At 36.8% G+C, this 144,179-nt stretch overlaps 1 long non-coding RNA gene, 1 other non-coding gene and 1 pseudogene across 2 annotated transcripts; 2 read left to right on the forward strand and 1 right to left on the reverse strand.

The window, feature by feature from the left end:
* Positions 1–6,281: 6,281 nt before the first annotated feature.
* LOC101697573 (uncharacterized) lies at positions 6,282–88,933 on the forward strand. Its single transcript, XR_205123.4, has 4 exons — positions 6,282–6,442; positions 10,761–10,865; positions 16,037–16,062; positions 84,848–88,933. It is a non-coding gene; the product is annotated as an uncharacterized LOC101697573 (long non-coding RNA).
* LOC147824179 (U4 spliceosomal RNA) lies at positions 77,275–77,399 on the reverse strand (annotated as a pseudogene).
* LOC147824180 (U6 spliceosomal RNA) lies at positions 82,242–82,344 on the forward strand. The gene has a single exon (XR_015442780.1). It is a non-coding gene; the product is annotated as a U6 spliceosomal RNA (small nuclear RNA).
* Positions 88,934–144,179: the final 55,246 nt, after the last annotated feature.

The raw sequence follows: 144,179 nt of genomic DNA on the forward strand, positions 1-144,179 counted from the left end.
GATCCCAGCTTTAATCCTGACCTGGGTAGATATATATACAGGAATGTGTCATGCTCAGATTCATGGAATCTCAATGCTGGGGGCACAGCAAGCAAGTTTTAGAGCAAAGTTTCTGAAAGAAAATAAAAGGAAGACTCAAGAAAATGCAATGAGTCCAAAATGTTGGTTTTGGCAGAAACAAAGCAAGTGTACACCTTACTCAGAGTGGGAATCAATTTTAATGAATGTGGAAACAGAACACATTGAGTTACTTGCAACTAATTAGCTTTTAAATAATGATGATTAAAGCCTACCTAATGACCTTTTTAAAAACTATAACTTCCTTCAAAAATATCTCTACACTGACACTTATAAATAAGGTTGAATCTCTCAGGGAGATGTATTGTCCCTTGAGAAACAAGTGAAAATTAACAAACATGTGATATCCAAACCTGTACACAAGTCTTACAATAATCCTGGAAAGCTACATGGCATAGAAATAAGAAGAAAGCAAGAGCAATGATACTGAATTCCTCAGCATCTGTGTAATATTTATTAGTATTGTAAGGAAACACAGGGCTGAGCAGCCACAATTTGCTCTTGTTACTTTATAGGACCTTGTAAGAAGGACTATTTAGGGCAGGAAGGCAATTTTAGACAAAGAAGACTTTCTCACTGTTAGAACATTGCTGGTTTTTTTTCTTTCTCTTTTAGTTGCATGTAAACATTGCTAGGTAGCTTCCAGGTCATAAGAAGTTTGTGGAGCCAAGAGGGCTATGCTGTATGAGCTTAAAGGAAATACTGACTAAAAAAAATGCAGGAGAGAATTTAGATAAAAACAGAAGAGAAAATGAAAGTTCTCATCTCCTAAATAGTGACAAATAGAAGAGGGGATGCTGAATTGGGACAATTATTGACAGTCTCCCCATTTGTTTTTAGTTAAAATTAAAATGCCTATAAGCTGTTTCATTTAACATTATACCCATCCTGTAGAGAATTATTTCTTTTATTGTTTTGATGAATAATTGATAATTTATTTTTAAGGCAATTTATAAAAAGAGATTCTATTCTATGTAATTCTATAATACTAAAACATTTCTATTTTGAAATAGTAACCAATAAACTCTGAATTTGGAATACTTTTCAGGAAATATTGTTAAGATGCCATCTTAACAAATATTTGAACAAAAACATTTCCCTTTTAAAAAGAAATGGGCACATGTTCAATCCTTGGTTTTGTGGAGGGCAGAGTATATGAATCAATAGATCTTGACTTACTCTTTAGAAAAATTGATGATCTTAAAGTTAAGGTGAAATTTCACATTTTTAGTGTGCTTTAAGATATACCATATCTTGACTGTGATTTGCAAGTTAAATATCGCAGATTATGTGTTCCTTTGAAAGACAGAAATTGTTTCCTGTGTTGGGATGAGTTTAGAATCCTGAAAATGTTTGAGTAGCTTGATAATGCAGATATTAATAATCTTGCAGATACCTTAATAAAAGAAACCACCAACTCTGGGCCTTGGGTCTTAAATTTCAACTATGACCTTTTCTATTTAATAAACACTTAATTCCCAGGAGACGAACAGGGGACCACAATTTCTGAACACTGGCACTTCCTGTGTAATTGTGACCCTTTCTCTTCACAGTGTCTGTGACGTGTTTGATTTGAAACAGTCCCTGGCCATTGGAGTACTTAGCAACTTTCTCCCTTGGAAAAACTGGCACTGTGCCTGAGATCCTTGGTGTGATCTAGCATTGTTTTGTTTTGATCACGTTCAGTGGGAAAGAGCCACTTAGCCAAATTTACATCAGCACTTTCTATGATAACTATTGGAAACTAAGCGCAAACAAAAATATTCCTATTTAATGCATTTTTGTGGCTCTTGTAGCTTGTAATAAATGAATAGATCTATTCTGACTCTTCATTTCCACACTTTCCCCATTTAAAAATATTTTGAGCAAATAGTAATGTGTTGGCATTTGATTGATTGTAGAAACCCACTAAGTAAAAGACATTGTATCATGTTGTATTGGGTTTCTGTGGCTGCTGTAGCAAAGCACCACACACTGAGTGACTTAGGACAACAGAAATGTATTGTCTTATGGTTCCTTGTCCAGAAGTACAAAATTAAGATGTTGAAATTGCCATGCTTTCTCTAAATCCCGACAAAGAGAATCTTTTTTGCCTCTTCTTTGCTGCTGGTGTTTTGCCAGCAATCTCTGTTTGTTTTGGGGGTTTTGGGGGGGTTCTTTCGTGTGTGTGTGTGTGTGTGGATCCTGGGATCGAACTCAGGACCTTGCGCTTGCCAGGAAGGTGTGGCACCACTGAACTACATCCCTGACCTTCCAGCAATCTCTGGTGCTCCTTGGTTTGTAGATGTATCATCATAATCTCTGTCTTCACATGGTGTTCTCCCCTTGCATTTTCACAGCATCTTTTCTGAATGTATCTGTTGCTGTGTCTGGATTTCCCATTTTTACAATGACACCAGTTGTAGTGGGTTAGAGATCGCCTGAATGACCTCATTTTATCTTATTTACTTTTGTGAAGATTCTATTTAAAACCAGGTCACATTCTGAGTACTGGGTGTCAAGATTTTAACTTATCTCTTTTGAAAATACAATTCAACTCATTACGCAGCTATTTACACATTATTTCTGAATAATCACAAAATACAAGATACTATGCTCAGATTTAGGAAGTGTATCTTTGGCTTACAGCTTCAAACTGTTGTATACTTTAGAAGAAGACTGAAGGGCAGGAGTAGGAAGAGGTGGCAGAGAAGCCTGCTGGATGTTGAATATTCTGGGTGAAGAAATGGTAATGCTCCACCAGCCTGCTCTCTTTCTCTCCAGATCTGTTCTCTTCCAATGCTCTCAGTGGCCATTGTGTTGGCCAATAATCTTTAAGCCTCCTTACAATTTTTGAATATTTGATCTGAGATTTCATCAAAGGATCGGTGCTTTGAGATCAGGTGAGGATATTTGAGTTGAAGAAGTGGCTAGAGCATAAATATGTGCATATCCACACATATGCCGAGGATAAGGGAGACAGCACCCAAGGCAGCCTGGCTGGAGAGAGCTTTGACTGTCAGGACACACCCCTTCTACCCTATCTGCTGCAGATACCTAGATGATAAAAGTGGGTACTTTACATCTCTTTCTTGCCTTAGAATTAAGGTAGAAGTGTCATACTGCTTTCCATAAAATATTACTATATAGTATATTGTGATGGAGAATTAGGACCATGGAATTTAAACTAAGGAGAACTGTGTCTGGACTCTTCCCATTGGAAGCAACCTAAAATAACACCAAGAGTTATTTTTCTGCACTGAAGACTTACAGTGTTTTTTGTCTCTGGAGTCTTTTAAAAGTTATGTAAATCACCCACCTGTGGTTATCATATATGTTTATATCTTTTTTCCATGTGGGAATATATGCATGGGCATTTGGAAGACAGGGATTTTCTCACCTACGCTAAGATATATTCCCCCTGGTCTCTCATATTTTAATATCTTTGAAAGAAGGATGTGCCTTATAATCTATTGGTTGTTATTGTTATCTTCATGACAGAATTGCCGTGGACTTCACAGTGATGATCCTGGCTGTAGCTCTTGGTTGTTTCATCACATCAGTTGAGTTATGGGATAGTTCATATGATGAATTTAATTGCCACTTAAAATGCTGATGGACTATATTATAATTCAGCAGCAAAATAATAGGAATTAGTCTACAGAACAGCACAGGAACAGAGAAATGGAGGATAAATTTAATGGTGCTAAAGCCAATACAAATAATTGTATTCATATTTTCTTCCAAAATGATAACTAAGTTCTATATGTAACCTAAGAAAGAGAGAGAGAGAGAGACTGTTATTGTTTGTGTCTAGATGTCCCCGAAAGCCTCATGCAGTCATAGGAGAGGCTTTTTCAGAGGTTGGTGGATCTAGAGTGTGTGATGCTGGGATTGATTCATGGTGCAATGCTAGGATCAAGGGCACTAGGATTAAGGGTGTGAGTGCCACCTGACGTAAGAAGTCTGCATAAGACAAAAGGGACAGAAAGACACAGTTGAAGTCCCTTATTGCTTTTGCTGTCTTCTGAGTGCAATGAACTGTTATTCTCCTTCTCATCCCTGTGCCACTCTATCTTGGAGCCAGCCAACTGTGGGCTGACACGTCTATGAACTATAAGCCAAATAAACCTTTCCTCCCTTAACTTTGGAGGTCGGTATTTTGTCTCAGCAATGAGAAAAATAACTAAGACAGACACTCTCAGTGGTTGAAACGTTGTTAAATTTTGTACTAAATTTGTGGGCAGGAAGATTGCTTATCATTTGCCAGGCAAGGTAATTGAAGACAGAAAAAAGTGCCAGTAACCTCTAAGTAGATAAAAGAAACAGCAGTGCAATGAGACTTGGTATGGCCGGCTCACGTATTCATACAGTCATCAGGACACCGTGCCATCGGGTAGATGGAAGTGCTCTTTTCTCAGTCAACATAAAGTTGTGGTGTACCTTATAACTGATGGTATCACCGCTTCAGAGCAATATGATATTTCTTTGCCATCTCCATGAGTCCTGGTTCTTAACATCTTGGGAAAGTAATTGCCATTTATTGCCTGATTTTTAGGCTTTATCAATTTAAATAGAAAAGTCCCCTATTATTGTTATTGGTAGGGTGGGAGGCTATCGCCATATGTAAGAGAATGAGATAATACTTCCTTTAGACTGCATAGTGCCTGGAAAACAAGGTTTAAGTGAGGAAATGGAATACATAGGATGTCTGGTATGAGAGAAGACTGAGACACAGGAACAATGGAAAAGGTTTGGCAATTAATTATCACTATTCCAACACAAGCTGGGGAGTATTGTCACCAAGGGACACTCAGTGACAATGTGGGTAAGTCTTGTCATGATTATTTCTACTTCTACTCCCACTTAAACACTCCAGTTTTAGCCTAATCATACAAGTAAGTGCATGCATTGATTCAGTTCAGTGGATAATTCTATAGCACCTATAAGATAGCTATTCCTTAATATGTTTGTTGGATTGTGGTTAGTATTAATATTTCTAAGGATACCTCTTTGGCCATCCCTCTTCAATTTGTTTTACACTTCCCCATCCATTTGCTTTGTATTGACTGAAGATTTCTTCCCCACCCTCTCATGTACATCCTGAAGTTTTATATTGTTATTCTCACTGCTGTGGCTTGGATATGGTTTGTCATCTAAGGGTCCATGTGTTACAACCATGGCCCTCAGAGTGGCCATGTTAAAAGGTGGTGGAACCATTAAAAAGTAAAGCCTAATAGAAAAACCTTGTCTTCTGAAATGCTGCTCTTGGAAGGGGTTAGGTAGTTTTCATGGAGCCCTGAGATAGATCTCAAAAGAAGGAATTATTATAAAAAAGCAAGACTGGCCCCTTGCTTCCTGTCTCTCCAATGTGATCTCCTCTACCCATATGTGCTCCCTCCATAATACCATTCGCTATGATAAAATGCAACCAGTGTTCCTCTCCAGAACAGCCATTGTGCTATTTGAATTTTCAATCTTCAAAACCATGAGCTAAACAAACTTCTTTTCTTTAAAAGTTAATGAGCCTCAGGTATTTTGTAATACCAACAGAAAATGACTATGACATTTATCTTTTCATTCAACATACTTGTGTGACTAGTAAAAACCTTGATTCCATTCATGGCTGTAAAAGTTCTTCTACTTTGTTGCTTTGGATAAAATACTTATACAATCTATATGTCTTTTTGTAGGACTCATAAAAAATTATACATGCTTCATGTATATTTACTATCCTGTAAAAGAAACAATAAACATTTATGTTTGCAGGAAAGAAATATTTATTTCATATTTAATATATATACCAGATACTTTATATTGTGTTATAAAGTCTTAACTACTTCCTTTTATTTAATCCATAAACAACTCTATGAATTACACATAGGAGTCATGCACTTTAATATTATATAGTACATTCTCAATATGGTAAAATGGAGGCACGAAATGCTTACAAAGCTATAATGTGACAGTTTAACCGTAACTGTTTCTTTCTCTAAACCTGTGCTAAACCTGTTTTTACAGTATACATTAAGGAATATACTGGAAAATCCTAAACTATTGCAGAATGCATCTTTGTTATTGCTGTAGTAATAATAGACATTCCCTGAACACATCTTTTGTACTAAAGTTCTAAGTTTTTACAAGTATTAATGAACAACCTAACTAAAATATAAAAATCATTATCTTCCTAAACAAGGAATCTGGGCACAGAGTTAAGTACTTGGCCTCAGATTAAGAAGTTGCAACTGGAAGCAGGAGTCCGAAGGAGGCAGACCATCCCAGAGCCTTCCTGTGTAATCCCTCCAGAGCCTCAGCTTTTCACGTCGCAGTGTGAAAAACTAAAGCCCAGGGAACCCTTCGGGCAGAAGCTGCAAAGGATCCCAAGGTGAGTTGCCCTTTATTTTCAGGCTTTAAGAAGTTGTTGGCTCTTTACCTGTACACCTCAGGATTTCTGATCACTAAGTGGATAGGAGTAGAAAGGCAGCGATGAGTGTATTTTCACTCCATACGTTTCTGTTCTGCTCCCTGGTGACACAATGTGTGGACCTCGTTAGCCGTGCCCGGAACACGAGATTGCCCTCACTTCCCACCTTTCAGCCTTGTCCGTGCTCTCCACTTCAGCCTCTCCACACCAAACACACAGAGCTGAGTGGAGCCCCTTCTCCTCCCCAACACACACCGCCACACACACATCCAGACATACTCACACAGATCCTCACACGTTTGACTACACGCTCAGACGCACTTGTCTTTGTCAAAGTCTCAGCTCACAAGGTCCTCATCAACTACCAGGCCCTTGGCAAGTCCTAGTCTACTGTCTTTTCCCACCTCAGTATGATTCCTCACCCTCATCTTCTCAGAGTGAAATAAGAAGTTATCTCCTCAGGAAGTATTCTCTCTCCTCTCCTTGCACCCTGCTCCCAGGGCTGGGAACAGTGAGTCCTCTCTGTGCTCCTACACTCCCTGAACATGCCTCTCTCAGGCCACTGTTACAAGTGCTCTCTTGGCCAGCTTTCCAGGGCAAAGAGTAGGTAATTAATCATTCTTTGTGTTCAATGGAGTGTTTGCCATACAACTGCCCTAAAAAGCATGCATTAAATAAAGGAATCAATGAAAAGAGAACAAAGCTGGAAAATGACATCAGGCACTAAACTACCTCTTCCCTACCTATACTTTTTTAAGTGGGTCAGAAACTGCTAATCACATATTTTGAGGAGATTTTTCCCCAGTCTTGCTCAGCCAAATGACCTAAAGGAAAGGCTCCAAATGAGGAGAGACAAAAAGGTCAGAACTGGTGTTGGAGCAGTGGCTGCCTTGAGAGAAGCTTCTGGATCACAGAATGCAAATATTTCCCTTCCTGTTGGCAGCAATCTGAGCCAGATAAGAAGATCACCTAACCCAAAATGATGGGTCACATGCCAGTGTGGGCTACACAGAGGGCTACTCAGCAGTTTTGTCTGTCTCACAGGCAAAAATACATTTTCAAGTGTATCAAAATGATCAAAAGAAAGGAAAAAATGTGCAATGATGCTTGAAGTTGTGAAGTACAATGTTCTGAACTGTGGGAAGAAAGCTCATACAACCTTCAAGCCAGCCTCCTCTCACTGCTTGGCAAAATGTTAAAGACATTTTTTGTTTTCCAAGGACTTTTACAAGTGGATTGATGTTTGACTAAATCAGACTCTGGCCTGTGCTGCCAGTTTTCACTGCCTACTCATTGTGGGGGCTACAGAGTGCTTCTAACAAAAAAGAGTGTCTATGAAAAGTAGGGTTACTGAAAATGTTACGATAAATCGATAATACATTAGAAAAATACTTAGTTGGATTTATTTTGCCCTGTAGGAGAAAAAAATGCCTGCCTTATTTGTCAATGAATGGGAGACAACTCTAGACATAAAGTCAGAAATCCAGATGTGAACCTGAGTTCATCCTTTTATGGGCCTTGAAATCTGGAGCAAGTTATCCAACTGCCCTGCATGTTGGTTTCTTAGTCATTAAATAATGCTTCTTTCACAGGATTATTATGAAGAGAAAATGAATTAGCGTAGGGAAAAATAAGCTTATGTTTAAGACAGGCGAGATGGTAATGTCAGTATCTTCATTATTTAGAGAAAATAAATAATTTACCTAGTTTAATTGTTTAAAATGTTTATCAAAAGATGTGCCAATAATTTTAACCACAGTTTTATTTACTAACAAAGTGAATTATCAAATTCCTAATATTTTTTAATAAAATATGTTTTAAATTCTTCAATATTTAGTAACTGAGCAGAAGGGGCTCAGTGGGCTCAGCAGTGAATCTTTTAAGAAAAGAGGAATGCTACCAGTAAACCCAGGACAGTTTTTGGTGAAGTGATCTCTCAGCTGGGGCATGATTGCTGCTGAATTCCTGGAAAAATCAAGGAGAGGAACATAATGTAGATAACTGGAATGGAACTCTTTAAATCAGTGGCATCCAGATTAAAACACATGTACGTGCACACACACACATACACACACACACATACACACACACATCAGAACATCATGCAAACTTCTTGGTCCCATTTCATTTCTGAGGAGTCAGAATCTCTGGGACTAAGACCAGGATATATGTATTTTTTTAATGCTTAAAAAATGTTTTTATGTTCATCCACTTTGAGTTAGAGTTAGTACTTTAAGATTCATAAGCAGTTATTTTCTAAAGTTATTAATCATAATTCTAAAGGACAAGATATAGTGAGGATATTTGTGTAATATGTAAAATTCTACTTATAGCTAAATTATAAAGAATATTTATGTATCAATATTATTCTTGTCTTTTGTTGATTTACATGTAATATTCTCTTAATTTTTTTTGAAATAGGATTTTGATCAGTTGCCCAGGCAGGTCTTGAACTCACAAAATCCTCTTGCTTCAGCCTCCAGAGTAACTGTGTACCACCACAAACAGCTCCTTTGACCTTCAAAATAATGAAACTTTTTATTTCCTTAAAATCATTGTATTGACTTCTTCAGTCAAGAAAGGAATCTATGAGTTGAATTCCTCATTAGGTTATTTCTTATGTGCCAACTACTGTTTTATTTTTTCACTTTTACTATTTTATCTATACAGTGATACTATGAAGCTGGGACTATTATTATCCTGATGAAATGGGTACCAAGAGTTTAGTGATTAGCCCATGGTCAAAAAGCAGGTATTAGCACCAAAGTTTCAACCTAGGTAGGTTGGTTCTTAAAAGTCTTCACTTTTATTATCATTAGAAGGAAAATTATTCATTGAAAAACACTTCTCATTCATGTAATATATGCCAGGTAACATATTAGACACTAATACAGCTATGATTAAAAAAAAAAAGTCATGCTTTCAAGTTGCTTGAGAGATAAGCAGTTAAATAGTCAGCCAGAGTGACATTTTAAAAGTTCAAGGACCCAGGAGTGCATGTAGAAAGGCAGATAATCAGACAAAGATTAGTTGCACCATACTTAAGCATAGAACTGGGAGCTAAGCCACTCATATGTTTTAATACGATGCATAACAGTAACAGGACTTATGACTTTAGCACAATATGCTTCAATTTCCCCTCTAAAATGTGGGTTAGTATTGGTGCCAAAGTCATAATTTGCTTGAGAATTCAACATGATAGCCATGTAATTTACAAAGCACACAGTGAGTGCTCAGTGGTCAGCTCAGTCTTGCCTTCTTTTGAAACACTAAGAGGCTCCCTCACTAGAAACACACAGAAAATGCAAAACACAGAAAAAACCAGTTAATCTATCAGTGGGTGTATTAATTGTATATTCATCTACTAATTGTTGATTAGCTGAATGATAAAGAGAAGTAAGGACAAGAAATAATTTATTTCATACAGATTTTATGTTTATATGTTTTGCTTTTTCACCAGTTTTGCTTCTCCCCTCAACCTGAGAATATTTTTGTGTGAGAGCTTCGCTATTTAGTTTTTTAGATAAACAGAACATAATATACTGTGTAGTCACTAATGTTCCAAGAATAGCCTTAAGGTTATTTTAGCAATCTATTTTCCCTCCCACCTGTCTTTTCCCCAAGGTGTATCTATTCCAAAATTATATTTAGTTTTAAACTTAAATCTTAGACTCACTGAAAAAAAACTACCTAGATTTTTAATATCCCCCAGAAACAAAATCTAGTCTGTATTTTCTTTGCTTTGTTATAATCATTTTTGGGGAGATTTAAAAAACTCAATTTCTGTTATGGTGGTATCCTGTGACTAACATCAGCAAGCATTGTTCTCCTCACCTGGGCTGTCCTGGTTGAAAAGAGAAAAGAGACTACAACTTCAACGTTTCATCGGCAACATCTTGACATTATTTGACTCTTACTGATGCCTAATAGTGTGATAATTTTTACATGTTGAGTAGAAGCAGGTGTAACACTTACCTGGTGAATTTATGTCTCCTAGACTGATGGGTTGGTAAGACAAAACCTGAGAAGTAAAGAATGAGTGATATTCACAGATGAAGTGTAACTTTCATGTCATTGAAGTTCTCAAAATATGAACTCATCTCTAATCCCAGGCAAGATCACATAGGCAAGATGCAGCCATAGGATTTTATATCTTTGGTGTTCTTTCTTCTCTTCTAGTCTTCTTGTTTTCTAAATTTCAATTAAAAGGAATCTTTTTGGTTCCTGCCAACCTCTATTTAAATTATCAGCTCATAACTACTGTAAAATTCATTGACAGTGATGGGTGAAGAAGACAGATGTTTATCTTCTGAGATCACCTTATTCAACAGAGCATCAAATCTTAAGATCCCTAAGATTATTCAGGAACGATTGCAGCATCAAGGTATCATTTGAAGTCTTTATACTTTTAGAGCAAGTAAATATTGTTTATAATTTATTTTTAAAATTATAATAAATTTACCAATAAGATATTAGAGTCAATCTATTGTTCTGATTTTGGTATTAACAAATATCTTAGTTAACTTTTTTGTTGCTGTATACTACTTAAAAGAAGAGACAGTTTGACACAGTTTGTAGAGGTTTCAGTTCATAGTTGGGTGACTCTAAGGCAGAGTGGCATGGCAGAGCCGCATGGTGAAAATGAAAAGAGCAGCTTATGGCATGATAGCAAGAAGCAGAGAGAGATCAAGGAAGGAGAGAGAGACATACACCCTTCCAGGCCACACCCCAGTGACCCACTTTCTGAACAGACTGCACTCCCAACATCACATTTAGCTATAAATTCATCCACTAATAAGTATCATGCCCCTGAAATCCAATCACCTCCAAATAGCCCCACCTATGAGCACATGAGGCTTTAGGGGGCATTTAGGTTAATTAATTACTTAATTTATTTATTTTGTGGTATCGGGGATCAAACTTAGTACCTTACGCTTGCAAGGCAGGTGCAGCACCACTGAGCTAAATCCCCTGCCCAGGACATTTAGATATAAACCACAACACCAAATAGACTCTTACACCCTCATTCAGAGATAATTTATGAAGAAATAGAGTTCAAAATAATTTTTGAACTGTAAGAATCTTATATATGTAGGTTTTTCAAATAATATAACAAAAATGAGTTATGCAATGTCTCCCAAAATGTCATGTTTTTTAGATGTTTCTTGAGTTTGTAAATGTCACTTTTGTTGCATAATCAGAGTAGATATTTTTATCATGAAATATTGATATAGAAACTAACCCTGAGTCATTTGCATTATTACAACAATTCATGTAATGAGCCACATTATTCATTAAGTTAATTCATATTTAATGACTATTATGTGTAAGGAATGCAAGTTTGTTCTATTTTATAATAAAGATGGTCTCTATACTTGTGCAATTTATAGTCTAGTAGCAGAGACAATACTTACCTATAATTACACGAAAAAACATATAGTGACAAATTTATTAAATTCTCTAGAGCGGTGGTTTTCAGTCTCAGATTAAGGGTGGTTTTCCACCCCTCTCCCCAGAGAGTTTGATCACATTTTTCTTTGTCACAGCTGATCATGGTGGAGAGTGAAGTGGTAGTGGGTAAAGGCTGAGGAGGCAGCTAAGTATCCTATGATGGACATTTTAAAATGCACCCCCCACGAACAAAGAATCATCCAGTCTAAAATGTCAGTAGTGTCAAGGTTGAGAGACTGCTCTAAAAGAAAAAATACAGTATTTGAGGAGCATACACTGTTGGAGGGGAGTGGGAATTAAATAAGGCCTCTCTATTATCCAGTATGGAAGTTTACAGAGAGATAAATTACACATTAAAATCATAGGGTGTCTTAGTTACTTTTCTTATTGATGAGACAGAATAGCGAACACCCATAATTAAAAGGAGGAAAGGTTTATTTAGCTCACAGTTTGTAGAGGTTTCAATTCAGAGGTGGCTGGCTCTGAGGCAGGGTGGTATGACAGAGGAGAAACAGCTCATGGCAGGCAGAAGACAGCAAAAACAAGCAGGCGACCCACAAATGACAATAGCAGCTTCTTTCTGCTGACTTTATATTTTATCTAGGCTACCGGGCATAGGGCATGTGCCAAACCAGTGGACTAATTTAGTAATCACACACCTTTATTCTTAGCACCCTTAATCCTAGCATTGCACCATGAATCAATCCCAGTGTCACACACTCTATATCCAGCCACCTCTGAAAAGCCCTATCTACAACTGCATGAGGCTTTGGGGGGACATCTAGATACAAGGCATAACATAGGACACATTTGTCTTGCTTTACTTCTAGCCCCAGTAAAGATTTCAAATAGGGAAAACTGCATTCCTATCTTTCTTACTTTCTTTATGATGAGACACAATATCTGACACCCACATTTTAAAGGAAGAGAGGTTTATTTTGGTTCACAGTTACAGTCAATGGTCAGATTGCTCCCTGTCAGGAACAGGATGGCAAAGAGGTATGGTGGAGGAAAAAGTGCTTAACCCATGAAGGTCAGGAAGCAAAGGGAGAAGGGAGGAGCCTGGAAGGGAGGTATAACCCTCTAAATCATGCCCCAGTGACACACCTCTTCTAATTGGACCCGTCCTCCTAACAGCAAGTCACCTATATATACTGACTTCACAATTCAATCACTTTCTAAAGCCCTGCCCATGAGGCTCTTGGGGGAAAATCTAGATATAAATCACAGCACTAGTTAGTGAGGAAGTCAGAAAGTGAGGGGCTATTTGGTGAGGGCTAACGTGAATGGGAAGCAGAGTATGTAATTAGGCACCATCTCAATAATTCGATCATAGTCGGTAAGGACTGGTTATCAGAACTTGACTTTGTTCCTTATTTGTTATTCTGTTATGCTGATTTTTTCTCTTAATACAAACCAAAACAAGCAAATACTTTTTACAAACAAAAAGGGTTTATATGGTTGTTATTGAAAGTAACATAGTGCCCAGGCAAGGGTGAGTCTCACATCTCAGCCAGCCCTGGAGAAGAGCCAATCATGGACAATAAGAGCTATAGCTCTAAAAATGCAACTAGAGTTGACCAATCTCAGGTGTGTCCAGAAAAAAAAAGCCTGGAATATAATTCAGAGCTGACAATATAAAGATCACCCTGAATTAGGCCAGTGGTAAGCAGTGAGCCTGATGTCATTATCAGTGCTGCCTATCAGCCGTGTCTCTTTCCAGCTGGTTTGGTGAGATTGCAGCAGTTAATGATTAATGTGTTCTACAACTTCTCAATTGAAATGTTTCTGGTACCTTTCTGGAATTTTTCATCTACATAGGAAGAGAAATATTAAAATAATATAACCAGAACATTCCTAACTCAAGAATATAATATAAATCTATCCAGAAACCATAAGGTCATTACCAATTCAGAAATGGCAAATGGTATAGTGCTGTATTTGTTCCTGTGTAGTCAAAATTAAGGGCAGTGGGATTTTGTGATTCTTCCTACATTCCTGCCTGGCTGGGTCTTCTCCAATTTATCCTGGGGAGAGGAAAATGTAATCTTTATTCTGTCTTGGTTTCCTGTCTTTCCACATATTGCTTAGCTCCTTTTGTATGCTTTTTGGCTCCAAACCAAAGATATTGATATCTCTGGCAAATGGGAAAGAAGCTAACTCAGGATATAGCTCAATAGTTGTGATTATTTTCATTGTACTTGTTATGGCTTGTGTCTATATTTTTCCCCAAAGCCTCATGCAGTCATAGGTGGGACTTTTTCCAAAGTGACTGAATCTAGAGTGTATGATGCTGGGATTAAGGGTGTGTGATTACTAAATCAGTCCACTGATTAGTTTGCCCACCCTAATCCCAGTTCCCTGATAAAGTATAAAAGGGACAGAAAGAAGCTGCTAAGGTTCCTTGCTTGCTTTGCTACCTTCTGGCCACCATGAACTGTTTCTGTGATGCTTGCTTGCCATGCCATCCTGCCTTGCAGCCAGCTGACTATGAACTGAAATCTCTCTAATTGTGAGCCAACTAAACCTTTCCTCCTTTAACTTTGGGTGTCAGGTATTTTGTATTAGCAATGAGAAAACCAAGGCAGTGATAGAAAGTTTTCTACATATATAACCTATGTTGTGGCATTTTTCATGAAAAATATCTTTTTTTTTGTATTAAATTCTTTTATTGGTACATTGTAGGTATACAACACAATTACATTTCTCATTGGGAATTGTACCTTTATATAATGCATCTCTTGGTATGAAAACTATCTTGGTCCACATTTGAGTTAAAAATGGTTCCCAAGTATTTTCTTTTTAATTTGACTTAAAAATGTTTAGTGTTAGATTGTGTGTTACCACAAAATTATATGTAAGAGCTATAGAACATCTGGAAAATTCTAAAGAAAGAAAACGAGAGAAAATAAAAATTCCTTTAATCCAGACATTGGTAACTCCTGTTAATAAGTTAAATTATCTCTTACATATTAAAACATTTTTTTTTACAGTATCAGGGATCAAACTCAGGACCTTGCGCTTGTGAGGCAGGCGGCAGCACCACTGAGTCAAATCCCCAGCCCTTTTTTAATGAAGTAAAATAGATAAAAAGAGTTCATGTCCCAAAAATATATTAAAGATTTCAGCTTTGAAAGTTAAAGATAATCTTAACGTACTTCTTAAACCCTTAATACACAATAAAGCAAATAATCTTGAGTATTGACATAGAATAAAGAGTAGTGAAAATGTCAGTCACACTATTTGAAAGGTTCTAACAAATGGTTTAAACCATTTTTAGTGTAATTTTGGGCCTGAAGTTTTAAATATTCAACATTCTAATAAATGGGCTGTTATAGAAATAGAAGATTTTGTTCCTTTTCCAGTGAGAATTATTTATTTATTAGCCCTAGTTTTGTAACTGAATGCCAAGTACATATTTGTAACAAACAAATCACAGTAGGACGACCCAAACATAATTCAATTACCTTTGTTTTCTACAGAGAAAAATCAGTGAAAAATGTATTTGTGCTAATCGATGGCCAGTTATTTGTACTTAAAATTTGTTATGTGCCTAAAAATATTATTGAATAGTATTCTATTCCTAAATTATTTCATTTCCTGACAATATATTATCTTAAATGTCTCTGGAGCTCAGCTTTATCCATGAGGTCATTATCTTTGATTTTAGCTGTGGCTATTGTAGACTGGTCTACACAAGCTTCAACTCACACAGCACTGGAATGGAGGCTTCATGTATGCTGCTTGCCATTGTTTTCTGCCCTGAAAGTCTGCAGACCCCAGATGTAGGAAAGATCTTGCTTAGTTAGTAGGCAGATAACTTAAAACTTTGAGGAAGCTAATACTCCTGAAGACAAATCCTGATCAATGGCCCAAGAATCTAAAAGAAAATTCCCCCCTGACTTCTCTTCTTCAGAGAGCAGTTCTAAAGAGATACCAAATATACTTCTCAGGAGGCTCTGGCAGAATTGCACTCTCATTGTCATAGCACTGACATTAACTGACACATATTTCTGATCATTTTTCTCTTTTCTTTCCTGCCTTATATTCCTCCCCATTCCTGTTCACTGGACTCACCTCCAACATAAACTTCCTACACAAAAGTCCTTCCTCTGGATCGAAGATAGCAGGTAGGTGTGATCTAGTAAGTTATATTCAAGTTATATTCTAATAAAATTGAACCATGCTGTTCAGCATGTGCAATCAGAAGTGTTCCATAGGACTCTAGAATACATACCATCTTGGTCAAAAATAAATTCAAACTTCTAAATATGAACCAAACTTGTAAATAATTGATTCAAACTTTTAATATGAATTTAGTTATAATATCACCAATTCCTGGCTGTGTGGCACTAATCAGGGACTTCAACGTCACGGAGAGTTGATTATCCATATTAAGGGTGCTAATATCTACTTCATTGCAGCACTAGCCACAATTACCAAGATAATGAACACAACACAAGTGTTCATCAATAGATAAACAATTAAATAAAATGTGATATATATGTACAGTCAGATATGACTCAGCTTTAAAAAAGAAGAAATCCTGTCATATGTGTTAACACGGATGAAACTTGAGAATATTGCTAAGCGAAACAAGCCAAATACTGCATGAGTCCACTTATATGAGAGCTCTAAAATAATCAAGCACAAAGAAGCAGAGTGTAGAGTGGTGGGTGCCAGGGGTTGGGAGGATTGGGAAATGGGTATAAAGTTTCAGTAAAGCAAGATGAATAAGCTTTAGAGATCATCTGTACAACATCACACCTGCAATTAACAGAACTATATTGAGCACTTCAAAATTCACTATAAGGGCAGCCCTCACATTAAATGTTGCAACTACAATAAAAAAGTAATAAAAGTCTGACAGTGGCAATGGAAGTGCATATGGAATAAATAAGGAAGTAACTCACTGGAATGCAAAAGAACTATTGGCAGCTGATAAGGAGAATTCTAAGAAATGTCCCTTATTTGTAATACTGAAGCAAGAGACTTAGCTTTATTATGTTATTTTTATTTTTTAAATACTTGGGAACAAGTTATTCCCCTCTAGACCCTAGCTTATTGTGTTCTGCCATAACATCTTTAAAAATGCTCTTTTTTCCACAAACACTGGCATTATAGTCCTCTTTAATGCTTTCAGTTTACAGCAGCATGTGCTGTTGAGCTGCTGGAAGCTGCCAAGGCAGAGAATAGTGTTCAGGGTATGTACTTTGCAGTGACAAGAGACAGTGATGTCCTTCACCTTGAAATTTTATTAGGAATCACATACTAATAAGAATACAGGTGTGGAACATTGAGAGGCACCATCTTTAAAGTAAAATTAGAGTTTAGATATGAAGTAGCTCTTTGTTAAAAACCACATCTTTTCAAAAAGACTCAGAGAAAGCCAAAAGCCTCTATAAATTTTCACAAATGTAAAATGCTTGTAGCACATTCATTTATTTAGATTTCTTCTATTATGCTGCCCTGATTGTAGAAATCTACCCTAGACTTTAAAACATGTTGATCCTTGGCTAGTTAATGAATCGTGTAATGACACTGCAGTTGAGTTGCTGGAACAAATGCAACCAGACACTTGGAGAGAGGGTAAAAAAATTTCTTAGGTGGCAAAACCAAATAATGAGCTAAGGATTAGTTACCTCCAAAAGATTTGCTGATAAGGAAAGGTATTCCACAGTGAGAATTCTTGTTCCCTTGCTTTCATTCCACTAAAATTGTCAATCCTGACATGTGCTCTTTGAACTATGGAGCATTTAATATGTTAAGGCTTCGAAGTTAGATTTAATTTTGCCCTACACAAGCATTGTGTCTGGCTTTTTGTTTGTTTTTTTGTTGTTTTTCAGTTAAAGATATTGGCTTCATCTTGCAGTATTTTATATAAAAATATGTATATACCCACATATACATGACGTATATAACATGCATATACCAATACAAGTATACATATATATATAATTCCATGATTTCTAGGCACTCAAAATGACATCAACATATATCAATAAGCAGAACATTTTAATGGTAAGCAGCTTCAATGCATGTTTGTGAAAGTACTAGTTGAGCTAATTACTAGTCTTGATCTTTTAAAAATAGCATAAAATAATTTCAGGAGATGATAGAAAAAACTCTCCATAACATTTTTTTAAAGGTATTATGACTTCTGATTCACACAGATTTAGTCAAGATATCACCAACCTTGGTTTGGTTGATTTAAATATGTAGTATGATATCTCGGTGCTTCTTTTGTACTTTTCCAACCTCAGTGTTAAAAGAGTTCCTTGATTTTGTCAACATCGCCACTGTCTAAAGGTTATCTTGATGCAGCAGAGATTTCATTACTGCTTGAGCTTGCTATTATGAAATGTAATTCCACTCAACAAAGAGTTTCAGGTCTACACATTTCATATTTCAACAAATCCTGGGCTGGGAATTTAGCTCAGTGGTTCTGCCGCCTCCCTCATAAGCACAAGGACCTGAGTTCAATCCCAGGTACCAAATAAACAAACAAACAAACAAATTCTTAGATAATTAGAATGATGTTTCTGTCCTGAGGTATGATTATAGCTTATAGGATCATGCTTCTTTGTTGTTGCCATTTTTGTTTATATTTGAGAGATCATAAACTTTCCTTTTTAAATAAAGTACATTCAACAAGGATGCTCATTCTTTTCTTTTTTAATTTGTTAAGTTTATTGGTACATTTTAAGTATACAATATGTTGACATTCATCATTGGGAATTTGTACCTTTACATGATGTATCTTGCTTCTTCTTTTTTCCCCTTCCCCTGCCCTCCCTTCAACCCCTCCACCCCTCCCTATTTACAAAGACTTTGTTTCCACTTTTTCCTTTTCTCATATTTATTCCTTTCACTTCCCCTACCCCACCCATTTCCCCTTCCCCTTTGGGCCTTATCTTCCTATTCCACATTACCTATTATACATTTTGATCCTTATTTACACTTTCAGTTTTTCACACCAGAGAAACTATTTAGTATTTATACATGTGTGTTCTGTTTATTTCACTTAAGAGTATCGCCTCAATGTAAGGATGCTCATTCTTGATTCAACCCTTGCCCTCTCCCATCTTTAGAAGAGGTTCTGTGGTTCTATCTTGGATCTTTCTAAATAAAAGGGTCTTTCTAGTGGACTCCAGATTTTGCAATTTATTATTAATAGGAATAAGCATTTAAGTGTCTGTGAGTATCCATTGCATATTTATGAACATTGAAATCCAGGAGCTTGGTTGGATAGCATATGCAGGCATAAGTGAGGCTGTGCATGTTAGTTTCTGAAAGTTCAGACCTCAGACAGGCCTAGGAACCCAGGATTTGACTCTGTTAATAAAAGATGTACATTGGGCCTCCTCACATCCCACTAAATCCATGTATGTACCAGATTCCAGGCTGAATTGATATCAACTACTTTACATTTTAGATAGTTTGCTTCAGAGCCTGGGATATTGAAAATATATTTCTAATCCCAGAACTTGAGGAAGTTTCCCTTAAGGATAAGGCGTCCTGTCCATTTACATGAATACTTCCTCTCTGAATAATGGACTACAAAAATCCATATTTCATTGTCTCTGACATCTGGTAGCAAATGCCACTGTTAATGGCTAGCATTCTAGCTACAAAATTAGCAAGTAATAAATATAAGACTAGTATTTATAGTAACTTTATGAATACAAGACGTATTAGGAGTGGATAAAATTTACTAAGATTTCCACTAAAAGATCCAAATTCCAAGTTATAAAGTCTTTATTGTACATCTCATCCCATTACTTGGCTTATACACACACACAAACACAAGGCTTCCATGAATATTACACCTGTTCTATACAGTTTCCAAGGGCTGGAGAATAGTGTATATGCACCGTGATTTGGGTTTAAATGTCACTAGCAGCCCAGGAGGGATTATCTAAACATTTTCAGGAACTGAGTCTTCTTTAAAATTATTCAGTGTCTTCTTTTGTATTATCTTCTTTTCTGCCTCCCTATAATGATGCTAGCTTTTTATCAGTTGTACTACACATTGCTTAGTTTTATCATTCAATACTAGATTTTATACTTGGGTGCATCTAAACTAGATGGAACTTGTATAACAGTATATTATGAACAAGCTAATTGGACTGGTTGCCTCTCAGCTTTTCTGGAACTAAATTTAGTTTTATAATTTCTCATAAAACTTTCTTACTCTTGATTCACCCATGATACTATATATAATGTCTTTTCTAATTGACACATTAACATACATCCAATAAAGAATATTCCAACTATAACCTGTTACTGACATCATTACAGAGGCTTATAAGGATGTTGTCTTTGCTCTTTTTACAACTGGGCTCACACTCTTCCTCGTGATATTCTCTTTCTCATATTCCTGTGTTTGCCTTTCTGGAGAGCGCGGATGCTGGAGGAGAAGGTTATGATATTGAGAACCTCTAGTGACAGAAGAGTTGAGAAAAGAGAAATGAGAGACTAGGAAATGGTAATCCCTGAGAGCTCTGGCCCCAACTAATGAAATGAGGAGAATGCTTGGAGATACAATGAATCCTAGTGTTTGGGATATAGATCTAAGACATTTACCACTTAGTGGAAATTTGATGTTAACTAACAGATTGATAACCCTTAGTCAGCTACGTGTAATATCAGGACAGAGTGTGGCAAGCCTAGCCCAAACCCCAGAAGTTCTGGCATGCAGTAGCAATATTAATAGGAAAAATGCAATAAATACTTACTTCATTTTCTTAATCCTCACATCAAATTTATGAGATAATTACTGTTATTTTCTCCAATTTACTCCTGTGGAAACCTAGAGACAGAACGGTTAAGTAACTTTCCCAAAAAGACACAGCTAATAAGAGGTGGAGACAGTTCTCCAACTCAGGCCTCTGATTTTAGACTCATGCTTAATTATTACTTTTGAGAACAGAGTGGCAGAATGAAAGAAGCAATGGGCCCAACAATCACTTCCTTGCTTTTTAAGGAAAAATGTATCTGTTCTTTTTTGAAAACATGGAAACCAAAGAACAGTGGGTATACTGAAGACATGTTGGGACTTACAAATTGGGGTCTAAAAGTAGCCTCCAGGGTTTATGAAAGAGTGCCTGGTGTTTGTGCCAGGTCACCACATGGAAACACTGAATTCCCATCAGGACTGGCCACTCTTAGAAAAACCATGAACTAATGACAACCAAAGTGGAGCAACCACAAGAAAACCTCCATCTGATACTAAAAGAAAGGTCATTCTAAAATCAGGATAGCCTTGCCTGATAGTGAACAGAGATTTATCTATATGTTACAGGAACTGAGATTTGTCAGGAGAAAAGGAGAAAGAAGAAACAAAAACCATGAGATTTAAAAAAATTTATTATAGTAAAAACTACATTGCCATAAATTTCCCTCAAAACACTGCCCTAGCTTTGAACACATATATCCCATCTTTTTTGCCACTTTCTGAAGCATTTCTGGAAGTTTTCTTTTGTGTCTTTATGAAGTGTGATAAAAAAAAAATATGGTGAATGCTGCTGTTAAGTGCCATCCAATAGAAAGGTAGTTCATCTATTTACTGGATCTCAGCCCACAAGACTTATGGCTCTTCTTCAAAGTCAAAATGACTGTGAAAGGTAAACTTTTAAAACTGATCAGGACTTTCAGGCAGCCACAACAGCTTAACCTAAAGACACACATGAGGGAGGACTTCCAGAACTGCTTCGGAAAGTGGCAATAATAAGGAGATAAGTGTATTTGAAGCAAGGGGAAGTATTTTGAGGGAGGTGAATGGCAATGTGCCTTTTACTGTTACAAATATTTTAAAATTTAAACATTTAGTGCATGTTTTGATCACTACTTGTATATGGTAGGTTTTAGCATTAAGCTTTGAGATTGATAGGGTGGTAAAGGTCTACTTCACTAGCCATTGGCCAGTAACTCTCAGCACTGTGAAGATACACCATTTTTTGCACAACCTCCAACACCAAGAATGGCACTTGTTTTGCTTAACCACTGTCCTTTGAAAATATTCAGCCCTCATAGAAATCAACAGTGTTAAGGTTTTCCTTATACTGTCTTTATTTGTACTTAAAGAAAACTCTAACAATATTATAACAAAGGAAAAAAATTTCCCAATATCTTATCACCCAGACACACCAATGTTTGCTTATCTCTTTATTTCTTTCTTATACATCTACATAATTATTAGTTATGATTTTTAGTAATTTTTGTTATAAAGACTGTATTTTCTCTGAATCTCAAAAGTAGAATTGATCTTGTGCTTAGTTTATGAGGACCCATCATTCTCAGTGCAATCAATATCTACCTCTTGTCCCTTTTTAAAATCTTTATTCTTGACCCCACTTCTCTGATAGACATATGCTTTTGGGGTAGGTATACATCTTTCTAAAATATGATATTTGTAAAAATTTTATGTGTACATATATAGTATTTTGTTATGTAAGTTTTCGCCAACTTCCAGGAAACACAAATGCTGCTGTGAATGTTCTCTCAAATGTCACATAGTGGACTTTGAGAGCATTTCTCTGAGACTTACACCCAAGAATAGACTGCTGGGTCACAAGATTTTTGCACAATGGAGTTTCATCAGGCACTGTATTGTGAGATTGTTTTTCAGAATGACTCCAGTGGTTTTTTTTCATCAATAATGCAAGATGTTTCCAGTTTATTCAGTCTCATTAGTATTAGACAGTATCCAAATGTTTTAAATTTGCTAATTTATCTCACTGTTGCTTATTCTGTATTTCTTTGGTTACTGATAAGTTTGAAGATTTCATATCCATTCAGTGTCCCTCTTTTGTATGATGATGACTTCTGATACTTCCCCATTTTTTTCTTCTGATTTACAAGAATTTCCTATTAAGATTTAAATCCCTTGACAGCTTCAGATATTATTGGTATCCTTTGCCATTCTGTTATCTTTACCTACAATATTATTTGTAAAGGAGAGATCTCTAATTATGGTATTATAATTATCAATTCGATATGTATATCCTGTGTCTTAAATACATCTTTTTTTCACAAAAAAATTACAACGATATTGCCCTATTTGTCATATTGACTTCATAATTGTAAAGTTATTTTAATCTGCTCTTTATCTTGTCATAAAAAGTAAGGATGTGGTTTATTTTGCCCCATATACCGAGTGAGATTTTCTGGTACAACAAATGAAATGTTGAACTGTCTTCCTATTGTTTTGGCATTCCTATTATCACATGTTGAGTTGCATAGATTAATAAACTCTGCCTTTTATAACTGTGGGCTCCAAAACTTTAGATTCATCAAATACTTCTAAAAAGTGTTTGAAAAAAAGATGCCTTTGTATTGACAAATACAGATTTTTTTTTCTTGTAATTATTCCTTAAATAATACAATATAAAATCTATTTATATAGCATTTACGTTGTATTAGGTATTATAAGTAATCTAGGGATGATTTAAAGGATGTGGGTAGATTATATGCAAATATTAACATTTTAGAACCTTATTTTTGAATTTTTATATTTTTTCTTAAACTAGAGTTTGATTGGGATAATTTTAAAATTTCCTTTATCCAATATGGTAGTTATTAGCCATAGGCACTTAGGACTTGAAATACAGTATAGCTAGTACAAGTTGAGATGCATTTGCAAATGTAAATTACATAATGGCTATCACTCAGTAAAAAATAATACAAAAATATCACTATTTTTGTATTGATTACATGTCAAAATTATATTGCAGATATATTAAGTGAAAATATTATTAAAATTACTTTTTAAGGTGAGATATGTATATGTACCAATTCTTCAAGAGAAACATAATTACTATTTATCATACACATATACAAATAAAAATAAACTAAAAATGAATTATTCCTATTTCTTTTTATTTTTTGTTATGGCTAGTAGAAATTTTTAAATTACACGTGTAGCTAGCATTTTACTTTTATTGGATAATGCTATTAGTTCAAATTATGTAGAAGACTTCCATAATTCTTATTCCTTTCAAATAATATAGTATTAACCTTTATTAAATCCTTCTTACACTAAAACAAAATGTTTTTCTGTTTAACTTTATCATTACCACATAAATACATTTACAAAGCCTCAGGATTCTTGCTTGAAACACCTGAGTATCTGGCATGGAATTTCAGCACAATGGAAAACTTGGAAAAGAGCTGAGCTTGAAACCCATGGAGTAAGAAAGATCTGGGAAACAAGCAGGAGGAAATACCAACATGATGATTGAATATATGAGTCCAAAACTCAGGAGAGGAATATGAGCTGGAAACTCTGATGGGACTATCATTAGCCCACTGATTGCCATTAAGATCCATAGGGTTTTGTTTAAACTGTTTGTTGATTAAGATGTTTGCTACTAAGTCTTCATAATTTCCAAGAGTCTTCGGATGTTAGTGAGATAATTTTTAGGGCAAAACCCCTCAGAGACAGAAGAGAAACCAAGCTAATTTGAGAAGATGGCTAATGAACTGTGAACTATTTTAAGACTAAATTCCCAAGAGGGATGTGTCTGAGGAATTCCTCTATAAAGGAGTATTTTAAGAGTGGTCAAATGACTTAGAAAAGAGATTTCATCCAAGGACAGCCATCCATTCCACTAAAATATTTCTATTTATTGATGGAATCACAGTATACATGGAGTGAAACGGATGAGAGGGTCAGGATGCAGGCCACACATGAACCAGGGGTGCCTAGCCTCTTGCAGGGATAGAGAGGGGATAGTTGAGAATAGTAGACTAAAGAGTGGACTGTTGCTAAATAAAGAGCAAACAGGTGCCCTCAGCTCTAAGGCTAGCAGGAAGAACAAAAGGGCAATAATGGCTTCCTCCTAAGCCAGAAGTAATCTCATTGTGTCACAGCAACTTGACAGGAAAGGCTGAAACTCAGGTGGTGGATGGCTTGGAAGTTCTGGTTTCTTTTCTGGGGCTTTTCACCCAAGGTTCCTTTCTTCTCATTTTTGAAGAGTTGCTGACTAATGTTTGATATCTCAAGCCTAATTCCACTACAGCCTAAGTGTTATCATAGAGGGTATACTGAGGTCTCAGTCACAGCCTTCTTGCTAGGTTCCTTCATGGATGGAGGTCCCTTTGAATCTCATTAGTGTCTGGAGGTCACTTGGAATCTCAGTGAGTCTTATGCCAGCAGCCAGCCACCAATTCTCCAAGAGATTATCACACAAAGAACCATGGACTTGTTAAATGTGCATCAGAATCATCTCTTCATACTGAGAAAAGGGCTGGAAAATGGCTGTGTTTGGTTTCTTTCTCGATGATTTCATTTTAGAAATGAAAATCAAGTATATTAAATGACTAAGAGAAGATTCTAATGGGAAAGTCAGGACAATTAGGAATCACTTTTAAGAACATTTTTGTTGTTGCTCCTTTTTGGCCAAGGACTACTCATCTTTAGCTTCCTCACCTCTTGGCTTTTATATTTTGTGAAGGTGAGAGACAATGAGTCACTTGTCAGCAAGTGGGAAAATCTAAGCTAAAAACAGGAACTCTGTTTTTCACACTTATTTTAATTATGGATAGTTTTTCTCTTTGTAAACTTTCAGATGGGAAAATTTTGTGAACCAAAAGTTGATATATAGAGTGACTACTCAGGAGAATATATAGATACACACGTAGATAGATACATGATAGATAGATAGATAGATAGATAGATAGATAGATAGATAGATAGATAAGAAAGTGAGAGATGATGATGATGATACTCCTTTCCAGTCTCTGGAGTGACTTTGTGAGAAAGTATTCTCTGATCTAGCAGATTCTTTATGCGAGTCATATTTTGGCATCTGAAAAGTTCCTGGTCCTGCTGGTCAGTAACTAGCAATTTGATTTTTTGAATTTTCCTTCTTTTTCACTCCACAGTGGCAACTGTTTTTCATCGCCTGTGAAGCAAAAATAATTGTGATTCAAATAAAATTGTCACACTTTCAGATCAGTCAGAATTTGGTATGACATTCAAAGAAAGAAATACAATTTCGATCCAAAAATTACTGAAAAGCAAAATAGGCCTCTACTGAATAGCTCCTAAAGACATCCAAGAAGAATGGGATGAAGTGGGCTTTACACAATAATTTATGAATTAAGTTTTTTAAAACTCTTAATAAACATTTTTCCTCTCCCACAAATTCTGTTATTGTACAAATGTCCACATGCTTCCAACTCCATTCACAGGGCCAGGGATTTAGCTCAGTGATACCTCACCTGCCTTGCAAGCTCAAGGTCCTGATTTCCATCCCCAGTACAAAAAAAAAAAAGAAAAGAAAAAGAAAACATCAACTCCATTCACAGTATATCTCTTTAGATGATCATTCTTTCTATAAAAAAATCAATTGCAGTTCCGGGGATTTAGCTCAGTGGTTCCGCTGCCTGCCTCGCAAGTGCAACGTCTGGAGTTCAATCCCCAGTACAAAAAAAAAAAAAAAACCAAACAAAAAAAACCAATTGTCTTTCCAAGAGAGTATAATAATATGTATGGGGGTATAATTACTTGTAATTTGTTTTATTTGTCACACAGAGATTGAGCTTTCCTTTCTCATTAGAAACAGAAATGAAAGTAATTGAAATAACAATTTATCTTTGTAGTATTACAGATTTTTCTCAAAAGTTGTAAAGCGTGTGGCTAACAATTTGTTTTCCCTTCAGGCCTGTGGGCTGGTATCTCTTTGGTGAAGAGAGGCGAAGGATGCCAGAAATGGACCTGGGCCCACAAAGGAAGTGCATGTCTTTCTCCCATGAAGTAGTATGGAAAATTTTGAAGAAGTATTTGAAGACCTAGCTTCTGGCCCTCGAAGGCTGCTTCCTGTTATGTGGAGATGCTTCAGTCTCCCTACCAGTAAATGTAGAGTGGTAGTATACCTCCCCTCAACAAACATAGCTACTGCTGCCACAATTAAACCAGGGAGCATAGTCTGTCAAGGAGTGAGGCAAGTCATTGCTCTCCTCTCAGCCTCAATCTCTTCATCCATTACCTGGTGTTGTCATGAGCACACAGGATAATAGATATGGAGCTTCTTTAAAGACTATGAGCACAATATATATATAAGAGACTAGTACAACCTTAGGATCCAAGAAAAAGTCCTGGTCCTGCCTTCTTTGAGTGAGCCTCTTATGAAGGTGTTTGCTGTAGAGGGCTATAGTTGTCTCCCAGGGCTGCTCAAACAACAGAAATTTATTTTCACAGCTATGATAAGAGCAGAAACAGTGTTGTCAATGTTGGTCTCATTCTGAGGTCTCTCTCCTCAGCTTACAGATGGTCCTGTTCTTCCTGCCTCTTTATAGGGTCTTCCCTTCAAGAGTGTCTGTATCCTATATGCCTTTCTAAGGACACTATCCATATTGGATTAGGGCCCACTCATTTGGCCTAATTCTATCTTAATGATCTCTTTAAAGACTCTCTCCAAAAAGTCATATTCTCTGGTCCCAAAAGATAGGACTTAAATGAATTTTGGGGAGACATGATTCAACCTATAACAAAGACTGCCATCTTTCTCTTTTAATATGTTAATTTTTATTTCAAGATTTTGTTATATTACTAACTTATTCTAACTGTTAGATGTTTTGTGAACAGTCAGCTTAATGTCCTGATTTCTTCCACATTTTTCCAATCACAATTTGAAAATACATTGAAATTCTGTATTCTGAATCTTCAGGTTTTGAATTGAAGGTTTCAGGGAAGAGCAGGATTTTCCTTAGAACCATGTTCATCAATGTCCTTTGAGATTTGTTTTTTGTGTTCCCACCAATTCATGAAGAAGTAAACATTACTAGTGACTCATCATACTTGATAATCGGTTTCCAAAAATGAAAGAATATTTCCATTATATATGATCTGCTTTAAAGTAGTAATTCATTGTTAATTGTAATTGCTCAAGCCTTTTTGTGGTGACCACCTAAACCTAGTACTTTTCTGTAACTTTGTAGATCAAAACAAAAGAAATGGAATCTATAATTTTCAGTACTTTTAGCAAAACTTACATTAAAGCAATGAAGCACAGAGGATAATTTCTAAAGAAATGCTTAGCTTCTACATTAGGGTAGCAAATGTGAAATATATGTAACGTATACTTTTACAGAAGTAATTAATTTCTCATAGATTTCAGCACTTATGGTATAAATGGAATCACTTTGACAAAAATAATTCAAATTCCACTAGCTTTTTGAAAGTTGCCATCATCAAAATACCATGCAGTTGCCTCAGTAGATAGGGAGACTTGAGCCCAGTTAAAAGGAGACATTTTGTCATTGGGAGAGGAAAATCAAATTCTACTTCTGAAAGCTCATTTCCTTACTGAGTCAAGTGCTGGGCGTCTGAATCTTCTGATTCAGATGTGGCCTTTGTCAGATCGCCCTTAAGCCTCTTGCAAATGGATTTTCATTGCTCTGGATGGCAAATTCCCCAAACACATCCATGTACTGCTCAATCTGGCCACAGGTCAAACAAGAACTCATGCTACCTATAAAATAAATTCTACTGAGAACTTCTTAAAAGATCTTCCTCTTTTTTCCATTATCAGTAATGATATTTACTAAGTATAATTGTCCTAATTTTGGAGATGATATTAAATAATTTACCAAAGTTCTACCTCTAGAAAGTGTCAATTCTATAATTAAAATCCAGACATTTCAGAACCAAATCCAGGGAATTAGGAATCTCTCTCTATATTTGGGATGTGGAATTAGGTGTCATCCCTTTTCTCTGTTACCTAATTATTTGGGGTGATATTACAATGGCCCAGGAGTTACCTATGAGATGAACCAGAACATTATTGATGATTAGGATCTAAATATATATTTGTGCCTATTTAACTAAGAGTGGGGGAAATAACAGAATATACATTATAAGAAGGAATTACAGGACCTTTTGAAAAAAATTATCTAAAGGGAGAAGAAGCAGACAGGAGGAGAGGATCTGAAACCAGTATGAAGTTGTCACTGGAACTCACTCACACTAGACAGCCTGGAGGTCTCCTAATGCCATAGAGAGGAAGGATGGCATTTAACTGAATAAGCTTTTATAGCTTGAATCACCCACAAATTTGCCTACTAATTGTTTTGAGGGAGCTAATTCAGAGAAAAGGTCCTCCTCTGATGGATATTGTTTATAAGCAGAACATCAAGTGAAAGCTTGTGGTGAGAAGTAACACACAAGGGAGCAATGGTTCTGAGGATCTTGTAAGGGGACACAGCATTTGCCAAAGTAGAACATCATGAGCCCTGCTCAAGGGTACACCATGGCCACCATGGATCTAGAACGATTGGTAAGTAGACAGAGAGGATCCCCGTGAACATTTAGAGATAAGAGAGAGGAAGAGGGACTCTCAGAATTTGCCTGGCAGATTACTGTCATTGAACTGAAAGGGATTTAAATAACACCATGATCTCACTTGAATCCACAAGCTAACGAGGTCCAGAGACATTTGAGTGATACGTATTGAACTAACATGAGTTACCTGAAATATCCAAGAAAACGTCTATGGACATGGCAATATTTCCGGCTTTGGAAATAGCAGTTTGTGTCTGGTTAATGTTTTTGAGGGTAAAATTAGAATACACTTGGTTTTATAAATATGAATTTTGTTTACTATAACTCATAACATGATCCGAGAGTCTTTGTAACTGCATGCATAAATTTCCTCTTTATTTTCTTGGTTCTTATTTTTTCCCCATTCCCTTGTCCTCCCTTTTATTTTCTTTTTTCCTTGGCTAAGGCTGCTCTGGAAGCCTGGTCTAATGATAAAATAATCTTTCTTCAAATAGTATTCAAAGATCAGAAATACATATTGAAGCATATTTATATTCAGAAGGAGCACATCTGTAAATTCAGAATGTCTATTTAATAGAGTTGGATTTCATATGACATTTGGGATATGTTCATGTTTGCCTATTAAAAGTTTAGGTAGTGGAAACTTTAAAACTTTTCTCATTATTATTCAGTGGTAACAGAGACCCAAAGAATACTTAGGTTCAGAGCTCCAGAATTTACCTTTGTATGAGTGTCTTCCAGGCTGCCGATTCCACTGGAGAGATTTTTCTGAAGATTGCTCTGAGCTCCAGGCCCAGACAGTCTGAGCCTTACATTGAGGGGAAAAGCTGAAAAAAGCTCTTGTTCCCACTGTCTCCCACTATGAACAGAAACCTTACCCTGGGAGCATTTGGCTTCCAAGATGAGTTTTCTGCATTGAAGTTGGTGCTATGAATTACTTCCATTTTTTTTCTTGTTTTCTAAGGGAGAAATAAAAGCTATACTGTTAAGTATTTTTTTATTCTGTAGCTCTTTGTCCCTGATGCAAGAGCTAACTATGATTTCTAACTTAACCTCCTTCACCTTGAGGAAAGGGGAAATTCAAGCTCAGTATTAACTAGATCTCCTATCCTCATTTAACTAGGCAGCTAGAGAATGAATGACCTGGAAAAATAGGATGTACATATAAGCTTTTTTTTAATTCAGAGAAGAGTTTAATTTTAAAGTGCTTTAAATTACTCATTTATTAAAAAGTATTTGTTTTGTAGATAAAGTTGGAGGAAGGAAAAAAGATCACAGATCTTAATTTAAAAAATTAAAACTGTGTCATTTATGAGAATAAGTAAGAAAAAAAGGGGGAGAGTGCTCACTAGTCAGGGGTTAGGGACCATTTCACTCTTGTTTCTTAATATTTCAGATTTACTGACTTTCTTTACATCCTAGTACTGTATTTTATGGTCTCGGCCCCTCCCCCAACTGCCAACATGCATTAGTTGGAGCATTTGTTTCTTGGGGATTGTTTTATGATATACAGGAAAGAAGGGACCTTTTGCTCACAAGTAAATATTTAATGTGAAAAATATATGTACATTTGAAAATATGATGAAGTCTTAATAATTTTTTTTCAAAGAACAAAGAGGAATGTGACACTGAAAGTCTGTTATTAGGTCTTAATGCTTTTTCAAAGGAATAAACATTTAAGAATATCTTTGTTGGTTGAATGTTTGCTAGGATGCATAATATAAAGTTCTGCTGGTTGTGAAGGGACTGTATCACCCACAGACTATTACTGAGTCTGTGTTGTATATCTTACATAGAGTACTAGTAATAGCTCACAGAATACTCTCGATGACCCAGAAGGTAGTGCTGTTGTCATATTGTTTTAAAAATGAGAAAACCGAATCAAAAAGATTAGAGAATGTATTTAAGGGCACATGCACTTGTAAGATAAAATAAAGAATTTAGATGACTCCAAAGCCACTATAGTGCATCACCTTGAGACAGTTGTAACATATAGTTGGAAAAAGCTCCTGCCTCTTGTTGTGTTATTGAAACTCATAGAGTTTCAAAAGCAAATGGATTGAACTCCACTTAATTAGTAATAAAAAAAGTCTCAGAATTAGGAAAAGCAGCAAATGATTCACCATTTATTTTTCTCACATTTTTGTTTAGCATTTATATAAATAAATTTAAGAATTTTGTGTCTACTTGCTTTTTTCCAAAATAAATTTATCTTTAAAAATGAAAGTAACATATGATTTCAGAATTAGGATGATACTAACTTAATTAATAGAGGGATTTTTAGAAGTAAAGAAGCCAGAGAATTCAATGAGTCAGATACCCACCCCCAGCACAAGTGGCTCATAATATCTTATAAAAACAGATTCCATGAAGCTATTATTGCAAAACATGTTCATCCTTAGAAAGGAGCCAGGACATAAAACACAACTCCATGGATGAGGAAATTAATGGTTATGCTTTTAGTATGCCAGATCTTTAGAGAAAAGCAAGAACTGTTTTTGTAAAGTAACAATAATGATGAGGGAAAGATTGATTCAGAGAAAGAAAAAGGATGATATGTAAAAGGGAAAATACAGTAATTATCAGCAAATAGCCTTGGCTAAATGAACAAAAAAAGATTAGAAAAAGAAAAATATTTGAATTAAAAGATAAGTTAAAGAGCTAGGGAGTTGCTGGTGCAGAAAACAAGAATAACAGAATATTTGGCTTATGAGAAGAGGAAATGAGGTTAAATCTTCACAATGTACAAACACAAATCTCTTATGGTTTTGGAAGTGTGCTTTTTAAATTATTTAAGCATGAGAATTTAATTATTTTTCTTGATATTAACATAAGAAGCTAAAAAGAAAATTTTAATTATAAAAAACAACTAACTCCAAGATCTTATCTATTCATTTAAACCTATAAAAGGAAACATCTTGATTTGGAATTGTGGTAATAGATGCATTCACCTCAAGTCAGCACCCTCAGGATGTCCCAGGTATTTTAGGGAAACTTTACTCTGGGGTCATCAGAATATCATTACTCTCTGCTTTGGGTCATTACATCATATTCTGTTTGAGCTGGGCTCAGGCTAATGAATGGCCTAACTGGCTTTGCCTCCTTGCTGGTTTAGACTCATCCATCAGACTTGCACAATGGCCTCCTTCTAAGCTGCATTTAGTCGTGACCCCCAATCTGGTCTTCTGGGATGTCTTGTTTTCTTTCCCTCCAGCCTTCCTCTTCTTTTCCCCCTTCCTCTTCTTCTGCTCCTTTATCATCTCCTCCTCCTCCTCCTCCTCTTCCTCCTCCTCTTCCTCCTCCCTCCTCTTCTTTTTCTTCTTCTTTTTTTAATTTTTAAAGTTTTCTTTTACTTTTGTCTTTTTCTCCTTTGGTCCTCTATTCTTTTTTTTTTTTTTTTTTGGCACCAGGGATCAAACTCGGGACCTTGCGCTTGCAAGGCTGGTGGCAGAACCACTGAGCTAAATCCCCAGCCCTGGTTCTCTATTCTTAAACTGCCAATATCAACATGTTTGGTGCTTAATTTCTCCTAAATTAGGAGCAGAAATCTGGCTATGTTTATACCTAGAGATAGTTATTATTTCCTTTTAATAGTTCTTTTATTTTAAAACATGCATAAAACTACACACTTAAAATCTTATATTTTTTTCTAATATCCCTAACTATGTCCTCATTTTTCATCCTCTACTCTTAACATTGATACAATGTTTATTTCAAGAACTCTGTAATCATCCTATTGTGGGAGAAGGGACATTTTTCTCATGACAGTTGACATTACATAGTCTGTGTGGGCAGTACTTAAATAAAGCAGAGCCTAGTGCAATTATCCAAATGCACAGTCCATTGAACTAATTCCACCCAAAATCTTTCATTTCACAAATTAGTGGGTTTTTCATTTTGGCTCCAACACCTGCCCATTAACATGAAGAAAGCAAATGTTAGGAAAAAGAATTCCAATATTCAGGCTCTTATCCTATTTTGTTCTTCCCAAGATAATCAGAATGTCTTTAATATATAAGATAAATGAAATTTGAGTAGGCCTAAAACTAATTCCTACAGTGAGAAAGCTGGAATCCATAAGGACAAGGTGGGAAGACCTCCAAACAGTGCCTGTGCCCTTGATCTTTCTTTAAAGGACATATTCCTGCCACTACTTTGCCCAGCCCTTTCCAAATAGGGAAGAGGGAGCCTCACCAACTAGATTAACTCTATTCCATCCACTGAGAACAAGCACCCTTCTCAGTTAGAGATCTTGAGTCATCTATACAAACTGATCTGAAATGAAATTGGCTTTTGCTCTGCCACTCTTTATGACCAGATTCCCAATTGTCTTGTTCCTCCATATCTGGACCATCAGGTGATTTGCACAGATTAATTTTCTCTGTGACTAAAGGATTAGTCATGCTACAAAGCTTAAAGTTTGAAACAATCCTCCTAGGAACAAGAGTCCTGTTCTTGAATGCTAAGCTGGACTCCTTGCTCATGTGCTCTGCCCTACTGAATAATAAGCACTAAGACCCTTATTTGACTTCTCATGCTACATTTCCCAAGTCACTTCCTTTATCCTTCTTTGACATTCCACTAAGCACCATCTGCCTGTCCAGACTTTTCTGGGATTCTCTAAGCTCTCCTTGCTCTGTCCGTTTTGGGCCAGTAAGACTTGGTTCAACCACCTAGTCACCGATCCCATCACACACTGAACTTTTGGAAACAAGGATGAATAGAAATCAAGGCAAAGGCAGTCACAAATTTCACAGGAGGCTAAAAGTCATAATGCACATACATCACCATAACAAATAAAGTAATTTTTCTTTCTGCAACTAGAGTTAACTCCTGTTTCCAATTGAATATCTTTAATGTTTTTGATACTACTTTGCCTGTTTTGTTTCATTTCCCTAGTTTAATGGAAATAAGATTCATTTCTTTTTTTCCAATGAGTCTTTATCTCAGCTAAGTTACAATGTCCAGAAAAGGCATTGTACCAGCTGATTGGATTTCGAGCTTACAAAATACTTCCAGTTGTTTCCTTGTTGAAACATATCTAAAATATATTTTATTGCCTTGGGCAATAAAATATAATAAATGGCTTGAGTCTTTTGGGGAATTTTGGTTCCTGTCATGCTTTCAGCCTGGGTTATTAAGGTCAAATTTATTCATTATTCCAATATTTATTGTGTACTTGTTCCCTAATGATAAATAGCCTTTGCCTTAAGAAATCTTAGTGTCCAACAGGAGAATATAATACACAGAATGATGCAAAAGAGGAGCAGAATACATTAATTTGTTTAGTAGATGAACAGATTATACACATAGGTATTGGGAATTACAAAGGCTATAAGCTATTTAGATAAATAGATGACGTATGTCCATTCATTTATTCAACAAATAATTACTGAACAGTACTATGCACCAAAACATTCTAGGCTTTGAGATACAGCAATGAGAAATAAACAACCAGATGGTGTTCTTACTCTCATAGTTTTCACTTTCTAGAAGGGTGGAAGACAGACAATAAACAAATGCACCTAAATGTCTAATGGGTTAGATAATGTTCAGAGCTATGGAGAAAAATGAAGTGAGGTAAGCAGAACAGAGTCTGTGGAGATGAGCCCAGTGTTTGACACTGGATGTTCAGGGAAGACCTTGGGGAAGTTGACATTGCAGCAGAAACCTGAAGCATGCAATAGTGAACACGAAAATAAGGCAGGGAGACAACTCTGAAAGAGAGGCAAGCACAAACTTCTCAGAGCTGCTGGGTCTTGTTAATGCTGTTTGAAGAAGACCAAGGAGGCCAGAGGGGCTGAGCAGGGCAAATCCAGAGGTGAATGATAGGAGAGGTGGCCAGGGTGCAGGCAGGTGCAGATCCAGCAGGGTCCTGGTATTTTGTGCTGTGCATCATCCCCTCCTCTCTCCAAAAAACCTTCATTTGGGAATTCTTCTATAATGTGAAACTAGGAAGGAGAAAAGTTAATTAATGGTCTGGTAGCAGAATTTCACTTAACTGGGGTGGAATTGTAATATATTGTTTTGTATTTAATCTTGTCACTTTGTATAGGTATTTTTCTCTCTTAAATTAGATAACAAAGAATTCATTGTCACAAGCAGTCTTTTCTTTTCTGTCCTATTCTTCTGAAGCTCTGGATCCTAGGAAAGCTTGGTGTGTGATATTAAAAGAATGAGTCAAAGTTTAATACTGTGTTTTACACAAGAGAGTAATTACTGCAAAGTCATTGATCTATACTATTTGTGAATCTTATTCTGTGTTCTCTTGCACTACCTCTTTCATACCACTGTAAAATGGTCTGTAATTGTAGTGATATTTTAGCCTACTCAGTCCAAAGGAAAAATAGAAATCTAGAGACAAAGAAAAAGTAAACTTTTTATTTGAACTTTCAGGAATACTCTTTTGTCTTTTCATGAAAGCGCTCATGGTTATATCTCAAGATTCAGGTGGTTATTTAGTAAAGCACCTTTCCTAAAAGACATAGTCTTACACAAGGAAATGAGTCACCTAAGATTTGGAAATCTCTTTCCTTAAATTGGACTTGGCCTGTTCACCATAAGTAACTAAAATTGGATTTTTCCCTGCAGTAGCAGTAGCCAAGTTGCTGTGACAATAATCAGTGTCCTCTGAGTTAACTAAAACCTGAGGTAAGGAACAGCAGTCTCTATTTTTTTGAAGTTTGGAATGATTTAGGCTTACCCCAAAATTTCAAAAGCAATTCAGAGTTTTTGTATATTTTTCACCTGATTGCACCAAATGGTAACATTTTACATGACTATACTTATTGAATCAGAAAAATAAAAGCTATTAACTGAATACAACATTAATCTTCAAACTCTACTAAAATTTTTTCAATTTTTAACTAATATTCTATTCCCCTTCCAAGATCATTCGGAATCCTCACATTGAATTTTATCATATGTCTTAGCTGTTTCCAATCTGTCTTTCATGACTTTGACATTTTTTACAGGATTCTACCCAATTATTTTGCAGAACAACTGTCAATTTGGGTTTGTCTAATGCTTTTGATTATACATCTTTGGCAGTATTGTTCCAGATGTGAGGGTGTTCCTTTCTCTGGCATCATACCACCAGGTATATAAAAATAATTCTTATTGGTAGTGATATTAATTTTAGTCACATGGGAACATTCTGTCTGTCAGAATTCTCTAATGCACAGTTACTATGTTTCTTCATATGTCCCATTTTCCATCATGGCTCCACTCACTAATTTCACACTATCCATCCACAATTTTTGTATGCAGCAAGTACTACTATGGTGTTTGCCCAGTGAGATTTTCTTAGTTCCATTATTTTTACATTTACTAGTGGGGATATAGTTATGAGAAAGAGCCAAACTTTCTCCATATATTTATTTAGTCAATTATTTGTTTCCATAGAACACATATATAGATGTTTACTTTATTCTTCACATTATACTTAATCATAAACATTTTTTATTTCATTACTTAGAGTTAGTTGTGAGCAGACCATGAAAAATAGAGAACAAATGCACACAGTGTAAGAAGTAGTAAAACAAGCACATATGTTTCTTTCTCCTTCTGTCTATAACAAGAACTGTGCTTTAATCTTTTTAAACCCCTAGCACTTTACCAGGCACTGGAATGTTTGCAATACATAATATTGAAAGAAATTAATTAATTAAAAGCAGCATAACAAAATCAGATTTCATAAGAATTAATAACTTATTCTACTAAACTTTCTGACTTTTATTAATTCTAATTTTGTTCAGAAGAGATGAGTTAAGATAATAAAAATACTTTTTAATTCACCACCAAATTCTCATGAAACTAAATGTGAGGCTCTGTGTCTAAATCACCATTCTTTGAAAATCACTTGAATTAAGTTTTAAGCTATTTTCTTATTGGGTAGGTTTGTCATGGTATTGATTGTGCTTGTTGGTATCTAATTTTTTAATTTTTGAAATTATTTTATATTTATTTTGAATGGAAAATGCATACACAGGCCGGGGATTTAGCTCAGTGGTTTGGTTGCTTACATTGCAAGCTCAAGATCCTGAGTTCCATCCCTGGTGCCAAAAAAAGAAAAAAATAACACCAAAACAAAAAAAAAAGAAAAGAAAAAGAAAATGCATATAAATAGTGAAATAAAACATAAATCATACAATGAAAAGCAAACCTACCTTTCACCTTGCCCTCTAAGCCCCAATTCCTCTTTGCAGAGACAATTATTTTTATTTCTTGTGTATCATTGGAGATAGTTTATGCATAAACAAATATGTGTGCATGTATGCCTTTTATTGTTTATAAAGTGATATAACATTGTTTTGCACCTCAGTTTTTTAAAAGTTAACAATATGTCATAGAGATCATTCCTTTTTTATTTATTGATATTTGTCTAATTATATTTAGTGACCAAATAATATTCCATTTTAATGATACATTATGATTTTTCACATCAATATCATTTGTTGATATTTATTTTATATTAATTTTAGTATTTTATGTTTTAAATAATTCTGCTATGAATATCCTTTGTGCTCATGTGAGTGGAATAAATACTGTACTCAGAAGATGAAGTGATGAATTAGGAGGAATTAGTGAATATTTGAAGTTTAAGATAGATATTGACAAATCATCCTTTTAAAAATTTGTGCTGATTTATTGTCTTACCAGTAACTTAGAAGTACTTATTTTTCTGTACTTGCCCCCTATTCAGCAATTTTGCAATCTAACAGATGGAAAATATTACTACTTATAATTTCAATGTGCATTTCTCGTATTATGAATGATGCTGAGCATTTTTTCATATTGGAAGTCAACTATTTTCTCTTCAAAACCATATTTTAAATATTTTTGGCCATTTTCTCTTTGACTCTTAGTGATATGTAGAACTATTTTATATTCCAGAAATTATCAAGTCAACAGTTATAAATGTGGCAAATATTTTTCACACTTAAGTATTATTTAACAGTTTGCATTAACTTTTACCATTTTTGCCATGCAGAAATTTTAAATTTTTTAAATACTAAAACCTAAGATTATCTTATTTAATATATATTCTGAGTTTATGTATACAGAAATGCACTGTCTCTTCAAAACTACAAAAATATTTTCCTTTCTAGTTTGAGAAATCTGTTTGCTTGCATTTAAATATTAGAACCATTTACAATTTTGTTTTCACATAAAAATAAGTATTTTATATTCTCTACAGGTCTTCACCATATCAAAGCCATTAATAGATTATTCATTTTCTTAAATGAATGGTTCTCCCTGACAGATTTCCTAAAGACAGAAAAGTACTCTGGTATCTACTGAAAGTGAAACATACTGCCATTTATTTACTTACATTGAATGCATTTTCAGTCTTTAATGAAATGTTTTCTTTTCTCTCCCAGAATTATCCACCCCCATCATAGCCAAATCAAAATGCTTCCAAGAATGGAATGATTTATGCAATTTAAATAATTTTGCAGTGATATCCAAGTTGTTATTTACAGCTCAGCTGACACCTGCGTCATAGTCTTCATGTATAGCTGGATCAGCTTCAAATGTGCTCTGGCTTATTGCTATCTTGAAACTTATGTTTTTAGTGTAAAGAAAATTAGGCAAACAGGATATTTATCTTTATCTCAAATTGGAACATAATTTATTACCAATATTGTCCTTATCTCAGATAGTACGCATAATATGATGAATACTTCAATTTAGAAAACTTATTACAATAAAATAACCCCATTCCCATCAATCTCCCTTAAAATACTCCCTCTCAATTCAAACACATTCATCTCATCATTCTTGCCATTTTTGAAGCTCTTCTGAAAGTTCTCTTTCATGTCTTTAGTTGTGCTGTTGTGGCTGTCTTGATGTCCTAAATCCATTTAGAACATGTACTTTCTGTGATGATTTTGACTTTGGGGAAGAGCCAGAAGTCATATGGTGCTAGATCTAGTGAATAAAGAGAAAAAACACACACTGTAATGTTTTTACAAGCCTACCTTTCCAAGTTGGGTGGAACATGGCAGCAGCAGTATTCACCATATTTTTTTTTATCACATCTCATAAAGAAAGACACTCATGAAAGAGGAATTCAAGAACTGCTTCAGAAAGTGGCAAGCACAATGTGTTTGAAGTGAGAGGGAGTATTATTTTTTTGAGAGGGAGTATTTTGAGGGAAATTAATGGCAATGTGTCTTTTACTATAATAATTTTAAAAACATTTAAATATTCACTGTATATTTTTATCATTCCCTTACATCTCTGCTTTTCCTTTTTATCTTGAGCTATGAAAACCTGGGGGATGAAGACTGTTTGCTGCTTCTAAATTGAGTGTTAATAACCCTCCCCTTCTTGTTTCTCTGTCTTGTAGAATCTCCTCCCCTTGTGTGTTTCCTGTACTTAATAATTTGTGTATAATGCATAGAATATGAGCAGACGTGTTGGGATGTTACAACTAAGATAAAATTATAAAAGTCCAAGCCTTTTATATCATTTACACTCTCTCCTGTGTTCATTTCTTGCTCATCTTAAAGCAAGCAACCACCTTGCAGAAGCCCACCAGTCAAGAATGTAAGGGAATACTTCAGCCAACACCCTGTAAGGATCCAATTGTGCTATCACATGAGTGAGCTTGGAAATAGATCTTTCCCCAGGTAAACCTTGAACATAATGAACCTCCACTAATACCTGGATTTCAGTCTTAGTGAGCAACCCTGAAGCAGAGGACTCAAATGTATAGTAACCAGATTCCTGACCTATAAAATTTGAAGGAAAAAATGATGTTATAAGCCACTTGGTTTGGGGATAACTACTGAAGTACAGCAAATAAAAAGTCAGGTTGTAATATGAGATGATATTATAACAGTATTAATTATATTAACAATATTAAAATCTAAAATTATATTAATCCCGATGTAAATTAATATAAAGGAAAATATAATTATATATTTAAAGGTAACATTTACAGCTAGTTCCTTTTGTGCAAATCATTATTCTAAAAACATAGTTGGAGATTTAGCACAGTGGTTCAGCCACCTGCCTCACAAGCACAAGGACCCAGGTTCGATCCCTGATACCAAAAAAAAAAAGACCAAAAAAAAAGAATATAGTATATTTTATGCTATTTGATCTTCACCATCACCCATGAAAGTTACTATTATTTGCATTTTATAGATGAAGAAATAGAAGTATCGAGATTATGTAAAGGCAAAATTGAAATGGAAAGCCCATGTTCTGAAAAACTGTGCTAGAAGATTGCAAGGACAGAGAGGTAGGGGCTTCTGAGCTGCTGTCCCACTGTTCCTGGTCCAGAGAAGGGGCTTCCTGGCCACCATCCCTCCCACTGCTCCCAGCCCAGAGGAAGGGGCTTCCAGGCTGCCATCCATCCCGCCACTCCCGGCCCAGAGATAGGGGCTTCTGAGCAGCCGACCCACTGCTCCTGGTTCAGAGGAAGGGGCTTCCCAGCCACCATCCCTCCTGCCACTCCCGGACCAAAGGAAAGGGCTTTTGGGACACCTTCTGTCCCACCTCTCCCAGCTCAGAGGAGGTGAGCCACATGGGGGCCAACAGCAACGCCCGCCCCACAGTCGAAAGGAGAAAACACGTAAATAAGTCTCAAAACCAGACTTCCAGATCACCTACAGCAACCCCAAAGGGAAATGAAATGGAACACTCTGATAGTCAACCACCTGGACACCACTGAACTGGCAACAAAAGGGGATCTGGAAAAAATGAAATCAGAAATAATTTCTCAGGGCCAGGGATTTAGTTCAGTGGCTCTGCTGCCTGCCTTGAAGTGCAAGGACCTGGGTTTGATCCACAGTACCAAAAAAAAAAAAGAAAGAAATTCTCAGATAACAGGAGAAATTGTGCTCCTAGTGCAAGACATGATTAATAAATCTAGAGAGGAGCTCAGGAATATGATGGAATCCCAACATAGAAAACAAATGGAATTCATAAAACAGATGCAAATAGATTTCCAGGACATGAAAACTCCATTGAAAGTCTACACAACAGAATGAGCCAATGTGAGAACAGAATTTCAGATATAGAAGATAAGATTGCAATTAATGACCAGGAAAAGAAAAATTGCTTCAAAATTGTAAGGGAAGATGAGAAATCAAACCAGCAGCAGCTAGATGATGCAAAGAAGAATAACATGAGACTGATTGGAGTCAGTGAAGAAACAGGAGAGAGTGCAGATGACATTAAAAAAGCCTCTTCACAGAAGTAATGGCAGAAAACTTCCCAAGTAGGGGAAACGAACTTGACGTACAGATAAGTGAGGCATATAGGACTCCAAAGAGCCTTGTTCAAAAAAAACCCTACACATAGGCATATAATTGTTAAGATTCCAGAAACACAACAGAAGAACAAAGTTCTACAAGCAGTCAGAGAAAAGAAACAAATCTCATACAAAGGAAAGCCCATCAGAATCACAGCAGACTTCTCAACACAAACCATCAAGGCAAGAAGAGCTTGGAGTGATATTTTCCAAGCCCTAAAGGAAAACAGCCTCCAACCCAGATTGATGTACCCTGCAAAACTATCTTTCAAAATTGATGGTGAAATAAGATACTTTCATGACAAAGAGCACCTTAGGAACTTTGGGAATACCCCACTCCAAAAAATTTTACACAATATCCCAGGAACAGACATTGAGTATCACAACCCCAGAAAGCAAAGCAGAATGAACCCATTTGGCATGACAAGAAATTAAATGAAAAGGAGGAGAACCCAACAAAAAGAAAAAGTCATGACAATGACAAGTCAATACACTTCAGTTATAACCATCAATGTTAATAGTCTCAATTCACCAATCAAAAGAAACAGACTGGCAGAATGGGTCAAGAAGCAAAATCCAAGGCTCCTAGGGCAGAGAAGCTCAGCCTGTCCCGGAACATGGAAGGAAGCTCTCCGCCTCCATCCCAGGCTCCTAGGGCAGAGAAGGTGAGCCAGACCCAGCACCCGGAAGGAAGCTCCCCCATCACCATCCCAAGCTCTGAGGGCACAGAAGCTGAGCCAGTCCCAGAACCTGGAAGGAAGATCCACTTCTGCAATTCCAAGCTCCTAGGGGAGAGAAGGTGAGCCCAGTAGGCACCAGAAGCACCTCTGCCCCGTGGAAATGAGAAAACACATAAACAAGCCTCAGAAACAGAGTTCCACATCACCTACAGCAACCCCAAAGTGAAATAAGATGGAGCAATCTGACACTCAGCCACCTGGACTCTCTGAACTGGCAACAAAAGAGGATCTGGGAAAAATGAAATCAGAAATAATTACTCAGATAACAGCAAAGACTTTGTTCATGGTGCAAGACATGATTAATAAATCTAGAGAGGACACAGATTAAAAAAATAGAGGATCTGAGGAACATAATGGAATCCCAACATAGAAAACAAATGGAATCCATAAAAGAGATACAAACAGATTTCCAAGAGCTTAAAAACTCCATCAAAAGTCTGTGCAGCAGAATGAACCAATGTGAGGATAGAATTTCACATATAGAAGATAATATTGTAATTAGTGAGAAGGAAAAGAAAAATTGCTTTAAAATTGTAAGGGACCATGAGAAATCAATCCAGCAGCTGCTAGACCATCCAAAAGAAGAATAACATAAGACTGATTGGAGTCAATGAACAAACAGGAGAGAGTGCAGATGACATTAAAAAAAAAAAAAATTGTTCACAGAAGTGATGGCAGAAAACTTCCCAAGCAGGGGAAAAGAACTTGACATACAGATAAGTGAGGCATATAGGACTCCAGCTAGCCTTAATAAAAAAAAAATCTACACATAGACATATAATAGTTAGGATTCCAGAAATCCAACAGAAGAATAAAATTCTACAAGCAGTGAGAGAAAAGAAACGAATCACATACAAAGGAAAGCCCATCAGAATCACAGCAGACTTCTCAGTGCAAACCCTCAAGGCAAGAAGAGCTTGGAGTGATATATTTCAAGCCCTAAAGGAAAACAGCCTCCAACTCAGATTGATATACCCTGCAAAACTATCTTTCAAAATTGATGAAGAAATAAGATACTTTCATGACAAAGAGCACCTCAGGAACTTCATGAATACCAAACTGGCACTCCAAAAAATTTTAGACAATACCCTAGGAAAAGACAGTGAGGATCACAACCCTAGGAAGCCCAGCAGAATGAATCTGTTGGGCGTGACAAATTAAACTCAAAGGGGGAGAATCCAACAAAAAGAAAAAGTCATGACAAGGCTTTTAAAACTTTTGACTTCATCTCCCTAATGAGTGTATAATTCAATCTTATTATTGTCCTGATTAGTATTTTTCTGATTCTAGGATTGCACAACTTTCCTTGTGCTATACTGGCTATTTATCATCTTCTTATGTCTACTTTTTAATTGGGTTGTCTATTAATGAGCTATAAGCATTCTTTATATATTCTGCTCATAGGTTATATGTATTGTAAATATGGTCTGCTAAAGGACTACTTTTCATTTTAATGATGTCATTTAAAGTTCTAAATTTTGATGGAATCTCATTTATCAATTTTTTTCTTTTATACATCATGTTTTTTGTATCCTAGGTAGTTCTTGCCTACCCTGAATTCATAAATATTTTCCCTTCTAATTTCTTCTTAAAGTTTTATACTTTTAGGCTTTCTTATTTAGGAACATAGATCCCTTCAAATTATTTTCATGTATGGAAAAAAAGGGTTGAGGTTAATTTTTTATATACAGATACCAAGTGTTCTAGTGCCATAAGCTGAAAACACTATCTCTTCCTTGGCTCTTGAATTGAGTTTATATTCTATAAAATGCTAATGTTAAATAATCTTTCAAAACTCAGTGGACCATATATGTGTGATTCTATTTCTAGATTCTCTGTTTTATTCAAATGATCTATATGGCTTTCCTTACACCAACACTGCCTTGATTAATGTAGCTTTAGAAGAAGTCTTAAAATTGGGTGCTAAACATCTTCCAACATGGTTGTTTTTGTTTTTCTTTATGCTTTTAACTTTTCTAAGTCCTTTGTACTCCTACATAACTTTTAAATTTCCATATCCAATTCTTCCTTTATAGCAAGTATACACAGACCTGAATTTTTATATATACATTCTGTTTTCTAAACCTGCTAAATTCAAGTACAAGTTCTAGGGGCTCCTAGAGGTTTCTTAGTATTTTCTCTGTAGATTATCATTTCATCTACATATAAAGATTTTGCTTCTGCCATGCCAATCCTATCCTAGTTGTGTCATTTTCTTGCCAGACTATCTTGGTGGGGACTAGGTTTCAAAGTTTAATGGACAGATAAAGAGTAAGCATATCTGCCCTTGTTCCCCACCTTAAGGAGAAAGCATTGTATCTTCTCCATTTATATAAGGCGTTCTCGCTGGAAATATGGAGTACATGTCTTTAATCTATTGAGAAGTTTCTGTTCTGCTTCTAGTCTCCTGATAGCTTTTACCATGAACAGCTGTAGAATTTGGTCCAATACTTTTTCTCCAACTAGTGACAGGATCATATGGCTTTTTCCTTTCCTCTGTTAAAATGATGACTTTTGGGGGTGGATCTTCCAATGCTGAAGGAACACTGCCATCCCTATAACAAAACCACTTTCTACATCCTGCCAGATCTGTCTTCCAATAGTTTGTTTTGTTAAACAAATTTCTATCTATATTCATACTTTTTTCTTCTATTATCTTTATCCAGTTTTAGTATTAGCACAGTGTTGATTTCCTAAAATGAGGGGAGAAGTCTTCCTTCTTTTTTCTGCTTTAATTGTTTGATATAATTTATCAGTTACAATGTTTATGAGCCAGCTGTTGTCATATAGGTAGGTTTTCAAGCTAGGAATATACTTTCTTTAATAGGTGCTATTCAAATTTTATATTTCCTCCAGAGTTAGTTTCATTAATTTGTCTTCCAAGGTACTTCTTAGAAGTTGTCAAATTTATTTCAAAAAAGATTTTTATAGTATGCTTTCTATATCCTTTTAAATTCTATAAAATCTGTGTTAATGTCTCCTAGATCTTGATATTGTAGTTGAAAAAATGTATAACTGATATTGTGTAACAGGAAGAAAAGGTCTAAAAGAACAGGGTAATTGGAAGGGGTAGGGGAAGGGGAAAAAAGGGACAGGAAAAAATATGAGAAGAGAAAAAAATGGAAACAAAATCTTTGCAAATAGGGAAGGGTGGAGGGGGTGAAGGGAGGTCAAGGGAAGGGGAAAAGAATAAGAACCAAGGGACTCATGTAATGGTACAAGATCTCAATGATGAATGTAACTGTATTGTATACCTAAAATGTACCAATAAAGTTAATGGGGGGAGGGTGGAAGAAGCAATATCCAACAATATGCTGCATACAAGAAACACACTTAATTCAAAAGGAAACTCATAGACTGAAAGTTAAAGGGTGAAAAACAATACTCCATGTGACAGGAACCCAGAAAAAAGCAGGAGTAGCTACCCTCTTTGCAGATCAAGTAGATTTCAAACCAACACTGATTAAGAGAGAGAAAGAAGGACACTACATCCTTGTAAAGGGAACAATCCAACAGGAGGAGATGACAATCATAAATATCTATGCATCAAACACTAGTGCACCCAACTATATAAAACAAATACTAACAGACATGAAAAATCATATATATACACTAATACAATTGTAGTGGGGGACCTCAACACCCCACTGTCACAAATAGACAGATAAACCAGAGTAAAAATAAGTAATGAAATACTAGAACTCAATCGAACTCTTGAACAAATGAACTTAACAGATGTTTACACAGTCTTCCACCCCACAAAATCAGAATACACATTCTTCTCAGCTGCACATGGGTCATTCTCCAAAATAGACCACATACTCACACATAGAACATGTTTAAGTAAGTGCAAAGAAATTGAAGTTATCCCCTGTATATTATCAGACCATAGTGTGATGAAATTGGACATCCATAGCAAAAGAAACTGGAAAAATTTCATAAACATGTGGATATTGAACAACACACTTTTGAATAACCAATGAGTCACAGAAGAAATTAAAGAAGAAATCAGACAGCTCCTTCAATTAAATGACAATGACAATACAACATATCAGAATCTATGGGACACAATGAAAGCAGTCTTATGAGAGACATTCATAGCAGTAAATACGCATATTAGGAAAACAGAACAAGCCCAATTCAGCAATCTGATGCTGAACCTCAACCTTCTAGAAAAAGAGGAGCAGGACAAAACCAAAGCTGATACAAGGGAGGACATTATAAAGATCAGAGGAGAAATCAGTGCAATGGAGACTAAGAGAATGATACAAAAAATCAATGAAGCCAAGAGTTGGTTCTTTGAAAGAATCAACAAAATTGACAAACCCTTAGCCAAGCTTATCAGAAAAAGGAAAGAAAAGGCCCAAATCCATGCAATTAGGAGTGAAATTACAACAGACCCAGCAGAAATCCAGAGGATCATCAATACCTACTTCCAGAACATATACGCCAATAAGATGGAAAACACAGAAGAAATGGACAGATTCCTACATACATATGAATTTCCAAAGTTAAACAAAGAAGACCTAAAAATTCTAAACAACCCAATATCAACCAATGAAATTGAAAATATAATTAAAAACTTACCAACTAAGAAAAGCCCAGGCCCTGATGGCTTCACTGCTGAATTCTACAAGACATTTAGAGAGGAACTGCTGCCACTACTGTTTAAACTCTTCAATGAAATTGAAAGGGAAGCAATACTCCCAAATTCATTCCTAGAAGCAAGCATCATCTTGATCCCCAAAGCAGAGAATGACCCAACTGAAAAGGAGAACTATAGGCTAATCTCACTAATGAACATGGATGCAAAAATCCTTAATAAGTTCCTGGCAAATAGAATGCAGATCATCAAGAAGATCATTCACCATGATCAAGTGGGATTCATCCCAGGGATGCAGGCATGGTTCAACATATGCAAATCAATCAATGTAATACTCTATATCAATAGAGCCAAGGACAAAAACCATATGATTGTCTCCATAGATGCAGAAAAAGCATTTGACAAAATCCAACATGTGTTTATGATAAAAACCCTACAAAAAAATGGAATAGATGGTCTCTACCTCAAACTGATAAAAGCCATCTATGAAAAACCAACAGCCAATATCTTACTAAATGGTCAAAACTGAAATCCTTCACACTAAAATCAGGAACAAGACACTATCACCACTGTTGTTCAATATAGTTCTGGAAACATTAGCCACAGCAATTAGGCAAGAGAAAGAAATAAAAGGAATAATGATAAGAAATGAAGTCAAATTGTCATTATTTGCAGATGACATGATACTCTACACAGAAGATCCCAAGAACTCCACCAAAAGTCTTCTAGACTTAGTAACCACATTCAGTCAAGTAGCTGGTTACAAGGTCAACACAAAAATCAATACCTTTCCTCTACATGAATGACAGACTCATTGAGAGAGAAATAGGACAAAGAATTCCTTTCACAATAGCATCCAAAAAACTGAAATACCTAGGAATCCACCTAACGAAAGAAATCAAAGACCTCTTCTCTGAAAACTATAGCACTCTGAAAAGAGAGACATCCCCTGCTCCTGGGTAGGAAGGATTAATATAGTGAAAATGGTCATACTTCCAAAACTGCTATACAGGTTCAGTGTAATTCCAATTGAGATCCCAGCAGCATACTTCATGGACCTTGAGAAAACAATCCAAAAATTCATTTGGAATAAGAAGAGACCCAGAATAGCAAAAGCAATTCTAGGTAACAGAGACATGGTAGGGGGTATCACAATCCCCTACCTGCAACTATACTACAAACTACCATGATAAAAACAGCATGGTACTGGCAAAGAAACAGACATGAGGACCAGTGGAACAGATTAGAAGATGCAGAAACAATGCCAGTCACACTCAGCCATCTCATCTTCAACAAAGGAGCCAACCACACTTATTGGAGGAAAAATAGCCTATTTAATAAATTTTGTTGGAAAAACTGGATTTCAACCTGCCAAAGATTAAAACTAGACCCATATCAACCACTATGCACTAAACTAAAATCAAAGTGGATTAAAGATCTCAACATTAAAAGAGAAACACTAAATTTGCTGGAAGATAAGTTAGGTAGAACTCTTGAAGACATTGGCATAGGAAAAGACTTTATGAAAAAACCTCAGTAGTATGGGAACTAGCCCAAAGAATCAACAACTGGGATCTCATCTTATTAAAAAGCTTCTGCACTGCAAGAGAAACCACCAACAGAACTAACAGACAAACTACAATGTGGGAAAAAGTACTTAGTAGCTGTACCTCAGACAAAGGACTACTATCTAGAAAAAAAATCAGACCCCCTAAATTCAAAGACCCAATTCAAAAATGGGCATCTGAAATGAACAGATATTTCTCAGACAAAGAAGTAAAAGCAGCAAATAAACATATGAAAAAATGCCAACATCACTGGTCATTCAAGAGATGCAGATGAAAACAACCCTGAGATTTCTCCTCACCCCAGAAAGCATGGCTGCTATCAAGATATCAACCAATAACATTTGCTGGTGGGGGTGTGGGGATAAAGGAACCCTTTTCCATTGTTGGTGGGAATGAAGACTGGTACAACCACTGAGAAATCAGTATGGAGATACCTCAAAGAACTAGGACTAGAAGTCCCATTTGACCCAGCTATTCCCCTGCTCGGTATCTTCCCCAAAGAATTAAAAGAATCATACCACAGAGATATATGTGCACCCGTGTTTATAGTGGCACAGTTTGTAATAGCTAAAGCTTGGAAACAGCCCAAGTGCTCATCAACTGGAGACTGGATACAGAAAATGTCATTTTTTAATAAAATGGAGTACTCCTCAGCCATAAAGTATGAGAAACTAGAGACATTTTTAGCTAAATGTTTACATATTGAGGCCATACTCTTAAGTGAAATAAATAGGACACACATGTGTAAATACCAAATAGTTTCTCTGGTGTAAGAAACTGAAATTGTAAATAAGGATTAAAATGATTAAAATGAATAATTGATAATTTGAAATAGGAAGAAAAGGTCCAAAATGATAGGGAAAGTGGGAGGGGAAGGGGAAGGGGAAGGAAAACTTATGAGAAAAGGAAAAGATGGAAACAAGGTCTATGTAAATAGGGAAGGGAGCACAGGTAATGGGGAAAAATAAGAACCAAGATACTACATGTACAGGTACAAGCACCCAATGATAAATGTAAACATATTGTGTACCTAAAATGTACCAATAAAAGAATTTAAGCAAAAAATAAATAAATAAAGATACTTGGATTTTCTGGGATTATGGAAACTCATTTATCTGCTATCCAAGAAAATGTGTATGCTGCCAATAAACTATTCTGTATTGTTCTTGCCATTGTGGGGACAACACCAGTGTTTAATTTCTTGCTGTTTTCTCAGAGCAGAAGTTCTTAACCTGGAAAAAAATGTCTCTGATATTGGATAGGAAAAAAAATACATCTTTAATTTTTTTTTATTCTGTAACTGAAATTTAGCCTTTTCCATAATGAATTTAAACAATAAAAACCACAGTAATATTCGCAATTTCTATGACTGTCACCAACAAAAATTATAGATATTTCCATACCCGATAAACCCATTGTGATTGTTACTGATTTATTGAAAACTCATTTATACTCATTACTACTTTTAATTTATAGGTATTCATAAACCTACATTTTACTTAATGCACCAATAAAGAAATGTTGTTGTGTCATAAAAAAATACTGATGTGTTCATCTTGCAGGGTAATACTATGCAGCTAAAACAAAACAAAGAAAATTCATACTGTTCCTTCAGACTGATCTGAAGAATATATTGCTAAATAAAAGAAACTAAGAAAATAAATTAAAGGTTTTGGTACTAAAATTTTGTCAATAGAAATAGAATATATTTATAGGATTTTTTTTTATTCTTTTATTGGTACATTTTAGGTATACAACACATTTACATTTCTCATTGGGAACTTGTACCTTTTCATGATGCATCTTGGTTCTTATTTTTGCCCCATTCCTGGCCCTCCCTTCCCTATTTACAAAGACTTTGTTTCCATTTTTCCCATTTCTCATAATTTTTCTTTTCCCTTCTTTCCTTTCCAGTGCCCCTCCCACTGCCCCTACACCTTCGGACCTTTTCTTCCTATTTCGCATTATGAATTACTCCTTCTAATCATTGGTACATTTTAGGTAGACAATATAATGACATTCATCATTGGAAATTTGCACCTTTACATAAACTCTCTTGGTTCTTATTTTTCCCCCTTCCCCTGCCCATCCCTCCCTATTTACAAAGACTTTGTTTCCATTTTTCCATTTTCTCATATTAATTCTATTCCCTTCTTTCCTGTCCACTACACCACCCACTTTCCCTTCCCCTTTGACACTTTTTTTCCTATTTCATATTATCTATTATCTATTATACCTTTTAGTCCTTATTTACACTTTCAGTTTCTCACACTAGACAAACTATTCGGTATTTATATATGTGTGTCCTATTTATTTCACTTAAGAGTATCGCCTCAATGTGCATCCACTTAGCTATAAATATCTCTAATTTCTCATTTTTTATGGCTGAGTAGTACTCCATTTTATAAGAAAAAGAAGATTTTCTTTATCCAGTCTCCAGTTGATGGGCATTTGGGCTATTTTCAAGTTTTAGCTATTACAAATTGTGCTGCTATGAACATGGGTGCACATATATCACTGAGGTATGATTTTTTCATTCTTTGGGGAAGATACCCAGCAGGGGAATAGCTGGGTCAAATGGGACTTCCAGTCCTAGTTCTTTAAGGTATCTCCATACTGATTTCCATAGTGGTTGCACCAGTCTACACTCCCACCAGCAGTGGAACAGGGTTCCTCTTTCCCCACAGCCCCGCCAGCATTTGTTATTGGTTGATTTCATGATAGCAGCCATTCCTTCTGGAGTGAGGTGGAATCTCAGTGTTGTTTTCATTTGCATCTCTCGAATGACCAGTGATGTTGAACATTTTTTCATGTATTTATTTGATATTTCTACTTCTTTGTCTGAGAAATGTCTGCTCATTTCAGATGCCCATTTTCAGATTGGGTCTTTAATTTTGGGAGGTCTGATCTTTTTAAGTTCTGTATAGATTCGAGATAGTTGGCTTCTGTCTAAGGAACAGCAGGTGAAGATTTTTTCCCACATTGTGGGTTGTCTCTTCACACTGCTGGTGGTTTCTCTTGCTGTGCAGAAGCTTTTTAATAAGAAGAGATCCCACTTGTTGATTGTTTCTGATAGTTCATGGGCAACTGAGGTTTTGATCATAAAATCTTTTCCTACACCAATGTCTTCAAGAGTTCTACCTAACCTCTGTTCTAGCTGGTTCAGCATTTCTATTTTAATATTTAGATCTTTAATCCATTTCAATTTTAGTTTAGTGCATGGATAGAGATATAGGTCTAGTTTTAATCTTTGGCAAGTTGAAACCCAATTTTTCCAGCACCATTTATTAAAGAGGCTATCTTTCTTCCAGTGAGGGTGTTTGGCTCCTTTATCAAAGATGAGATGGCTGAGTGTGTCTGGTGTTGTTTCTGCATCTTCTAATATGTTCCACTGGTCCTCAAGTCTGTTTCTTTGCCAGTACCATGCTCTTTTTATAAAAGCAGCTTTGTAGTATAGTTGCAGGTAGGGGATTGTGATACCCCCTGCCATGTCTCTGTTACCTCGAATTGCTTTTGCTCTTCTTGGGTCTCTTCTTGTTCCAAATGAATTTTTGGATTGTTTTCTCAAGGTCCATGAAGTATGCTGCTGGGATCTCAATTGGAATTGCATTCAATCTATATAGCAGTTTTGGAAGTATGGCCATTTTCACTATGTTGATCTTTCCTACCCAGGAGCAAAGGATGTCTTTCCATTTTCTGATATCCCCTTCAATATCTTTTTTCAAAGTGCTATAGTTTGGAGAGAAGAAATCTTTGATTTCTGTTGTTAGTGTGATTCCTAGGTATTTCAGCTTTTTGGATGCTATTGTGAAAGGAATTGTTTGCCCTATTTCTCTCTCAGTGAGTCTGTCATTCATGTAGAGGAAAGCTATTGATTTTTGTGTGTTGACCTTGTAACCAGCTACTTGACTGAATTTGGTTATTAAGTCTAGAAGACTTTTGGTGGAGTTCTTGGGGTCTTCTATATAAAGTATCATGTCATCTGCAAATAATGACAATTTGACTTCTTCATTTCCCGTCTTTATTCCTTTTATTTCTTTCTCTTGTCTAATTTCTATGGCTAATGTTTCCAAAACTATATTGAACAAGAGTGGTGATAGTGGACATCTTTATCTTGTTCCTGATTTTAGTGTGAAGGATTTCAGTTTTGACCATTTAGTATGATATTGGCTGTTCATTTTTCATAGGCAGCTTTCATCAAATTGAGTTAGAGACCATCTATTCCAATTTTTTGTAGGGTTTTTATCATAAATGCATATTAGATTTTGTCATATACTTTTTCTGCATCTATGGAGATAATCATATGGTTTTTGTCCTTGGCTCTGTTGATATAGTGTATTACATTGATTGATTTGCATATGTTGAACTATCCCTGCATCCCTGGGATGAATCCTACTTGATCAGGGTGTATGATCTTCTTGATGATCTTCTGCATTCTGTTTGCCAGTATCTTATTAAGGATTTTGCATCTATGTTCATTAGTGAGATTGGCCTATAGTTCTCTTTTTCAGTTGGGTCTTTCTCTGCTTTGGGGATCAAAGTGATGCTTGCTTCCAGGAATGAATTTGGGAGTATTGCTTCCCTTTCAATTTAATTGAAGCATTTAAACAGTAGTGGCAGTAATTCCTCTCTAAATGTCTTGTAGAATTCAGCGGTGAAATCATCAGGACCCTGGCTTTTATTAGTTGGTAAGTTTTTAATTATGTTTTCAGATTCATTGACTGATATTCAGTTGTTTAGAATTTTTAGGTCTTCTTTGTTCAAATTTGGTAATTGATACATATCTAGGAATTGTCCATTTCTTCTGTGTTTTCCATTTTATTGGTGTATAGGTTCTCAAAGTAGGTATTGATGATCCTCTGGATTTCTGCTGAGTCTGTTGTCATTTCACCCTTTTCATTCCTAATTGCATGGATTTGGGCCTTTTCTTTCCTTTTTCTGATAAGGTTGGCTAAGGGTTTGTCAATTTTGTTGATTCTTTCTAAGAACCAACTATTGGCTTCGTTGATTTTTTTTTTAATCATTCCCTCAGTCTCCATTGTATTGATTTCTCCTCTGATCCTTATAATTTCCTCCCTTGTAGGAGCTTTGGGTTTGCCCTGCCCTTCTTTTTCTAGAAGCTTGAGGTTCAGCATCAGGTTGTTTAATTGGGCTTGTTTTGTTTTCCTAATATGTGTATTCACTGCCATGAATTTCCCTCATAAGACTGCTTTCATTGTGTCCCATACATTCTGATACTTTGTATTTTCATTGTCATTTAATTGAAGGAACTGTCTGATTTCTTCTTTAATTTCCTCAGTGACCAATTGGTTATTCAGAAGTGTGTTGTTCGATTTCCATATGTTTATGAAACATTTCCTGGACCCCTTGAACTGGCAACAAAAGGGGATCTGCAAAAAAAGAAATCAGAAATAATTTCTCAGATAACAGCAGAGATTGTGCTCATGGTGCAAGACATGATTAATAAATCTAGAGAGCACACAAATAAAAAAATAGAGGATCTGAGGAACATGATGGAATCCCAACATAGGAAACAAATGGAATCCATAAAAGAGATGCAAACAGATTTCCAGGAGATTAAAAACTCCACTGAAAGTCTACACAACAGAATGAGCCAATGTGAGAACAGAATTGCAGATATAGAAGATAAGATTGCAATTAGTGGCCAGGAAAAGAAAAATTGCTTCAAAAATGTAAGCACCATGAGAAATCAATCCAGCAGCTGCTAGCTGCTGCAAAGGAGAATAACATAAGACTGATTGGGTCAATGAAGAAACAGGAGAGAGTGCAGATGACATAAAAAAGTGTTCACAGAAGTAATGGCAGAAAACTTCCCAAGTAGGGGAAAAGAACTTGACATACAGATAAGTGAGGCATATAGGACTCCAAAGAGCCTTGATCAAAAAAAATCTATACATAGGCATATAATTGTTAAGAATCCAGAATCTCAACAGAAGAACAAAGTTCTCCAAGCAGTCAGAGAAAAGAAACAAATCACATACAAAGGAAAGCCTATCAAAATCACAGCAGACTTCTCAACACAAACCCTCAAGGCAAGAAGAGCTTGGAGTGACATATTCCAAGCCCTAAAAGAAAACAGCCTCCAACCTAGATTGATGTATCCTGCAAAACTATCTTTCCAAATTGATGGAGAAATAAGATACTTTCATGACAAAGAGCACCTTAGGAACTTCATGAATACCACATCATCACTCCAAAAAATTTTAGATAATATCCTAGGAAGAGACCATGAGGATCACAATCCCAGGAAGCACAGCAGAATGATCCCATTGGGTGTGCCAAGAAATTAAATGTAAAGGGGGAGAACCCAACAAAAAGAAAAAGTCATGGCAATGACAAGTCAATATATTTCAGTTATAACCATCAATGTGAATGGTCTCAATTCACCAATCAAAAGAAATAGACTGACAGAATGGATCAAGAAGCAAAATTCAACAATTTGCTGCATACAAGAAACACACTTAATTCAACAAGAAACTCATAGACTGAAAGTTAAAGGGTGGAAAACAATACTCCATGCGACAGGAACCTGAAAAAAGGCAGGAGTAGCTATCCTCTTTGTAGACCAAGTAGATTTTAAACCAACACTGATTAAGAGAGACAAAGAAGGACACTACATCCTTGTAAAGGGAAGAATCCAAGAGGAAGAGATGACAATCATAAATATCTATGCACCAAACACTAGTGCACCCAACTATATAAAATAAATACTAACAGACATGATAAGTCATATATGCAGTAATACAGTTGTAGTTGGGGACCTCACTACCCCACTGTCACAAATAGATAGATCAACTCAACAAAAAATAAGTAATGAAATACTAGATCTCAATCGAACTCTTGAACAAATGAATTTAACAGATGTTGGCAGAGTGTTTCACCCCACAAAATCAGAACACACATTCTTCTCAGCTGCACATTGGTCGTTCTCCAAAATAGACCACATATTCACACATAGAACATGTTTAAGTAAGTGCAAAGGAACTGAAGTTATCCCCTGTATATTATCAGACCATAGTGCGATGAAACTGAATATCCACAGCAAAAGAAACTGGAAAAATTTCATAAATATCTGGGATGTTTTTAAAGTATGTAGATAAATGTTTTGACAATCCTTTGTTGAAGAGGTGGAGCCTAATTCCCATCCTTTTACATGTAGCTATTATATGTTTGCCTGAGACATAAAATGCATTGAGACACTGAAAACTCTGAGTATCTCTAATAGGAGACTCTGTTTTCCGGGTACAAGGTGGGAAAATACATTTCTGCTTTATGTGTCCTTTGTGTTTCTTGGATTTTGAACCACATTAGAGATAATTTGTTATGTAAATTCAAACCTGTAATACCTTCACTTTTCTTGCATTTTCAGAACCCCTCACATGGAAGAAGGGTGAGATTTTTGTAAAAGGAGGGATGGGTAATGGTTGAATTCCTGCTGAAGTACTGAAATACACAGTAGCTTTCTATCTTTCAAGATGAGCTTTCCAAATTACCAAAAGACCCAGTTCACTGGTTGGGAAGTCCTAGTTTAAAACATTTCTTTATTTTAAATAGGGTTAATAAGCTGGTCACAGGCAAGCTGAGTCAGGTCTATCCGTCTCTCTTTGGCCTCTCCCTTCTTTTCCACAGGATACTGTGAATGCCTCTAGGCAGAGCATGCTCACTCTGGTCAAACTCAGCTCCAGTCTTGCCATTGCCCTATAGCTAGCCACTTTACATGTTCCCCTGTCTGACAAGTTGCAGAACTCTTGTGTTGCAAACACCTGTAGACTAGGAGAGCAAGAGCACAGTGTGGGGAAATGAGGGAGGAGACACAGTTGCAGTTTCTTCATGTTTAGTCAAAAGAAAAAGCAGTGACCTTGGACCTGATTCAAACAGACTGAAACAGATTGACAATCTTGGATCAGTTATAAAGAAGTCTGTAGGTTCACCTTTCTACTCATTCAGTTTTTCTTTTTGTGGATTGTGATTGTAAAGTAAGTACTTTTTCAAGTAGAACACTAAGCTAGAACAGATACTGATTCTATTAGATAAAGTAACTCCTGAGGAATCATGTACTATCTTATATAAATAGGCATCTATTTTCAAGTCAGTATCACTCCTTGACATCCAAATTCCTGAGGACAGAATTGCCTTATAAGGTATGGTGTGTGAGAGGCCTTTGCTGCAGATGGTAAAAGAATTTACCAATAATCAGGGATATAAAAAATGTAAGAGTTGATTGATACACTTCAAGAGCGCATCAGGCAAACCCAACCTTCAGGATGAAAGACTAAGATTTTTATGAGTTTGGGGACATGAAATGGGCAGGGGGTGATCAAAATAAGCATCAGAAAGGACTTTAGGTTAGCTTGTGCTCTGTTTATCTCATAGGATCTCCTAGTTATGTTAATAGTTACACATTAAAGGGGACAATTTGACATGGTCCAGTACTTTGGTGCTCACAGAGGACCTTAAGGCTCACAATACCGGTATGCATCGGCCCTGAAAAAAGTGTCACTGGCCATTGGGAAGAAATATGTGTGTTTTATATAAAAGGCATGCTTGTTATATACTTTTATGTGTAGTTTAGCCCGTGCAGAATGCTATGGTCTCTTAGTGCATGCCGGTTCAGAAAAGCCTGATAGGCCAAAAAGCTTGCTTTGCTGTAACTGTACTATCACCATAGATTAACTTGTTTTTAGTGTGTTCAGCCTCCACATTTCCCCTGACAGACCAACAAATCTAATCTTGGATATATGGACAGAGTTCTCTTTCTTCTGTATCTGTTTCCTGCTGAGAGTGGGTGACGAAAGAGGGAAGGGTACCCAAATGAGTTTGTTGAGACATCAGGGGTCAGTGGGGCCAGGTGAGGGGCAAAAAATTTAGGCAGCCTGCTCTGAAATAGTATAGATTAAGGGTCAAGCCAGAAGGTTTGGGGCATCGTAGGATCATTACCTGTACTTTGATGATTATAATTTGGTGAGGACAAAACATACAAACACATTAAATAAAAGTGCTCTTGTAAGAAGCTGAATTTTTGTTCTGGCAGACCTGTTAGGTAATGCTTAAACTTACTCAGGATAAATGTATGATATTGGAGCAGACTTTTGCCGTAGTTATCATCAGTTACTTATGGGTTAGAACCCTTTTTTATAACTTTTGGTAGGGATCACACAAATGACTCCCTCGTGATTCTGACAGCTCTCATGCTTTCCTTATGTCCCCTCTCATTGTTCTTAGTTTCTCTGAAGACCTCAGTGATCAATCACTGTTTCCATTGTCCCTCCATGCTAGAATACTGTTCTGGGTGTCAGTCTTATCTGGTCACACGTTGGAGGGGAGTGACTGACAATTTAGAGTCAGTATTGTAGCTTCTTTTTAATCACATTTGAGAAAGAAAGAAGTTTAAAAAATAGTTCGTACATGCAAATTCCTCATGATGAGTGTTATCATTACGTATGCCTAAAATGTATCAATAAATGTTGAATTACTTAAAAAAAATTTTAAAAATAGTTCATAAGCCAAGTTCACCTGCAGTTCATTTCTGACTGATTTTATCTGTTTTGTAGGCAGTGATCAATATCTCAAAATGTTGGATCAAATCTCTTTGTTAAGAGTTTTACTTTTGTAGAATTTTTTTTTATTCATTAAGTTTATTGGTACATTTTAGGTATATAATAAGATGACATTCATCATTGGGAATTTGTACCTTTACATGGTATATCTTGGTTCTTATTTTTCTCCTGTTCCCCTGCCCTCCCTAAACCCCTCCAACCTTCCCTTATCTACAAAGATTTTGTTTCTGTTTTTTCCTTTTCTCATATTTATTCCTTTCCCTTCTTTTCTTTCCCCTACACTTTCATAGAATTTTAAGAGATAACAAAGTTTTAAAAGGTATAAAATAAAATCAGAGTAAAGCAAACTGTGTTTGTATAAAGTTTCAAGTCTTTTTCATTAATCTGATTGCAAATATTTTAGAGAAGAAACATAACTGTGAGTGACAAAAGACTTGGAATAGCCGTGGTTAGACTTCAGATGAATTTAGTAACTGACAAGATCATTTAGTTTTTTGTTTTATATAACATTTAAGATAACAATCATGATGGACATTAAATGTGGACCAATAGGCTCCCTTTTATTTACAGATATATTTCTTAAGTGATTAATATGTCATCCTTTTGATTATCAGATTCTTATGGTTTTAAAAATTTTACATAGGGCTAATACTACTGGAAAAAAGGTCAAAGGATAACCTTAGACTCTTTAAACATTTAGTAAATCATGTTAATGACCACAAATAGACATATTACTGGACACTATGTGTGACGTAGACTAAATTTTAGATGGCAAGAATAAATGATGGACTGTTTTCCTTTTGTCATAAGGCTCACAGCTGCTTGGATTTTATTTTATTTTATTTTATTTTTTTAATTTCTGGAACTGAGGATCAAACTCAGGACCTTATGCTTGCAAGGCAGGTGCAGCGTCACTGAGCTAAATCCCCAGCCCACTGCTTGGATTTTAAAATGCCTCTGATATAGTGTTCTGTTTCTTTTGTCCCAAAGTTAACTCACAGATGTTTACATTTCAATTAGGACTGGCTGAATAATAAACTTCTAAGTAGTACCAGCAGAAACTTAAAAAGAGCAAGGTAACCCTCTAATTATAGCTTGAGAATTATCCAAGAGTTGTTTACAGAAGTTTTAGGCCTGTCAATTAGACAAAAATGTCAACTTAAATCATAGAATTTTAAGATAAACTTACCAATCAATCAAGATGTGCCCCGGTGGATTCATTAACTCCTTGCAGGTTGAGAGGAAGCCCATGTTCTCTTTCTTGGCAAACTAAGACAGGAATTAACCCCAGCCTTGCCATCCACTGGGACCTAGTGCAGGGTGCCTGTAACCCAAGAGCCATGTTTTCTAGCTGATATCCAGTTTTTCAGACTAAATTACTCTCCATATCAGCTTGGGTTTAGGCTCCAGCTTGAGCCCAGTCTGGAGGCCCAGACTTTTTCCCTCTGTCTTTTTTTTTTTTTTTCTGTTGGTGTTCATCCCTAGCACTGGCACCTTAACAGGTTTATTCCAGTTTTCTTCCCCTTATATTAATAGCCTGGCACAGCCTTGGGCTTGGAGCCAATCTGCTAATCACACACAAACACCAGAGTGAAGAGGGCCCAAGAGAGACAAGAAAAGATTGTCCCCACACTGGCCACCAAAATATCATGAGAGGCAAGGCATGTAAGAGGCTCATGCCATGGGAGGTTAGAGAATTCACCAATAATCAAGGAATATCGAGAGTTTAGTGACACACTGCAAAAGAGCACCAGGAAAGAGGACTGTGCCATCAGAGACAAAGTAGGGACCTTTATATTTGATTTAGTGTGAGGAGGTGTCTGGAAATACCATCCCAGGATCACTTTCATCAAGTCAGAGTGTTTCTATTTTCCATCTTCCTCATTTCTAAGGACAGCTAGTTTGAAACTGATTTAATATTTGTTTGACAGCGCCCTAGGAATATTTATTTCTTCTGTATAACCCTGATTAAAAAATATGTAAAAGTTAACTAATGTTAGTAGTCAAGGGGATCAGAATAAATATATCATACCAAATACATATGTTTATACTGGGAAGTGACTTTTGATGTTATATTGGGATGGGGGAAAGTGTTATTCTTTAAGATATGTCAAGTGGTTAGATCATCTAGCAGAGAGTAAAGAGTCTTTTCCATGAATCTGATTTCACTGTATGTGTAGTTTTTGTGCATAATTTACAAGCTAGGAGGCTAGTGTTCTACAACTATACTACAGACTCAACATTTAGATGCAATGAGGCCTTTAAAGAAACAATGGTAAAATAACCATGATTCCCCACAAAAATCTGCCTTCACATCTTGCCCAAGGCCAGGTATTTGGAAGCTTTCAGAAAGCCTTGGTGAATGATCTATTGAAGAAATAGCATATGACTAATTCTAAATTTAAGCTGTGAAAGAAGAAACCAGTGGCTGGCAGAGAACTTAAAGTACTCATTTTTGCTCACATTCTGAAAGTCAGAATTACCTACCCTATCCAAATTCCTGTACATAGTTTACTGGCTACACTGATGTCACTTTACTAGTCCATTATCTTTCTTAGCATAACTTTGCCATTCCAGCAGACTCTTGGGCAGGCATACAACTTAATCATTCAGTCTATTAACTTCCAGAAAGACATATCAAAAAAATTTTTTTTTGGCACTGCAGATCAAACTCAGGACCTTGTGCTTGCAAACCAGGTGGCAGAACCACTGAGCTAAATCCCTAGCCCAGACATATCAAATTTTTAACAGAAAACGCAGAGTTAACTCACAACAATTTTTTTTTTTTGATATCTTGCCTCAGAAATATTCACCCTCCTCTTTCCACCCAATCTAGGCTGTTATTTACTGATCCTTACCCAATTTTAACTAAGGCTTCCTCATTCCCCTCATTCCCCCAACCCTGAAAAAACTTACTTAAAGCAAACTTCAAACTCTTAAAAAATCCTGATCTTGTCCTCCTCTTTAGGGACAGGATTGGAGGTTGGCTGCTCCTAACCAATAAACTTCATAAATTTAGTCTGGTCTTATCAACAATTTAGTTTGGTGATATTTGAGGAGCTAACTCACAATGTCTAAAATACATCAGTCACTCAATAAATGACTGTTGGATGAATGATGGATGCAATATAATCTTAAATGAAAAGGCTTTAAAAGCCCTATTAACTCTAACGCAGAAGGAAGTAGCCTATATAAGCCCCACTCTAAGCGTGACTAAACTCAGAGTACAGGCAAATAACAGTATGAGCATTAACATGTTACTGATGACTCCTTAGCTCGTGTCAGCATATTTATGATATCATCTTGATCTTAAATTACACAGTTGAGTTTGAACAGAGTACAAGTTCATGAGTCATGGTAAGAGTGTTGACTGTCTTCTTTAAAAATGGCTGAGCTGGGGCCTGGATTTCTCTCAGTGGTTGCGCCACCTGCTGTGCAAGCGCAAGGGCCCGAGTTCGATCCCTGGTACAAAAAAAAAAAAGACTGAGGTACATGGAGAGATGTTGGCTTACGCATCAGTGGAAAATGTCTGTTGACTTACTTCCCATTTTCACAGAATATTTTTGATTCCTTAAAAGTTCTTTCTTTTTCTTTTCTTTTCTTTTTTTTTTTTTGCATGATCAATGCTTTATTTTCTCTAGCTCCCATGTTACAGCTGCAGCAGCATATCAAATACACACCCACACACACATCAACACACATTTCCCTTCTGCAAGGAGCTGGCAGCAATCTCAAGACAGAAACAATCTTCCCTATAGGCATTTATGACATTGAAGAAATAACGCTTGTCCACCCTTATCACATACATGGTGTGTCTCACAGATAGGAAACAGCAGTACATTCATAGTTCAGACACAATCGTCCTTAAATAAATACAACCTTATTGGCATAACAAGGTGATGGAGATGCAGCCTTCAGGGCCATTGGAAGATGGTGCTTGGAATGACATCAGCATTTTTATAAAAAAAATAAAACCACACAAGAAGTAAGCCAGTAAATACCTACATTCAATCCAAAGTTAAAAAATAGTCATAGATAGAAAACATCCCATTCGAGAAAAAATGCTTTATTTGAAAACTCCAGTCTACAAGTGGGTGAACCTGAAGTCATGGTCTGAGGAGAAGCACTCACTCGTGCAAACACACATGCACTGTCAAAGTACGAGTACTGGACTCCCCTGGCACTGTCCAGCTGTGGATGTCACTTCAAAGATGTTAATGACCAAGTGTGTGTTTTCCAGGAGAATTTTCTAAGCTCAGATAAGACCTTCCTTATTTTTTCTTTAAGGCACTCAGATGACAGGAAGAGGTCACCTTACCTGAATTTACTAATCTGTTGCTTCCAATTGTAATTCAACCCATAGGTGCATGTAGCCAGCCAGTAAGACACCCGACCAAATACATTATTTAAAGGAGGAGAAGAAAGTAAAGCTAAAACATTTTATAATGAGGAATTCAGATATGGGAAAATTTCACAGCCCATTGACTGGAATATCAGTAGGGAGCAATACATAAGAATCATTTCAGAAAGGCCGTGTTTATGGGCTATTTAGAATGGTAATATTAACTCCAGCATGTAAGAACAAGCCCTGCTACTTTTCCAATACCAAGGTAAGAAAGTCAGACAGGTTTGGCTTTGTTTTGAGGTTGGGAGCTCTTTGGTTTGTTCAGTTTTGTTGCTTTTTGCATTTTACTTGCAGAATGTATAAAGCCCTAGGAGTTTAAGCCAACACATAATTCAAACTTCTGCCTTTAGTTTTTTCTCCCAAGCAGATCAAGACTAAAACTTAAAGTATGTGTGAGCAATTTTTCTTTTCTTCAAAGAAACAAGTATTTATATTTCTTGGGACTCTCAAAAATAGCTTAACTCTAAAGTTGGGGAAGAAGTAGTAGGAGGATGGCTTTAGATAGAGGTTGTTTACTAAAGCTCCTGGAGATTATATTCTTGTCTCTGCAGAGAGCAGAGTAACTGACTGGTCATCACTTCATTATCATATTGGGAAGAGAGCTTTGGAGTCTCTGAAAGAGGCTGCTTTGGGGACAGTGCCATGGCAACTCTGAGGAACTCGTCTTGCTTCTCAGCTTCCTGAGAATCCCAAATCTCCAGAAACAACTGGTGCTTCTAGAAACAATATAAAAACTTTTAGATTTCAATCATTTTAGCTATGCTCAACCAGACAGCCAGTTTTGACAAGAAATTGCTGATTTGGTTTTTAAGCCCAGGATACATTTTGGCAACTGATTTATCTGTTTGAGTAGTTTTTGTTGTTGTTGTCACAAACACCCTTTTTTAAAATTCCTTTGTTTAAAACCTTTTATTATTTTCTCTTGTTATGTTCAGCTTTCTTTTTCTCTCTTTCTTCAGCCTTTTTCTATCCTTTGTGCCTCTAGCCCCCATATCTTATGAAATAGTCAAAAATGGCTAAAACATATGTACTGCTAATTAGCTGCTGAAAATTATACCATACCAGTGTTGACAAACTTGGTCTTATTTAATCTGTATAGTGACACCATGAAAGAGCTATCTGCAACTATTATAGTTTCAAGGTAGTCATGCAACCTGCCTAAGATTGTATAGAAGCTGGTAAAACAGAGGTAAGCCAGGCCTGTGTGAATACAAATCCTAAACTATAGGCTTCATGGTTATTTTATCTCTGAGACATTTTGATTAAAGCATGCCAGATGCTGTGTCTTGAACTTATACCTTGAAAAATATTTTCTATAAACCATTGCCACAGCTTCAACCTAGAAGAAAACAACAGAAAAATAAGTACACACATTCAGTAAACTTTGTAGCTGCAAGAAAATTAAGCCCACAGATCACTGTTGCAAAACCACATTATGAAATTATTAGCTGCTTTAGAGTTACCTGTCATAGGCACAGAATTAAGTAGCCTTGAGATTTCCTGGCAGTCTCCCAGCTATTATAATCTAAGTATAAGTTTGTAAGACCTATATAGGAAGATAATGAAATCTCATGCTTGGTTTCTACTACTCTTAAGAAGAATCTATCAAAATAAACAAGTTATTCCACTCTGTCACCAGCTTGAAGTATAAAAAGGCCATATATCACCTTGAAAAATTGATTTAAAATAGGCTTAAATAACTAGCCCAAGTATGTATATTAAGCTTCTAGAGACTGAAATCAGAATAGAAATTATTTTTCTGTTCAGAAGGATCATTTCACTAGTTAAAGAGTTACAGTCAAGATTGAATATTTGAGAATTAGAGACTCAGAAGGAAAGAAATATATCATTGACCTGTGGGATATAGTCAACAATCTGTCTCAAGGAAAGAAGGAAGGACGGAATGAAGGAAAGAAGGAAGAAAAAGAAAAGAAAGAAGGAAGGAAGAAAGGAAGGAGGAGGAGGAGGAGGAGGAGGAGGAGGAAGAAGAAGAAGAAGAAGAAGAAGAAGAAGAAGAAGAGAGAAAGAAAGAAAGAAAGAAGAAAGAAAGAAAGAAAGAAAGAAAGAAAGAAAGAAAGAAAGAAAGAAAGAAAGAAAGAGAAAGAAAAGGAAGCACCCCAAGGGTCCTGTCCTTCAGTGGGTAACTGCTAGCCTCCAACTTCAGGCTGAAAGAATACATTGTGTGAATTTTAGTGGCTAAAAGTGGTGCCAATTTTTTCATTGACAATCTACTATATCAGTAATTCCCAAAGTTTTTGTTTTTAAGAACTTGTTTAGTCAAAACTGCCATAAAACCCATACAACTTTTGTTTGTATAGGTTTATAGTTATTCATATTTACCAACTAGAAATTGAAGCTGAGAAAAATTTAAAATCCACATTTATTAATTTAAAAAAATTCTTTGAGCTGGGGATTTAGCTCAGTGGTGCCACGCCTGCCTCACAAGCACAAGGTCCTGAATTCAATTCTCCGTACCTAAAAAAAAAAAAACAACTCTTCACATAAATAGCATTTTATGAAAGGTAAATATACTTTATAAATCAGTAAAATCTAAAATATGTAATGGGAAACATATAAAATACATTTTTACAAATTTCTTTAATATCTGGTACAGTGGTGACTACTGGATTCTCATATCTGCTTCTTCATTTGGTTAGCTGCAGTATCACATGTGTAGCCTTTGGAAAATTCCACTGTGAATTCTTGAAAGAATGAGTTAAAAAAGAAAGTAACTTCAAGGGTCCTGGACTTCAACTGGTAGCTGCTGTTCTACATGGTAAGAATATACTCTGGGTTGGAAGGAGATTTTATATATAGTTATATGGAGTTTGCAGTCATATTCATTTTGAATGAAGATAAGATTTTGGTTTATTTTTTTTAATTCTGAATTATTTCATAGAATAAAAATAAAACAAAATCCAAATCTTACAAAGGACTCTCATATCAGACACTATGCAAAAAGCTTTGACAATGTTATTTCATTTAGTCCTCAAAACTACTCTGTAAGATTGTGCCAGTAATATTATTGCACCACTTAATATCTGAAGAGATTGGGTCTTGGACAAGTAAGAAACTGGCTTAAGGTGACGCCACTGGCACACTCAACAATTGTCTGTGGTGTCTAAGCATTCTGACTCTGGATCACACAAAATCCTAATCAAGAGACTTATTGTCCCTTTAGAAAAGGGTTTACCACTGAAATAATTATCACATGGTAATCTTCACGAAAACCCTGTGAAAACAACTTCCTAATCCTTTTCTACAAATGGGCACATAGAGAGGTGCAGCAGGCTTCCCGCAGGACCTAGTTTGCCTCATTCTTTCTGTGGCTCCAACCACGGACGTCTAATGTGGGATAAGGATAATCCAGGCACTGTTTGAGGCAGTCTTCAGTGGAAGGAGAGAAAATGTTAACACTTATTTTTATTGTTCTTTAATAATTAAGGAAAAACAGCTTTTAAAATATTTTATACATAGATTGATACTTATTTCTTATTGGGCTATAAGCAAACACTTAACATATGGAAAGGGTCCCAGGGAAAGAGTGGCTAGTTCTCAGAAGAGGATTCCTGCTCTCCTTGCAGATGGTGAGTGCCCAGGCAAACGATGCAGGATTTTTTGGTTTTAAGTAAAATAGTAGTTGCAGAATGGATAAGAAGTTTTAAAGGATTCCAGTAATCAATAGAATGAAACAAAATAGCAGATGGAAGAAAAGACTAATAATTCAGGTGGAAATTAACAAGAAAATGGCAGAAATGGTCCTTTCTCTAGGCTTAAAACTAGCTTTAAAAAATTCGGCAATGTAATATGATCTTTTCAAAGTCAATTTAACCAGTGGTGGAAATACGTTGGTCAAAATATTTGAAATTATCAAAATAACATCTGGACTATTAATTTTCACCTGCTATTTTCAGCATGCATCTTATAAAGTATTTTGCAAATAAAAACACAAAGGAAGAATTTATAAATTATCACTTATTTTATTTTTATAATTTCTATTTTTAATATATATATGTGTATTATTGATCTTATAAATGGGATAGTAGAAGAATGCAGTTTATTAGTAATATAGACCTGTACCATATAATGATCTTTAAATTAAAATGGACTATACATTAAATGGTGATTCCATAAGATTATAATGAAGCTGAACAATTCCTGTCTCCTAGTGACATCACAGGCACCATGTCATAGCACAATTCATTACTCATGTGTTTGTGGTGAAACTGATGTAAACAAACCTACTGAGACAACAGTTGTATAAAAGAGTAGCTCAAATATGGAGTACAATTATGTACAGTACCTAATATTTGATGATAATAAATGGCTTTGTTATTAGTTTATACATTTACTATGTCATACTATGTCATAATATTGTCTTTGAGCATGAAATGTTTACTGTGTAACAGTAAGAGTGGAATGGAATTAATATGAGAAAATGAAAAAATGGAAACAAAGTCTTTGTAAATAGGGAAGGATGGAGGAGTTGAAGGGAGGGCAGGGGAAGGGGGAAAAATAAGAACCAAGAGAATATGTATAGGTGCAGATTTCCAGTGATGAATGTCATTATATTGTATACCTAAAATGTACCAATAAAATAAAATTTTAAAAATGAATAAATAAATTATGTTAGATCAAAAAAAAACGGTGTTAGATAAAAAAAACTGATAGCCTTATACATCTCATGTTTACTTCATCTCTTGATTAGATTAAAAGGCTACATAATAGAATAATTGGGCTATACCATCTAGGTTTGTGCAAATGGACTCTATGAATAATGAACAACAATGCAATTACCTTCTGATGCATTTTCAGAACAACATACCTTATCTTTAAGTTACACATGGCATGGCTGTATATGCACATATTCGACAATGTTCTTTTCATAGAAGATTTTGGTCAAATGTTCAGGAGAATCTTGTACTATGTTTGATAAAATGGTACATATCTCTATAATAAAGCTCCAGGCTCCATATCTAACATTTTATGATCCTAATTTCTTGTCAAGTACATTGAACTTTTAAGTATGGTTGTTAAAGAAGGGTAAGAGAAAGAAACAAAATTCTATCCAATTCTCTTGCTTATTGTATCACTGAGAAGCACAGGAAAGTATTTTCTTGTGAAAGCCATAGTGCAATGCCTGGCAAATAGTAAGTGTTCAATATATGTTAATTGACATATTGGTTAACTAAATGACACACTCACACCTTTTTATCTTTTATTTTGCTCTCTATTTATATATACTTTTTAAAGTTTCTTATATAGGAGAAACCATGCAACATTTAACATTGTGCATCTGACTTATTCTACTCAATACTGTGTTCTCAAGTTGCATCCATGTACCTACAAATGCCTCAAATTTATCTTTCTTTATGAAATAGTAGTACATTATTGGGTATAAATATCATATTTTATCCATTCATATGTTAATGGGCATACAGAAAATTTCCAAAATGTAGCTATTATAAATTGTGTTGCTATGAACATGGGTATGGATGTATCCCTGTAATATGATGTCTTTAACTTTTTTTAAGGAAGATACTTAGAAGGGAATAGCTGAATCAAATGGAATTTCTGTTTTTATTTTTTTGAGGAATCTCCACACTGATTTACATAGTGGTTGTACTAGTTTACATAGTGGTTGTACTAGTTTACATCCCCACCAACAATGTACAAGAGTTCCTTTTTCACCACATTCTTATCAGCATTTGCTATTACTTGATTTCTTGATAAAAGACATTCTTCTAGAGTAATATGGTCTCTCAGTCTTTCAGTTTGCAATTCTCTAATGGCCAGTGAGGCTGAGCATTTTTCATGTATTGCTTACACTTATTAATAGTTGAAATTTGTTGCATTCTTAGTGCCTATTGTCCCAGTTCTCCTATTTCTTTGTTAGGAACACTAAAAGTTTTCCATGAAAACCATCCTTCCTGAATGTTCAGTCACAAGGCTCAGGAAACATCATGTTATTATCTAAGTCAAGTGGAGCATTCTACTAATCCAACCGTATAACTCAATCCAGGTCAGTGAGGAGACGAAAATTCTACCACATTTGCACTTGGGCAGATATAAAACTGCAGCTGCTGACTCATGTGGAATTACTGCATGGATCCTAATATTGAAGCCAGGGGAGAAAACCAGGACAGATGGATGAGAAAGACACTCTAACCAATAAAGTGATAAAATCACTACTTAAGATTAAGAGCAAGTATGTTCTCAAGACCTGTCTTCATGAATGATCCAAAATTGACTAATAACGAAGGTCTTCATCTGAGAGATTCAGACTATTATTGCCAGTAAAAATGACCCTTTAGTTTTGAAAAGAAGTTCTGGGGACACAAAATTTCCGAACTGGTCTGATGTCTCATGGAAACAGAAGTTTCTATCTGATCTGCTCGTATATTGCTTTTGGTTAGTGTCCATTCACATGAACAGTAATTAAAAAATGTTAAATTTCTCTTTAAAGGTAAATAAAGTGTAAGAAATATATTGCATATCAAAGCTGAACTGAAAAATGGCAAGAAAGTGAAGGAACAAGTAAAATAAGGGAAAAAACAAGCATGGTCTTTTATGTTTTAAAATGCTCAAAAATGCCATCAACAAGAATTTTCTACTACTCAGCCTATGCACAGAAACAAGTTCAATAATTGTCACCTTATTTAATGACAGTTGTGAACCAGCACTGCAAGTAGTATAGGCCTTACTTGGAGGTCTGATTGCTTAGGTTCAAATATTCCTGACTTATTTCCCAATTTTCCCAACCATGTACTCATGCAATGTGGGAATTTTCTCTGATCATTCTCAATATAGTCATAGAAAAGTAAAAACAAGATAAAAGAACAAAGGGAGCAGGCTAGCAGATGCATTTGATGAGTGTAAAAAAACAGCACACAACTCTTGGATGCACACAATCTATTTAGACACAGTTTGAGACAATGGCAATGATTTCCTCTGGGATACAAAAATACACAAAGAATTACCAGGTGCTGGTAGAAGAGGCATAAAGCAAGCTGTGAAAATAGCACACTTACAGGGGAGATGCTGTTATTTGCATTCTTAATTAAGCATGTTTTCTGTCTTTCTGAGGTAAGAGCCAAATTCACTGTTATTACTACAATTGAACAATCTTTTAGGAGACCTAGCATAAAAGAAATGCATTTAAGTCATTTATAATCAAAACGAAGCCATCCCATTAAGAGAGTACTTATTTTCTCTAGTGGAGTTTCCTCTTTGTCAATATTTGTTATTCCAATCAGGTAATTAAGTGATTGTATTACACAAAAGTATGCATATTTGGTCATTTCTATCAATTAGATGATACTTTTCTTAAAGTTGCACATAAATGAATATCTCATACTCTCACTAAATATTGTGGTTATATCTATCAGTATTTACTGGTGTGATTATTCTCATTTTGTCTCTCTCTTACTAAAGTATAAGCACTTTGAGGTATGCACTTTTTCATTGTAAGGAAAGGCTCAGACTTACTGAGCATTAATTATATGCTAGATTCCAAGTGTTAGAACAGTTATTGAATTTAAACCTCACAAAACACCTTGACATGAGTGCTATTAGTATGCTCATAGAGAAGCAGAAATTTAAATTCAGAGACATTAATATGTTTGAGTTCACAATGGAAGTTAGGAAGTAATAGATGTACAGTGTATATCCATCCAGGCATTTATACCCTAAGAGTCTTGCTCTTAGTCACTGTGATCCAGCTTTTAAGGCTTTGTGTTGATTACAAACAAGAATATTTTAAGTTAGTGTTTACCATATGCTTTTCATGTGCTGAGAATGTATATATCACTCTTTTATATTTATTGAGTTATTTTTATAACCATATAAGGTGAATACTAATATCCCTATTTCATACATGAGGAAACAAGCAGAGAAATGTTAAGTGACTTACTCAAATTTAAATAAATGAATTAGAATTAGAACTCTGACCTGCTAGCCCCAGAATTAGAATTAGAACCCTGGTCTGCTAGCTCCAGAATTTTCACCCACATACAATATGAAGGGTTCTTGGAGCATTTCAGTTAGTCACACTTGGAGCTTCTCCTATCAAACCGGACCCGACTAGTGCTCTTGTCTTAAATCATCACATTGTCTCAAGGGTACCCCCCAGGAAAGACCAGCACCTGCATTATAGTCATAGCTCAGCCTGAACTGAGAGCTGAGTACTAGTTAGCTAAGTTTTCTGGCAACTAATTAAAAATTAGAAATGGATGTGATTTTTCTTTACCTGATGAAAGGAAACAATCTGACAAGGTATGTTATTTTTCTTTCCCCTGGAGTCAACAAATACATCTTGAAGATAAATATGCCTTATTTCTTATACATTACTAGGCTTTGGTACAGTCCAGAGAGGGTGACAATCCAAAAGTATTTGAAGTTCAGTGGTCAAGTGGTTTTGTTATCCCGATTCCAAGCCTCCCAAGCTATAGAGGCAAATGTGGGGAGATAGTTTTGCCTGGATTGTGGACTGGCTTAATGAAAGACAAAAGAGTTATACATGAAGACATAAACACAGTTATAAAATGACTGGAAATCTGCTCTTGAAATACTGATTTCAAATTTCACAAAGAAAGAAATAGGTTTTGTTGGTGATGCATCCTATTACCTAAAACAGTGCCTGGCACATAGGAAACACTCCAGACATTTGCTGCTGAATGAATAGAATATATAATAATTCTAAGAGAATACTTAGAAAACAGCCATGAGTAAGAACTAAAAATTTCTTCCAAATGTATGTTTTACCAAATTGTTACTTAGACATAGGAATAAGTTTTTTTCCATATTTCTGCATAGAGCAAGTAATGTCATTATGGTCTTTCTTCATTCAAAAAGAAACTAGAAATAGATGCAGAATAGTTAGGAATGAAACAAACATTTATTTAAGAAATACAGTTCCGTTTAAATCATGTTTCTCTGAAAGATTTTGACACTCCTTGTAAGTTTGCTATCTGTAGTGATTTTCAGAAATATCCATGTGAAAAAAGTATTTCTCTCAACTGTACTATAGTTTTAGAAAGAATACATCTACAAGCTTGGGCCTAGAATCTAATAGATTTTCCCACAGCAATAGGTATAAATGCCAACAGACCTTTTGATTTTCTTCAACTCTTTAATTATGTTCTGTGATCATTCCTCTGTGATTTTATTCCAAGCAGTTTTGATTTAACAAATATTTGTGTACTAACATACAGACATTATTAGCTGAGCTAGTTAAGTGATTCTTAATAACCCCACCCCCCAACCATCATGCCAAGTGATATTCAACTTGAGACACATTCCAGTGATGATAGCAACAGGAACACTAATTATCAAAGTACAATGTAAGATAGTATTGTTTTTATCCTTTAGGAAAACATATACTAATTGAGAGAGAATATATAGAGATAAATGTGAATATTAATTATAAAATGTCACTTATAAGTTGATCATTTTATTAGTAGCAAATTATAACACTGATGTGAGGAAATATGATTGTGAAGTGTTGCTCTGTCTTACAGAAAAATTAAAATAGCTGAAGATTTTAAAGTGAGATGTAAAATTTGTGTCACAGTTTTCAATGTTATCTTTTAGAAACCCATTTAAAGCTTTAACATGTCTATTTTCTGTTTCATTGACTTTTTGCTTTTGTCTCTACTACTGCCTTCTTTTTACTTACTTTGGACTTAATTTGTTTCTGCTTTTCTAAAGATTCTTAAAGTGGGAACATAGGTCATTGATTTTAGACCTTTTGTCTTTTCTAATCCAAGAATTTGAAACTTGAAATGTTCTATAAACACTGATTTAGCTATATCTCACAAGTTTTTGATATGCTATGTTTCATTATCATTCAGTTCAGAATGTTTTCTAATTCTCCTGATGATTTCTTCTTTGACTCATAGTACTTTGATTTCCAAACATTTGGATATTTTCCAAATATTTTGTTATTAATTTCTAATTTAATTCTGATATGGTAAAAAATACACTTTGTATAATTTCCATCACTTTAACTTTAGTGAAAATAATGTGTATTACACATTGTTGAGGATATTTTCTTTAAATATTAATGAAGTCAAGTTAGTTGATAGTGTTGTTCAAATCTCCTATAGCCTTACTCATTTTCATCACCACTTTCTATCAAGTATTGAAAAAGTAAGGCTAAAATTTTCAATAACAATTGAGGATGTGTATTCCTTACTTCAATGTAGTAAGTTTTTGCTTTATGAGGTATATACACATTAAGAATTAGTCCTTCCTACTGAATTAATCCTTTTATTATTACTAAGTGTTGTGGTACTTTTTAGCTTTAGTAATATTCCTAGTGTCTACTTGAAGTCTACTTTGAAGTCTACTTTGTCAGATGTTATTTATTATAATTACCCAGTTTTCTTTTAATTGGTGTTTACATATTTTATATTTGTGAGCACTTTGCTTTTAACTTATTTGTATATTTATATTTAAAGGGCATACCACTTTCTATATCCTGCCAGATCTGACTTCTAATTGTTTTGTTGAACAAATTTCTATCTATGTTCATACTTTTTTCTTCTATTATCTTTACCCAATTTTAGGATTAGCACAATGTTGAGTTCCTAAAATGAGGGGAGAAGTGCTCCTTCTTTTTTCTGCTTTAATTGTTTGATATAATTTATCAGTTACAATGTTTATGAGCCTGCTGTTGTCATATAGGTAGGTTTTCAAGCGAGGAATATACTTTCTTTAATAGATGCTATTCAAATTTTATATTTCCTCTACAGTTAGTTTCATTAATTTGTCTTCCAAGGTACTTCTTAGAAGTTGTCAAATTTATTTCAAAAAAGATTTTTGTAATATGCTTTCTATATCTGTGGTAATATCTTCTAGATCTTGATATTGTAATTTTAAAAAGGTATAATTGATATTGTGTAATAGGGAGAAAAGGTCTAAAGGAGCAGAGGAAGTGGGAGGGGTAGGGGAAAGGAAAGAAGGGAAAAGAAAAAAATATGAGAAAAGGAAAAAATGGAAACAAAGTCTTTGCAAATAAGGAATGGTGGAGGGGGTGAAGGGAGGGCAGGGGAAGGGGAAAAAAATAAGAACCAAGATGCATCATGTAAAGGTACAAGATCCCAGTGATGAATGTAACTGTATTTTATACCTAAAATATACCGATAAAGTTAATGGGAAAAAAATTCCAAAGTTTCCCAGTACTGTGACCCCCAAATCTGCATTCAGCTCACTGTTGCTTAAGGGGATTTTTAATGCAGACTTTCCAAATTCTTTTCCTCCACATCTCTTTCTTTTCCAGTGTTCCACCCCATGAATGAATTCCAGCTAGTAAAACTAATGCTAATTCCAGCTAGTAATGCTAACGTTCCAGTCTTAATCCTCCTTGAGCATACTTTAAGTAAAATCTCAACCCAGAATACAAAAGATTGTCATCAACATCTAAGGAAATAATAGATGCCATCAATATAGGTTCAACACATTTTGGAGGCTCTTACTTCCAAACTCAGCCCATAGTGTGTACTTGTTTGATAATGCACCAGAGTGTAAATCTATCAGACTGTTAAATCTACACAGCCTCAACCCAATACGATGGGAAAATATGTAAATGTAGTAATAGGCAGATGTCTGGACTGATTTATTTTAAAATTTCATGTGTTTTGAGGGAAATAATAATTGAAAGGAACAGTTAACTGCATCAAGTAATAATACGTTCAAGAATATACATTGAAGTACAGAAAAGGAGTACTTTATCCCTCTACACTTTGAAAGTTCTTACCTCCAAAGTTAAATTATTTCCTTCTGCTAATCTGCTCATGATTATTCTTCTCAACAGTTACCTAGTATAAATTTTCTTTAATTTTGCTTTGTTTTGCTTTTTAAATGTTCTCCTAAGGACCATTCTTGCATTTAATTCATCAGGATCCTAGGAATGCAACTGGGGAAAATAGTTGTTTACTAAATAAATGCCATAAGACATCTTGTTAATTCTATTTGGTTCTAAAATGATTCAATACTAATTTATTAAACCAATAGGTTCCTGGCTCCTAAATGAGTCAATTCCACATAGTAAGTACATAGATCAAGAAAAAAAGTATCCTGAGGGCTTTTTGTAAGCTATATCAACTATTTTCTACTTCTTATTCTTTGGAGCATATATATGTGACCATAGTGGAAACTAACTTCCAGACAGAACCCAGGGTCTGATTACAGTTCATCAAAAGACTGAAAATGATATAAGCTCTTTAAAATCTATTCATTTTGTAGCTGCTCACACATTCTCATCCTTCTTTCTTATATGATGTTGAACACAGTTATTTAAAAAGTGCTTTCTGAGTAATTACCTGAAATACTATTCACATAATCTTTATAAAAGCAAGGTATGACCAGATTTTCAGTTTCTTTAAAACTATTTTAACAAGTGGATTTTATTACTCATTTCATAAAAAAAACATACAATGTTAAATGTACCCATTAAGGAATGAAGACTTTTTTTTTTTTAAAAAAGCTCAATTATTTTAAAATATTAGGTAACCATCATATTCAACAGAAATGCTAAACCAACTATTAATGCAATCATTCTCTTTGATTGCACCTACACTCATTTTGAATATCACTATGGAAACCAATGAAACTGTCCTTGGTGAAACATAATGGGGATTTTAAAAATACATTTTAAAATCACCTGCAAACAATAGCCAAATCAAAAGCTCTAGAAACAGTTTTTCTGTCTTTTAGAATCCTAAACATGATTAATGTCTTTCAGTTACCTCGCAAAGAGCAGTGAGTTACTTTTGAATTAAAAAATTTATTCTCTATGTTTCTTTAGCTTGGAATCAATGTGAATAATCATGTACTTTTTCCTGTTTGCCTTTCTGATCATTCTGAACCAACACAGACACAATTGTTACCAACCAGCCTAGGGTTCTTTTCCTCAATTCAGATAGAAATAAAGAATCCTCAAAGTACAACACTGTTAGCAGTCCTGATGCCATCAGATGACACTGGAAAATGTTGGATGCCAACAGTTGACACAGCCAGCTGCTGGCCACTGCTGCTGCCAGCTGTCACCATCTGGTGCTGGCTTGTGTCAGATACCACAGGTTAACTCTGCTGGATGCTGATCTCTGCTGCTGAATTCTATCCCCTGCTGGTCTCTGGAGCTTTCCAGTGCTAACAGCCCCTAGTACTTATTGCTTTCTTTTCAACTGACTGCTCTGTCCACATTACTCAGGATAAGAATACCACGTTACCTGAAAAATAAGTCAAAAGCAAGTTTAGAGAAATACCAAAGAGAATCTTGTTTTAACAGGGCTTGTGCTGCAGCACAGGGAGGTCAATATACTGAAGTGAGCACTTCTAGACTAACCCTAGAAGTATACGGTGGCTACATAGCAGCTGCAGGCCAGTGACTGGTCTAAGTGCAGGCCTGTGATTGCTGCAGGGGTCCAAGAGAGCCTCCTCTGTCAGGACCACAATCCAGTGAGGAAGCAGGGCTGAAACCAGAAAATCTTCAGGAAGGCCTGCTGTGGGGATTGGGAATGTTAACAATGGGTCCAGATTCCTCCCTCCCTGAACTTTGCCATGCCAGGTTGTCTATCCCCTTCTTCAAAAGGCAACAGTAGCACCTGAAGTGGCAGGAGTTGGGGAAGGGCACCATGCTGACAGTAAAGCTGCCCTTATGTTGGAGTGGAAGGGAGGAAAGTAGTCACTAGATAGCCAGGGAGGGCACCCTGGCAAGTTGTCCTAGTCCACCAATTAGGGGAGCAAAGGGAAGTTGAGGAAGGCAAGCTATGCCCCCCCTTCAGTCAGTAGGGAGAAATGGGAACATCAGGTGCTTCTCATTTGTCTCAGAATGAGAGCACACTGGGATAGAAGAGAAGGGTCATCTTAGTTCAAGTTATTCCAAACTTGTCTGAAACAGGAAATGATGCAAATCTCAGGAGAAAATGGTTATGTTTATTGAAGAAACTGCATTTAAGAGTGCACTTTATCTCAATTTTTATTCTCTTATTTAAATAACTGAATGAGATCTGTTTGAGAGAAATGAGTGGGCTTATAGTTTCACCTACACTTGAACTTAAATGCAACCTCCTTGCTTGCCAGAGGCCAAGAAATTGTATTCCAAATGTTATTCTGTTTGAACATCTAGTTAAGGATGTGGAATGTGGAAGAAGTATGAATTCACAATATGCATAATATTTACCAATTCTGAACAAAGGAATAGATAAATATAAATAAATAGGGGGAGAGAGGGGAAAGAAGAGGGATATAAAAAATTAAACTGTGTTATGTATATGTACACACTCCCCAAAATATAATTGTTATGTATGCAAATATATGCTAATACCAATCCAAAAAAATAAACAAATGATAAAGGTCTATTCTTAATAAAAATTCACTGACAAGATCTACACTGCATTTAGTACCTGACAAAGATTTTAGGCTTATAAACAGGTAGAAATGAAAGCATATATTGCTATCTTAGGTTGTGATGATCTAACCTAGTGGTTTTTAACCTTGGCTGCAACTGAATAGTATAATGAGTTTTAATCCACACATCCTGAAAATTGGACTTATGTGGTCTAGGGTATGACTCAAGTGTCTTTTTGAGAAATTCACTGGGAAATCTCTTTGAAAAGTGCATATTTAGACTAAAGAATCCACTTCTATAGCTTCAAAGGGCAAGAAAATGTCTCGTCCATCCACTAGCCAAAGTGTGCTTTCCTATTGCAACACTTTCTCGAGTACACAGGGATAAATTCTATTGACTTGAACTATGATATTTCATGCCAGAGTGGGTCAAAACTCCCAAGTGTGATTGCTCTTAGGGGTCAGCTCTTGGAATTCAAAGGCAGAGTCATTTTATTACAGGCAGCCACACTACTCTCCCAGTCCTAATCTCTGACACCGAAAGTCTTGACATTGGGCTCAAGTCATCAGTCCAGACAAGATGCTTTCTTGGGAAAAGTTTTCAATTAGCAATAATCGTGCCTCAGATGAACTTCATTGGCTACAGTACTGCCACTGAGTAAAGCCTGACAAGATGCTTCCTTGTGATGAATTTCGTCTCGGAGTTCCTTCTAACCTTGACTATCAACTCCCTCTATCATGACACACTAGTTCATTGAGTTTTCATAAACAATTCTGAACCTTCAGCAAAAGACTTTGAGAGTTTTACTACAAAAAGAGTTTATTGGCTCCCAAATAAATCCATAGGGGAATATACCTAATTTCACTCACCACCAACAGTTTTATCCTAGAGCCTTATGAAATCTAAAAAGTATTCTAATATTCTCTTATCCTTAGTATATTTGCCTTACTTTTCTTAAATTAAAAGGACAATTTGTTAACTAGCTCTAAACAAATAAAATCTCTGAAAAAGTTATTTAATTGCTCCATCTCTCAAAATAGAGACTATGAGCCACTTTTAAGTGACAATTCTCTCATAACAATATCAAAACCATTCTTAAAAACATAAAGTTTGGAACAGTCTCTGCTGTAGTTTTGGCATTAATATACTCAGTTGATCAACTACTGTATTAGTTATTTTCCCATCATCGGGATAAAATATATCACACTAGCAACTTAAAAGAGAGGAGAGGTTTATTTTGGCTCAAGATTTTAGAGGATTCAGTCAATGATTAGCTGGATCTCAAGGGAGAAGTGGCATGGTGGAAGGGCATAGTGAAGGACAGTTGCTCAGTACATGGCAATCAGGAAGGGAGGGAGGGGAGGAGAAGGAAGGAGAAGAGAGGACAGCAGAGGACAGGAGAGGACAGGAGAGAGACCAGGGACAAGAATATACCCTTCTAGGTCATGCCTTCAGTGACCCACATCTTCTGACTGGGTTCTACCTCCTAATAGCACATTCAACTAGGAATAATCAAGAATCTACCAATGAGTATTGAGCCTCCATGATCAGATCTCCTTCAAGAAGCCTCACTTGAACACATGAGACTTTTGGAGGACATGTTAGATCTAAACCATAACAACTAGTAACGGTTCTATGCAGAGTAATCCTATTTTACAAGGCAAAGTGTTCTCTCCTTTGTTTAAATTTGGAGAGAAGATCTACAGTTGATATATGGGTGTGATTATCAAAAAGAGAGAGAGAAAATATTTCTGAGAAAGTTATATTCATGTAGTAGTATTTTATGGCAACAATAGTAAACAAATTTGAAAATAGAACTTTATTTTCCATTTCACTTTGTAATGATTTTATGTAGACATAATGATGTTGGTAAGCTGCTTACAAATACTTTTGGTTCTGTCATAACACTGAATTTTATTAATTTTAATCAACTGACTAAGGTTTAAAAAATGGACCAAATTAGCAATCACATTTGCTAAGACTGGAATGGCTATTATGTGAATTAAACAATAAATACTAAGGGACATAATCTTTCTATTTTAAAGTTCTATAAAACCTAGGAAGCAAAAGCAAACTAACACTAGGCTTTTAAAAGCATCAATAGCCTAAAACAGACATGCAACTATCTTCTAAAGAGCAAAAAAGCTTTCTGAAACATAATTTTTTTAAAAATCAATATTTTATCCCCTCAACTTACCATCCAAAGACCGTGTTCTCTGTCACAGACCTGGTGAATTTTCACTTGGTGTCTCGGCCAGTGTCCTTCTACTTAACCTTCTGGTAAAGCAAAGACTGAAAACCTAAAGTCATATTTTTGAGGAACTCTTACAGCTAGGGCTCTGAATATGATATAGGTATGGAAGGTAAGATAGACACCTTTGGAAGGCAGAACTGAGGTAGAGATTATACTTTCCCACTTCTGCTTGTTACTTGCAGTGCCATTTGGTTCTTGTGGCAGCCTTAGTGTGATATGAGGCTTTGTGTGGTTCATGCGGGCTGAGGGGCAGGACATGGGACATCCTTTTTTTCTGGCATGAAAGGCAGTGGGCCCTGCATGGTTGGGAGCTGGCCACAGACATAGCAGTTTCCTGACTACAGTGCATTTCTCATCATAGCCCACATCACTGTGGCAGGGTCCTTATGTGACCATGAAGGTTTAGTTCTGATGCAGGTACTCCCTATTTCAGCAGAGTCACAAAACAAAGTGTCCAAAAAACAAATGAGAGTGTCTCTTTAGCCTTCTTCATGATTCTAAAACCACTTAATACTTTGTAAAAAGTCATTTTCTACCTAAAACAGTTTTCGTTATTGAACATCAACAGATACACTGTATATGAATATCTAGCAATCATAAAATTTATTGTCAGTGTCAATAGTATATTTTTTTCAAACTGGCTAGTGTGAATTATATTCTCTGCAACTGAACACTGATGAACACATTCATTCTATGTTAATATGTGGCTGATACAGAGATTTTTAAAAATATTACCATTCAATTGGCTTTTTGACAGAAGAAACCAGGTTCATTTTTAAAGCTAATCTATTCCCATGTCTCCATAGAACCAATGTAGCACAATGCAGAACACATATGATAATTTTTCCAAAGATTTTCAATGTTTTCATGAAGTGAAACAGCCAGACTTAAGGAGCTATTATCTGCTATGATAAATATCGACTCAAGCTATTTGAGAATGCTTAGCAAAGTGTTTAAAGACTCTTAAAACCAAAACCAAAATTTATCCAGTTCCCTGTCTCTTCTTTGTCTCAATCTTATTTTCCTTTGTGCTTCTTGATCCTCTATTTTTTTATATTAATTTTTAATAGTGGATCAGGAAATTCAGCTTTTTCAGTACTCAAAGGCCAATGTTATCTGACTGTTCCAAGTCATGACTCTCTGGCCTCTAGCAACAAAGACTTCCCTTAACATGATTATTTGCTGGGTCTGCTTCCAGATGTGTCTGTTTTTAGGTGTTTAATATATTTAAGTCTTTACTAAATGTTATAAGAAATCACTAGCAAACTACAACATCCTGGTATTCTTCTCCTGTCTCATCTTAGTGGTAATGTGGCCTGAGTCAAAAGATAAACATAGCTATTAAAAATCAGCTGACACAAGCAGAGACTAACAGTTCTTGCCATCTTGTAAAGCAGTGATAAAAGGCTCTTCTTTATCTTCACTGCAACTTTGTTAATTTCACATTTTGCGTTCAAAACTTATGATATTCTAATCCTAATATCAGTATTGTGCTAGCCAGGACTCTTCTTGGATAATGCAACAGAATTCAATTCATACTGATTTAAAGAGAAAGGAAACATAGCCATATGCAACGGGGGATGAGGGTCTTCAGACACTGCCGATACAGGTACTCAAATCATGCTTTCAGGCTGGAAACTTGGTATTGTTCAGATCAACCCTTTTTGTTTGATGGGACTGACAGCCTCCACTATCCCTAGACTCCTCTCCTATCAACAGAAAGAAATTATATTTCTCAATTTTTTAAAAACGTCTTGAGAAAGATTTGATTACTCTACTTTATGCTAGTTTTCATTAGAGAACTAATTATAATGACCAGGAAAAAGAGATACTTTCATTGCTTGATCAGGTCTGGCTATATTCAGGCCCTATAACTTTGGATACAATGCAAGATTGGCCCCAATTAAATATTGTAGAGCAGATTTTCTTAAGAAAGAGGAGGTCTAATCCCAGAACCAGTGGGAGGTGATTTTTTCTTAGCAAAGACCATGCTGGTTATATGTAGATTAATATATATATAAGAAGTATTATTTGTATATATGAAGTCTAAATTATGCAAAGTTATTCTGAAAGGTAAAAGAATTTATTGTTATGTTGTTTCATACTCGATTCTATATTATTTTATATAGAATATTATTCTGTATTTTATTTTTTGCAGAAGAAAGCATCAAAATTGATAAAAATTTTGTTTTAAATGTCTTAATGTCTGGTTCATGATGATAAAATTATGTCTTCTGTGTACAAGATATTACCCCTTATATTCATTAGGAAATTAGGTAAAAAGGAAATATTTATTTCATCCAAAGCATTATTCACTAAGATACACATTTAAATAAAGATGATTTAAAGTATATCCTAGTTTTATGTTGCTTAAAATAATTGCTTCATCTGCCAAAAGACCATTATTGACTTCTCCATATGTTATTAGAATACAAATTTTTTTTTGGTACTGGGGATTGAACTTGTGAGTCAGGCGGAGGAACTACTGAGCTAAATCCCTGGCCCTAGAATACAAATTTTGTTAAAGCAATTTTTTAAAATTCTGGGGCCAGGGATTTAGCTCAGTGATTCTGCCACCTATCTCACAAGCACAAGGTCCCGAGTTCAATCCCTGGTACCAAAAAAACAAAACAAAACAAAAAACAACAAAAAAAGAATTTTTAAAAATTCTGAATAAATACATTCAATTTGAGAGAGAAAAGTAAAGAGTTATTTTGTATTATCTTGAAGAACATTCTTACACATTCCTAGAATGTTGTGGATGTGCTTCAATGCCAGCATGTTCTCAGGCTCGTTCTGTCCTACCTGTAGCAAGAGATGTTCCAGTGCAACGATGGCGAACCTATGGCACATGTGCAGCAGTGGACTGTTTGCTATTGTTGAAAGCTCTAAAAGGTCCCCATCACTGTTCCAGACCCTCAACCAGTAGCATTTTCTTGCATTTCATTAGTTACTCCATCAATAATGGAAATGAAATGTATAGTTTTTTATCTTAGAAAATTGCAGCTCCTTAAAATATAGATATTCATTTATTAATGAAAAAGTAAAAAATGGATATTCATTCCACAACTGGTAGCTTTTGCCATAGTATTTTAAACTTTGATCCATCTTATACTCAAGCATATAACCTACCACAGCTATCTACTAAAAACTAGTGAAAGCCAGTAAACTTTAGGCTCATGTGATTTGAAAATTTCCATGTGAATTTGAAAATGTTATCATCATTAACACTAGAGTTTTTACCTAAAATTATTTGCTCTAGCTGCACATATACTAAAATTAGAAAAATACAAAGATGATTAACATGGGCCCTACTCAAGGATGACATATAAACTCATGAAGTACCCATATTTTTCCACCAGAAAAAAAAAATTTTTGAGGAGATAGATATGTTTAATCTGATTTAAACATTACACAGTGTGTACATGTATTGAAACATCACATGGTATCCCATTAATAATAATATAATGATAATACATAATAATAAGGGCTGGAAGTGTAGTTCAGTGCTCCCTATGTTCAATCCCCAGGCCAAAAAGAGAGAGACATTAAAGGAAAGGCATGATAAAGTTTGAATGAACCTTGCAATTTAGCAAGATCAACGTAACATTTTTAAGAAATGGTATACATTTCATTTTAAACCTTTTAAATTTATCCAGAGAAAATTATATTTAAGGAATTTTGGCCAAAGGGGGGGGGGACACAAAGTAGCCATGAGACAGAACAAATGTCTGTATTTACAGAGTAAATTGTGCTTTTAACCAGTGTCTGAAACATTCCCACTTGCTTTCACTGAGAGCAGAATGATTGCTTTCATTGGTTGGTTGAATTCAGTTATCTGCATAATTCAACTCAGCTTATAGGGCCATTTTTGACTGGTACAAGACATCTTTAAGGGGAGATATTTTCCTGATGAGATCACAGGTGGGAAGAAGCAATGAGATCTAACAGGTATCTGAGGGTGTCCAAGGGCTGGTAAGCTAGAAAAAAATTGGGCTACCAAATTTGTAGAGTGATACTATATGTGCCTCTGACTCTTTTCTAGTACAAGCCATACTATATTTTAAATTATATGAAAATAGGTTGTTACTGTTATCAGAACTAGAAGCTAATGGCAGAGAGTTCCTCCCCATTTAATGTGCCCTTAATATTTCTTCTTTTGCTAAAATAGGCTTTAAAGTTTTACAGGATTTATACTTTATGAATTAGATAGCTCATTGGGATTGCTCTTTATGTACTGCTCGCTATTTGCGAGGCATTTTCTTTGCTTCTCAGAAATTAGTAAGAGAAAGAGATACAAGGCCCATGTTTGTTCATGCATTCAGTGATCAGGACTAGTTTCAGTTTGTCACTAGTAATATGAATTATAAGGAGAAGAATCTCAAGAAGAATTAAAAATGACTATACTTTTTGTCAAGAAAATATAAATAAATTATAATGAAATACTTTCAATCCACCCTCATTTCCCAAACTTCCTACTTTCAGCAGCCCCCACACTAGATTTAAACAATCCTAATGATAAGCAGAATGAAGACAGGTCAGTGATCTAAACTACTTTCCCATGATATTAAGAACTCTCTTTATGAAATTCAGTAAACTAAAAATTAAAACAAATATTTATTCACGTGGCAGAACTTTGTATCTGAGTAAATTTGAGAAAATGGACTCCTGAAGTACTACAATTATCATCAGGGATAAGTCTTAAGAACTATTCAACTGGAGTCCAGGTTACCTCTCCATAAGGATTTAGCAGTGCTACTTAGAGCTATCAAGTGCATGGACAATGGGTGTCATATTGAAATTAAACACACACAGACTGGCAGGAGGCATATAGAAATTAAGTAACATCAACTCTTATTGAGTAAAAAGGATTCACCACAGAAAGTAGTTAACTCCCACTCTGAAACAGGTTATAATACCCATAAGGGGCACTTGAAAAACCATTGAAGTTGGGCTGCACACCATGGTCTGACATTGGCTGGCCATGTGATTTGGAGTATGGCAATATATCACAATATTCACAGCTGGAAAAGATAAGCCATCTTATTTTATACTTGGCAGAAAAATATGCACAGGAAGTTCATAAACAAAGAAATACAAATGTAAAATAAATACATAAAAGTGCTCGATCTCACTAATAGTGAAATCAAAATGCAAATCAAAATTAAAATAGTAGGGCCGGGGATTTAGCTCAGTGGTTCTGGCGCCTGTCTTGCAAGCACAAAGTCCTGAGTTTGATGCCTGGTACCAAAAAAAATAAAAATAAAAGTAGTAAGGATACATTATTTCTATCTGTCAGGTTAACAAACAATTTTAAAATGTTGAAGGTGAAAAGAAATGGAGTAACTCCCTGGCATTATTTCCTAGTTGTAATAAATAATAGCAACAATAAACTTTTATGTAGTTTTAAATACGAGGCTAAAAAGGTAAAGTACAATAATATTTAGAATGTGTTTTCTTTCCTAAAAATGAAACCAATTTTTGCACAGTAATTTATATTTGTTTTGGTTAGAATTAATCATATACATATATTTGTGCTAGGGCATTTTTCATATATAGGATATCTACTTAGATGTACCAAAAGTTCACTGTTTAGATTTGCAATAAAGTATGATTGTCCCATTTAAAAAAGAAGAAAGAACAGAAATGCCAAAACATCCTCAGAGCAGCAGGGGAGCCCCGGTGCCTTCACTGTGGCTATTTTTAGCCTGCCCTGCTTCTGTGGACTGGGTCAGAGGGAATGCCAGGGGCAAGATGGTGTCCTTGGCAGAAGCAAGGCAGGTTATATGATGTTTAAAAAAAAGATTTGCCTAAATAATTCAGAGGGTATATGTAATGAAGTGCTTCTTATTTTTGCAGGGATTGCTCTGTGAATTCTTAAATATCGAAAGACCTGAACTTGAGGAGAGACCACATTCGTCCTTGATAAACTGAAAGGAGCCTAGGACCACTACACTCTTCCAGCCAAGCATTTTAATCAGCACATGGTGCTGACGGGGCACACATCATGAAGCTCACTGGAGCTTTGTTTGGAAAGATTATGTAAGCTTTAGAATGTCCGTCCTAAAGTTCACTGTTCCGAGCAAGATCAGAAGGAAATCCTGAACTCTACACCAAAGAAATTTCTCAGAAGGATGAGAGGGATTAATCTTGTTCCTTGGATTCCCATAATTGTTACATAGAATTGCCAACTTTGATATATTCTTCTAAAAAGACCCTGCTTTATTATTTTTGTTTGCTTTCTCTTAAGCTTTTGCTAAACAATTTGGATAATAATTATATGTTTCTTGAAGCCAAGTGAAGGTGACAGATGGGTAATTTAACATGCTCAAATAGAAGTTTAGCACTGACTGGGATCTGCTGCTAAGGTACCTACAAATTGTAGAAGTTCAATTACACTGCTGTCCCATGTTCCTCATTTACACTCTGACTCTTTCAGTACTGACCACTAGAACATCATCCACATGCCTTACCAGCCTTCTTTTTCCTTTCTCTTTTACACAAGTATTGTTCTAGAACAGGTCGTATTTCATGCATCTCCAAAGATAAACCTCAAACTGAGGTAAGTTAGAAGAAATAAAGACAGGTAGAAAGAAGACAAGGAAATTTGTAACATATATATCTATATCATATATCATATATATATCATATATATCATATATATCTATATCCCACGGCTTTACTCCCGTGTGTGTGTGTGTGTGTGTGTGTGTGTGTTTCTTCCAGACTCGTTACATCCAAGTCTCTTAAAGATTCTATTAAGTCTGTAAAACTAGCTTAGTAAATAAGGTCAAAAGCAGAAATCTGACCTGAAGCTCAGAGCTAGAGCACTTGCCTTAGTGAAGCCCTGGGTTCAATCTCCAGTGCTCAGCACCAGTAAAAACAACAACAGCAAAATGCAATAAACTGGGCCTAAAACTTTCCCATGTAAAATGGGCCTTTCACTTGTGAATGACCCTTTCCTTTTTGACCTGTGGATGAACCATCACATTTCTCCCATAAATTGAGCCCAAGCACCCTATAGATTCATAAATTCCATAGGTTTCTACCCCCAAAACCATGAATATTCCCAGCTCCAGACCATAATGCATCTCTCTTGAGCCCCCCAATCCTGTTCTGCCTGTGTGTACCTTAACTCTATAATTAATTCTAATTAAACCTTTCTATATCTATCACTGACATATTGAAATTCTTTTTTGTGATGACAGTCAAAAGGCTACTCAGTGGGCCGAGTTGAGGTCCCCACCTTCTCCTTGGGGGAACTCCTTAGACCCACCAAGTGACAAGATTCACCTAGCAGGTTTTATCACACAAATCTGAATTTTTCAAATTCAAACTGTATAAACACTAGGCAATTGTTTATTTCTCGGGTCTGGTTTTGAAAAAGCCCAATCTTTCCTGACCTCCATACGAAACCCCAAATTTCAGACTAAAATGGTTACTTCTCTGTCCACCTAAACATCAGGTCTGCTCAGAGTTCAGAGCTAACATCTCTTCAAATAGTCTTTTTTTAAAAATCTGTTTTCATAGATCTTTCCCCCAGTGATTATAACTCCATTCATTCATTTCTTTCTTCGTTGCTTCACAGTGAGCAAATCAGCTCTTTCTGCCAAACCAGTTTTCCTTAGGCAATTTTTCTACTTTCCTACCAGTCTACTTTCCTCTTTTTTCTAGTCCTGTCTGCGCACTTCCTCTGTCTCCTGAAGTTCCTCCAAGGCCCTGGTGTTGGGGTCTATCAAGCTACTGAAATGTCCCAGGTTGGCAGGCCTTTTCCTAGCTTGATCCAGGGCCTGTTCATCTCTGGTAGCTATTCATATTTTCTGTAATTTTTCCTAATAACTTGGTCAAGATTCATTAGAAAGACAGGATTCATCTATTTGCTCTTTATTTTTATTCAGGAATGCTATAGTTGGATCTGGAAGTCCTTCAGAGGCCTATGTGCTAAATGTTTGTTCCCTGGGGTGGCAGACTGGGAAAGTGGTAGAAATTTGAAGAAGTGGAGCTTAGTGGAAGTACTTCTGGTCATTGGGGCCGTGCTGCTGAAGGGGATGATGGGACCCTGCCATTTCTCTCTCTCTCTGCTGTTCACCTCATGAGGTGAGCAGCCTGTTGAATCCCCACCATGATGTGCTGCCTCATCAAAGGTCCAAAAGCAACAGGGCCAATTGATTATAGACTGAAACCTCCAAAACTGTGAGCCAAAACAACTTTTTCTCTTTCTAAGTTTACTTACATCAGATCTGATTTACAGTCATAGAAATCTGACTAACTCAAGAGCTCTCTGTTTAAGGTATCATTTTAAAAGGATCTTTCTTTGGTTCAACCAGGGTTTTTTTTTTTTTTTTTTTTCCAACTTTGGCTTCTGTTTTCAATACTTTTCTGGTTGACTAGTTGTCCATATTTGAACTGTTTTTAAGTTTATTTGGTTTTATTCTACCTGGACCTACAAACTATGATAATGGTGTTAAGCAGATAGTTAAACATTAGCAGGACTGAGGGACAAATGGGGGAGGGTCCAAAATAGCTTATTTCAGAGCCATATATAGTTAAGTGGCTTGTAAACATTATTTCTTCTTGTTTATAGTCAGTTCATCTTCAGATGGTCTTGCACCCTTCTGACCTAGCCAGCTTTAACAGACTCTTCAACTGATCCTCCTGGACTGAAATTTAGCCAAGACCAGGGACCCTAACTACATCCCCGAAAGGCCCTCTCTTAGAATGTAGCCAGAATGAACTGCCCCCAAATACCCTAAACAATTTTACAGTGCCAACTCTTTAGAGGGTATGTTAGGAAGGTAGTTAGACATTAGTGGGTCTGAGGGAAAAATGGTAGAGGGTACCCAAAACAGTATGCATTGTCAGTTGAGTAAAGAAACAAAGACATCAATATATAATATATTTATAGTCATTTGTTAGGTCTCAAACCTAAAGTGATCCCACAGAATACAATAACAATTTAACATACACATGGGACACAATCCTTCTGATACCAGACTGTCTAGTTCCAAAACAATGCATACAACATTCCTGGATTCCATAGCCTAGGGGCCAGTGATATCAGGAAAGGGAATGTTCTTTAGAGGCCCGACTGCCTTGGGCTAGGTCAATTGAAAGTAAGAATTTATCTTTTTTAAGTTTCTTTTGTAGGTTCTTGACATGATTAAAGCCCTTGAGGAAAAGCTGACCATCTAAAATGGAGAAGACATTTTTGCAAAGTATCTTCTAAATAAAATGTCAACAAATATCAGAAATATCCTTGTTTACTGAACTCCCAAGGAATAACTTTTGTGTTCATAAAAAAGTATCCAAATTCACTCTTGGTACAGATGGCTTTGTGCCACCACCCACATTCTTGCTTGAAGGCATAATACTCTCTGTATCTATTTTACAATAAACTATACTCATACTTCTACATGGCTGCCCATGAGTCGTGGTTGAATTCTTTCATCAGGGCACAAAATACTGAGAACCTAGGAAGTGAGGTTCATTCCTGCACCAAGCCTTGGCTTCTTGGTGACAAGGGGACCATATAATCCTTGGTTTTAATATTTTTGACTTTTCTGATTCTGTATGAAACCTTTACTTTTCATTCTTATAAAATCGGCATCTTACAATACATTTTGCACTCACATTAACAAAGCAACTACAGTTAAACCTTAATGACATTCAATTAAAACACATAAAAATTAAGAAGTTATATACGAGATCTCCTCTATATCCAAGTGCAGAGTAAAGACTGATTGGTGCCTGGGGGTGTAGCTCAGTGACACAGCAGGTGTGTAGAATGCAAAGGGCCTGGGTTTGATCCCCAATACAAAAAAGAGAGAGAGATTTGAATTAAATATCTCAAGATAATGTTCTGTGTTCAAAATCAACTATGTTCTGTGCCATTGTAGGAAGCAAGAAGCTAAGAAATCAAAGATTTTTTAAAAAAGCTTCTCTGGGCCTTTAAATCCAATGGAAGTCCTTCTAAAAATTGAATTTAAAAATATTAGACAATCTAAGTGTATTCAGCTGATACCTAGTACTTGCTATTTTTTAAGGGCTATAATTGATGTTGATTTTTACCTCGGAATCAAGCCTTTCTCAATTCTTACTTAGGTCTCCTTCATTAAATTTGATTTAGCCCATCTATGAGAGATTATACTTGCTGAGTGTGCTTTATTAATTAAATTCGCATACAAGAAGTGTAAAAGTCCTGTGATGAGAGGCTGCCTGGTAGAGGTCAGGGAAGGGTTCTCTGAGGAGGAGGAACTCAGAGTTGGGAAGCCCTCGGAGGTAATGGAAGGGAGAGCAAGGTGCCTTCTGAGGGAAGGGGAGGGCATGGGAAAAGGTCCTGTGGTGCAGGGGAGCACTACAAAAGCAAAGGAAAGAAGAGCCTTTTGATGAGCTAAAACAAAGAAAGAAGGACTGTGTGGCAGGATGAAGCCAGAGAGGCAGGAGGACTCATACCCCCATGTAAGTAGCTTAATAATTGATATATTTTACCTTAAAAGCAATGGTGTTAGGTCAGTTATTAAGTGTTGTGGTCTCCCCTAAACACTTTGTATTTTTATCTTACTTTATCCTCATGCAAGTTTCTGGGTAAGTCCTATTACCTTACTTTAGGTAAGGGAATGGGTTGTAGAAACAGTAAGTTACAGTTGGTGGTAGATCCCAGGTAGAAGGGAGGTGAAAAGTATATTTTTATTCATTGAGTTAGATGCTTACAAATATACTGTGAAGCTGTGAAATAAATTCCAGTTGTGAAATCTTGGCAATTTTCAGACTTTGAAAATTTCAGCATTTTAAACAGTTGTTTCTCTTCTCAAATATAATACAAACCTGTTCATGCCTTTTTTGTCATATTTCTGAGTGTGTGTTTCCTGTCAAATTATTTAACTCCAAGGGACATTCTCTTTCATCACTTTTCGCTATGAGGGCTTCTACTTAAGACTAGGAGCCAGGGCTCTGCATTTTAAAACTTCCAAGTATTCAGCTGGAAAATATTCAAATGAAGCATATAGAAATACTCAGTAGAAGCATCATCTAAATTGCCCCTGTTCTCATTTAAAAGGGAATATAAACTTCTAAAATGTGGATGCAGGCTAAAATATTAGAGGCAATGACACCAATAGAGTTAGGATAGACAACATTAAGTCACAAGTTTAAACACTTAGCATTATTCTTAGAAAGTGTGACTAAAACCTATCTAGAACCTATAAATAATCCCTTGCTTACTTTGCCAGGAGCTATAATTAAGTCATAAGCTTTATAAATAATAGAAAATGAACCTCTGCACCATGACTGCATGCTGTGGATACAGTAGTTTAAACACACATACATTCATTGTTTCCTACCTATCCTATTAATAAATAGCTCTACATATTCTCATTTTTAAAACTATGTCTACATTTAGCTAAATTCAAATGAACAAATTAAAAAGTAAAACTGAATCTCAAATATCGATATATCCTAACTGAATCCAAATCATTGATACATCTCTTTACAAAGATGGATTACCCTCTTCCCTAAAAGAGGTTGGATATGTGGTCTGTCTTAGCCTCTTTGGGGAAAGGAAGACACTGTTCTCAGAACCCTACAGTCTGTTTGGAGGATACTTCTCTTTCTTCTCTCCCTTCTTTGCTAAGCAATGTCTGCCTAGGAAAGCTCATCTAAGCTAATACATTAGAACTTAGTGGTACTTTGAGAGATTTAAAATTTTTTATTGTACAAGTCATTCACCTGCCAGTGAGGTACACACACAGGTGTGCTCACAATACTGCATGAGCACATAATTTCATATCAGCTCATTAGAAGTAGAATAGTAGAGTGATTTTTAAAAGGCTCTGACATAAAACTTTCTGAGTGGGAAACCTGTGACTGGCTTTATAAATTTGGAAAAGTCATTTAAAAGTTCTAAGTCTCTTTTTTCTTATTTTAAAAATTATAAAACTAGGGGTTGGGGATTTAGCTCAGTCGTTCTGCCACCTGCCTCACAAGCACAAGGTCCCAAGTTCGATCCTCGGTACCAAAAAAATAAAATAAAATAAAATAAAATTATAAAACTAGTACTGATGAAAAGAGTACATGATTGTAAGTAACATATCCCAAGCACTTAAAATATACCAGGCACTATATTAATCACTTACATTAAATCATATAATCCACACGCCAAATCTAAGTACGCAGTTGTTATTATTAGATAATAAATATTATTAATCACAGTAGAAATTATTATTATCCACATTTTAGATAAAGAAATAAAAACAAAGTTTAGTAATTTATTCAAGTCTACAAAAATAACTGCTTAGCCTTTATGTAAAATGTTGATATTTCATTTATTATGGCTTTGAGTTACTTTTGGGTTTTGAAACTATTGTATTAAAATGTTACTTATTTGAAAACTGAGTTATTGGGTGCTTTTTATTTTGAACTTGAAGCAAGTACCTCACTTGTCTCACCTTTCTCCAAGACCTGAATTATTTACCACTAAGAGTTTTATGCGTTGGCCTGGGGATTTAGCTCAGTGGTTCCACTGCTTGCCTCACAAGCACAAGGTCCTGAGGTTGATCACCGGTACAAAAAAAAAAGTTTTATGCATAATAGGATACTTATAAAATGTTTTGTACTATTAAATAGTAGTTGTCATTGTTATTAATATTGTTTTATGTAAATGAGAAAAAAAGAAAAGCCAAATTATTTTTCTAAAGCCCATAATGGCAGTTTGAAGAATTTACAGGTCTTAATCCTCTCTTCTTACAATATAAAATTTTGAAGGTCTTTTATACCTATAATAAACAAAATGTATATAACAATTGTTTTCTTCTCCAGACACTGTTCATATAATACACACATATATGTGCTATGTTATAGTTTGTGTTTAGATGTCCCCCCCCAAAGCCTCATGCTATTTTGCAGGTGGCTGAATCTAGAATGTGTGATTGATTTATGGTGGGGCTAGGCCTGAGGGCACTAGGCTTTAGGGCATGAGTACTACTCCCCCTAAGTAGTCTGAATAAGATAAAACAGACAGAAAGACACTGTTAAGGTCTCTGGTCGCTTTTGCTGTCTTCTGCCACCAGGTACTGTTGCCCCTCAGCCAACCTGCCTGGGAGCCAGCTGACTATGGACTGAAACCTCCATGAACTGTAAGCCAAATAAACCTTTCCCCCTTTAAATTTGGGTGTCGAGTATTTTGTCTCAGCAATGAGAGAAAATTCACTAAGTCATGCTGTAATGTTTAGCACAGACACAGACATAAACACATACAGTTTGAGCTTTACAAAAATATTAAGTAAATACGAAAAGAATTTTTATTTTCTTTGTAATAGGTGAAAAACAATAAAATCAATGAGATTAAGGGGTTTGTTCATAGGAACAAGCTAATGAGCCCTGAAAAGTTTTACATTATCTTTTGTGCCCATTTAAGGGAAATTCTTACTAACAAGGGAGCAAGACACTTCTGCCTCCAACTCTATTGCTTTGGTTCAGGTAGGTGGTGCACACAGCTTCTGCCTCTGTTCATACAACTCTGTTATTCTGCAGCAAAATGATGAAAAAGATAAGATGGAGGGGGAAACACTACAAATTGCTGAATCCCACAAGCTCTTTTTTTTCATCCCTGAATAAATCATAATTGTTCACTGCTTCTTACTGGGCCAGGGCAGGAAAGGACTTAATGGGAATGGTAACTAGCAATGAAATAAAAACTACAAAATTTTCCTTCTTTGTTTCATTTAAATTTTCAAAGCTGGCTACCAAGAAATCAACCAATAACAAATGCTGGTGGGGATGTGGGGAAAGAAGAACACTGCTCCTTGGCTGGTGGGAGTGCAGACTGGTGCAACCACTGTGAAAATCAGAACTAGGACTGGAAGTTCCATTTGACCCAGCTATTCCCCTGCTGGGTATCTTCCCCAAAGAATCAAAAGAATCATACCACAGCGATATATGTGCACCCATGTTCATAGCAGCACTATTTGTAATAGCTAAAACTTGGAAGTGGCCCAATTGCCCATCAACTGGAGACTGGATAAAGAAAATGTGGTTTTTTTTAACAAAACAGAATACTACTCAGTAATAAAAAAATGAGAAATTAGAGACATTTATTGCTAAATGGATGCACATTGAGGTGATAATCTTAAGCCAAATAAATAGAACACACATGTGTAAATACTGAATAGTTTCCCTAGTGTGAGAAACTGAATGTGTAAGGAAGAACTACAAGGTGTAATAGATAATGTGAAATAGGAGAAAAGGGGCAAAAAGAAAGAGGAAGTAGGAGGAGTAGGGGAATGGAAAGAATGGAATGGAATTAATATGAGAAAAACAAAAAAGGGAAACAAGGTCTTTGTAAACAGGGAGGGATGGAGGGGTTGAAGGGAGGGAAGGGCAATGGGAGAAAAATAAGAACCAAGACAGATTATGTGAAGGTGCAAATTTCCAATGTTGAATGTCATTATATTGTATACCTAAAATGTACCAATTAAATTAAAATTCAGCTACAAACAAAAAAAAAATTTTCAAAGCTGCCTGCATTTTTGTGAGTTAATTTGGGAAATTATATTTTCAAAAGTAAACCCTAATCTGGAAAAAATGAAATCACAAATAATTTCTCAGATAATGACAGAGTTTGTGTCCATAGTGCAAGACATGATTAATAAATCTAGAACAGACAAAGATAAAAAATAGAGGAGTTGAGGAACATGATGGAATCCTAACATAGGAAACAAATAGAATCCATAGAACAGATGCAAACAGATTTCCAGGGGATTAAAAACTCCTTTGAAAGTTTACACAACAGAAGGAGCCAATGTGAGGACAGAATGTCAGATATAGAGCATAAGATTGCAATTAATGATGAGGAAAAGAAAAATTGCTTCACAATTGTAAGGGACCATGAGAAATCAATCCAGCAGCTGCTAGACGATGCAAAGAAGAATGACAATCAGACTGATTGGAGTCAATGAAGAAAGAGGAGAGAGTGCAGAAGACATAAAAAAAAAAAACTGTTCATAGAAGCGGTGGCAGAAAACTACCCAAGCGGGGGGGGGGGGGGGGAGAGCTTGGCATACAAATAAGTGAGGCATATAGGACTCCAACTAGCCTTGATCAAAACAAATCTACACATAGACATATAATAGTTAAGATTCCAGAAACCCAACAAAAGAACAAAATGCTACAGGCAGTTAGAAAAAAGCAACAAATCACATACAAAGGAAAGTCCATCACAATCACAGCAGACTTCTCAAAGCAAAGCCTCAAGGCAAGAAGAGCTTGCAGTAAAACATTTCAAGCCCTAAAGGAAAAGAGCCTCCAACCTAGATTGATGTACTCTGCAAAACTATCTTTCAAGGCTGATGGAGAAATAAGATACTTTCATGACAAAGAGCACCTTAGGAACTTCATGAATACCAAACCAGCACTCCAAAATATTTTAGACAATATCCTAGGAAGACAACAAGGATCACAACCCCAGGAAGCACAGCAGAATAAATCCACCAGGCACGACTAGAAATTAAACATAAAGGGGGCAAATCCAACAAAAAGAAAAAGTCATGAAAATGATAAGTCAATACATATCAGTTATAACCATCAATGTTAATGGTCTCAATTCACCAATCAAAAGAAACAGACTGGCAGAATGGGTCAAGAAGCAAAATCCAACAATATGCTGCATACAAGAAACACACTTAATTCAACCAGAAACTCATACACTAAAAGTTAAAGGGTGGAAAACAATACTCCAGGAGACTGGAACCCCCCAAAAAGCAGGAGTACCTACACTTTTTGCAGATCAAGTGGATTTCAAAGCAACACTGATTAAGAGAGACAAAGAAGGACACTACATCCTTGTAAAGGGAACGATCTAAGAGGAAGAGATGACAATCATAAATAAATATGCACCAAACACTAGTGCACCCAACTATATAAAACAAGTATTAATAGACAGGAAAAATCAAATAAGCACTAATACAATAGTAAGGGGGGACCTCAATGCCCCACTATCAAAAATAGATTGATTAACTAGACAAAAAATAAGCAATGAAATACTAGAACTCAAACTCTTGAATATATGAACTTAACAGATGTTTACAGAGTCTTCCACCCCACAAAATCCAAATAAGCATTCTTTTCAGCTACACATAGGTTGTTCCCAAAACAGACCACATACTCGCTCATAGAACCTATTTAAGTAAGTGTAAAGGAATTGAGTTATCCTCTGTATATTATCAGACCATACTGTGATGAAATTAGAGATCAATAGCACAAGAAACTGCAAGAATTTGACAAACACATGGGAACTGAACAACACATTTCTGAATAACCAATGGGTCACAGAGGAAATTAAAGAAGAAATCAGTTCCTTCAATTAAATGACAATGAAAATACTACATATCTGAATCTATGGGACACAATGAAAGCAGTCTTACGAGGGAAATTCATAGCAGTGAATACTCATATTAGGAAAACAGAGCAAGCCCAATTAAACAACCTGATGCTGAACCTCAAGCTTATAGAAAAAGAAGAGCAGGAAAAACCCAAAGCTCATACAAGGGAGGAAATTATAAAGATGAGAGCAGAAATCAATGCAATGGAGACTAAGAGAATGATACCAAAAAATCAATGAAGCCAAGATTTGATTCTTCACAAGAATGAACAAAAGTGGCCAACCCTTAGCCAACCTTATCAGAAAAAGGAAAGAGGAGGACCAAATCCATGCAATTAGGAATGAAAAGGATGAAACTGCAATGGTCTCAGCACAAATCCAGAGGATCATCAATACCTACTTTGAGAACCTATATGCCACTAAGATGGAAAACACAGAAGAAATGGACAGATTCCTAGATAGTATGAATTACCAAAGTTGAACAAAGACCTAAAAATTCTAAACAACCCAATATCAATCAATGAAATTGAAAATGTAATTAAAATTTACCAAATAAGAAAAGCCCAGGTCCTGAAGTCTTCAGTGCCAAATTCTAGAAGACATTTAGAGAGGAACTCCTGCCACTATTGTTTAAACTCCTCAATGAAATTGAAAGGGAAGCAATACTCCCAAATTCATTCCCAGAAGCAAGCATCACCTTGATCTCCAAAGGAGAGAAAGACCCAACTGAAAAAGAGAGCTATAGGGCAATCTCACTAATGAACATAGATGCAAAATCCTTAATAAGATACTGGCAAATAGAATGCAGAAGATCATCAAGAAGATCACACCCTGAACAAGTGGGAGGATTCATCCCAGGGATGCAGGGATGGTTCAACATATGCAAATCAATCAATGTAATACACTATATCAATAGAGCCAAGGACAAAAACCATATGATCATCTCGATAGATGCAGAAAAAGCATTTGACAAAATCCAACATGCATCTATGATAAAAACCCTATAAAAAATTGGAATAGGCAATCTCTACCTCAATCTGATAAAAGCCATCTATGAAAAACCAACAGCCAATATCATACTAAATGGTCAAAAACTGAAATCCTTCACACTAAAATCAGGAAAAAGACAAGGATGTCCACTATCACCATTCCTGTTCAATATAGTTTTGGAAACGTTAGCTATAGCAATTAGACAAGAGAAAGAAGTAAAAGGAATAAAGATAGGAAATGAAGAAGTTAAATTATTATTTACAGATGACATGATACTCTATATAGAAGACTCCAAGAGCTCCACCAAAAGTCTTCTAGACTTCATCACCAAATTCAGTGAAGTAGCTGGTTACAAGATCAACACACAAAAATCAATAGCTTTCCTCTACACACACAACAGACTCACTGAGACAGCAATAGGGCAAACAATTCCTTTTACAATAGCATCCAAGAAACTGATATACCTAGAAATCAACCTAACAAAAGAAATCAAAGGCCTCCTCTCTGAAAACTACAGCACTCTGAAAAGAGAGATTGAAGATGATATCAGAAAATGGAAAGATCCCCTGCTCCTTGGTAGGAAGGATCAACATAGTGAAAACGGCCATACTTCCAAAACTATTATATAGACTTAGTGCAATCCCAATTGAAATTCCAGGAGCATACTTCATGTACCTTGAGAAAACAATCCAAAAATTCATTTGGAACAAGAAGAGACCTAGAATAGTAAAAACAATTCTAGGTAACAGAGATATGGCAGGGGGTATCACAACCCCCAACTTGAAACTATACTACAAAGCCACTGTGATAAAAACAGAATGGTTCTGGCAAAGAAACAGACCTGAGGATCACTGGAACTAATTGGAAGATACACAAACAACTCCGGACACACTCAGCCACCTCATCTTCGACAAAGGAACTCAATGCCCACACCGGAGGAAAGATAGCCTCTTTAATAAATGGTGCTGGAAAAAGTGTGTTTCAACTTGCCAAAGATTAAAACTAGACCTATATCTCTCACCATGCACTAAACTAAAATCAAAATGGACTAGATATCTAAATATTAAAACAGAAACACTAACCCAGCTGGAAGGGTGGTTAGGTAGAACTGTTGAAGACATTGACGTGGGAAAAGATTTCATGAATAAAACCTCAGTTGCACATGAACTAGCACAAAGAATCAATAAATGGGATTTCTTCTTATTAAAAAGCTTTTGCACAGCAAGAGAACCCACCAACATTGTAGAGTCAACCCACAATGTGGGAAAAAATTTTTACCTGCTGTTCCTCAGACAAAGGTTTACTATCTAGAATATATAAAGAACTTACAAAAAAATCAGACCTCCCAAATTTAAAGACCCAATCCAAAAATGGACATCTGAAATCAACAGACATTTCTCAGACAAAGAAGTAGAAATAGCAAATAAACATAAGAAAAAATGTTCAACATCACTGGTCATTTGAGAGATGCAAATGAATACAACACTGATATTCCACCTCACCCCAGAAAGAATGGCTGTTATCATTAAATCAACCAATAACAAATGCTGGCAGGGATGTGGGGAAAGAGGAACACTGCTCCACTGCTGGTGGGAGTGTAGACTGGTGCAACCAGTGTAGAAATAAGTATGGAGATACCTCAAAGAACTAGACCTGGAAGTCCTATTTGATCCAGCCATTCCCCTGCTGGGTATCTTCCCCAAAGCATTAAAAGAATTATACCACAGTGATATACATGCACCCATGTTCATAGCCACACAATTTGTAATAGCTAAAACTTGGAAGCGGCCCAGTTTCCCATCAACTGGAGACTGGATAAAGAAAATGTTGTTTTTTAATAAAGTGTAGTACTACTGAGCCATAAAGAATGAGAAATTAGAGACATTTATAGCTGAATGGACGCAAATTGAGGCAATGCTCTTAAGTGAAATAAATAAGTCACACTTGTAAATACCGAATAATTTCTCCAGTGTGAGAAACTGAAAGTGTAAATAAGCATCAAAATGTATAATAGATAGGACCGTGGTTTTAGCTCAGTGGTTCTGCTACCTGCCTCACAAGTCCAAGGACCCAAGTTTGATTCCCGGAACCCCCCCCAAAAATGTATAACAGATATTGTGAAATTGGAAGAAACGGGGCAAAGGGGAGGGGGAAGTGTGAGGCATAGGGTAAAGGAAAGAAGGGAATGGAATTAACATGAGAAAATGAAAAATTGAAAACATAATGTTTGTAAATAGAGAGGGGTGGAGGGGTTGATGGGAGGACAGGGGAATGGGGAAAAAATAACAATCAAGATATATTATGTACAAATCTCCTATGATGAATGTCATTATATTGTACACCTAAAATGTACCAATAACATTAATAAAAAAAGACAACCCTAGTCTTTAGTTTGAAGATATTTAAACACCAGTGTCCTCTATGTATATGCCTAGAAAACTTAAACAAGGTGTTGTAGTTTCATTTCCTCAAGTAATTTAATTTTAAAGACTTCTGTCTTCATTCTGTGTTGTATGGTGAAACTGAACTTATTCTTTTTTATTTCACATTTTGATTCTGTTTCCCTAATTATTAAATGGGAATTAATCACAGTGTGAAGGGTAATGCCCCCAATTTTCTAGAAAGAATGCAGTCTTATGAATCCTGAAATCAATTGTCACACTTAAGCTCCTGCAAGAGAAGGATAGCTTTGAAACAAACATGTTTTGCAAGGGAAGTGGAGACAACAAAGACAGACTATAAAACAGGTATGACAAAATATCTTTCTTTTAATCTTTCATCATCTGAAAAACAGTTTTAATTCTTATACTTTTTTTCTTTACTGTTCTAATGCTACAGTACAAGCTAAATCCAACCACTCAAGTATTTGAAATTTTGTTCTTTTTTCCTATCATTTATTTTTTATTGGTGCTTCACACTTTGAAGTAAAAAACACTAGACTCATGAAATATGGAGGAATTACAATTAACAACCATGTAAAAATCAAAGAGTACTTGATATAACATGAATTCATTACATTGGTTTGCTTTCATATTTTTATACTGATTAGTATTTGATTACATCTCTATTTAGAAAATATCACCAGGTGCAGGGATTTAGTTCAGTGGCTCCATGCCTGCCTCTCAAGCTCAAGGTCCTGAGTTTGATAACCTGATATAAAAAAAAAAAAAGAAAATATCACCTGAAGGGTAACCAGGTAGACAACGGAGCCAGACTACCCAGCTTGGGTCTGGAAAGCTGTATGACATTGGGAAAGTTACTTAATCTCTAAGCCTCAGTTTTATCCCTCATTAAATGGGATTAATAATAATATGTATATTAAAGGATCTCTTTGAGGATTGAGGAAGTTAGTGAATTAAAACACAGAGAACAATTTCTGGTGCATAGAGAGTAATCCATAAATGTTGGCCATTGCAATCAGGTGCCATCATTTCAGTTAACAATGGACCACGTGTATGGTGGAGGCAGCCCCGTAAGATTATTTTGCCTACTGACATCACAGCTGTTTCAGCCTGTGTAAGTACACAGTGATTTTCACATGATAAGACTGCTTAAGAGCAGTTCTCAGAACATATCCTTGTCATTAAGCAATGCATGACTTATTAAAAGTGCTCAGAGCTGAATAAACTACTTTCTGGATAATATAATGAAACTATAAAATAGATATTGGTTCCCAGTTTTGAACAAGAAAATTTTCACTCTATAACATGTGTCTGTGGTATGGAATAATAAAGATACAATTTGGCTTATGGTATGACTAGCATGCCCTGTAGATAAAGCTAACCAGTAATTCATTCATTCATTCATTCACTTACATGCACTTAATTCAGCATATCCTTACAACTATGAAAATGCAAAAGAACACAAGAATATGGAAGTGAACTGTCAAGTCTTTTGGAAAGATGAATTTGTAGAAGCAAGATAGAGTTTGAGTTAAGCCTTATAAAATATAAGATTACAGAAGAAACAAAATATTTCTGTGTGTCAGAAATAGCACTCAGATGACCAGGTGAGTGGATCACATTGCTAGTTTAATGGGCGTCTTCATGAAGCCCAGCCCTTCCTTTCTAAATGAGAAATCTTTGGTATGTACCATGGTGATTAGCATGCGAGGTGTTAAATAAATATTTATTGAATGAATAAATCAAATGAGAAGTATGTTTGGTGTAGAAACCCCAGTGATAAAACAGGCAGAAAAGTCCTGTTCACAAGTTACTCCCTGGGAAGGATGGAAGAGAGCCAGGCAGAGTATAACAAGGTTCTCCAGTCAGCAAAATAGATCTGTCTATCTATCATCTATGTGTGTGTAAGACAGGGAGAAGAACGAGAGAGACAGAGAGAAACAGACAGAGAGACAGAGACACAGAGAGAGAGAGAGAGAGAAAAATTATCAAAATTGGCTTATACAATTATGGAGATATAGGAGTTCCACAATCTGCCAACTACAAACTGGAGAACCACAATACCTGATGATATATAGTTTAGTCAGAATCCAAAGATCTGAAAGCTAGGAGTGTTGATATCTCAAGACAGAAGATGGAAGCTGTCCCAGCTCAAACGGAGAGGATAAATTGCCTTTCTTCTCTGCTGCTTTGTTTTATTTGAGCTCTCAGTGGACTGAATGAAGCCCACCCACATCAATGAGGATGATATCTTTACTCAGCCTACAAAGTCAAATGTTAATCTCTTTTGGAACATCCTCACAGACATCCAAAACTAATGCTTCACCAGCTATCAAGGCATCCTTTAGACTAGTCAAATTTTCACACAGAATTAACTATCACAAGTGGTATGATTCCCATAAAAAATTTACACTTCTGTTCTTCTATGTTTAACATTATTTATTTCATTTTTAAATTTATTTTTATTACTACATATTTGCCACACGTAATCATCACATTCATTGTAGGGAATTTGTAGCTGTATATCATATGTCTTAATTTTTCTTTTTCTTTCTTTTTTTTTTTTTTTTTTTTGGTACCAGGGATCAAACTCGGATCCTTGCACTTGTGCAGCAGGCGGCAAAACCACTAAGCTAAATCTCTGGCCCTGTCTTAATTTTTTTTCCCCCATTGCCCATTTTCATCTGCTTCAAATTAAGTTATAACTTATAACATAATTTCTCTTAATTGTCCTTTTCCCCTGAACATTAAAAGAAACAAAATTTGAAATTAATTAAGCAGAATAGGGTTCCTTATTTAATAAATCCTGACTTTATTTCTCATTGTACCAAAAATACAAAACTTGGACATTTTAAATTTTAAATAGCTTTGAAATTTTAGTTTTTATTTTTATCAGTTTTTACACAAGATTTGCTCTACAATTTCCTTCCTATAAGAATTCTGGAAAAGAGACATTCCATTAAGCTTCTTTATTTCACTTTTTGCTATGAAGATCAATCAATTTTAACTTTTTTAGCTCTTTAGAGATTTACCACTATCTCTCATAATAAATACTATCAATTCTTCTTTAATTTTCTCAGTCTGATTCATCATTTGTGAACTTCCTTGGCTGTTGTCTATTCTTCCCTCTTCTGCTCCTTCCCACAACACTTGCCTTGCTTCCACACAAAGCAAATAGTTATATAGTAATGTTTTATCAGATTGACATTCAGAGTTCATCTTATCATGACCATATAAATGCAAAATCAAGCCATGCATCCCTTCTCCAAATGAAACTGGAAGCCCAGACTGATGAAACTGATTGCAGCAGAACTGAAAGGAGGCAGAGACAGATTTGTGCTTCCACTCCAGCTCTCTCAGGAATGTTGGCACCAGTGGGCTCCATTGGACTTTCCTCTTTACTGAGAAATGTCATTCCTATCTATCTTAGGATTTCCAAGTATGATGGTGGAATCCAGAGATTTGAAAAATTCTGTGATTCACTTAAAAGCATGACACTTCCCTTAAACAATGTTCCTTTTCTTTGAGCAGAATAAAAATTAATTATCTGCAAGCATGTGTAAAGTTTAATACCAAATTTTAAAAAATAATAATAAATGCAAAATCATATAGTACACCAATAATCCCTTTTTTCTTATACAAATCACCACCTCATCTCTTGAATAATTATAGTTAATTTTGTTCAAATAATTTCCTGTGCAGTTATTACTAGTACAGAGCTAAAATCTACCCACTCCCCCAGCCATGTAAATTTTCTCTCAATATAGTCAAAGACTCAGCAATTTCCAAGCTTTCTGACCTGCTCTCAACTGAGTAGTTGTTGTGTAGGATTACTGACAGCTATCACTTTGGAATTTTCCTTTATGACAGGGAAAAATAACTCCCAATCTGCTAGATGTCAGATGTCCTGAGCCCATGTCCCCCAAATATCAAAGAATGAACTCAGAGGCACAAAATCTTAAGATTTATTAAGAGAAAGTTCCTGAGAGTCAGGAGGGGTCCCAAAGGGGTTGTCACAGAAGCTATTTCTCTAAGAATGTTTTATAGAACAAAGTCACAGGTCTGGGTCAAACTACAATCAACCAATAGTATTACAAGAATGGTCACTTAGCTAATATTTTTATTGTGAAGGGACAATGTGGATTTACCTTCACCTATCTTAGTATCCATTTTTGGCCTATCTAATTTACAATTCAGTTACCTTCAATTCTGGAAAATGGTTTTGAATTACTTTGTTACTTCTTATGGGGTTTTTTTCTGAACTTTTTCAGATATTGGGCTCCATGGAATGATCTTGCAAGTACTTTATTTTTTCTTTCTAAATTTTTATGTTTAAGGGGCAGGAATGTAGCTCAGTGGTGCAGTCAAGCTCTAGTCCCTGAATTTGATTCCCAGTACCAAAATAAAACAAAACAAACAACAACAACAAAAATACAAAAAAATAGAAATTTTTATATTAAACTTTTTGTCTTACTATCTGAGAAATATCTTTTCCATTGCTGTCTAATCCACCTATATCAAAGACATACATTAGAAAAGAGAAAGAATAAAAATCAATTTCAAGAGATAAAAATAACAAACTTAAATCAAAAAAGGGAAAGAACAAAAGTAAAGATTGAAGTAGAAAATAACTACTTATGGGAAAGATCAAGTCAAAACTTCATTTTTTCAAAACCTGGGGGAAATTTTAAAATCTGATAAACTACTTGGGATACTTGACATGAGTGTAATTCTACACATTCACAGAATAGAAGAGAAAAATTGCATACAGCCCAGGGAGTAGAATGAAATTAAGCAAATATGGCAAAGGGCCTGGATTGTCTAACTTGAGTAAACTGAAGGTCAGGGCTTAGTAAGTGAGTGAGCCTGAATAGTTAACACGAGTAAACTAGAAGGAGCTTTGGAAGATTGGAATGTGAACCAGGCAGCTGCTTTCTAGACACTAAAGGTCTGGCAGCAACAGGCAGAATCCCTGCCTTCTGTCACGTACACCTGTATTGAAGACTGTAAGAAAGCTCCTGGACTTAAACATTTATTGGTTTTCTGCCTTTCAGATCCCCCCACCACACACAGAGCAGGGTCTTGTCTTTTTATTCTTTCTAATAAAACATGCACCCGGTCATTCCTCACCACTTGCTGTTTTATAACTTCAATCTTTGTTACCTCAGAACAAGGATCTAGAGTGGGAAGGAGCTGGCTACAACATCATTATCTCAATGTATGCATAGCTGCTTTTGTTAACATCATTTATTCATAGTAAAATATGATTAAGAAGGCTTTCTTAGGAAAAAAAAGTGTCCATAAATATCTTATAACAACTTAATGGTAAGATCAGGAATGAGATGAGAATGCCCATTAGTTACCATTTCACTGGAGGGCTTAGCCAGAGAAAGAAACTAAAGACAGGGAGTTTTGTCAGGTGTGGTGGTGCATGTCTGTAATCTTAGCACTCTGAGAGGCTGAAGCAGGAGAGACCTAAGTTTAAGTGCAGCCTCAAGGAAACCTAGGGAGACCTTGTCTCAAAATAAAAAATAAAAAATAGGGCCAAGGATTTAGCTCAGTGGTTCCACTACCTACCTTGCAAGCACAAGGTCCCAAGTTCCAACCCCAATACCATAAATAAATAAAAATAAAAAATATGGCTCAGTTTAAAGCATTGAGCTCAATCCAGAGTACAGGTAGAGAGGTGGCATTATAGATTTAAAAGGAAATAAAACTTTTTATTCACAAATAAGATATTTGTCTACATAACCCCCTGCCCCTAATTTGCCTATATATCATTAGAATAAAAAAAATATAGCAAAGATGTTGGATATATGCCTTTTAAATAAAAGGAAATGTATTTTTAAATAACAATTATTAGAAAATTTACAAATGCAATAAATTCCCATAAATACATAAATTAAAGAGGAGTGAACATTCTACAAGAAACACTATAGTCCATGATTGAGAAATTAAATTAAAGATGCCAGAATGAATGAAAGAATGAATAACAATCACAAATTAGAAAACTCAAGATTATGAAGATTTATTCCCTCACAAATTGATCTAAGAACTCAGTGGAATTTCATCAGAAATCAGGGCTTTTTTTTGTAGTGGTAAAGGAGATGCAGATTGTAAAATATGAATAAATGTAGAGGATAAACAGTAGCCAAGACAATCTTGAAGATGTAGGACAAAATTAGAAGATTCACACTACCAGATATTGATATAATCATGACATAGGGGAAGAGATACAACTCCCAAACCTACTAGATATCCAAATTATGAGTTTGTGTTCTCTAAAATCAAAGAATGAATTCTAGGAACAAAAGAGGTTAAGAATAGGAAAAATTTATTGGGATAAAGAAAGCTTCTGTCTCAGGGACAAAAACCATATGATCATCTCAATAAATGCAGAAAAGGCATTTGACAAAATCCAACACCCATTCATGATAAAAACCCTACAGAAAATTGGAATAGAAGGTCTTTATCTCAACCTGATTAAGGCTATTTATGAAAAACCAACAGCCAACATCATACTAAATGGTCAAAAGCTGAAAACTTTCACACTAAAATCAGGAACAAGATTAAGGATGCCCACTATCACCACTCCTGTTCAACACAGTGCTGGAAACATTAGTCACAGCAATTAGAAAAGAGAAAGAAATAAAAGGAATAAAGATAGGAAAAGAACAAATTAAACTGTCATTATTTGCTGTTGATATGATACTTTACATAGAAGACCCAAAAAACTCTGCCAAAAGACTTCTAGACCTAATTGACAGATTCAGTAGAGTAGCTGGATATGAGGTCAACACTCAAAAAACAATAGGCTTATACACAAATAGAAGATTCGCTGAGAGAGAAATACAAGAAACAATTCCTTTTAGGATAGCTTCCAAAAAAATGAAATGTAGGAATCAACCTCACAAAGGAAGCAAAAGACCTCTACATTGAAAACTACAGCACTCTGAAAAAGGAGATGGAGGAGGCTATAAGAAAAGGGAAAGATATCCCTTGTTCCTGGATAGGAAGAACCAATATAGTGAAAATGGCCATACTTCCAAAACTATATATAGATTTAATGCAATTCCTATTGAAATTCAAACAATGTACTTCACAGAACTAGAGAAAACAATCCAAAAATTAATTTGGAACCAGAAGAGACCTAGAATAGTAAAAGCAATTCTAGGCAACTATGGCAGGGGGTATCACAATTCCCAACTTGAAACTATACTACAAAGCTACTGTGATAAAAACATCATGGTACTGGCAAAGAAACAGACCTGAGGAACAGTGGAATAGATTAGAAGATACAGCAACAACTCCAGACATACTCAGCCACCTCATCTTTGACAAAGGAGCCAACCACCCTCATTGGAGGAAATATAGCCTATTTAATAAATGGTGTTGGAAAAACTGGATTTCAACCTGCCAAAGATTAAAACTAGACCCATACCTATTACCGTGTACTAAACTAAGATTGAAGTGGATTAAAGATCTAAATATTAAGACAGAAACACTAAACTTGCTGGAAGATAGGTTAGGTAGAACTCTCGATGACATTGGCATAGGAAAAGACTTTATGAACAAATCCTCAGTAGCATGGGAGCTAGCACAAAGAATCAACAACTGGGATCTCATCATATTAAAAAGCTTCTGCACTGAAAAAGAAACCACCAACAAAGCTAAGAGACAACCTACAATGTGCGAAGAAATTTTTAGCAGCTGTAGCTCAGACAAAGTACTACTATCTAGAATATATAAAGAACTGAAAAAAATCAGACCCTCCAAATTCAAAGACCCAATTCAAAAATGGGCATCTGAAATGAACAGATATTTCTCAGACAAAGAAGTAAAAGCAGCAAATAAACCTATGAAAAAATGTTCAGCATTACTGGTCATTTGAGAGATGCAAATGAAAACAACACTGAGATTCCACCTCACCCCAGAAAGAATGGCTACTGTCAAGAAATCAACCAATAACAAATGCTGGCAGGGATGTGGGGAGAAAGGAACCCTTCTCCATTGTTGGTGGGAGTGAAGACTGGTGAAACCACTGTGGAAGTCAGTATGGAGATACCTCAAAGAACTAGGACTAGAGGTCCCATTTGACCCAGCTATTCCCCTGCTGGGGATCTTCCCAAAAGAATTAAAAGAATCATACCACAGTGATATATGTTCACCCATGTTTATAGTGATACAGTTTGTAATAACTAAAGCTTGGAAACAGTCCAAGTGCCCATCAACTGGAAACTGGATAAAGAAGATGTCATTTTTTTATAAAATGGAATACTACTTAGCCATAAAGAATGAGAAACTAGAGACATTTATAGAAGCATATTGAGGCCGTACTCTTAAGTGAAATAAATAGGACACACATGTGTAAATATCAAAAAGGATTAAAATGATTAAAATAGGGCTGGGGATTTAGCTCAGTGGTTCTGCTGCCAGCCTCGCAAGCACAGGGACCTGAGTTCAACCCCCAGTACCAAAAAAAAAAAAAAAGATTAAAATGAATAATTGATAATTTGAAATAGGAAAAGGTTCAAAAGTGTAGGGGTGGTGGGAGGGGAAGGGGAAAGGAAAGAAGGGAAAGGAAAAATTATGAGAAAAGAAAGAAATGGAAATGAAATCTATATAAATAGGGAAGGGTGGAGGGGGTGAAGGGTGCACAGGTAATGGGGAAAAAATAAGAACCAAGATACATCATGTACAAGTACAAGCACCCAATGATAAATGTAAACATATTGTATACCTAAAAATGTAGCAATAAAAGAATTTTTAAAAAGAAAGAAAGAAAACTTCTGTCTAAGAGAGACAGAAGGGGGTCCAGAAAGTGGGTTGCTAGCTCACCCCACTTTTCAAAGATATTTTATACAGCAAAGCCATGTGGTGAGGTGGGTACAAAGTGGGACAAAACTATAAGACCTAATGGAAATTTATAAGGTGGGCATGAGGTGGGACAAAACCATGACCAACCAATAAGATTACAAATACAGTCACCCAGGTAATATTGATTAAATGGGGATCAAATGGGAAAGCAAGTCACATACAAGGAATTTCTCATGTAGAATATCAAACACTGCTATCTTTCTCTAGGGGAAGTAGTGTCTCTTCTTTTTATAATGCTAACCAATGAATGTGCCTCAATTGTTCTCCATGTTGTTTCCTTTCTGTGTTGACTCCTGGAGAGCTGGTCCTGTCTAACTGCACACAAGATATGTAATTAATTTACCTATCTGCAATATTCCCCCCTCTGAAGAAGTACCCCTAACTGCTGTGAGGAGACAAAGGGTGAAGACCATTCTGGCTACTTCCAGTTGAAGAGGGTTGTAGTGTGATCAGCAGTTACAGTTACTCTACAGAGAGTCTATCTAAAGGCCCTCAATAGGTGCCAGGCATTGTCATCTTGGTATCCATATAGCTTTGAGTCTGGAGGAGACAAAGCCAAAGAAAACAGTTAATACATGAAACAAATTATAAGGTCAGCAGTATTGCTATGAATATAGCCTACAAGTGTTTCCATTGGAAGGAAGTAGTAATACCCTCCCACAAAGAAGATAAGAAGGTCCAGGGGACTTCAGAATCCAACATAGAAGTCATATTGGACAGTTTAGTACTTATGACCTGTTTATCTATCTAGTCAATCTGGTGGATCCCAGTAAAAGAAGTCTAGAACATTTGTCATTGGTTCCATTTGTATGACTGCTTGTAGTTTGGCACCCTCTAGGCAAGAATAAACAAAACTTTTAAGAAATTAGAGCATAAAAAATCTAAGCATGAGCACGCTAGAATGGAAGGGCATGTTGGGGAGAAAGTCACACTTAGAAACTGAAATAGTGATTGTAAACTGCTGACTCTTAGATTCTTTTATTGATAAAAGGTTATCTATAAGTCTGATACTTTGTCATAAGTCTCTCTAGTTTCAGCTGTAAGAAGATGAGATAATTTGAAGAACAAATTTCACTAAGAAATATAAAACTCTAGCTGAACTCTCATACATTTTATGAGTTTTTTTCCTAATGATTCATAATCATGATCAACTACTGATATAGCTGGAAACTGCCAGAAGGGGTCAGTGACTGGAGCCCCTTTTTGCATCTAGCTTTATTACTATGGTATTATTTTATACCTCTTTTGGTTATTCTTTTCTGCTGGGTGTTTAAGGCCAAGTTAAAGTGAGACCTGTCAATCAGTATAAACTGCTTGCTATCAAGGTCAGTTAAGTCTCCTCAGGCATTACTTTGGAATGATGGATAGAGCTTCTCAGCTCCTCTGTCAGTGTCAGCCATCAGGATGGGTCATGGCTTTGCTTGACCATGTTACTTTCAGTGAAAGCGTGGGAGATTTTTCCCTCTTTAGCACATGGTACATTTGTCCTCTGGTGGCCAGCAATCTTCCTGCTCGTGATGTTGAGTGACTTACCAAAGATGTAGGATCCTGTAGGAAAGGTTCCTTTGTGTCCTGGATCTTTGTTGACCTTGAGGGGCCAGGGGCAAAATATTGGCTGTCCTCAAAGCCCAGTTACTTTTCTAGTTTTGGTCTCCAAACTTTAGTTGTTGAGCACACAAAAGAGAAGATCAGTGACATAAGTATTTTAGTCTGAGAAGTGACCTTAACTATTATAATAGTTAAGACATCAAGCACTTTTGAAGTATAAAACACAGTTAGAGGGCTGTTATTTTTTTACCAACCATGGTTGTTTTAGTAGTTGAATCCCCTGTAGAATGTTAACAGACAACAGTTATATGTTATAGAGAAACTTACAATCAAGACCCACACACAGTATTTTAGCAACACAATCATGATGACATTTTCTTTGTAACATTTACATGTCCATCTTAGTATGGAATAGTCTTTTAGTCAAACACCTCCATCTGATCACAAGACATTAAATGACATAAAGAAAACTCTTATTTGTTATCCTTTAGTAGGATGCCATCTAAAGAGAACATACATATTGGCCTATAAATGTACCTTAGGAGTTCCTAATATCTAGCCTCTAATTTTAGTGTGACATTGTTTCAACTATTTGGCAACTGAACATCCCTAAATGTGGGAACATATAACATACATCATATAAGTTTTAAGAAAACTATTATTTGACTGGTTTTCTCATGCTGGCTTGACATGTACCTCTTATCACAAGCTGGAGTGCAAGAGAAAGGCAGATTCCTGAGTCAAAACAGATCATTACTATAGACAATATCCTAGAAGACTTGTACACCCAGAAGGCATGAATATATATGAAATAACATGAGTAACATGAAATAACAATGAGTATGAATTACATGGAAACCTTTATCCCTTAATTTTTTGTACCAAGAGGATTTTAAATAAAACCTTGTTTTCCCACAGAAAACTTAGACCATGACCAATGTATACATATCACAATGATATGTTTAGCAATGTATTTCCCACAAGGCTATTATTGGGGTCCCCTTTGTGAACAAAGGCTGGAATAAATTTTTTCCAGGCAGCTGCTCATTTATTTACCAAGGGAGGTACTGTCCAGTAGTTTTCCTAAGCCCAAGAGTCTTTATTTAATTATCTTAACACATTTTTAGATGATCTATGAGAGCCATATCATAACAATTAACACATTATTTTTGACCAATGAAAGATTACTGATATTATTTATAGACAACAATATGTACTGTAGTTGTTAAACCAGTTGACATTATTTGGATAATCTGGCAACCTGGGGGAAGCATGTCTTTAATTATATTTATCTATAAGCCAACTTGAGTTACAGGTGAGCATCTTTAAAAATCCAAAATACAAAAAGAAAAAGCTCAAACATAACAGCTGTATGTGTTGTAACTAATTGAACAGACAGACAGACACATAAAACAACTTGTTTATAAACCAGAGTACACTCAGATGTAGTTGGCCAAGTTGAATTATAATAACTTTTATAATTTTTAGGTTTATAATTATAAAAAAGACTAGTCAGAACTTTGTAGTTCAATTAACAGAGATCTCTTATAATAAGAATCAAAAGGAATACAAATATTCTACACTTGTGAAAGCAAAGACCATTTTAATATTGGCCCTAAACTGATGGTTTATCTGACTGGAATACCCAGCTACACAGGCTTCTCATTGTTGCTTTGATAACCATAGTTTTTTGATAGCCATATGTAATTGTTTCCTCTGAAGGGACAGACAGTTAAAGGTAATTTTAACTATCTCCAGTGGAGGTCTGCTCAGGCCAGGTTTGCATGTAGAAGAGACTAGGTGACACTCTTTGGAGCTAAATATGAATTCCAAGCAGTGAGGGAAGAAGGCCTGCCAAGGCTCCAACCTGCTGTGTTGCAGATGTCTACCTATGACAGTTTTTCCCATTTTGAAAAAAAAATAAAAAGGAAAGGAAGGCATCCTTGTCTATCCCTCTTGTTCTGTGCCCAATCTAAGGTGTCCATTAGACTTTATCTTGTCCAGTGCCAGTAGCAGCAGACTAGAGGTGCAAGGAAGTGACCCGAGCCAGGTCAGCTGTTTTTACCATTTTCTAATTTTGCCTAAGGGCTGAAAGACAGATAAATCTGAACTAAAACTTTTACATTTATTTTTTGAGAGTTTTATGATTAAACCTAGACCAGTTTTATATAGCCTAGAGATAAATGAAGGTCAGCTTTACTCTGGAAGGATTCCAGGGAGGGGAAACTCACCATTCTGGAAGCTTTGTCTTGAAATCCAGCAGCAACAGAAGAGGAAAGTACCTTGAATCAAGCTGTGTTATTTCTCTAGGGCAGGGCAGTGGAGAAGGGACAGAAGAGTGCCTTTAAGTATGGCACAAGAACTAAAAGAAGAACAATTAAGATCAGGAGCTTTTTCAGAGTGGCTCTGTGAACCTTAGCAAAACCTGTCTCCAGAGACAAAAGCTATGATTGACTCCCACTGCATTGCCAAGCACAAAAGTCAAACCAATAAACAAAGAACCCAAGTGGCTGCTTGTTTTGCCTCTTGAAAGAGAATGAAAGTGTTCTAACTATATTGTTTAGGGATTCCCCTTTTAATGAATTACTCTGAATCTATAATATCTAATTTATGATAGAAATACCATACAGGCTGTTGAGCAGCTCCCTAATCTTGTAGAAACACTCCCAAAGCCATGTCTCACCTTTTATTAACATACAGACTGAAATGGCATCCTGTAGTTAGGCACTTAGAAGTACTTGTTTGAACTTCTACAATGCAGTCTAGGAATGAGGTTCCCAGGTGTGTCTCTTGGGTTTCTCTATAAGCTAATAGAGGGGTCATGCAATCTCACTATATCCTGCTATCTGAAGACCACAAAAGCCTGTAATTTCTAGAAATCTCCTTAGCTGTTTTAGAGTCTTGGGCTGTGGAAAGGAAAGAATTGGTTTAATTCTTTCTTCCCCCAGTCTTTGGGTTCCCTTAGATATAATAAGACCTAAATATTTTACCTCAAGTCTGCAAAGTTGTGCCTTAGATCTAGAAATATTATAGCCCCTGTCTGTTAGAAAATTTAGCAGAGTAGATGTCTTGACTAGAAAGCTCTTCTGAGGGGGCACACAACAGCATATCATCTACATATTGCAAGACTGTGACTTGGGAAAAACTACAGTATTTCCTTTAATCAAATCAGGATTTAGGGATGTCCTATTTTTTTCTGATAAATAGTTGACAATTTAAAATAATTGAAGGACTTAGTTCTCATGTTTTTTAGACCTTCAAGAATACATGACTGAAAATATTTTCTATTTAATCTCCTATCTGATTGGCAGAGCAGTGAGGGCCTTGTATAGGAACTGCTTGTGTTCTAGTAGAAACCAGTTGTTTCTCTGGATGCCTGTCTTTTGAGCTTCCAAAATTAAGATAATATTTGTCTCTATATGTAGTAGCAGCTTGTAATACTACTTATCTCTCATTAAAAATCAGTATTTGATTTAAGAGCAACATTACATTTTTCTAATCTAGTCCATAGGTCTGAGTAAGTCCTCTAAAGACCTCAATGTACATATCAGGGTCATTCAAAAATTTTTATAGATCTCATTTAATCCATCTTATTACTGAGAGAAAAAGACACATGAACACAGTCTCATATTTGTCATTTACTTCCAGCAAGGGATGTTGTCTTTGAGGGACCTGAACTTAGCTAAGGATGGATATAGCCTCATGGAGGTCTTAATTATGGCTTCCCTAGAAACTCCACCCTCAGCACCTGGTAGTCAAGGTTTAAAGTTGTCTTGGAAACTTTGTTCTTAGGTTCTAAAGGGCCAGTAGTAGCCTCGGGTTTAGAGGTACTGAATGCCTTAAGGGTGAAGTGTCTCTCATTTTTTTAATGCCCCACTTTTACATTTGAACACAAGCAAGAATTACTTCTTAATGTAAATAAAATCTCAACATAAGATGATTTTGACCACTTTCTCTCTTTTACAGTATAATTCTAATTATGAGATAGCATCATAATACTTTTCTCTTTGTACTTGGCTTTAGGAGGTAGGCATACCACATGTGGATGTAGAGAAATACTAAATTGCTCCTTAATATATTCCAAAGGAGTAAGAGGTTCCAATATGGAGTTCCTAATCTGAAACAAGAGAAACAAATATGGTGACCCATAAGTCTCTACTTGATTCCTGTGCCCCCTAGGGGATCCCCAGGGCATCTGCCAAGGTTTATACCACTCCAGGGTAGGTAGCTACTGTCTAAAGAGAGAACCAGAAAATAAAACCAGACTGGACTATCTACTCTTTAACAGTGCATGATCTTATCTTCCTCAGGTAATTCATATCCTTACTCCAGTAGGTACTCTTAAAGCACAAGTTACAATTGACTTTGGTCATAATAATCATGTTTAGAGAAGGAAGTATTGCTAGCAAACCAAGAGATTTAAACCACTGGTATCCAGTTCCTTGAAAGAGAGGAAAATAAGTCAACAGTCAAATTAGGGCACTTTTCTTGCAAAAGAGATCACCTCCAGAGACGGTAAGTCAGAGATTCTGCCCTGGGCCCTAGGGCAAAGAAAGCTCTGAGAAATTTCTGTTGTCTATCCAGTCATTTAGGCAACTTTTATTAGCAGCAATACAAGGCTACTCCTTTAAGGTTCATTTTAAATTCACTAAGTTTTTGAAACTCATAGGTCTTCCTAGCAGCCACAATCTGCAGAGTAAAGGCACTCTTATTGACTTCCTGTGCATGCCTGAATGAAGACAGAGGCTGCCTAAGATAGTCCCATATTCTAGTTAATGAGTAAAACCACAAATGCAAGTTACTAATTGCTATTTTCCCTAGTGTAAGACAAAACAGTTGTCGTGAGTTGCCTTAGACTGACTTTCTGGAAGGAGGAGTGGTCTGACTACAGGGGATTTTTAATTGAACTCCCAACAAGTTGGAAAAAAGTTTAAGTGGAGTTTTTAACTCACTAGCAGAGAGAAAAAGCCCAAATAAAGTTCAAGCTGCTTATACAGCATTTTATAAGTCCACAGTCAACATTCCAAAGTCCATAACCTATCAGAAAAAGGCATTTTTCTCCCCTACACACATGAATGATGAATACCATGCCTAGGAGAGAGAAAATGTTCAGGTATTTTTACTCTATCAAAGATTTATTTTGTACATTTGTCTAAGGGTCTTACTAGTAGTAGAGAAAGCAGTCCAAACCTGTAGCTCAACTCTTAACTGAGGCTTAAGAAAGGGCTCTGATGGCATCACTTCTGATCACTCTGAGACAGGATATCTGATGATCACTGACAAGAGTCCCCCTTTCACCTCACTGAGGAGCCCAGATAGGGACATAATGTGGAGATTTTCTGCAGATCACCCAGATGGGCTGTCGGGAGCTAGTTTCTTCTGAGGGACCTTTGGGTATCTGCCAGAGGGTAGCCCTGGCCATAACCCCTCAGTTGTCACCTCCATTTCAGTTAGTTCCATGCAATCAGAGATCTGTCTCTAAAAGGATCCCAATTGCCTATCTGGCCAATGTTCCACCCACCATTGGGGTCAATGGGAGTGGGGATTCACCAGAGGGCAACTGGAGAAACCCGTCCCCTGCTTTGAGAGTGGCAGCTGCCCTAAAGGCACCTGCTGGCAGAATAACCACTGTTCGGCATTCTATAAGGTACAGATAAAAGCCTGAACTGTCTTTATCTGAGCTGATTTTATAAAAGACCCATTTTACAATATTTTAAAGCAACTAAGTCCAAATGAAACACATACAAAACAAGAATAAAATGTAATTTTAACAAAAGAAATGCATAAGAAAAACAAATTTTCAAACATTTAAAACTCACAATTTAAAATTAAGACACTTTTGAAACAAAAGCCAAAACAAAGGCCAGAATTTATGAAACAGAAATGAGAATCTATGAAACAAATAGCCAGAGCCTATGAATCAAAAAGTTACAATCTATGAAGCAAAAAGACCAAAGTTAGAACCTATGGAACAAAAGCAAACTCTTACCTCTGACCAGTAATCTCAGTGGAAAACCTCCAAAATGATACAGGGGGAAGAGATGTAACTTTCAAACCTACTAGATATCCAAAATGTGAGTTCATGTTCTCTAAAACTGAAGAATGAATTCTAGGAACAATGGAGATTAACAGTAGGAAAAACTTATTGGGAGAAAGAAAGCTTTTGTCTAAGAGAGATGGAAAGGGGTCCAGAAAGTGAGTTGCCCACCCACCCCATGTTTCAAAGATGTTTTATACAGCAAAACCAGGTGGTGTGGTGGGTACAAAGTGGGACAAAGCTATAAGACCCAATGAAAATTTATAAGGTGGGCATGAGGTGGGACAAAATCATAACCAACCAATAACATTACAAGTACAGTCACCAAGCAATATTGATTAAATGGGGATCAAATGGGAAAACAAGTCACATACAAGGAATTTCCCATTTAGAAATTTATCAATCACTGCTATCTTTCTCTAGGGGAAGTAGTGCCTCTTCTTTTTATAGTGCTAACCAGTGAATGTGCCTCCATTGTTCTCCATGTTGGTTCCTTGCTGTGTTGACTCCTGGAGGGCTGGTCCTATCTAACTGCACACAAGATATCTGAATAACTTACCTAACTACAGTAATCAGGTCACAGTAACCGAGGCAGTGTGGTAGCAACACAGAAGACAATGAATAGAGAGTACACAAGCAGACCCACATGCAAAGGAAATTTTTGTTAACCTCTTCTGGATCAATTGGATATCCATATAAGAAAGAAATTGAGGGCCTGGGATTTAGCCCAGCAGTTCTGATGCCTGCCTCGCAAGTACAAGGTCCCGAGTTTGATTCCCCGGTACCAAAAGAAAAAAAAATCAATCTTCACCACATCTCACTTTAAATACACACACACAAGCAGCGGGGTCCCTGGTCATGGAGAACATGCCAATCTAGCCCATGTCCTGGCCATCCACTGGATCCCCCCCCCCACTCCTCTGGCCTCTTGGCTGTACTGCCACCTGGTTCCACACTACAAAGACACAGAGGACACCGGACCACCAGACCGCTGTACTGGGTAAGTTGGAGCGACCATCACTTTCCCATCGGATCCAGGACTATCTTCAGGAGAAGGGCAGCTGGAACCTGCAGTACAACCCTGCAGAGTTCAACCCTACAGGAGGACAGGGAACTCAACTTGGGACTTGCAGCCAGAAATCTGCCTCAATCTCACAGGTCTATGACTGGCTTGCTGAGACTCATTGACTTATATCTCCACACTGCTACCCACGCTGTCTATTGTGACAGCAGAGACACACCCTGAAAGAGGCCCTTCTTTTAAATTTTTATTTTTTATTTCCAAAATTAGTATTATTGGTTTGTTTGGGTTCTTTTCTTTTTCTCCTCTTATCTTTAATTTTTTTTACTACTCTTTGCAAATTTTTGTTTTTCTCTCCTTTTTTTTCTCTTCTTTCTCTTCTCTTGCCTTTCTCTCTCTTGCTTACGCTCACTCTATTGCTGTCCCACATTGTTCATCTCCCTTTGTGTTCCTGTTCTGGCCCTCATTTGGAGTTCTTCTTTATTTTTCTATTATTCTCTTTTTCCTTCTTGCCTGTGTCCTCTGGCTTCTGGCCTCACTGCTAACCTTCCCCTATCCTTCTACCTATCTATCCCTCCCTCCCCAACTCCTTCTAACTCCCATCCCAAAGGGTAAAGTTGTTATATTGAAGAGTTTATTCACTATAAATATATGTTAGGTTGGTCCTTGATTTTGATTTAATTCACACAGTTAAAGGTGATAGATTAATAACTACCACAAAATGTCATTTTCTAAGATGTACTTGATGCAATGGTGTTGCTGATTGTATCACTTGGGCTAAGGTGTTGTTATTGATCTACTCAGTGATCCTTCCTGGTATAATTAAAATGAGATAGCCTCAGAGTCATTAGAGACTCAAAACTTAAAGACCACCTATATCTGGAAGACATCTCTGAGAAGCAATCATTCCATAAGGGTTCTAATTATAAGCCATAAAGATACTTATAATAAGCAATTTTGAAGTATCAACCCAGGAGTTAAATGAAGGACAGTACCAAAAACAAAAATGAGAAGACATTTAACCAAGGCACAAACTCAGACTTCCACCCCACCAAGGGTAAACCCCAGGGCAAACAAGGTGGAAAAGTCCAATAACCAACCACCTGGACACCCTGAACTGATAGCAGAGGAAGTAACAAAACAGGTGAATGAGGCTCTAGAAAAATTCAAAGCAGAAATAATCCCCCAGATATCTACAGAGATGGTGAGCAGAGTGAAAGACATGATTAGAGACTCTAGAACAGAAACAGATAAACACACACACACAATTTTATAGGTCAATTTTAGGTTCAAAAGTGAAGGTAAATAATAAAACTTTAAGAAAATAATCTAAGAAAATATACACATGAATTTGGAATAGTCAGATTTTCTGAGAGAGGCCTTACAAAATATATACTGAAATGTCAGCAGGGCCAACTTGATTCTTTGAGGGGAGGTACCATGGATCAAACTCAGGACCTTGTGCTTGCAAACCAGGCAGTACCACTGAACTAAATCCCCAGCCCTGCAGGGTCAACTTGAGTGGCGTGTTACTCCTATAGTTAGTTGCTCAAGGCTCTGAGAGTAGAAAGGCTTCATTCTCAGCTTAATGTTCTGTGACCAAATTTGAAATTCTTGGTAATTTTGAGTAAAGGAGTCTACAGTTTCATTTTTCACTGGGCACTGTATATTATCTACAGAGTCCTACAAAGGATAAATAAATTCACCTCCATTAAAATCATAAAATTCTGGTCATCTAACAATATTACTAAGAGAGTGAAAAGATAAAGTAGCAGAGATTTACAATGCATATAATCTAAAGGACGTATGTCTAGGATAATAATTTTACAGGTAATAAAAAAAATTTTACAGATGATTAAGCAAAATTATAAGTAATCCAATAAAAATGGGGAAAAGAATAGAACTTTTATAATATTAAATAACTACAAATCCAAATAAGATGGAAAGATGTACAATTTTATTAGTCATCAAAAAATTCAGATTAAAATCTCAATAAGATGCATCCTTTGATATATCCATCAGAATGGCTAAAATTTTTAAAGGGCAATATTAAGTTCAGACAAAGAGGCCGGAGAACAGTAGGGGCTCTCATATTTTGGATGTTATAATAGTATACACAGCTAAGTTAAATAGAAATTAATATGCATTCAGAGAGGGATGGGTCCTCGAGGAAGTCAGCACAAAAAAATTAAAACATCAAAATTGTAGTGGGAGGAAAATCTGAAGAGAGCCAGGCCTCAAGATGAAGACACAGTAGCCAGGCCTGCCAGCCTCCCTAGAGGTAAACAGCAACTTGGGTTTATACTGTAATGAGCACCACCTGGTCCAGGGGCCCAGTTAGGCATCAGATGCATAGGTAGGAGACCTGAATATACAGACCTAAACTCCCATCCCTTTCCAGAAATGCCTTTGCTCTTTCCATGCACCCTTGCTTCATGACTTGTTTCCCTATTAGATCATACTTGAAATCTTATAGTTTAATTATTGTTTGACCCACATTGTGCCTACATTGTGATTTTATTATAGGCAGCTAGGTTAGGTAGAAATTGACATACATTCCGAGAGAGACTGGGCTCCCAAGGAAGTCAGTGAAAAATAAGGACATCAGAATTGTGGCTGGAGGTGCAGCTAAAGAAGACCAAGCCTCAAGATGAAGATGCAACAGCCAAACCTACATGCCTCCCTAAGAAGTAAGCAGTAACTTGGAATTATACTGTAATTAGCACCACCTGCTCCAGGAAGTCCAGATGGACATCAGTTGCTCAGGTGGGTGACCAGAGCATCCAGAACCACCCCTTCAGGAAAATGCCTTTTTCTTTCCATGTACCCTTGCTATATGACTTGGTTCTCTATTGGATCAATATTAGCTAAGTGGCTATACTTGTAATCCTATAGGTTGACTGTACTTTGACTCATGTTATACCCATATAGTGACTTTGTTGTATAAATTATCCCTGACAAAGGGCCTCAGTGACAACCCACTCCAGAACCCTTCTGTCTCTCAGGAATGATCTCTCAAAAATTTCCTACTTTTAATTTCTGTTGTTCCTTACAATTCATTCTTCAATTTCAGGGGATATGAACTTGGCACATCTGACATCTAACAGGTTGGGAGTTATAGTTTTTCTATATCAATTTTACTGTATAAAATACTTTTTTTTTTTGGTACCAGGGATCAAACTCAGGACCTTGGACTTGTTAGACAGCCACAGCATCACTGAGCTAAATCCCTGGCCCAGAATACTCTTGGTAAAGAGCATCAGTGGCCCTGAGGAAGCTCCCCCACCACCATCCCAGGCTCCTAGGGCAGTGAAGCTCAGCCAGTCCCAGCACCCAGAAGGAAGCTCCCTGCCTCCATCCCAGGCTCCTAGGGCAGAGAGGGTGAGCTGGTCCCAGCACCCGGAAGGAAGCTCCCCCACTGCCATCCCAAGCTCCAAGGGCAGAGAAGGTGAGCCGTGGGCGCCAGAAGCACCCCACCCCCATGGAAATGAGAACACACATAAACAAGCCTCAAAAACGGACCTCTGGATCACCTACAGCAACCCCAAAGGGAAACGAGATGGAGCACTCTGATACTCAACCACCTGGACTCTCTGAACTGGCAACAAAAGAAGAACTGGGAAAAATGAAATCAGAAATAATTACTCAGATAACAGCAAAGATTTTGCTCATGGCACAAGACATGATTAATAAATCTAGAGAGGACACAGATAAAAAAATAGAGGATCTGAAGAATATGATGGAATCCCAACATAGGAAACAAATGGAATCCATAAAACAGTTACAAACAGATTTCCAAGAGATTAAAAACTCCATCGAAAGTCTGCACAGCAGAATGAACCAATGTGAGGATAGAATTTCACATATAGAAGATAAGATTGCAGTTAGTGAGGAGGAAAAGAAAAATTGCTTTAAAATTGTAAGGGAACATGAGAAATCAATCCAGCAGCTCCTAGATGATGCAAAGAAGAATAACATAAGACTGATTGGAGTCAATGAAGAAAGAGGAGAGAGTGCAGATGACATAAAAAAACTCTTCACAGAAGTGATGGCACAAAACTTCCCAAGGAGGGGAAAAGAACTTGACATACAGATAAATGAGGCATATAGGACTCCAGCTAGCCTTAATCAAAAAAAATCTACACATAGGCATATAATAGTTAGGATTCCAGAAATCCAACAGAAGAATAAAATTCTACAAGCAGTGAGAGAAAAGAAACAAATCACATGCAAAGGAAAGCCCATCAGAATCACAGCAGACTTCTCAATGCAAACCCTCAAGGCAAGAAGAGCTTGGAGTGATGTATTTCAAGCCCTAAAGGAAAACAGCCTCCAACTCGGATTGATATAACCTGCAAAACTATCTTTCAAAATTGATGGAGAAATAAGACATTTTCATGACAAAGAGCACCTCAGGAACTTCATGAATATCAAACAGGCACTCCAAAAAATTTTAGACAATATCCTAGGAAAAGACAATGAGGATCACAACCCCAGGAAACCCAGCAGAATGAATCCATTGGGCATGACAAATTAAACGCAAAGGGGGAGAATCCAACAAAAAGAAAAAGTCATGACAAGGCTTTTAAAACTTTTGACTTCATCTCCCTAATGAGTGTATAATTCAATCTTATTATTGTACTGATTAGTATTTTTCTGATTCTAGAGTTGCACGCCATTCCTTGTGCTGTACTGGCTATTTGCCATCTTATGTCTACATTTTAATTGGGTTGTCTATTAATGAGCTTTAAGAATTCTTTATATATTCTGGTCATAGGTTATATGCATTGTAAATATGGTCTGTTTAAGGACTACTTTTCATTTTAATGATATCATTTAAAGTTCTAAATTTTGATGGAATCTCATTTATCAATTTTTTTCTTTTATACATCATATTTTTTGTATCCTAGGTAGTTCTTGCCTACCCTGAATTCATAAATATTTTCCCTTCTAATTTCTTCTTAAAGTTTTATACTTTTAGGCTTTCTTATTTAGGTTCATAGATCCCTTCAAGTTATTTTCATGTATGGAAATAAAGGGTTGAGGTTAATTTTTTATATACAGATACCAGGTGTTCTAGTGCCGTTTGCTGAAGACACTATCTCTTCCTCAGCTCTTGAATTGAGTTTATGTTCTATAAAATGCTAATGTTAAATAATCTTTCAAAACTCAGTGGACCATATATGTGTGGTTCTATTTCTAGATTCTCTGTTTTATTCCAGTGATCTATATGCCTTTCCTTACACCAACACTGCCTTGATTACTGTAGCTTTAGAAGAAGTCTTAAAATCGGGTGCTAAATGTCTTCCAATACTGTTTTGGTTTTGGTTTTTGGCTTTTCTGGGTCCTTTGTGCCAATCCTATGCTAGTTGTGTCATTTAATTGCCAGACTATCTTGGTGGGGACTAGGTTTCAAAGTTTAATGGACAGATAAAGAGTAAGCATATTTGCCCTTGTTCCCCACCTTAAGGAGAAAGCATTGTATCTTCTCCATTCATATAAGGTGTTCTCGCTGGAAGTATGGAGTACATGTCTTTAATTTGTTGAGAAGTTTCTGTTCTACTTCTAGTCTCCTGATAGCTTTTACCATGAACAGCTGTAGAATTTGGTCCAATACTTTTTCTCCAACTAGTGACAGGATCATATGGCTTTTTCCTTTCCTCTGTTAAAATGATGACTTTTGGGGGTGGATCTTCCAATGCTAAACCAATACTGCCCTCCCTGTAACAAAACCACTTTCTACATCCTGCCAGATCTGACTTCTAATAGTTTCTTTTGTTAAACAAATTTCTATCTATGTTCATACTTTTTCTTCTATTATCTTTATCCAGTTTTAGTGTTAGCACAATGTTGATTTCCTAAAATGAGGGGAGAAGTGTTCCTTCTTTTTTCTGCTTTAATTGTTTGATATAATTTATCAGTTACAATGTTTATGAGCCTGCTGTTGTCATATAGGTAGGTTTTCAAGGTAGGAATATGCTTTCTTTAATAGGTGCTATTCAAATTTTGTATTTCCTCTACAGTTAGTTTCATTAATTTGTCTTCCAAGGTACTTCTTAGAAGTTGTCAAATTTATTTCAAAAAAGATTTTTATAGTATGCTTTCTATATCCTTTTAAATTCTGTAAAATCTGTGGTAATGTCTCCTAGATCTTAATATTGTAATTTTTAAAATGTATAACTGATATTGTGTAACAGGAAGAAAAGGTCTAAAAGAGCAGGGGAATTGGGAGGGGGAGGGGAAGGAAAAAAGGGAAAGGAAAAAATATGAGAAGAGGAAAAAAATGGAAACAAGGTCTTTGCAAATAGGGAAGGGTGGAGGGGGTGAAGGGAGGGCAAGGGAAGGGGAAAAAAAATAAGAACCAAGAGACTCATGTAATGGTAGAAGATCCCAATGATGGATGAATGTAACTGTATTGTATACCTAAAATGTACCAATATATTTCTTTGAAGAATGTAAAAAAAAAGAGCATCAGTGGGCCACTTGAGACCCCTCTTGGAAATCCAGGACCTGTTCTTCTCCTTATTTCCAATAAAGCTCTCCTAACTTCCTCTTTTGGTTTATTACTTCATTCCTCAATGTTGTAAGGCTGCTATTTTGGCACATCTGACATCTAACAGGTTGTTATCTTTCCTATAACAATAATAGACATCTCTCATCACCTTAAGAGATAATTCAGACAATAGCAGAGAATTTAGAGTGGCTTAATGTAATTATATAGTTGTCCCTTGGCAACCACCAGGGATTGGTTCCAGGACTCTTGCAGATCCCCAAATCTGTAGATGCTCAAGTTCCACATATAAATTGGTGTAATATTTCCATTCCAGCTATGTACATCTTCCCACATAGCTTAAATAAGCTCCATTTTACATATTATACCTAATACAAGGTAAATGCTGTGCAAAAAGTTGTTACGCTGTGTCATTTGGAATTGACAAGGGAAAATTTTTTTATATGTTCAGTACAAATGCAACTTTTAAAAAATATTCTTGACCCTTGATTGGTTGACCACAGGTACAGAACACATGAATATGGCAGCTGATTGTACAGAATAAGCAAATGAATGAACTGTATAATTTCAGTGCAAACAAAAACTTGTGGAGAAAAAGCAAAGTATTCTTGTATAGAAGATAGCCCATTAGGAATTATATTTAATAAAGTAATCATAATAATACAAGTACTAATAGTAACTCAGTGAGGCTTATGCCAGAAATCACCAGTTTAGTTCAACATTGGAAAATCAATCAATGCAAAAAAAGAAAATCATATGATGATATGAGTAGATGAAAAGGGGAAAGTATTTAGCAAATTCTTACGTTGTTACCAGCCACTTAGGTTCATGCTCTCAGGTTCCATTGCTTTGCCAGCCACTGACCAAACAAAAGGAGGCCATATATTTTGGTAAAAAGGATTTATTCAAAGCTAGCTCTGAGGAGATGGAGGGGGCCATTTGCCTCAAATCACCATCTCCTCAGGTATAGGTGGGCAAGGGTCTCTTACAGTAAGGAACAGAGTGGAGGGGGAGCACAGAGAGACAGTGCAGACCTCCACAACTGCTCCATCCCTTCCAGGCATCTTCAGCTCATTGTCCCTTTTCTTGTGGCAAGGAAATTGGGCTCCAGGCCTTCTGGGTTCAGTATCTGCATATTCTGTCACTTCTTTGGGGCTGAGCAGAGGAGATGGTGGTGGTTCTGTGCTCAGCAGGAGGAAGTTTGGAGAAGTCTCTAAAAGAAACAAATCTAACTTTTAAAGTTCCATTTTGCAGTGCTAGTTACTACTTCTGTTTCTGATAAAATAAGTAATTCTGATAATTAAATTATGCTAAACATCAGAAGAGAGGTGGAGTCAAGTTGATAATTATGATTACTTAGCTGGCACAGAAAGCTTTTTGTTACTGTAACAAATACCTGAGCTTAAACAATTTTGAGAAGGAAAGGTTTATTTTTGCTCACCGTTTAGGATGTTTTAGTCCATGATTGGCTGGTTCCATTGTTGTGAGCCCAAAGAGAAGCAGAATCACAGCAGAAAGGAGTGGTGGAGAAAAGCTGTTTACTTTGTGGTACTCAGCAAGGAGAGAAAGAGATGAAAGAGCCAGAGAGGAAGAAAAACCTTTCCAGTTTCATGCCCAGTAACCTACTTCCTCCTACAAGATCTCTCCTCTTAATAGCCCATTCAGCTATGAACCCATAAATAATAGGTTAACTCATTGGTGAGATTAGTTACCCATTATCTAACCATCTTTCAAAAGCCCCACCTTTGAACACATTAGTCTTTTGGAGGCTAAGTTTTATCCAAACCACAATACTGGGTCAAGATAATGTCTTTTCCAATAGCCTCCCTTACACTTCCTTTCCTACAATGGCAAGTCTTATGAAGAAACCCATTCCTATAAGGAAAATTGGAGTTCTTCAGGATTTCTGAGCTTGATGTGTAATCTATAGACCTTTTAATTGACTCACTTTCTAAAAGAACAAATTTTATTGTTGAAGTATCACATCAATGGAGAAAATAACAGATCATAAGTACACAGGTCAACAAATTATCACAAAATGGACATACACGCATAACCACATGAATTTCATGGACAGCATTGCCAATATCACAATGTCCCCCTAGTGTCCCCTCCCAGGCTCTACACCTTTCTACTTTCCTCAAATTAACCATTACCCAAGCCCTTCTTACCAAAGGGTTAGGTTTGCCTCTTTTTTGGACTCTTATGATTAGAAATTTTTTAGGTATGTCTTCTTGTCAGGCTTTTTTCATTCAAATTGCCTTTGGGAATTTATTGGAAAAATGCACTACAATGAACCCACCCATTGTGTTGAAGAATCTTTGGATTGTTTCCAATTTATAAGTACTGTAAATAATGCTTCTGTGAACATTTTTGTATGACTTTTGTAGGCTGTGCACACATTCCTGTTGAGTGTTTTCCTAGGAGTGAAACTGGATGGGTACAAAGTATGTGTGAATTCTACTTTGGTAGTTACTGCTGAAAAGCCTCTCTCCCTTATTTGTGGCTAATGTCTCCCAGTTTGGAGATTCCACTTTATCCTCTATAGAGAATAAACTTTCAGTCTTTTGCCAGTGTGAGGAGGCTCAGCCACTCAGTTAGTGGACCCATCCACTTAATTGATAGTTCAATTCATTCTCCCTATTTTAGCCAGCTCATCTTTCTTCATCCTTCTTCCCAAAGAATCTGATGCTATCAACTCCAGAATCTTTAGGGTTTTGTGGTATATATCAGATAGGTTTTCAGCTTTTCCTATTATCAGTTTTAGATTTGTTTCCCTTGTGTCTGCTGCCCTATATTTCCAGTTTTCAAAATCTTGATGCTGTCATGTCCTCTCCCATTTTTTTGCCCCCATGGTTTATATTTTTAAAGTAAAATCCATTCTATTTTAATGGGGAGTTAGAAAAGAACAAAAGAAAATAGCATATTACTCAATGCCATACATCTGGGGAATTGACATTTCTTTAAATGTTCAGTATTCCTCCCAGTGTAATGGAAATTATTTGCGTAATGTGAAATGTCTCACAGCATTACAAAATATGATCCTAGTCTGCTTCCCATGGCTTGGATTTTGTTTATTTTTGTTGTACTTCTGGAGGTGTTTGTGCATTTTTATCTTGCTCATAATGTATTATTAGGAAACATACCATCTGTATAACTAAGTCTAATATCACATAACCATATGCTGATAGAATCAAGATATTTATGAGCTGTGACTTCCACAGGGATGAGTTAGTTTTTAAGATCTTCTGGAATTATTTAGATATTTTGTTTCTGTTTTATGCCAGTAGTTTGAGAAAATATGTAACTTAGATCTCAATACAAACTGGTTTTGCTGGATATATTTAAGGGGAACAGATTGCATTGGTATGATTAACAATGTCATCCAATTAATGGATTCACACATAAAGGCAAGAAGTATCTGGTGAGATGGAACTCTAAAAATTGTGCCAAGTTTTTCTGCGCCTAGAGGCAAAGTCATCTTGAAAAAAGTTTTTTATATCATGGGAGAAATTACTTGAAGAGCTTATATTAGTTATGGCAATGTAAGACTAATATGTACTTACTGTCCTAGGGAGAAGTAGTACTAGAACATGCATGTTCTACTGAAGGTGGTACTCTCAGTACCACTTGAAATGGGAACATGGCTTGAAAATGTATCCAGCCACCTAGGAACTTCTTGAAAGTAAATAGATAATGTACTCTGTATTTCAGCATTAGCAAAACTTCCCTATTACATTGGAATGGCAATGACACATGTCCCTGGTTAGGAAAAAAAAAAAATCACAATTCTCAAAAGGAAGGTTGCCATGGATGAAAAGTGGAGTCTGTATTATAACATGGGCTGAGACTTATCATGCAAAGCTGCCCTTAGCATAATGAGCAAATGAGGCTGATATTCCCAAAGAACCAATCTCTGCAGATATGCTGGCCCTGTCTTGGGATTAGTAGTTAAGTGTGGGAGAACAAACTAAATAGGTCAAGTAGTTGGGTTTTTCAACAACCTCTGCAAGAATCAGAATTAGCAGGAACTTCACTAATAAAAAGAGTGTTAGCCTAGGAATCTTCGGGCCTTGGGAACATAGAGATGGTCAATAGGACACAGTGGGAGAACAGTAAACTCTATGACATGAGTGGACCAGTCCCACACTGCAATTTTCTCTCTGGTTAGGGTTTTTGAATAGAGAAAGAACATGTTATAATAATGCCCTACAAGTGAGATCCTAGACTTTCTAATATTGAGTAGATGTGAACTCCAAAGAGTTAATAGAAAAATAGGAGATATGGCTGTATCTTCAATTCATGAAGCAGGTTGTGCCTATCAGTTTTTATCAATGAGCTCCCACCTTCCTGGCATGTGTATATGTTGTGGTTTAGATAATCTTCCACTAATCAATGTTGAAAATAATGGCATCCACATTACAGTATTGTATTATTATTAGGATTAAAGAAAGTACAGAATGTACATCTAGCTGTGCTTGACACACATAAATGTTAAATAGTCTTTGTTGCTGAAGTTTTGCAGAGTTCCTCTGGTTCCTTCTGGTTGAGTGCTCATAATTTATATCAGAAAATTTGAGTATGTTATTGGTTATACAATATCAAGTAATTTATAGTCATCTTTGTTTTTTTGTCTTTAAAATAAAGATATTATTACAATCTCCCTTGGTTAGTCACAATAAAATATGTATCAGTAGTCTAAAATAGTAAGGGTCACAGAAATTAAAGTTTTTCTAAATTTTAATTATCATCCCAAGGAAATGGCAAATCTGATTAATATTTATAATCCTGAATCTTGGTTTCTGCATAGAATAATTTTCCTAGTTGTCCCGGCCCGCGGGTAAGTCAACGGAGACCCTAGAGGGGGAGCGAGGATGAGAGGGGACAGGGGACACGAGAGATGGAGACAAGACAGGTTTCTGATCAAGTCTCGTTTATTGCAGAAGCTGTTACAACATATATACCGTAGGGCTAGAGGGGAGGAGCAAGAGGAGGGTACTGGGGCTACTTCCTTGTTGCCGGGTAGATTTGCAGCAGGCCCGGATATGTCCGTAAAAGGCACTCAAGAGTTCTAGCGGGGGGGCAAGGCCCCCCACAGGTCCTCCCTTTAAAATTATAATTTTAGAAAGGCGTCAGGAGAGCCAAGCCTGCGGGGGCTGAGCCTGTCTTGGGTCAGAGCAACACACGTGTCTGCACCGTGCACCTTACCCGTCATCGGTTAACCAGAGAATCAAGGCTCTGGCACCTGTCTTAGGCGGCACACGAGGGCTCTCTCATTGCATGGCACGCTTGCTCAGTTGCCCGTCATTGGCTTGCCAGCCCACTCACCAGGTGGGGCGAGAACACTTCGCCACGGCAAGGACCTAATCGATGGTCCGACATTCGTCCTGGTCAGCCATTGCCAATCTATTATAGTAGACCTGTATGGGCGCTGTTTTTATTGCCTCTATCTGGGCTCTAAGAAAGGCCATGATTTTGTTATAAAGTACGGGCCCTAAAGAAATGAGCAAGAGTAGACCCAATAAGGGTCCCAGCAAAGGGAGGAGATAAGGGAGGAAACCATTGAGGCCAGTCCAGAGGGGATTTTGAGTGAATTTTTGTCGTCATCTGTTTAAATCTTCCTGAAGTTCGCGAATTTTTCCCCTGACGATCCCAGATTTGTTGGCATAAAAACAGCAATGTTCATTTAAGGCTAGACTGTGAATAAGAGAGTTAAGCTACCCTGATTAAGCTTTTGAAGATAACCAATGTGGACATGCTACAATAACATATTCAGAACTTAACCAATATGAACGTTTTGTAACAACATATTTAGTGCTTAAATATCAAGGACAACCAATACAATCAATTTATAACATATTTAGATAATATTCATTGTGATATGTCTCCCATAAGATTATATAATATAAAATTTACTAGGGGGTCCCTTTAATGAATTAAGACCAGAATAATCATTTTCTGGGTGGCCACTTCTATATTCATCAAAGGGAGTTCCCATCTATAATCGTTTTGACAAACAATTAAGAATATATATCTTTTTATTTTATAACTGTTAATTGTAATTTGATTGTTGCGTGTGGGTAACAATGCACGTCACTTTCATAAAATAAATTTCAGTGGTACTTTGATCAATTAACAACCTGGGAAGAAAAGCATGTCTTTAGTTTAATAATATTATCTATAAGTCAATTTAACAATAGGCGAATATCCTTTGAAGAGGAAGGAACATATTGAGCTCAACTGTACAAACACAAACAACAGACAATAGACAAACATATAAGACAGTGTGTAAAATTAGGGTGCACCCAAATATAACTAGCCAAATTGAATTATACTATACTCTTGATGATTATTAGATTGTAATTGTAGGTGCCATTGTTAACTGGTTAAGATTGGACAACGTCAGGTCATCGGCATCATCAGCACACCTATCAACTTGTTTTACTAGGCGTTCTGGGAGCCACCTGGCTGACTTCATTTCCTTGGAGTAAATACACACCAATCCTCAGCCCCAGATAAGTACAGGATCCGGCCCGTCCAGGGGGTCTTTCCACATCACCGAGGCAAATTGTCGTTGCGTCTCTGGTTGCCAGAAACGATTGGCTGCAGATAAACCTTTGGCATCCAAATTTAAGAAGTTAAGAATAAATAGTGCATGTGATATCAGATTTCTAGGAGACCCCTTAGTAGGATACCATTCCCCCTTTTTTATTTTGTCTAAAGTAATTTTAAGTGTGAGATTAGCCCTTTCTATAATGCCTTGTCCCTGTGGATTATATGGGATTCCCGTTATATGTGTTATTGTAAATTGTTTGTAAAATTTGGAGAAGCCAGAGCTGATATAGCCAGGACCATTATCTGTTTTAATTTGTTGTGGGCAGCCAAGCACTGAGAAGGCAGTGAGGAGATGAGCAATGACGTGTTTAGTAGCTTCCCCAGATTGCAGGGTGGCAAATATGAATCCACTATATGTATTAATGTTGACATGTATATATTTAAGATTTCCAAATTTAGGGTAATGTGTGATGTCCATTTGCCATAGGGCATTTGGAATCAAGCCACGAGGATTAACTCCCAGATGAGGTGTAGGAAGGTGCAGAGTGCACGTAGGGCAGGCCTTAACAATTTGTCTAGCTTGTTCTCTAGTAAGCTTATACATAAGGCGAAGCGTGTGAGCATTAAGATGATGGAATTGGTGTGCCTTCTGTGCTTGGTCAATCGGACTGGGGGCATCAGTATTTATTGAATAGGCAAAAGCCTGAGGTCTTGTGGCTAGGTCTGCTAAGCGGTTGCCCTCTGCAAGTGGGCCGGGTAGGTTAGAGTGGGCGCGAAGGTGCCCAATGAAAAAGGATTTGGATCGTTTTCTGATTAGATCTTGTAATTGGAGGAAAAGACCACCAGTCTGAGAGGCAAGTTTGATCAGTCCACATGTTTCTAATAAGGGAACAGATTGGGCAATGTAAGCACTGTCAGTAAAGAGATTAAAAGCTCGGGCAGGAAATGCGGTAAAGACCGCTATGACTGCCTGGAGCTCGGTTAACTGGGCCGAAGAGTGGGCGGTTTGGAACTGGACAATGTTATCATCCCACACATAGGCAGCCATTCCAGTGGAAGAACCGTCTGTAAAAACGGGTAGAGCCTCTGGCAGAGGAAAGCAAGAAGTGATCTTCGGGAAAATGAAGTCATGTCTGTTGGCAAAGTCAATAAGTTTGCTGGGAGGATAGTGGTTGTCCAATAACCCTGAATAAGAAGCAAGAGCAATTGGGCAGGAATCGGTGGTTTGTATAAGCCAATCGACCTGGTCCTTAGGGTAGGGTTGGATAATGACATCAGGTTCTTTTCCAAAGTACATCTTTCCATGGTCTCTGCCCAAGATAACTAGGTCTGCAACTGCAACATAATAGGGGTAAAAGACCCGCTTAGGGGAAACTGGGAGATGAACCCACAAAAGGGGAGCGGTTTGCCAAAAGACAGCAGTGGGAGAGAGGGAGGTTTTGCAGATGATATACTGTAAAGGAGAGTTATAATCCATAAAATTAATTGTTTGATTTTGAATGGCTTGTTCCACTGTACTGATGGCTTTGCGCCCCTCGGCAGTGAGCTGTCGAGGTGAAGTAGGGTGGTTATCACCTTGTAGGGTATCATAGAGAGGCTTCAGGTCATGTTTAGTGAGCTTTAAATAGGGCATAAGCCAATTAATGTCTCCTAGCAATTTTTGGAAGTCATTTAAAGTCTTAAGACCGTCCAGCCGCAAGGTAAGCTTTTGGGAGGAAATGTGACGTCCCTTCATCTGAAATCCAAGGTAGTTATAAGGGTCTTTTAGTTGAACCTTATCAGGGGCAATCTGGAGGCCATGAGATTCAAGTGCCCGTCGAAGGTCAGCATAACAAGCTAAAACCTCACTTCCTAATTGCCCCGCTACAAGGATATCATCCATGTAATGGATAATATACATTTGAGGCCAATTGTCTCGGGTGGATTGGAGTGCCGCAGCTACAAATGACTGGCACAGGGTGGGACTATTGGCCATGCCTTGGGGCAGAACCAGCCACTGAAAGCGCTGCATTGGGGTACAGAAATTGGTCGCTGGAAGGCTAAATGCGAAGCGTTTTTGATCAGCAGGATGTAAGGGAATGGTGAAAAAGCAATCCTTTAAATCAATAATAATCTTGTAATACCCAAGGGGAATGGCTACCGGCGAAGGGAGACCAGGTTGTAAAGCTCCCATGAGTACCATGGTTTTATTAACTGCTCTAAGATCTTGTAAGAGTCTCCATTTTTCCGACCGTTTTTTAATGACAAAAATGGGAGTATTCCAAGGGGAGTGGCTAGGAATAATATGGCCAGCATGAAGCTGTTCCTGCACCAACTGTTGAGCTGCTGACAATTTCTCCTTAGAGAGGGGCCACTGATCGACCCACACTGGATCATCTGAGAGCCAGGTAATCTTTTCAGCATGGGCCGCAGGAGTGTCAATGGCCCCTATGGAAAATGGCCTAGCCCTGCCCGAGGGGGCCGAGGGACAGGCTCAATGGGGTGAGTAAGGTTTGTAGGGTGTTTCCCCAGTCCCGTTCCTGGAATGTACCCATTTTTAAACATCTGCATAGTGACAATTTCATTGGGGCTGGAAATAATTATCCCCATTTGTGATAGTAAGTCTCTTCCCCATAGATTAATAGGTAACCCTGAAATGATATAAGGTTGAATGGTGCCCTGATTACCATCTTGGTCTCTCCAGGTCAGATCTTTGGCACTTTGTTTAGGATTTTCACTCTGACCTATACCCCCGAGATGGGTGAGGGTGTCTTTTAATGGCCATGCCTGAGGCCAATCCTCTCCCTTTATGATAGTTACATCGGCACCAGTGTCAACCAGCCCAGAAAATTGTCTCCCATCTAACCACAAGGTCACGAGAGGCTTTTGTGCTGAAAGTATCTCTGACCAGTAAACATCAGATGAGCCGAATCCCTGGCTGCCTCGGGCGTTGTTTAGAGCCTTATTAGAGGTAGAGAGAAGGGGAAGGAGTAGCAATTGAGCAAATCTTTGGCCTGATTGAATGGTATTAATAACTTTGGGAGAAGAAACCATAACTTTAATTTCCCCAGAGTAGTCATTATCTATCACTCCTGGGTAAACCAACAGCCCATTTATGGTACTACTGCTTCGGCCTATTACGAGGCCAAAAGTCTCTCTAGGTAAGGGTCCAAAGACTCCTGTGGCGAGGGCCTGGACTCCCATTTCTGGGGTCAATACTGTGTGGGTGGTGGCACTGAGGTCCAATCCGGCACTTCCTTTTGTGGCTCTGATGAGGTCTGAAATGGATTGCTGTTTATTGGAGCAAAATTGAGCGCCCCGTAAATTTGTTTGGAGTTGGGGGCCTGGGGCTGGCCCCCTTTCCCGTTTCCCGAATTCGAATCCTTAAGAGGGGGAAGGGGTCGGCCCTGGGCATCAGTTTTGGATCGGCACTCACTCGCCCAATGCCTCCCCCGATTACATCGGGGGCAGGGCCCGGGGGGCGGAGCATTGGGGCCCTGCATTTTAGTGGTCGGGCATTCTCTAGCAAAATGGCCGGTGGCCCCACACCGGAAACACTTATTGCCGACGTGGCATTGCAAAAATTGTTTGACTGTGAAGCCTTGCATGGCGGCCGCCATGGCAAGGCCCTGTTGGTAGGCGGCCCCAATCTCAGAACAAAGGCGAATGTAGCCGGAAAGGTCAGTTTTCTTTTTATAGGGGCGGATAGCGGCCTGACAGGCGGCATTGGCGTTCTCAAAAGCAAGCTGTTTAACAAAATCTGTCCCTGTCTCCGCGCTCCCAAAAATCCGGCCTGCCGCCGTGAGAAGGCGGTGGACAAAGTCCGCAAATGGCTCGTCTGGGCCCTGCCGAATGTTAGTGAGGGAGGCACTCACGTCTCCTTTGGAGGGGAGCTTTTTCCAGGCCCTAGTGGCGGCGGTCTGAATCTGGGCATATAACCCCGCATCAAATTGTATTTGTTGGTCGTTGGCGGCGTAGGCCCCCTCCCCAAGGAGCATGTCAAGCACCCATCCATTCCCCGCCTGAGCATTGCGCCTAGCAGTTTCTCGGCAATTTTTAACATATTTAGATTTCCATAATAAATAATCACCTCCTGTAAGGGTGGCGCGGGCCAGAGTCTGCCAATCAATTGGGGTGAGCCAATTTTCTGCCACCGATTCTAAAATAGCCATGGTGTAAGGTGCAGTGGCCCCATATTGAGCTGCAGCCGTTTTAAATTTTTTAATGACCTTAAAATCAAAACCACTGTGGTGTCTTCACGCCTGTCTCTGTGCGTCAGTAGTTTTAGTTACGGGAAAGGCTTCCGCATTTTTAAGTTTCAGGGATACTCCCGACCCGGATGGCACCCTAGGGGCCGCCCCTCTAACGGGGGGTCGTGGCTTAAGTTTGTCTTCTCTACGGACATTTTTATGGGCTTTGCCTGTTCTTAAGCCTTCAAGCTGGGTAATAAGTTCTTGGTGTTCCTTTTCTAACCTTATCTGTTCTTTTAGAAATTCTATTTTGTCCCGGAGTTCCTTTTGGGGATCAACAACAGGACATGCCAGAGTGGGAGTGTCGGGGCCTGAAGAGATATAAGGAGGGGGATATCCGGAGTCGCCCCACAATGCTCCCCCCGCGGGCTCCTCCTACCCGGAGCCCTCTTGGGGCGGATCTGGGGGCGGAGGCGGGCCACGATAGGCTTGAAGGGAGGGATATAGGGGCGGAACCTTCCGCGAGGGTGGGGCTGTCCTAGAGGCGGTGGCGGAAAGCAAGGAAGCAGGGGTTCGGCGAGGCCCTGCCCTACAGGGCTTGGCAGGGTTCGTGGCCGTTTGGGGTTGGTCCGAAGGGACGTCATGTCCGTCGGGGGCGGGATCGTCGTCACTGTCAAAGGACATCAAGTCCTCTTCTTTGTCTGACAAAGAAGTCGTGGTCTCAACGGGCCTGGGCCCCGGCGCCATATTGGCCCGGGAGACTGCGTCAGAATCACTGGCGGGTGTCAGCCCCTTACCATCTTGGAGAGCTACCTCCCCAGCCTGTATAGCCTGCGCCACCAGTGGATCCCTCGCTTTATGAGAAATAATATCATTAATCAAATTCCAATATGAGAACGCCGCAATAGGGACCTTCCCGGGTCCGCAAGTGGCATAATAATCCTGGAGAGCTTCCCCCACCTTTTTCCATCTCTGTTCGTCAATGGTTCCCTCAGCAGGGAACCAGGGACAGAGATCTTTAATATAATCAAAAAATCTTAACAACTGTTTGACTGTAACCTTTACCCCTCGTGCCTGTAATGTCTTCTTGAGACCTTGCACAAACAATTCGTGCTGACTAATGCCCTGTCCCATAATCGCTGCTCAACTTACCGAGGTGCAAAAAGACGGCAGGTCCACGTCAATTGCAAGCCTCTCCCGTGTCGAGTGTGCTCTTTGTTCCTCAATCTTAATCTTAGGGCCCCTGAGCAGCGTCCTTCACTGGATCCCCCGTTCTCTGGCCGCACGTTGGGCGCCACTTGTCCCGGCCCGCGGGTAAGTCAACGGAGACCCTAGAGGGGGAGCGAGGATGAGAGGGGACAGGGGACACGAGAGATGGAGACAAGACAGGTTTCTGATCAAGTCTCGTTTATTGCAGAAGCTGTTACAACATATATACCGTAGGGCTAGAGGGGAGGAGCAAGAGGAGGGTACTGGGGCTACTTCCTTGTTGCCGGGTAGATTTGCAGCAGGCCCGGATATGTCCGTAAAAGGCACTCAAGAGTTCTAGCGGGGGGGCAAGGCCCCCCACACCTAGTGAGCCTTCAAAGAAGACAAAGACTTAAGAGAAAATCTTACTCTCTTCTTGAAAAGCATGCTATTTTCAGTCATTCTTCAGTGGTATTTTCTTACCTGGGCACAAACTAATGGTCAAAGATAACAAGAAAATATTGCTGGAGTTAGTTTAATCTATGAGTCTGCTGTGGTTTGGGTAAGGGTCCCTCATAGGCCATGTGTTTAGTGTTGGTCCCCAGCCTGGGGTGCTATTGGGAGGTAGAGGAGTCTTTAAGAGGTGTAGCCTAGTGGGAGTCTTTAGGTCATGGAGGGTGTGCCCTTGAAGGGGATAGTGAGACCTCAGACCCTTCTCCTTTCTCTCTTTTGCATCCTGACCTTAAAGTGAGTGGTGTTGCTCTATCAAACACTCCCATCATGATGCACTTTCTCACAACAGGCCCAAAAGCAGTGGTGCCAATTGATCATGGACTGCAAGCCCCCAAACTGTGAGACAAAATAAACATTTTTTCTTATAAAGTTGATTATCTGAGATATTTGGTATTGTGACAGAAAGCTGACTATACAGCCCCCTTCCTCCCATGAACTCACTAGCACTGTTCTCCTAACTGCATGAGTTCCAACTCCTTGCTCAACACCAAGCAGAATTTCAGGATCCAGGTCAGGAAGGAATGACTGGAGCCAGGAGAAACAAGAACAAGTTGAAAAAGAGACTGTGACACGATGACCTGACAACTCAATACAATTAATTGAAGGAGTGGAAGAGTGGGAAAGCATCCACAAGGGCTAATATTTTTAATTTATTTAGTGTTGGATTAGCTCCATTAGGAAACCAAGGAAAACACGAACCCAAGTCTCCAGGTAGGGCTCCACTGAGCAGAGTGATTCACACCTCCTCTCTCTATATATATATATTCCTGGAAAAGTGAGAAAGTAAGCACATTTCCTGTAAGCACTGGATAAAAAACACACACCCTACAAAAAGCTGTGTGCCACTCCCAGGATGCCTCAGGCTGCAGCTCTGATCTGGTCTCTCACCATGTAGCTCCCTTGGGAGCCTCAGCTGCTCAAGCTGGGAAGCCAAGTAGGGTCCTGGGAGCAGTGGTGCTCTTTTGAGGAAAATCCTGGCTCTCTCTCTTCTACTCTGCTGACTATCTATTTTTTATTACTTGCTATCATTCCTTCTGATTATGCTTTCCCTGGCACCAGAAAGCATTTTTTGTTGTTTTGTGTTTGAACCATTGGAAATGGTTCTCTGCTCTTTATGAGACCTAGAATGCTGGCCTCATTCCAGTCACTGACTGCCACCCCAGGGGTTCTCTGAGCCCCTCTGGTGTCCCTCTCTCCCTTCCCCACATCCCCACCCCATAGTTCTGGGAGTTGGTGAGTCAGCATGTCACTCTTCTTTCTCTTGGCTGCAGGCAGTAAGAGGAGACTCCTTAGAACTGCCAAATTACATTGTAGAGACAGCAGCGTTTCTACAGTGGGAGCAATAATTTTACTGAGTCTCTCCAGGGTTTCTAAACAGGGGGTCTCATGTAAATCAAACCTTGTTGTTACTGAGTGGAATGAGCAATATTGAGAGGTGCCAACACTGAGGGAAGATTTCCAGTATGTACAGGAATTTAAAGAATCGCTATTCTTTAACTACAGAACTGTGTTTTATAGGTCTGTTTCATGCTTTACCCAAGACTATGTGTCACAGTGTCTGTCGTACCAGGACTACAAGGTTTCTCAGCCTCAACCTTTGACATTTTAGGTCAGATAACTTTTTTTTTTTTTTTGCTTTGGGGTGCTTCTCTACATTTTAGGATATTTAGCAGCTTTCTTTGCCTCTACCCTCAGCTGGACTGGTCTATTGCAAGACAAATGGATTAATGGAGAAGGACTCAGAAGATGAGGTCAAGACTTATTCCAAATTTCCTTGATCTATCTTCTAACTCTTGTCTTTGATTCTGGAATATATAGTGTTCTTATAGCCTGAGAGCTGGTCAGTTCTGCTGGTGAGAACACTGGGATAATAAGGCCAAAGCTATCTGCCTAATATCAAATGGGCTACCAGTGCTGGTCAATTCTGCACCCCCTATCTCTAGCCCTATCCAACAACAATTTGGAAAGTCATTCTTTTAGAGAACTACAGATCCATTCTTTCATAACCTAAGTAGCTATTATTAGAAATATATTAGAGGGCCGGGGATTTAGCTTAGTGGTGCCACCAACTGCCTTGCAAGCACAAGGTCCCGAGTTTGATCCCCAGTACCAAAAAAAGAGGAAAAAAAGAGAAATATATTAGATACTCAGTTTCTTTTTGGATAAACCTATAAATATGAGTACTGGTTATAATTTCTTGCCTATTTACCCCCCCACACACACACACACATAAGGCATGCTAGACTGCACCCTTTGTTCCTTAAAAATCATAAAACTCTTTTCATATTTGTTTATATGGGATTTTCTTTCTTTAGTACATAGCTACATAGAGTTTATATACATATATAAATGTATTCAACCTGTCTCACTAGAAGATATTTGTTCTTGGTCTAGTTTGGATCTAGAATGACCCCCAAAGGCTTGGTCTTCTAGGTTTGGTGCTGTTGGGGAGTGGTGGAAACTTTAGGGAGTGGAACATAGTTGAAGGAAGAAAGTCACTGGGGAATATCTTCAAAGGATATGTTTTGACTCTGGCCCTTCCCCACTCCCCCTTTTTTCTCCCTCTTTCTTCAGTGGCATGGGATGAGCATCTTTGCTATGCTACACCCTCTGCACCATGTTTTTCAGTCTTGCCACAGGCCCATAGCAATGGAACCAGTTGGCCATGGACTGAAACCTCTGAAATTGTGAGCCAAAATAAATGTTTACTCTATTAAGTTGACTTTCTTAGGTACATTAGTGGAAAATACATGTAAACATCAAGAAGTGGAATTGCTTGATCGACATAAAAAGTATATAATATTCATTTTCAATTTTAATAGAAACTGCAAATTGATCTTTATAGGAGTTAACAGTAATTTTCTATCCCACTAACAGTACATTACAGCATGTATTTCTCAGTCAGGCCACCTAGTGCATTTGGACTTTTACTATTGGTAGTTGTGTTTCAGTATAGTTTTATTTGGCATGTTTTTTACTATTGATGAGTTGGGTGTCTCTTCATATGCATGAGTAATTTTATTTCTCTATGAGCCATTTGTTTATCCTTGCCCATTTTTCTTTTTTTGTTTTGTTTTGTTTTTTGGTACCGGGGATCAAACTTGGGAACTTGCGCTTGCGAGGCAAGTGGTGGAACCACTGAGCTAAATCCCCGGCCCTGGTTTTTTTTTCTTATACATTCCTAGAGCCTCTGTATATATCAAGGAGATTAATCTTTTGTTATATCAGTGGCAAATATTTTTTCCAATGTGTCAATTATTTTTTGATGTTATCTTTTTTGAGCCTAAATAGATTTTTTAAATAATTTTGTCTTATTAATAGTTTTTTCTTAATAAATTTTAATTTCCAATTATAAAAAACTCATATTATCTCTTTTAATGATTTTAGAATTTCTCCTCCTTTAACATTTAAATTTTTGGAATATATCCTGGTAGTTCAGTGTGAGTTATAAATCCCACTTTGTGTTTTTAAGATACCTTGATGTCCAATATCATTTATTAAAATTTCCTTTTTCCTTACATTCATTTGAGATGCAACCTTTATCAAGTAACAAATTTTCTTCTATATCTGACTTTTTATGTATGTCTGCACTTTCTGTTTATTTCTGGACTTTCTATTCTATTCTTTTTTTCTGTTTAAAGAATGCTTTAAATATGCTTTACTTTTGGATCAAGTTACTATTTGATCTTTACTCCCCCCTCCCCCAAATTTATTGTCCTTTTTTATTTTTTCAGAGCATTCACTCTAAAAGAGAGTTCACCAATATGAAGAAATTTTCTATAGGTCACACCTTGAACAGTGAGTCCAGGAGTGGGGGGCTGGACTGTGGCTGAAGATTGTGTGCTATTGTGTCTTGCCACATCTGCAGCCCCTCCAAACTACATTAAGGTCATTTTCTTTCCTTTGCATAAAGTCCTTATGTACTTGTTCACTAGATTTATAGGAGTATATGGGGTGAAAGGGTATGGAGGACAGGGAAAACCCTACTTTCTAAATTTATATAAACATGGCCAATTTGAAAAGAATCCTAAACACAGTAAGTGACTAGCAGGCTCATTCTGAGTCAGTGAATCTAGCCTAAATACCTTAAGCATTTGACCTTCCATGTTTACCTTCAAGTGAAAGTATTCATTCCCCAGCTACTGTGCTTGGTTCTTATTTCCCATTTCTATTTGTTTTACTGGAGTAAAACAAAGAATATTATGTGGGTAGATGGTTATTTCAAAGTTCTCCCTCACCCCCTGGAAAGTGTAAAACTTTAATATTTACCATCATGGAGGGGAAACAAATCAAGATTTCATATTCAAGAAGGTCCACCTACCTCTGCTTTCTTACAAAAGATCCTGCCAACTTTTTAAGCTCATACTGTGGAGCTGATCAGGCTTGATGGTTTCTGTGTGCCTGCCAAAGCCTGACCAATGTTTCCTTCAGGATCATTTCATCACACTGGTTTAGAATAAGAGCTGAGATTTTGGCTGACCTGTGGTAGCACATACTCACCTTGGCACCAAAGCATCAGCGCACAGTTACTAATGTGAGAAAATACACGTAGGTTAAGAAATGGCAATAATTCCAATGATTCATTTGGATAGCTTCATTTAATTATATAGTTGCAAACTTATCCTGAATTTCTTACACATGGTGCTTGCAAATGATACCTGTCTTTTATTTTATAGGATTAAAATCAGAAATTCATAAGGGACACTACTTGACTTGAAAGCCCACAGTCACAATGATTCACACTAAGAAGCCTAGAGCTATGGTTTATTTGAATTGATAACTAAAATGTGTGGATGACAATCACTATATTTAAAACTGTAAAAATGTCTGCCTAAGACATCAGAAATGGTCTTCTATGTGTTCAATTTCCCAAGACATTACAAGAACCAACAAAGGTAGCAGAATACTTTGATAGCCTTTTTTTTAAATGATAAATCACTAACTTAATTTTAAGCCTTGTCTTTACAGAAACCCTACATGGTACAAAATGATGAGGTAGCATATAGAGATGTACGTTGCCATGTGTAAATTAAGGATGTGCACCTATGAATGCAGGACAGCAGACGTTGGCACCATAAGATAAAACTTGCCAGCGGACCCTAGGGTCATTCCACATTTTTGGTTGCTGGTCCGAAAAACCTCAGACTCAGAAAAGAGGAAAGGAAGAAACACTCATGTGACAAGTATGGAAGCAAGGTTAGCACCTTTAGTTTACATTGACTTGTGTTGGCTGCTTCACTATTTGGGCATCTGCCTCTGCAAATGCAAGCTTACAATGCAGAGCTCCTACCCTGCTAACAACAGTCAAAGAGAAATAGTTTGTTTCCCCCACTAATTGTGAACACCTTAAGGTCAGAAGTCACATGTTTCTGATTTTTGCATCCTCCAAACCTGCCTTTGTATTTGGCATCTACATAAACTGGCAGCATATTTAAAATCATTCTTGATTCTCTGACGGGTAACTTGGTTTGTCTTTACAGCACAGTGTGTGGTTTCAGGAGGTTCACACTCTCTCTCTGTCTTAGATTTCTTCTCTACAAAATGAGGATCCTGACATTGTAAATGCTAAATAAAGCATTTTAAGCTTTCCTGGCCACGTTCTTAACATAATTTATTTTCACAGTATTTAAACTGAAAGCAAAAGAAATGGAGGCTGGGAAGAGGGGAGGGTATAGAGGAACATGGAGAAAGAACCTACAAGATGGTAGTAGTATCAGGGCCATTTGACCTCAGGGCATTTGCATTCCAGAAGGGATTTTTTTCCAAGAAAAGTTCACCAATGCATTACCCAAATATAAGTGTATTTGGTGTTTTTCAGATTTAATGGACAGTTCGAACTTTCATATTATTTAACTGCCATTTTCTAGCCAATGAGCAACTATTGATATCCCCCAAAAGAAATTTTACTTTTGTCGAAGATTCCAATTTTGGCAGGAAACAATAATGTTGTTTACAGAAAGTCTACATTAAGAGGATAAGTTTCTTATCACTTCCTTAAATATACAAAAAAGAATCACAATACTTTTTCACCACAACTTAACCCTCTGTCCTGGACTTGATCCTACATGTATCTGTTGCCTCTCTGCTCTCTGGGGCAATTCTGCTTCCCCTAGTTTCTTGTGGCCATTTGAGCATTACATTAGCTTCCATTATACTTCCCCTACTGCCCACATTGCAAAGATCTCTATGTTCTATTTTAGCTCTTTTGCCAGACAAGTATGGCAGAAATGTGGGGTGTCAGACTTGTACAAAGTGCCTGCATGCTGCTTTTTACTCTATTCAGTCTAAGGTGGGTTGCTGGTTTAAGTCCTACCTTTTTACCTGTTAAAAAGAGAATTGCTGATGTACTTTAGGGCTGGACCTGCTATATAAGATGAATATGTAAATGCCTGCATAATGGAGTTCCAAGGGTAAGAAGCCAAATCTATCCTTTATCACTTGATGTTGTCTAAAATTTGACTTTTGGGATACCATCTCCTTATCTTTAAGCATGAATAAAATACAAAGTATGGAACAAGTAGGAAAGGAACAAACATTTTTCAAATCTCTCATGGTCCAAGTCAGTTGTGGTGAACCTAGGGCATGCATGCCACAGCAGATTGCATCATTGAAAGCTCTAAAAGGTACACCTTCACCCTTCTAGGTATTTTTTTAGCCAGGCTCACTTAGCGTTATCTTACCTGCTTGATCCATACAAATTAAGAGTGAAATAGATATTATTTTACCTATTTTATGGATGGAGAAAGTGAGACTTGGAAAGAGCCTCAGGTAATAAACAGAAACAGCCACAGGCACACAGTCAGTTATTAAGGAAAACAGGACTTGAACTCCACTCTGCCAGACTTCACATTACTTGCTCATTCCATCATATGTTGGGAGGAATGTCTAAGCAATCTTCCCAGACAGGGAATAACAGCTCTGGGGAAGGTGCAGTCACTACCACAGAGAAAGGAAGGGAAGGACAGTGCTGAGCCTGCTGTTCAGTGATGTCTGCCTGGAGGTGGCCTGCAGGTGTTGGGTACAGAGTGGGTACCTCTTGTGACCCTAGTAGGAGCAGATCATGCACATATGCGATCACAGATTGCAGGAGCTGCAGGAAACCCTGGAAACAATCTAATCCAGCTCTTTTCTCATTGTAGATGAAGAAACAGACAAGAAAGGGCTTGCCCAGGATGACAAAGCAAGGCAGAGCTGGCTGTAGCTGTACATTCCACCATCCTATCTTCATCAGCTTTTGAGCTACCATGTTAGGTAGCTCCTGTCCACACTTCAAACACCAGCCCTTAAATAAAAATGTGCCTGCTTCCTACCAACTGGAGAAGTGAACCATAAGGAGTGTTGTATTTTTCAAAGGTTTTTTTTGATGACTCAGAATCTCTTCACTGAAGAATATATTAATATATATGCACTAGAACAGTCATGCCTACTGCATTAATACAGCTATCTCAGTGGTACGTGTCACAATACCAGTAGTACCATCAGCATTTCATTACATATGTACAACTCACAGGGGTTTCTATTTCTGATCAGCCTTTCTGTGCTTATTTCTTAAAATTATAAGAGAATAGTTTCATTATCCCATAATGAGTAAGACATAACAAGGCTCCAGGTTAGAGAGTTAATTATAGCTTTTAATTTCAAGTTTACCTCTCTGTAAGGTTGCTCTCTGACTTAAGAACCATCTTACCCCAAATTACCTGCAGCTCATATTTCCTCCTGGCCTTCCAAGGCTCTGCTGACTCATACAATAAAATCTTCTACCTTAACTGCCTCAGGTTTCTCATTTGTAAATACAAATAGCTAATACAGACCAGCTTTGAGACATTTTTTGACAACAATGAAAAATGGTAGCAAGCTCAATGCAGCTTTCTTGTACTCAAGGGTTAAAACTAAACTCATAGGTGTAATGATTCTAGGCAGTTCAACAAATCAAGGGTCCATTTGGTCCAATTTCTTATGTTTTTGTTTTGTAATTTTATCATGTAATTTAATATAGGAAGGAAAGTTAACTTGTAAGTTCTTAAAAGACATATAAGAAAAAGTTAATTTCATATGCTGAGTTCTGAACTGAACAAGATGAAATGAGATAAAAGGAGATCAGAATTCTCATATTTTGCAAAAGCATTAGTATCTATAAGGAAAAGAAAACTAAGTTAATTATTGTTCTGTAATTAAAAGATACTTGAAAGATAATGTGACAAAACTTCACTCCTTTCTCATATATTCTCCTGTTATTTTTTACATATACTTTTATTGTTGATGTTATTATTTTTTGTAGGAAAACTACTATAATTTAGTTGCGATATGTGTATACAGAGGATGTTATATACTGACTTTTAAAAGATTAATGACTGTTTAAAATATCCTCTCCTGGTGCCAGGGATTTAGCTCAGTGGTTCTGCTGCCTGCATCATAAGTGCAAGGATCCGAGTTCGATCCCTGGTACCAAAAACAAATAATAATAATAATTTCCTCTTGAAAGTAGTCATTGCCCATCTACAGGTACTCTTTTCCTGTGTTTCTCTCTGGACCACTTTGATACTTATTCTGTGGCTCCTTACTGCATGGTTTGATTTACATGCTGTCTCTCTTACCAAAATAGACGCTCTTCAAGGCTTATCTTTTATGTAATCAAATTTTCAGCATTATAGCTGATACAAAATGAATATCAAACATACTTACTAATTGTATTAATGAATTGGTGAGTGAGTGAATAAACTAAAATACATAGTTAAACTAAATTATATAGTTGTCCACGAGAGGTCAATATTTGGTACATATATTAGTCAAGGTTTTTTTTTTGGTACTGGTGATCGAACTCGGGAACTTGTGCTTATAAGACAGGTGCCAGGACCACTGAGCTTAATCCCCGGCCCTATTAGTCAAGTTTTTCCACAGAACAAAACCAATAGGATATACATACACATGAATACATATGTGCATTTCATGAATTGGCTCACACAATTGCAGGATCTGGTAAGTGTGAAATTTGTACACCACGCCAGCAA

The sequence above is a fragment of the Heterocephalus glaber genome, unplaced genomic scaffold (genome assembly GCF_053883595.1).
Source record: "Heterocephalus glaber isolate CG9 unplaced genomic scaffold, H.glaber_assembly_v1.0 deba00001553, whole genome shotgun sequence".
Taxonomy (NCBI): Eukaryota; Metazoa; Chordata; class Mammalia; order Rodentia; family Bathyergidae; genus Heterocephalus; species Heterocephalus glaber.